Raw genomic sequence first — 124213 nt, forward strand, 5'->3', positions numbered from 1 at the left:
CTCATTTATTTGTCTGACAAATAAATTATTATTTTAATTTCTCTATTGCTGCGTTGAATATTTCATTCCAGCTAAGCGTTAACCACAAGCAGGGTGCTACAAGATGATCCAGGGAATTATATTGGCTGAGGACTTCTTTGATTAGGGTCTCCCAGGCTACCTGACTTTCCTAACTCAAGCGATGCTGACACAGCAGGTGATTGCAAACCCAATTTTACCATGCAGTGTAGTCAAGAGCTACTTTTCCAAGACCAGGTGGCCATGTTTGGCTAGCTGATTGCAGATGGGGACCTCAAAATACAGCAACAGCTGGCTTTGCGACTTTGGGGGTGCAGGAATATATTTGCAAAAAGCTTTGAGATCTCGATCAGCATGGATAGGTCTATCTCGGTAGTTTTGCCTGACAGACTAATGGGCAGCCGGGGACTTGACAAAGGAATATTAATGGTCCTTAATGATGAGGAATGCTTTCCTTAATGGCCTGGAAATCTCTCTCCCTTGTCTCCTGAATGTGGCATGTTCAACGCTGCTGGGAGGGCCAAGAGAGAGAGTTTGCAGCAAGTTGGAGCACAGAGAAAAGTTTCTCAAACTTTTTAAAAACAACTCTGGGGGAAGTGGGTGTTAGCAAAGTCATTTAGTGATGCAGATGGAGTCCAGAGAGAAAAGTAAGTCCTGATAATACAGTCGTACCTTGGTTGTCGAATGCCCTGGAACTCAGACGTTTTGCTTCCCAAACACTGCAAACCTGGAAGTTACTGTTCCAGTTTGCAAACCCGAACATCCAACGGGGCTTCTGTGGCTTGTGATTGGCTGCAGGAGCTTGCTGCAGTCAATCAGAAGCTGCAATTTGGTTTTTGAATGTTTTGGAAGTCGAACAGACTTCCAGAATGGATTCCGTTCGACTTCGAAGGTATGACTGTATGTTACTGAACAAAAACAGCAGTATAATTTGAAGAGTAAGGAACAGAGAGGGTTTTGTCTCTTAGGGGCAGGTCTTGTTGAGAACAGGGTTGCATATACAGCTAAGGGTTTGTCCACACTTCAGCTGGGGCCATGTCTAGAAAGCACGGGGCCTTGCGCCTCTTCTTTCCAAGGGAAAATGCTCTCTTTAGTGATAGAACAAATGGCAATCTGGGGGAAACCCAAATTGCTCCAACTGAGTGCTAAAGAGCGATTTTCCATGGGGGAAAACAGAGGGACAAGGGGAAGTGTTGATAAGCCCTAAGACCTGAAGAGGAACACTCAGAACTACACAGTCCATCAGAACATAAGTAACCTCCCTGAAGATCATGACAAGTTAGCTAAGATGCACGTATAGATCAGTTTCAAACAAGTGTTGGAAGTGTATGCAGGTTGAAGGTGCCTATTTCCATACCTGGTGGACTCGCAAATAATAATAATAATAATAACAACAGGGCATTGGGAGATGATATACAAAGAACTGAAAAAGATGTTCAAAACAGATATGCCGCCAAAGCCAGCAGCATTTCTTTCGGGAGTATGCGGAGCGGAGGTCCCACAAAAGTTGGTAAAATTGTTTTTGCGTGCCAGCACGGCAGCCAGAGTACTCTATTCACAAAAGTGGGAAACACCAGAAATCCCAACAAAGGAGGAAAAGGTACTCAAGCTACTAGACTACTCAGAAATGGTGGAACTAACAGCCAAAATAAGGAATCAGAAAGAGGAAACATACGTGGAAGAACGGAGACCCTTTTCAGTCTATATAAGAACGCAATGCTAACCTGCCCCGCTCCCCCCTTTTAACACGGAGAGACATTCAAATAGCCTTGTGTGTACAGGCTGATGCTACAGGTGTGGATTGGGGTAGTAGTCCCACACTGATGTCAGAAGGGGATTCAAGCAAGAGGAGTAAAGCTGGGGTTGGTGATATTTGTAATTCGAAACATCAGGAGGACACCAGATTGGCAAAGTCTTCTGTAGCTTCTCTTACTACGAATAGCAATTCCCCTTGATAGAAAATCCAGAATCACACATGCTCCCTTTCCACTAATTGACATGGGCCACAATTCACTGGGATGTTCAGCTGCTCAAGATCTCTTTTAAATGCAAAGGTTCCTTTTAACAGAGTGGGCACAAGAAAATACCTAAATGGTTGGCTCCCAATAGCTCAGATCTGTCTCACCCAATTCAGTCCCTGATGGGACGTCCAACTTACCCTGAAGGTAACCCCTTATCAGATATTTGTGCCCAATTACCTGTTGGGTGACTGCACACAGTCAGAAGTTCAGCAAAGCGATGAAACTTCCCACAGCAGACAATGTGTACCAGAGGTTGTTTTACTTAGTAAACACAAAATACCATATGCACACACTATACATAGTTGCTTAAAAAAATAAAAGCTCCTTTCTCTGAGCCCAGAGAGGGTTTTCAGCTTTCAGAGACCTGACTTAAAGTTCTCAGTAAGTTCAAAGTCCTGCAACTTCAGTCTTCTGTTTCTTCTTCACAAGGCTTCCTGGTTCTGTCTGCAACAATCATTTTTCAACCATTCCTCCAACCTGGGGAATTGTGGCTGTCCTATTAGCAGTTCCATGTAGATGTTAAACAGCATAGGGGATCAAATTGAACCCTGAGGAACCCCACATGGAAGGCTCCATGGGGTTGAAGAGCACACCTCAAGCAACACTCTCTGAAAACGTCCACCCAAGTAGAAATGGAACCACCGCAAAGCGGTGTCACCCACCCCCAACTCAGACTGCTGCTCCAGAAGACTCTCTTGGTCAGTGGTATCGAAAGTCCCACTTATAAAATACTCTCCCCAGAGAGGCCTGCCTGGTACCTTCATTGCATATCTTTAGGGGCCAGGCAAAACCAGGCCATTTGCTGTTAAACAATCCATGGTCTTTTAAATGTATTTGCGGGAGGGAGGTTACGTCTGCATGCAGAGGACCGGGAGGCCAGCCGGCAACCCTGGCTGGGCCGTTCCCTTCCAACCATTTCGCTGCGAGAACCATCGCCTCTGCTCCAACCTAAATTAGCGACCCGGGCTGACTCAGCTAGGGCACACTATCAGCAGATTGAACTGCACACACAGAATAGGTGTGAGGCTTGTGGAAGCGTATTATAACTACAGATTTATTAATCATAAATCAGGACATGTCAACTCTCTCTCATGTTGTCTCAGAGAGAACAGCTAAAAGCAAAAGCTATACACACAACGGGAGTTCCCAGCATACTATGCTGGAATATAAACAGACATGTGACACGTAACAATCCCATGTCTGTTCCTTAAGGTGGAATGGAAATGCCAACAGGTTATTGGTTTTGTTTTGTTTTGTTGGTTTTTGTTGGTTAGTAAAGGTTAAGGGACCCCTGACTGTTAGGTCCAGTCACGAACGACTCTGGGGTTGTGGCACTCATCTTGCTGTATTGCCCGAGAGAGCTGGTGTACAGCTTCCGGGTCATGTGGCCAGCATGACTAAGCCGCTTCTGGCGAACCAGAGCAGTGCACAGAAACGCTGTTTACCTTCCCTATTTATCTACTTGCACTTTGTGCTTTTGAACTGCTAGGTTGGCAGAGGCAGGGACCGAGCAACGGGAGCTCACCCCGTCGCGGGGATTTGAACCGCCGACCTTCCGATCAGCAAGCCCAAGAGGCTCAGTGGTTTAGACCACAATGCCACCCGCGTCCCACAGCACCATGTAAGTGTTTGTTACATGTTCTTATTTTGCATTTCAATGCTGTGAACCACCCTGTGACATTTGGATGAAGGGCTTGATATAAATTTAACAAATAAAAATAGTGACAAATAAATAAATGCAATTATCTCACCATTCTCCACAACAGAATGGAGATTCTGATACAAGCCAGCGCTACTCTGCACGGCAGTTGAGATGAGATACTCGGAAGCTGCATTCTGGGAAAAGAACCTTTTCGTACCAACTTACAGAGAATTAACTCATTCCTTAACACCTGGCACACTTGTTATCCTTGAGAAGCCTAACCCCTACAACTTGAGCAACGGGGGAGGAAAGGTGGGAAAAGGCATTTCCTGCACAAATGCACTCAAAAGGAAGCTACTGTATGCGCTATTTCCCAAAACAAGATTTGGGGCCTTGTTCAGCCTGAGGTCTGCATTTCTGTCTGAGCAACGGACTCCCTTGAAAGGTGGCAGATTCTCCTTCCTCAGAGAGGCTGGATGGCCATCTGCCATGGATGCTTTAGTTGTGATTCCTGCATTTCAGGGGGGTCAGACTAGAGAACCCTTGGGGTAAGGTTACCAGATGTCCCCAGTTCCCGGGGACAGTCCCCGGATTTGCAAATCTGTCCCCGGACAAATTCCGTCCCCGGAATGTCCCCAGATTTGCAAATCTGTCCCTGGGAAACATGGAAGCGGCAGCCTCAGCAGCCAGCAGCCAGCAGCCAGCCTGGTAGCGCAGTTGGCTCTGGCTGGCTTCAGGAGCTGCTCACTGCCACCGCCACTGCCGAAGGTGAACTGGGGACATCCGGTGGTACAGATCTCCTGCCCCCTTTGTTTTGACAGATCGGGGGAGGCTCAGGAGTTGCAGGTGGGCGGCCGTTGCCCAGGAGGGGCGCAAGGCACACGGGTTCTCCGCCAGGCAAGGTGCAACGCCCTTCTTTTGCACCCTGTGAAACATAAACGGCCTCGGTCCTGTATACCTGAAGGAGCGTCTCCACCCCCATCATTCAGCCCGGACACTGAGATCCAGCGCCGAGGGCCTTCTGGCGGTTCCCTCCCTGCGAGAAGCAAAGTTACAGGGAACCAGGCAGAAGGCCTTCTCGGTAGTGGCGCCCGCCCTGTGGAACGCCCTCCCTTCAGATGTGAAGGAAATAAGCAGCTATCTTATCTTTAAAAGACATCTGAAGGCAGCCCTATTTAGGGAAGTTTTAAATATTTAATGCTGTATTGTTTTTAACACTCGATTGGGAGCCGCTCAGAGTGGCTGGGGAAACTCAGCCAGATGGGCGGGGTATAAATAATGCATTATTATTATTATTATTATTATTATTATTATTATTATTACACAGTTTTTTTTTAAAAAAACTGGGCAATGGCTGGCCGCAACTCCCAAGCCTCTCCCGATCTGTCAAAACAAAGGGAGAAGTGGGCAGGAGATCAGGGAAGGCTTGGGAGTCACGGGCAGGCGGAGTGCCGTTGCCCAGTTTTTTAAAAACTGCGCATTTATGTTTCACAGGGTGCGAAAGAAGGGCTTTGCACCTTCCTGACGCTGAGACTCCAATACTTTGGCTACCTCATGAGAAGAGAAGACTCCCTGGAAAAGACCCAGATGCTGGGAAAGATGGAGGGCACAAGGAGAAGGGGACGACAGAGGACGAGATGGTTGGACAGTGTTCTCGAAGATACTGAGGCATCAGGCATAAGCCTGCATTTTATTAATGTTTGATCAGGACTTGTATATTAAAGAGGGCTTAGATTTTCAAAAGTAGATTTTCAAATGTTTCATGCCAGGCAAGAAGGCTAGCTGCTTAAGAAAACAGTGTTTTCTTCCTCTTAGACAAGGGGCCTCTTTTGATTGATAGCAGAAAGCAATTCTCAAAGTCGTAAAAGCTGAAATTACAGACTGAGTAATGACACTGACCCTACATGTTACAGAAGATAACAAAGGCAGAGATAAATATAATTAGGAATGGGCAAATAGTAAAATGATACCATGGGCCTCTCTTAAACCTTGAGCTGTATTTTCTAAGGCCAGAGGCAAATGGGGAGAAGCATCTAGCTGACAGAGAAAGAGAGGCTTTTTTTGGGAAGTCTTTTTAAAACTGTTTCTTTCTTAAACTGAGAGAAAAGGCAACTGGCTTGGCTGGGGAAAAAGAAGCTTCTTCCTATTTTATTTTGAGGCTGGAAAGGAGGGTGAAAGGGGGAGGTGTAAACTAAAGAGCCTTCTTTAAAAACTGTTTTTTTTTACTGAGTTCCTTCCTTTCTACTTTGAGAAGCTTTATTCTTTTAAAAGGTTACCTATGATAATGTATGAAATATATTAGCTTAAATATATTGGCTTAAATGTAATTATGCAAAGGATTTAACAAATGCTAGAAGAGTTGTATTTATCCTGGAATTAAGTCAGCCAGCAGTTTAGCCCCCCTGCCAGACAGGAAGACGCCATCAAATGCTGTCCTGAGATATTAGCTGTCAGACATTTGTTTAGAAACCTTCAAATGAAGGATATCTTTCAATGTTGATGTGAAACTCAAGATCCTTGACATATGTTTAAGATAAAAATTTAAGATTAACCATTTGTTTTAGAAGGCAATAGGGCAGGGAGGGCAAGAGGTGAGCTGGTAATTAAGATTCCTTGTTGAGACACATGTAAGATATATTACTACTTATTTGTCATTTATAGATGTAACAATATATAGCTCTTTGTCCTCCATATAAGGACAGGAGGATATGGGTGTATCTTTTTGTGATTGGTTCTAGCAATCAGCCAATAGGAAATCCAACCAGGCTGATTGGACAGAGGCAGCCACAGGAGGAGCAAAGGGGGCTGGATTAAGGGAATATAAGGGCTGGCCATAATGGCAGGAGCCAGGCCAGAGCTTGGTAACCATATACCACTGTGCCTCTCATTTATTTGTCTGACAAATAAATAATTATTTTAATTTCTCTATTGCTGCGTTGAATATTTCATTCCAGCTAAGCGTTAACCACAAGCAGGGTGCTACATTTTATGGTGCTCCTGTGACTCGGATAAGTGGTCTGCTGGAACGCAGCCCCTTCGCCTCACTGGGCGGGGTACAAGAGAGAAGACAACTGATTGCTTACCCAAGCGCGCACTGGTAAATTTTTCCAGGGGGGACGCAGAAGTCTCGTCTGTCTGATACCCTGCTCACTGGCGGCGACGGACCGGGGGGAAACGGAACCAACCAAGGGTAAGTGCACAAAGGGATTTTTGGCCCTCCAATTAACTGGGAGGAAGAGAAGTCTTGATCAAACTTCTGCGTCTCAGTAAGTGGGAACTGAGTACGCTAGGTGGTTGGATACATCAGATGGTGATCTGGTGGGGGAAAAGGGAAGAATGGGAGGTAGTGTGTGGTGAAGTATCTAGCGCATTGTATGTGTGAGAAAGTACAGAGCAATCTGTAGCTGACCTGAGTGTGGAGTGGGCAGTACTTCGGTTCCTGGTAAGGCGACTTCACCAGGCAAGGAAACCCACGAAGCGTGTGTGTGAGTGACTGAGTGGATACTTCACAGGGCCATACAATGGGAGTTGGGGGTTCAAAAGGGGAAAATACACCTCTTGAATGTATGTTAAATAATTTTAAGAAAGCCTTCTCAGGGGCATATGGAGTCAAAATGACGCCAGAGCGCCTGAGAACGTTATGTGAATTAGAGTGGCCAAAGCAAAATACTGAATGGCCATCTCAAGGAACCTTTGATATAAATTTAGTAAGCAAACTTTGGTCTAACATCGCCAAAGAAATTGGAGGGTGCCCAGAACAATTTTCATATATAGATTCCTGGCTGAGCACATTAAATAAAAATCCTCCATGGATAAGGGAATGCAAAGTCCAACGATGCAAATTATTGGCTGTAAAAGCCGAAGCTAGGAAAGGAATCTTGCCAAATAAACTCAAACCCATTTTTGAGGGACCAGAGGAAGAGCTGCTTCCACCTCCACCTTATGCTCCACATCGAAGGGAGCCTAATCCAAACACTCCACCAGTTGTAACCCCAAGGCAAGAAAGTGGAATGAATAATGGGGCTGGAGTCACAGAACTTGATTCCTTGATAGATTATGATAAATATCTTCAGGAAGCAATGGAGGCCTATAATAAAGCCCAAGCAGAAGTGGTTATTCCATCTGTGAGTCCCAGTAGAACTCCATCTACAGTCTCTTTTAGTGAAACAACTGATTGCCTACCCCAAACTCCTGTACATCCAAATCCTAGAGAATTATTACAGAAGTTACAGGGAGACCTTAATCGGTCAGCAAGCAATACAGCCAGGCGTATAAAGCTGCTAAAAGAACGCCTTGGGACAAATACCATCCCCTATGATTTGAGGCCCCTAGAGCAAAGCGAAGAGAAAGATCACGTAGTAGCCCCTCTCAGAAGAGTATTTGATGCACTTGAGGAGCCTGTGCTGGTTAACGGGCAACTCGGACCACGGCCACCTCGAACTTCGACCCTGCAATATATTCCATTCACGACTACAGATCTGATGAATTGGAAAACACACACCCCATCTTTTGCAGAAAAACCTCAGGCTATGATGGACTTGGTGACTTCAATAATAAATACTCATAGTCCTACTTGGACAGATTGCCGCCAGCTCCTGAATACTCTGTTCACCACTGAGGAAAGGAGAGACATAATTGAAAAGGCACAGATATATTTGCGTGAGCAGGCCAGAGTGGGAAATATTTATAATATTGACCGTCATCTCCAAGACAACTTTCCCTTGGAAGATCCTAATTGGGATCCAAACAATGCAATTCATCTGGCCAGACTTACCACCTATCGCCAGACGCTTGTGCAAGGTATCCGCAGGGCATGCCAGAAGCCCACTAATATGTCTAAAGTCTCAGAAGTAGAACAGAAACCAAATGAGAGTCCAGGAGACTTTTTAGAGAGGCTGCAAGAAGCCTATCGTATATGGACTCCTTTTGACCCTGAAGCCCCTGAAAACAGCAGAATGATTACTGCTACATTCGTGGCCCAGTGCGCTTCTGACATTCGTAAGAAAATTCAGAAATCAGAAGGATGGGAAGGGATGCTGATGAGCCAAATTATGGCCATTGCACGCTGAGTTTATCGGAATAGGGATGAGGCTGAGAAACAAGAGAAGAAGAAGTGGCAGAAGGAAAAGATGGTAATGCTAGCCACAGCAGTGAAGCAAGACTACCGCCCCTTAAATGGAGGAAGAGGGCGGGGAAGGAATCCACCACTGGGAAGGAATCAATGTGCAAATTGCAAGAAGGAGGGTCATTGGAAGCGGGAGTGTCCTGAACCCCTGAGGTTGGAAGAAGTACGCCCAGGCCCAGGCCCAGGCTCCGGCCCAAGAAACCAGGGACGGGGACGGGGAATGATCCGAGATGGAAGATATCAGAGACCTGGACAAGGACGGAGTAGGGACAATGTCATTGGACTGGCAGAGGAGGATTTTACCCAAGACTAGGAAAGACCGGACTCCATAAAGTTAGGCTTCCAGGAGCCCACGGTCACGATCCAATTAGGAAGCCATTTAATAGACTTTATGATTGATACTGGGGCTGAATACTCAGTACTCCCAGAACTATTGCAGAAAAAGGCATCCAAAAGTGTAGTCATTAAAAGTGCCACTGGTCAGTCAGCTAAGAGGTCTTTCCTCCAACCTTTGGAATGCCAGATTGGGGGACATCGTTTAACCCATCAGTTTTTGTATATACCTGAGTGTCCAATACCTCTCTTAGGTAGAGATATGCTGTCCAAATTGCAGGCCCAAATCACCTTCACTCCTCGAGGTCCAGAAATGAAACTGCCATCAAAGGCAGCAGGAATAATTTCCCTCTCAGTACCTAAGGAACAATCATGGCGCCTAATGTCAGCCCTGCAAGTCCAACCCACATTGGATACAGAGTTAAACAAGCTCCTCCGAACTCTACAGGTGCCACCAGGAGTATGGGCCGAAAATAGCCCCCCAGGAATGGCTAAGAATATAGCTCCAATTGTAGTAACCTTAAAACCTATGGCTACCCCTGTATCTGTAAAGCAATATCCTTTACCCCGGCGAGCAGCAGAGGGCATCCAGAAACATTTGGACCGCCTATTAAAATATGGTCTGCTTAAGCCCTGCCAATCAGAATGGAACACACCCCTTTTGCCTGTTCGAAAACCTGGGACAGATGAATACAGGCCAGTGCAGGACTTGAGGCTCGTAAACCAGGCTATCGAGACCTTGCACCCAAATGTACCAAACCCATACACCCTGCTGAGTTTGATCCAACCAGAAGCAACATTTTTTACTGTATTGGACTTGAAAGATGCATTCTTCTGTTGCCGGCTGGCACCACAGAGCCAACCTATATTTGCCTTCCAGTGGGAAGACCCTTTGACAGGAACAAAAGGCCAGCTAACCTGGACGAGATTGCCCCAGGGATTCAAAAATTCCCCAACTTTATTTGGCACTGCCTTGGCGAAGGATCTAACAAGTTACCCCTCAATACCTGGAGAAAAGGTGGTTCTGCAATATGTAGATGACCTTATACTAGCAGCAAAGGATTTTGATACCTGTAAAGAAGGTACAGAGGAACTGCTCCACTTGCTCTGGGAAGCTGGCTACCGAGTTTCCCAGAAAAAGGCACAGTTATGTTTAGAAAAAGTCAAATATTTGGGCTTTGACATCTCACACCAACAACGAGCATTGAGACCAGAGAGGAAAGAAGCTATTTGCCTTATCAAGGAACCTACCACAAGGAAACAACTCAGAGGATTCCTGGGAACAGCAGGGTTTTGTAGACTATGGATACCTGATTTCAGCAGTCTGGCCAAACCCTTACATGAAAGCACTCGAGGTGCAGAAAAGGACCCATTCGTATGGGGACCTGAGCAGCAACAAGCCTTTTTAGTTATCAAACAACGACTTATGGAGGCCCCAGCCCTTGGACTGCCTAATTCGGAAAAACCCTTTCAGCTGTATGTACATGAACAGAATGGGATTGCAGCGGCAGTCCTGACCCAGAGATTAGGAAGTTGGAACCGTCCAGTAGCTTATTTGTCAAAACAATTGGACTCAGTAGCAAAAGGATGGCCTCCATGCCTAAGGGCAGTAGCGGCCACTGCAAGCCTTGTCAAAGAAGCTGATAAATTTACCTTCGGCCAGACGATGTATGTGAATGTACCTCATGCTGTTCTGACACTCATGGAATATAAGGGTAGTTATTGGCTAACGAACCCAAGGATGGCTAGGTACCAAGGCCTATTGTGTGAAAATCCCAGGATTCATCTACGAGTAGTGAATATGCTCAATCCAGCGACTTTGCTGCCCCTACCAGAGGTAGATGATGAAGAATCACATGATTGTCTCCAAATAATGGATGAAGTTTATTCCAGTAGACCCGATCTGAAAGATGAACCATTGAAAAATCCAGATGTTGTATATTATACTGATGGTAGCAGTTACCTGCATGAAGGTGCCAGACGAGCAGGATATGCTGTGGTCACCAATGAGGAAGTTGTGGAAGCTGAAGCTTTGCCTGCTGGAACCTCGGCACAAAAAGCTGAACTTATAGGTTTAACTAGAGCTCTGCAATTGGCAGCCGGATGTAAGGCAAACATCTATACTGATTCTAAATATGCCTTCTTAACCCTGCATGCACATGGTGCTCTATGGAAAGAAAGAGGTCTAATAGGAGCCCACGGGAAAGCCTTGAAATATGGACCTGAAGTAGAAATCCTGTTAGAAGCAGTATGGGCTCCAGAACAGATTGCTGTAATGCACTGCAAAGGTCATGGACGAGGAAGGGATCCAATAACCAGAGGAAATCATGCTGCTGACAAAGCAGCTCGAGAGGCAGCCCAAAAGCCTGTGGGAGGATTTATAGCAGCCCTCATACCAGAGGTAGTTCCAGAAGAAGTTAAACCTCACTATACCCCAGAAGAGAGGAAGTGGGCTGAACAGGAAGGAGCAGTTGTGAAGGATGGTTGGATGATCCTGCCAGACAATAGGATTTATGTACCTCATCATCTAGCAGGCACAATTGTAAGAAATTATCATGAATCTACTCACCTTGGCGGTACTGCAACCAGAGAGAGTCTCAGTCGGAAGTTGTATATTATTAATCTATCACAATTAGCAACTTGCATTTCACAGAAATGTGTTCTTTGTGCTAAAAACAATCCCAGGCAGGGACCGGTACAACCTCCTGGAATCCAACATGTGGGATATGTCCCCATGGAAAGCCTAATTGTGGACTTCACAGAGCTGGTCCCTTCTAAGGGATTCAAGTATCTCCTTGTGTTTGTAGATACTCTTACCGGATGGGTTGAAGCTTTTCCCACCCGAACTGAAAAGGCACGAGAGGTAACTAAGAGACTCCTGACTAAATTGATCCTGAGGTTTGGATTACCTAGATGCATTGGAAGTGACAATGGGCCAGCGTTCATTGATCAAGTAGTACAAGAAGTATGTCGAGTCCTACAAGTGAAATGGAGACTGCATGCAGCCTATAGGCCTCAGAGTTCAGGGAAAACTGAAAGAATGAATCGGACTCTGAAAACCCAATTGGCAAAATTAACCCAGGAAACGGGATTGGGATGGGTAGATGTGTTACCCATAACACTGTTTCGTGTTCGGTGTGCACCCACAAAAAGACTTAAGTTGTCACCTTTTGAGCTCCTGTATGGGAGACCGCCCTCCTTTGTTCAGGATATTTCAGCTGATCTTAAACAAATAGGAGACCATGTGACACAGGGACAAGTGCAATCTCTCTCCCGTGTTTTTGTTTCTCTTAACAGGTGGGCCCTCGAGCGCACGCCGTGCAGCATTGCCGAGCCGATTCATCAGTTCCAGGCTGGCGATAGCGTATGGGTGAAAGAGTGGAAACGTGATCCACTTGCACCTAAGTGGCGTGGACCTTACACCGTCTTGCTCTCTACTCCAACAGCGGTGAAGGTAGCTGAGGTGACCCCCTGGATTCATCACTCCCGTTTGAAGAAGTCCGAAGGCAGTTGGACGTGCAAAGGTGACCCTTCTAATCCTCTTAAACTGACTCTCTCCAAAAACCCCTGTATCTAGCCCTACCGGGAACGGGCTAGGTCACGGGCAACATTAGACGACCGGCCTGCTGCAGCCACAACCTGGAAGCTGGCTGACCTGCGCACGCCTGAAGCTTGAGGAGCATCTGAACCAGCGATTGTGAAAGGAAAGATTCTCTTATACAATTGATTGACTGCCCCCCCCCCTTGTGGAACAATTATCAGAGATATTACTCATTGGGGATCCTCGGGATATATGTTTTGGTCTTGGTGGTTCCCCATTCCTGTCACTGGGGGAATTATATTGGGACTAATATTTATTTGCTATCACAATAAGGTAATCTTTTGTGGAAGGAATGCATATGCTAGACATCAACATGATTTTATTATTAATCCTGATCCCTTGGGAAGGGGAAGGGTCCTTGAATCTGGCCAAATTGACTAAATATGGATTCCGCCATGACCACAATATGTGGGTAGGTTTAGCTGAAATGGTAGCCAATGTTGCAAATAGGACCAATTGCCTTGTTTGCTCTCTCGGGCCAGATGATTCAGAGGGAGGTATGCCCTTACTACCGATACCATTAGATGCCATTGGTATGGTAAGCGAAATACCACACCAAACAGAAATACAGAATTTCCCCGGATGGAACTCAACTAAACCATTACGAGTTATACCTGTACAAGGGGAATTCTGTGTACATAAATCATCAAATGCAGCTGATTCTACCATGATAGGCTCTTCTCATTGTCACTATACTTGGGATAATATTAAGAATACCTGGGCACACGATACTACCTATCGAACTCGGAATGCCTTGCCCTGTGCACCTCCTTTTATTCATGCATGGAAAGTGGTATGGAACATAACTGTGACAGAAAAAGGCAATCTAACATACTGCACTGTGAACTCTCTACCTCTTTTGATATTTCGCCTTCTGTACTCCACGTACCAAAAACCTCAGACCCGATGGTTGTGGTGGATATGTGGAGAATGGGCATACAAGAAACTCCCCTCCAAATGGAGTGGGACTTGTTTCCTGGGATGGGTATTGCCACCAATGTGGATTATGCCCACTAATTTGGCCAAGCGTACACGAAGAAACGCTGATATTTCTCATATAGCAGGAGGAAGTACCCAAAGTTGGAGCGGTACTGATGATTGGCCACCAGAGCGCATTATAGCCTATTATGATCCTGCCTCCTGGAATCCTGGTGAGCTCATACAAGGGGCACGGGATCCTATTTATAATCTAAACAGAATAATTCGATTGCAAGCAGTAGTGGAACTTGTAACCAATGCAACGGCCAAGAGTTTGAGACTTATTGCACAACAGTTGGATGAAAGTAGAGCCGCCATTTTACAGCTGAAAATGGGAATGGATTATGTACTTGCCAAGCAGGGAGGCCTATGTGGAGTCTTGAACTTGACAGGGAATGCCTGTTGCTTTAACATTTCAGATAATGGTGAGGCAATCCGTGTGTTGGCCACAAAGATGGAGAATATAGCACATGTCCCAGTACAAACATGGGAAGGATGGGATATGGGATGGCTCACCAATTGGTTACCTAATGTCACAGGACTCAAAGGGATACTATTGTCTTGCTTGTTTTTCTTGACAGTAGTGGTAATGGTTTTATGTATGATGCCATGTATCATTTCATGTTTTAGAAGTACAATTAGCAAGATGGTTTCAAATGAAACTCTACCTCATATCATGGCCCTATACAGAGCTTTACCTCAGGAACATGATGAAGGTCAAGCTATCAAGGACACTTGGGACGAAGGTCCTTGAGCTTGAAAGGGGGGAATGAGGCATCAGGCATAAGCCTGCATTTTATTAATGTTTGATCAGGACTTGTATATTAAAGAGGGCTTAGATTTTCAAAAGTAGATTTTCAAATGTTTCATGCCAGGCAAGAAGGCTAGCTGCTTAAGAAAACAGTGTTTTCTTCCTCTTAGACAAGGGGCCTCTTTTGATTGATAGCAGAAAGCAATTCTCAAAGTCGTAAAAGCTGAAATTACAGACTGAGTAATGACACTGACCCTACATGTTACAGAAGATAACAAAGGCAGAGATAAATATAATTAGGAATGGGCAAATAGTAAAATGATACCATGGGCCTCTCTTAAACCTTGAGCTGTATTTTCTAAGGCCAGAGGCAAATGGGGAGAAGCATCTAGCTGACAGAGAAAGAGAGGCTTTTTTTGGGAAGTCTTTTTAAAACTGTTTCTTTCTTAAACTGAGAGAAAAGGCAACTGGCTTGGCTGGGGAAAAAGAAGCTTCTTCCTATTTTATTTTGAGGCTGGAAAGGAGGGTGAAAGGGGGAGGTGTAAACTAAAGAGCCTTCTTTAAAAACTGTTTTTTTTTACTGAGTTCCTTCCTTTCTACTTTGAGAAGCTTTATTCTTTTAAAAGGTTACCTATGATAATGTATGAAATATATTAGCTTAAATATATTGGCTTAAATGTAATTATGCAAAGGATTTAACAAATGCTAGAAGAGTTGTATTTATCCTGGAATTAAGTCAGCCAGCAGTTTAGCCCCCCTGCCAGACAGGAAGACGCCATCAAATGCTGTCCTGAGATATTAGCTGTCAGACATTTGTTTAGAAACCTTCAAATGAAGGATATCTTTCAATGTTGATGTGAAACTCAAGATCCTTGACATATGTTTAAGATAAAAATTTAAGATTAACCATTTGTTTTAGAAGGCAATAGGGCAGGGAGGGCAAGAGGTGAGCTGGTAATTAAGATTCCTTGTTGAGACACATGTAAGATATATTACTACTTATTTGTCATTTATAGATGTAACAATATATAGCTCTTTGTCCTCCATATAAGGACAGGAGGATATGGGTGTATCTTTTTGTGATTGGTTCTAGCAATCAGCCAATAGGAAATCCAACCAGGCTGATTGGACAGAGGCAGCCAAAGGAGGAGCAAAGGGGGCTGGATTAAGGGAATATAAGGGCTGGCCATAATGGCAGGAGGCCAGGCCAGAGCTTGGTAACCATATACCACTGTGCCTCTCATTTATTTGTCTGACAAATAAATAATTATTTTAATTTCTCTATTGCTGCGTTGAATATTTCATTCCAGCTAAGCATTAACCACAAGCAGGGTGCTACAATACCAGCATGAGTTTGACCAAACTGCGGGAGGCAGTGGAAGACAGGAGTGCCTGGCGTGCTCTGGTCCATGGGGTCACGAAGAGGCGGACACAACTAAATGACTAAACAACAAACAACAATATGCATGTGTGCTTGGGCCCAGGGTCTTTTGCCTCACCATCCCCACTACTGACTCCCTGTTGCTACTCAGCTTCAAAAAAACAAAAACGAAGTGTCCCGGGATTCATTGAAAAAAATCTGGTAACCATACCTTGGGGGTCCCCTCCAAGTCTGCGATTTTACAATCCCGAAGAAAAGGAGGAGGTAAAACTGTTTCACCCGGCAACCCTGCCATGCGCTCCAAACTTAATCGAGCCAAGGGGTTTCCATTTCCCACATCTCCTGCACATGCACGCACAGATACCTCATTCTGGCACCTCGCAGTGCTGCGAGTTGAAAGGCATTTATATCTTTGCAATTCTCCCCTCCCGCCTCCTGCTCCCCCCAAGTTAAGGAGACAAGGAAGAAGCTTGAGGCGACACGGGGAGCGACAGCGGCGCTCCGGAGCCATATGTTTGGAGGGCCGTCGTATATTTATGTCTACACGTATATATATTATGTGTCCCTGTTTCCCGTATATTACTTTGAAGGCATGAATTAACTCAAGCTGCGCTTTCAATTCCACCCCCCCTCCTCTTCTTCAGTTAATGACAAGCACTGGGGGTGCAGGAGCAGGGATTTTGCTGCCGCCAAAGCCTTTGAAAGAAGCCTGGAAAGCAATTGTACTGTGTGGGAATTTGGGGGTGGGTGGTTTTTTTTAAAAAAAAAAAAAAAGATAAAAAGTGATGAATGGATGAGACGCAGTTTCCTGCAGCAAATCTTTTCTCCATTACCACTTCTAAGCTCTCTGGACTCTTTTATAAGTGACTCTTTTTTTCTTCCCTTCCCTTGGTGGCAAAAATAAATAAATAACAATCGGGGTCTGCAACCGAATTTTGCAGTATGCAGGGCTGTTGGAAGATTCAGGACAGATATTCCTGCATTGCAAGGGGGTTGGACTAGATGTCTCTACCATAACATATAATTTCCAACAGTCATATAACATAACTTCTTATCTTATACAACATTTTTGACTTCCGTCAACACCTCTGATGATTTTCCATTCTTTATCACCTGGAGTACGGTGTCCAGTTCTGGGCAACACAGTTCAAGAAGGACACTGACAAACTGGAACCTGTCCAGAGGAGGGCAACCAAAATGGTCAAAGGCCTGGAAACGATGCCTTATGAGGAACGGCTAAGGGAGCTGGGCATGTTTAGCCTGGAGAAGAGGAGGTTAAGGGGTGGTATGATAGCCATGTTCAAATATATAAAAGGATGTCATATAGAGGAGGGAGAAAGGTTGTTTTCTGCTGCTCCAGAGAAGCGGACATGGAGCAATGGATCCAAACTACAAGAAAGAAGATTCCACCTAAACATTAGGAAGAACTTCCTGACAGTGAGAGCTGTTCGACAGTGGAATTTGCTGCCAAGGAGTGTGGTGGAGTCTCCTACTTTGAAGGTCTTTAAGCAGAGGCTTGACAACCATATGTCAGGAGTGCTCTGATGGTGTTTCCTGCTTGGCAGGGGGTTGGACTCGATGGCCCTTGTGGTCTCTTCCAACTCTATGATTCTATGATTCTATCACTTATTCTGCATTTCTTAATTTCCCATTACACTTAATTATCATTAACTAACCCCCAAACCTGAGGTTAAGAATACCATGCTCCCCAGACTGAGCTATCCCATGGGGATAATAGTCTTATTATCTTAATTGAACCAGATACAGTGGGCACTCGGGTTGCGAACGTGATCCGTGCGGGATGCACGTTCACAACCCGCAGCATTATCAACCCGCAGCGGTGCATTTGTGAACACGTGGGTTGCGGTACAGCGCTTCTGCGCATGCACAAAGTGTGATTTAGCGCTTCTGTGCATGCATGACCGCTGAAAGCCAGAAGTAACACGTTCCAGTGCTTCCAGGTTTTGGCGCATCCATAACCTGAAAACGCGCAACCTGAAGCGTCTCTAACCCGAAGTATGACTGTAGCTTTCAGGTAAATGTGTTATTTACACATATCTACAACCTTAGCAGGATGTGGGTGCCGCTGTGGGTTAAACCACAGAGCCTAGGCCTTGCCGATCAGAAGGTCGGCGGTTCGAATCCCTGCGAGGGAGTGAGCTCTCGTTGCTCGGTCCCTGCTCCTGCCAACCTAGCAGTTCGAAAGCACGTCAAAGTGCAAGTAGATAAATAGGTACCACTTTGGCGGGAAGGTAAACGGAGTTTCCGTGCGCTGCTCTGGTTCGCCAGAAGCGGCTTAGTCAAGCTGGCCACATGACCCAGAAGCTGTACGCTGGCTCCCTCGGCCAGTAAAGCAAGATGAGCGCCGCAACCTCTGAAAGTGGACTCCTGTCAGCAGATTTCTTGTGCCATTTAAGATGCCTCAAGACTCTTGACTGTTTTGGCAGCTGTAGACCAGCAGAGCTACCTTTCTGGAAATTGGGGGAAAGCAAAGTTCTCTTCTGGGGTGAGATGCAGTTGCGCTACTAGATAAGGAATGTGCAGATAGCTTTGACACTGGTAATCTTAGCTCCATCATGTTTTGCGGATGCCTGATTATTGTCTTCCAAAGCAACTACTCTATTCCGAACTTAAAAATGGAAAGCGTAATGCTGGTGGTCAACAAAAGAGGTTTAAAGACTGTCTCAAGACAAAACTTTAAAAATGTAGCATAAACACCAACAAGTGGGAAAGACTGGCCTGCTCCAGTTGGAGAACAGCCTTTACCAAAGGTGTCATGGGCTTTGAAGACACTCAGGATGCAAGGGAGAAAGGTGCTAACAGGAAGAGGGTTTGGCAAACCCTCACCATGATCAACTCCCACTCACAAACCCACTGTGGAATCATAGAATCATAGAATCATAGAGTTGGAAGAGACCACAAAGGCCATTGAGTCCAACCCCCTGCCAAGCAGGAAACACCATCAGAGCACTCCTGACATATGGTTGTCAAGCCTCTGCTTAAAGACCTCCAAAGTAGGAGACTCCACCACACTCCTTGGCAGCAAATTCCACAGTCAAACAGCTCTTACTGTCAGGAAGTGCTTCCTAATGTTTAGGTGGAATCTTCTTTCTTGTAGTTTGGATCCATTGCTCCGTGTCCGCTTCTCTGGAGCAGCAGAAAACAACCTTTCTCCCTCCTCTATGTGACATCCTTTTATATATTTGAACATGGCTATCATATCACCCCTTAACCTCCTCTTCTCCAAAGGACGTGTGGAAGGACGTGTGGATCCAGAATTGGCCTCCACAGTCACTTAAAGGTAAAGGTAAAAGGACCCCTGACCATTAGGTCCAGTCATGGCCGACTCTGGAGTTGCGGCGCTCATCTCGCTTTACTGGCCGAGGGAGCCGGTGTTCAGCTTCCGGGTCATGTGGCCAGCAGGACTAAGCCGCTTCTAGCGAACCAGAGCAGTGCACAGAAACGCCGTTTACCTTCCCGCCAGAGGAGTACCTATTTATCTACTTGCACTTTGACGTGCTTTCGAACTGCTAAGTGGGCAGGAGCAGGGACCGAGCAACGGGAGCTCATCCCGTCGCGGGGATTTGAACTGCCGTCCTTCTGATCGGCAAGTCCTAGGCTCTGTGGTTTAACCCACAGCGCCACCCGCATCCCACCACAGTCACTTACGGACTCACTATTAAAACCGTGTTCATGGAAGACAATCCTACTTGGCTACGAGTGATGGCCAAAAAGAAAGAAGAAGAATCTGCACCATCTTCTTCTCAGCACTTGGGGCCTGATCCAGCCCTGCCGATGGCTTCAGGGAAGAGGGCCGGGCATTTGCAGCACAAGACACAAACACAACTGCCCCTATATTGCTGTGGCATCCGCCTGCCAGCTGCTTGGGGTTTTGTGCTGCTGCAGCTACAGCCGACCGCTGGGTGGAGGCCAGAAAGCGAACAATTGAAGGGTTTGCGGGGGGGGGGGGTTGGCAACAGCGCTGGTGGTAATTACTTAATTGCTTAAGCACTGATTAATAAGCAAAACTTGTCTTTCCAGCAACATGCAAATCGCCTCTAATGGGAAATCCAGGAAAAGACTCAGCAGGAGGGCTCCCCTTTCTTTTCTTTTTTTAAAAAAGGGGGGAATGGTTTATTAAGGAGCCAGACAGGACAGACAGAGGAGGAGGAAGCAAAAGAGCGATTGTAGAGTGGGAAGGGATATCCAAGAGTCATTTAGTCCAACCCACTGCAGGACATTGGGAGACAAGTCACAGGAGACAAGAGGAATGGGGCTACACTGTCTCATCCTGATCCATTCCAGTCTACTCTACACATGAGTAGTAGTAGTAGTTGTTGTTGTTAATTCTGTTGGCAGCTGCCCAGAATGGTGGGGGAAACCTAGCCAAATGGAAGGGATTTAAATAAATTATTATTATTATTAGGGGTAGATTGAGGTTGAATCCTGATAAGACAGAAGTACTGTTTTGGGAGGACAGGGGGCAGGCAGGTGTGGGGGACTCCCTGGTCCTGAATGGGGTAACTGTGCCCCTGAAGGACCAGGTGCGCAGCCTGGGAGTCATTTTGGACTCACAGCTGTCCATGGAGGTGCAGGTTAATTCTATGTCCAGGGCAGCTGTTTACCAGCCCCATCTGGTACGCAGGCTGAGACCCTCCCTGCCCGCAGACTGTCTCTCCAGAGTGGTTCGTGCTCTGGTTATCTCCCACTTGGACTACTGAAATGCTTTCTATGTGGGGCTACCTTTGAAGGTGACTCGGAAACTCCAGAATGCGGCAGGTAGACTGGTGACTGGAAGTGGCCACCAAGACCCATATAACACTGGTCCTGAGAGATCTGCATTGGCTCCTAGTACATTTCTGAGCACAATTCAAAGTGCTGGTGCTGACCTTTAAAGCCCTAAACCAGGAGTCTGCAACCCGCGACTCCGGAGCCGCATGTGGCTCTTTTACACCTTTACAGCGGCTCCGGGACGGATACTAGCGAGGGGAGGAGGCGCATTGTGCGCCCCGACACTCCCCACTGTGGCGGGCGCTGTACTGGCTGTGATGTCGCATGAGGGCGGTGCGTGTGTTAGTCACGCACCGTCCCAACGTCACCTTCCCGCCCGCCCGCTACATTGTAAGGGGCATGTACGCTGGTCACTCCATTGAAAGGGGGCATGTACGCTGGTCACTGTTTTGAAGGGGAGTGAAGAACACATACACACAAAAAGGTAACTTGTTAATTTAACGTTTATTTCTATGAGGAGGAGTAATTCTGAGGGGTCAAACAAAGAAATAATTAAAAAGTGACAAAAAAATTATTTTTATAATGACGAGTTTTGCGGCTCCCAGTTTTTTTTTCCTTCGGAAATGGGTCCAAGTGGCTCTTTTTGTCTTAAAGGTTGCAGACCCCTGCCCTAAACGGTCTCAGCCCAGTATACCTGAAGGAGCATCTCCACCCCCATCGTTCAGGCCGGACACTGAGGTCCAGCTCCAAGGGCCTTCTGGCGGTTCCCTCATTGCAAGAAGCGAAGTTACAGGGAACATCTTCTTGCTGTTAGTTGGAATCTCCTTTCTTGTAACTTGAAGCCTTGGGTTCGAGTCTTACCCTCCGGAGCAAGAGAAAGCAGGCCTTGGGATTAATACCCTTTTCAACTGTGTTGGGGGGGCGTTATCGGGGCTCTTCTTGTTTTTGTTTTTATTGTGTGTTTTTATATTGCGATTTTATGTTGTAGACCTCCCTGTGAGCTGCAGATATAGGGCGGAATACAAATTAAACAAGCAAACAAATAATGCAGCGTCCAGAGGGCATTGCCTTCATCAAAATGCCATCTCATATTGTGGAAATAATATTGTGGAAATAATAGTGCATTGGTTTTCAACCAGTGTGCTGTAGCACCCTGGGGTGCCTTGAATGCTGGTCAGGGGTGCCACAGGCAACACCCTTTCCTTCTCTCTCTCCTCTGATTTTCTCTCGCATCTCTGCCGCCCCAAGGCTTGCACAGCTGTTTGTTGCAGCAGGCCTGGCCATAAGCTCCCCAGGTGAATGACATCTCTGGTGCTGGCCAGGGGGTGCTTCCTAGGCCCCAGCCCAGTATACCTGAAGGAGCGTCTCCACCCCCATCGTTCAGCCCAGACACTGAGGTCCAGCGCCGAGGGCCTTCTGGTGATTCCTTCGCTGCGAGAAGTGAGGTTACAGAGAACCAGACAGAGGGTCTTCTTGGTGGTGGCGCCCGCCTTGTGGAACGTCCTCCCACCAGATGTCAAAGAGAAGAACAACTACCAGACTTTTAGAAGACATCTGAAGGCAGCCCTCTTTAGGGAAGCTTTTAATGTTTAACAGACCACTGTATTTTAATACTCTGTTGGAAGCTGCCCAGAGTGGCTGGGTATAAATAATAAATTCTATTCTATTCTATTCTATTCTATTCTATTCTATTCTATTCTATTCTATTCTATTCTATTCTATTCTATTCTATTCTATTCTATTCACAAGGGAGGGTATTCAAAAAAGGGTGAGGGTTGCCAGCTCCGCAGGCAAGGAGTGACCTAACTTGGCTCCTGAGCCCCACAGGGGTGCCACAGAAAGAATGTAGTTGGGCAAGGGAGCCGTGGACCCAAAACGGTTGTAAACCTCTGATCTGGGGCATTGTGCTGTCCCCTAGTGGTAGACAGCTCAAGATCAGCACCTACATTTCAGTGGCATTAGGGCCCTTTGCCCCCTGTATAAGTTGGCTCTGGTTGGGATCTGGTCTCTTCCTTTGTCCGCTTTGGGGCAGACAGGGAAGCGGATGCCCCACAGGAAGTCTTTCAGCTGCAGCTCCAACCACGGCCTCTTTGTCTCCCTGCAGGCTTTGAAGAAAATTGACTCCGGAGACGGCGACAGTCTCCAGAACTCGCCAGAGATGTTCGATTTGTTTCATGACAAAGACCATCTAAATAGGATTTGGAGATGAGACGGGTGGAAAACTGCACACAAAGGGAACCGAGTCCCCGAGGAAGGATGGCAAACGCTTTGAGACCCAGCCACAGGTTTAAGCGCTCGGCTGGGACAATGGCACTCTGCTGCCATCTGGTGCCAGATGCACATTAAGATAAGCAAGTGGACAGTGAACTGGACAGTGATCTGGCCGGCCAGGATAGAATCTTAGAATTGTAGACTTGTACATCAGGGGTATGGGAAGTGGGTATTGCTGTGGGTTAAACCACAGAGCCTAGGGCTTGCCGATCAGAAGGTCAGCAGTTCGAATCCCCACTACGGGGTGAGCTCCCGTTGCTCGGTCCCTGCTCCTGCCAACCTAGCAGTTTGAAAGCACCTCAAAGTGCAACTAGATAAATAGGTACCGCTCTGGCGGGAAGGTAAACGGCGTTTCCGTGCGCTGCTCTTGTTCGCCAGAAGCAGCTTAATCATGCTGGCCACATGACCCAGAAGCTGTACGCCAGTTCCCTCGGCCAATAAAGCGAGATGAGCGCCACAACCCCAGAGTCGTCCGCGATTGGACCTAATGGCCAGGGGTCCCTTTACCTTTTAGATCAGGGGTCAGCAAACTTTTTTGGGAGGGGGCCGGTTTACCATCCCCCAGATTTTGTGGTGGGTTGGACCGCGCGCGTGCGTGCATGCACACACACCCAGTGGAGGGGGTTTCATTCTGTCCCCCTCTTTTCCCCAGCCCCTCGCCTCCCCCTGCCTACCTATAGTGCTTCCGGCACAAGGGCTGGTTGGCTCCGGAGAGATGGTGCGCTCTCCCAACCGTGGCTCCTGTGCTTGCCCTTGCGAGTGGCAGAGACTAGCGGTGGCGGCAGTGGAGGGACGAGTAGCCCAAAAGGGCTGGCTGGCTCCAGAGAGGCGCTGCTCAAAATGGCACTCAGCCAGCTCATCCCAGCCCCCTTCCTCCTCTACGCAGGGCAGGGAGAAGCTAGGAGGAGGGAGGGAGGAAACACTGTGGCGTGTAAGAGGGAGGGGGGAAATGGTGCCCCCCAAAAAATGGTGGTGCAAAGAAAAAATTAACAAAAAAAATTAATGAAGGAATCCACACGATCCATGGACTGTCTGCTGGCCAGATCCTGAGGGCAATTGGGCTGGATCTGGCCCACGGTCCGTAGTTTGCCGACCCCTGTTGTAGAGGATGACCTCCAAGTGTGATGGCCTGGGACTCGGACTCGGAACCAGAGGAGTCTCAGTCTCCACTGCTTCCTTTGCCTCAGGCGGCATTGGAACCAGGTCTGGGGCCTGATCCTGAAGAGCCCCAGTCTGCACAGGTTCCCCTGCAACAAGCACCAGCTGGGCCGAGTCAGGGGCCTGAGCCTGCCCTGGCTCCAGATGTGGGGATGACCTCGTAGCCTCCAGCTGGGCCATCACTTACAGCTGCTCCACTACCGGTTGGGTCAGGGGAGACTGAGGCGGCCTCTGGGTCTAGTAACCCACCGACGTCTCCCGAGCTGCAGAGACTCAGGTCTGAGAGAAGGAGAGACTTGATCACTCGCAGGAGGAGTGCTCGCCTTTGGGTGAGACAGGGAGGTGAGTCGCCGGGGGATCAGGACCGGCCGTTACCCCGACAAAGATAAAAGGCTGTCAGACCCCGCCCCAGGTTGCGGAAGCAACATTGCTGTATGCCAGATCCTTTAGCTGTCCTTGTTTCCTGCCTGGTGTCCTGCCTTGGCCCTGTCAGACTCTCTCCCCGTGGAACCTTTGGATTCTGGACCGGTCCTGGACCACGTCTCATGGGTTACCCCCGGGCCCAGCACACTAAATATCTTCGCAGAAGATTACAGAAAGCTTGGCTTACTGCTCCATATCCAAAAAAACCAAGCACCAGAAAATGCATTTTGCTTTAAATTAATCTTTCTAATATATAGCGGTAGGATTTAATGTATTGGAACCTGTCGTTATGACTTATGGCACTTAACATTTGATGGTGGTGTAATAACTGTGATTTTAAAACTTTACATAAAAAAAGAGGCACGCACGCACCCATCTAGATTTAAATAAGAAAAAGCCCTTTATTTCCTTGTTACCCTTCAGAAGGGAAACGGGGGTTCCAAAGTCCTCGTGTTGAAGGCACAAACATTTTGCAGAAAGGTGCATAGCAGAAACGCTGCGGCTTCGGACCTACAGGAGCGCTGAACACAGAGAGGAGAAGGAGCACTCGCCATCTTTGAACCACACGTCAAAGGCAAGATCCTGCTTGCTCATCTGAAATGCCAACTGTGGCTAGAGACCACCAGAAGTTGCAACAGAAGGCTGGTGTTCATTGGGGTGAATGGGGCCTGCCCCACCCAGCTCAGTCCACACTTGGCCAGCCCCCACCTACCTTCCTGCCTTTGTGCTAACCAACACTTGTTCTGCCTGTCATTTGCTCTGACACCTCGAATCCAGGAGTAGAATCTCACCCAACCTTCTCCAACCACAATGCTTGTGAGCCTTCCAATCGTTCAAGTCTCAGAACTGTCCCAATGTCTTCATTCTTTGGCTAGCTCACTGAACGTCAAAAGGAGTTTTGGTGGCATTTGTGTCCAGCTTCTCTTATCCTTCCAGAGCTGTTGGTTTCTTGCTCTCTGCCCTCCGGCACCCAATGTGCACCAGCTGGGTGCAAATTTGGCAGGGCCTCCTGCAGCCCCCTTGGTGCCCTCGGAGGAGAACCTCTTTTGGCGAAGGCACCACAACAGGAACACGAGGGAAAGCCAAACCCTGGGAGGAGCATTGATGCCGACGATGCAAACCTGCAAAGCCGTAATTAAAGAAGAAAACCTTTGGAGATTTCCAGCAATATGCAAGGCCAATATGAAAGGCAGTGTGAGGGACGAGGGAAGGAGTGTAAGGTCAGGGAGAGGAATCAGGAACTGTGCAAGGCACTGAAATCTCACCCCCGCACCATTTGCAACACCCTCCCTGACATAGCTGTCAACGTTTCCCTTTTTTTAAGGGAAATTCCCTTATTCCAAATAGGATTCCTCGCAAGAAAAGGGAAAAGTTGACAGTTCTGCTCCCTGACCCTATTCTCTGTCTTCTGAACTTGACTTACCACCCCAAGAAAGTTCACTGCACAATCTGAGATGCTTGCCTTGGGTTTCCCTAAAAATACTGCAGAAGAGGCTGGGGTGCAGCCTTTGGACTGGGATGTGCAGACTGCAGAGTTTCACCGTATAGTTAAAGCTATGGTTTTCCCAGTTGTGATGTATGGAAGTGAGAGCTGGACCATAAAGAAGGCTGATTGCCGAAGAATGGATGCTTTTGAATTATGGTGCTGGAGGAGACTCTTGAGAGTCCCATGGACTGCAAGAAGATCAAACCTCTCCATTACGGAAATCAGCCCTGAGTGCTCACTGGAAGGACAGATCCTGAAGCTGAGGCTCCAAGACTTTGGCCACCTCATGAGAAGAGAAGACTCCCTGGAAAAGACCCTGATGTTGGGGGAGATGGAGGGCACAAGGAGAAGGGGACGACGGAGGACGAGATGGTTGGACAGTGTTGTCGAAGCTACTAGCATGATTTTGACCAAACTGCGGGAGGCAGTGGAAGACAGGAGTGCCTGGCGTGCTCTGGTCCAGGGGGTCACAAAGAGTCGGACACGACTAAATGACTAAACAACAACAACAAAATAATAATACATGAGTCATGAGTGGAATTGGTTTTGAATTGCAATCTCCTCCTACGGCATCCTGAGATCCAGAAACTTTCAATTTTTTTTAATTAAAAAACCCTGAAGCTCTTACAGGGTTAAGTTTTCTGAGTTCCGCCCTCGTGCACTGAAAGCAGAAATGCAGGCCTTGGCTTAGCAAAGAAGAGGGCAATGTCAAGCTTCGACCAGATGAGTGGTCCAGCCGCAAACTCCAATGGGGAATAACCTCTTCGCAACGTGGCGGAGTCATTCCCCAAAAGAAAAGAAAAACCACCCGCCCACTATGGTTTCACAGGAAAAAAATGTCAGTCCCCAGAGAAGGCATTGCAGCTCCCACCAAGAACTCATTGATGCTTCTGAACACAGAGATGGGTTTCATATTTGTCCAAGAGTCACATTCTCAGGCCCCAACCCTAGGATGTTGGACTTTGACTGCGGTTGTTGGTTGGAAGGGGAAAGGCACTCGTCACGGTCTCAGTGAGTCGTCTTTCCTGTTTTTGTTACAAGAGGAGTCCTAGGGCTGGAGACAGGCTCAGTGAAGCCCTGAGAGTCAGGGATCAGTTCATCCCTTCCAGGGACGGAGGAAACCCCAGAGAGGCAAAGGATGCTTCGTGGAGGAAGATGACCTGGGATCAACTACTTGAGCACCAAAAAAAAAAATCACTCATCTTGCGTTTCTCTTTTCTTTTCCATCTTTTCCTTTTTTTCTTTCTTGTTAACTGAAAGGCAGCGAAACAGAGGTTGTCTCCAGCTCAGGAAACCAATGTGAGAAACGACCAGGGGTGGGGGAAATGAAATTCTCCTTTCTGGGGAGCACGCTGAGCCCCCCAACACTTCCTGAGAAGGCAAGAGGGCAGAGGGTCATCTCTCTGAGCATGGTGCGCACACAACTCCCTCCAAACTGGGGGTCACCCTTGACAGCGTGGGCAGGCTTTGGAGGTGCAGGACAGCCAGATGGAAGACAGCCTGGCCTTCTCCTGAGCTTGGAGCTGGGGTGTAAGCCCAGAGCATCCTTAAATGCCACTACCCCAGGTGACGCTTGTCAGCCCTTTAGCAACTATTTCAGGATGGGCAAGCATGCGGCAAACACGTGGTCTGCTCTGGGTCTTAGCATTTGCACTTAGTGGGTTGTGAGATTGCATGGGTTGTCTCTTCTGCGACGGGAGACACACAACTCACCGTTGTCATAAGCGTCACAAGTCTCACCACTGCCTGGAACATTGAGAATTGCTCTGTACCAGGTCAGATTATAAATCTGTCTGGTTCAGTATTACCAGTTCTGACTGGCAGCAGCAATTCTCCAGGGGCTCAGATAGAGGAGAGTCACATTTTGCCCTGTTCCCTTTTAAAACCCGGAGATGTCCAGGACTGAATTTGGGTCTTTCTGCTTGGAAAGCGGACACCCTGGCAGCCAGCTGTGGAACAAAATGGCAGGTGTTGGCACCATGCGCCAGCCGAAACTGAAACCCAGCTCATGGAGCTGGATTGTTATTATTGTTAATGCGAGAGCATTTCACCAGCTTTTCCCAACCTGGTGCCCCCACCCAGATGTTTCGGACTACACCTCCCATCAGCCCCAGCTGCTTTGCCCCAAGGGCACCATCCATTTTTTAGAAAACAGTCCCACCAAAGTTTTGTAATGCCAACTATAAGGGGGACGATGTCCAGCACTCAGATCCCAGTGGTGAGAGAGAGAGAGGTTGTGCAAAACACAGAGGTAGCTAACAGCAGTCCACAGCTTGCGGGCAGTTGGTGTGGATCAGAACTAGGCTCAGTGCAAAAACCTGCTTCCAGAGGTAGGCAGACGTTAAGTCCTTGATGGGCAGCGGTCTGCGAGCACGTCAAAATGAAACTTCTCCCCCAGTCACTTATTTTGTCCCAAATCCCCAAAGCCAGCCATCACACAAAAGTACCATTTTTTTTTCCCTGGGCCCAGTCTCCACCCCCTCCCTTCTTCGTTATCGATGAAAACAGTTCCTATTTTCTCTCTTTAAAAAAACAACAAAACCAAACAGTCTTTGGTAGCAAAAATTCCCCGCGTTGGCCGGAGTAGTGCAAATGAGGAAGGAGGAGCCTGACGAGGGTCAGCCGGGACTCTCGTTTCCACAGTTGTCATTTCTTAAAAGGGAAGGACGCTGTCTGGACTTTCAGGCCTGGAACGGGTCTAAAGAAGAAGAAGAAGATGGTCAGCGCAAGTCAGGAGGATACCAGGAGAACAAAGATGAACTGCAGAGTCCCAAGTAAGCCATGTTAGCTGATAGGTTACAGGGGGAGGGAAAGCACCCCAGCACCTAGGCTAATAGAGAACAACAAACCCCTGTGTTGCAAACTTAACACAGCAAACAACACCAGCAACACGAAGACCAGCATACTAGAAAGCACTGCAATTCTTATGGCATAATATACACGATTTAGTGCAACAAAAACAAAATGTGTACACTTGTAAATTCTCTAATATATTTGAAATCAAATGAACACACATCTGTCAATCTTTGAAAGCCCGTAGAAGTATAATAAGTCTATAGTTGAAACAAAGTAATAGATGCTATCCTGTGGGCTAAGCGGTAAAACATTTTAGGCGTTCATGGTGCCAAAGTAGTAAGTGAACAACATATTACATATTACATTTCCTCATGACCACTGCTCCTTGTGCATTTTTCTAATCTATGGGTTGTGCTGAAGAAGATTCCAGCGAAACAGTCAGATTATCCGGGATCACTGTCCTACGTTGTTATTCACTTACTACTTACTACCAAATGGCCTCGGTCCTGTATACCTGAAGGAGCGTCTCCACCCCCATCATTCAGACCGGACACTGAGGTCCAGCTCCAAGGGCCTTCTGGTGGTTCCCTCGCTGCGAGAAATGAGGTTACAGGGAACCAGGCAGAGGGCCTTCTTGGTGGTGGCGCCCGCCCTGTGGAACGCCCTCCCACCAGATGCCAAGGAAATAAGAAGCTATCCTATTTTTAAAAAAAACATCTGAAGGCAGCCCTGTCTAGGGAAGTTTTTAATATTTAATACTGTGTTGTTTTTAACACTCGATTGGGAGTCGCCCAGAGTAGCTGGGGAGACTCAGCCGGATGGGCGGGGGTATTTTTATTTTTATTTTATTTTATTTTGTTTTGTTTTATTTTATTTTATTTTATTTTATTTTATTTTATTTTTTTATTTTATTTTATTTTATTTTATTTTATTATTTTATTTTATTTTATTTTATTTTATTTATTATTATTATTATTATTATTATTATTATTATTATTATTATTATTATTATTATTACATCCTGCCAGAGGCCCTGTACCTCCTTCCCAAAGCCCGAGAAGTTTCTGCCCCGTTTAGGACTCTCATGTGCATGTCATCAACCCCCTCGGAAGGTGATGCCTCTGGCCCTAGCTGTTCCCCTATGAAAAATTTCACTGCACACCACTGAGGGTACTTCTGGGTCCACTGCTGTCGCTCGAGGCTCGGGTAGCCGCAGTGGCCCGGAATGCCTTCCATCAACTTCAGCTGGTGACTCAGCTGCACACTTATCTGGACACGGTTAGCCTAACTTCTGTCATCTATGCCCTGGTAATCTCTAGGTTCGATTACTGCAGTGGGGCTGCCTCTGAAACTTCAGCCCATACAGAATTCAGCAGACAGGTTACTCACCAGGGTTTGAATATACCACACCTGACTTAAGCGGCTGCCAGTTAGTTTCTGGGCCCCAAGGGCTGGTTTTGACCTATAAATCCTCAAATGGCTCAGAACCACAATGCCTCAAGGACCGCCTCTCCCCATATGAACTGTCCCGGACCCTGCAATCCTCATTGAAATGAAGCTGTATTTTAATGTTTTAATGTTGTATTTTAATCTTGTATTTAAGTTGTATTTCGATCAATTTGTTTTTATACCAGGTGTTAGCCGTCCTGAGCCCAGTCTTGGCTGGGGAAGGCGGGGTATTAATAATAATAATAATAATAATAATAATAATAATAATAATAATAATAATAATAATAATAATAATAATTTGAGGCCCTTTTTTGTGTGCCTCCTCCATGAGAGGTCCAGAGGGTGGCAACACAAGAACAAAGGCTTTTCTGCAGTCGCTGTATTTTGGAGGCTTCCCTGGTGTCTTTAATATATATATTAAGACATCAGGTGAAAACATTTTTCTTCTCCCAGGCCTTTGGCTAACTGAATAAGCTAGAGCATAGGTAGGCAAACTAAGGCACGGGGGCTGGATCCGGCCTGTGGACGGTCCAGGAATCAGCATGTTTTTACATGAGTAGAATGTGTCCTTTTCTTTAAAATGCATCTCTGGGTTATTTGTGGGGCATAAAAAAAAATATAGTCCGGCCCCCACAAGGTCTGAGGGACAGTGGACCAGCCCCCTGCTCAAAAAGTTTGCTGACCCCTGAGCTAGAGGTTTTTAAACTGTTGGGGAAGTATTGTTTTGTCTGTTATTATGTTAATAAAGGTATTATTATTATAATATTATTATTATGTCTTTTTGTGTTTTTATCCTGTAAACTGCCTTAGGGTCCTCAAAGGAAGGTTGTTATTGAAACTTAATAAATAAATGAATAGAATAAATTATCAGGGTTGTAGTCCAATGGCGCTGAAGGCTTCATCCGCTTTTCCCAGGGTCCTCCCCACCACAGGGCAAGCGACCCCTGGAAGGCTTCACATGAGGGAATTCGACCCTCGTACAGAAAAGAGTTCCGTAATGCACAATAAAAGCAGCAGAAGCAAACATCAGGAGAGCAGGAAATGGGGTTTCCCCCCAACAGCAGCAGGGGCAAGGTCCTACTCACCTCTGAGGTGGCACCGGCCTGTGAGGAGGGGAAAAAACAAAGAGTCTTCGTTAATGGTTTGGAAACAGATTCTGTTGCTCCGATACCCATATCAGGGGTAGGCACTACACCAACTTTCCTGGTCTCGAGTTGGAAAATTGCCAGACTTCATAACTCAAGAACACTCTCTCAGTTATAGGACTTTGCAAACAAGTGAACCAAGGACTTGGAAGCAAAAGACCCTCTCTGGGCTCAGAGAGAGGAGATGACTTGTAACACCTGCAAATAGTGTGTGCATGGAAAGTGGTCTATGTTGGTATTTGCCTAGTAAAGGCAACTCTGCTAAACAGCTGTTTTCTGTGCAGAGCTTAACCCCAACAGAGTCTCCAACAGACCACAAAAACACAAACTGCCAAGACAAAAAGCCCACAAGATGCTTTCTTTCAGAATTCCTAAAAATGATACGAGAACTGTTAAGCCCAGACATGGTTCCAGGGAAAACAGTTGGCCAGAACCCCAAGATGATTGCTTGATATTGCAGTTTCTGCCCATCTATATTCTTCCAACGGGACACGGGTGGTGCTGTGGGTTAAACCACAGAGCCTAGGACTTGCCAATCAGAAGGTTGGCGGTTCGAATCCCCGCGACAGGGTGAGCTCCCGTTGCTCGGTCCCTGCTCCTGCCCAGCTAGCAGTTCAAAAGCACGTCAAAGTGCAAGTAGATAAATAGGTACCGCTCCGGCGGGAAGGTAAACGGCATTTCCGTGCACTGCTCTGGTTCCCCAGAAGCAGCTTAGTCATGCTGGCCACATGATCCGGAAGCTGTACGCCGGCTCCCTCGGCCAATAAAGCGAGATGAGCGCCGCAACTGCAGAGTCGTCCGCGACTGGACTTAATGGTCAGGGGTCCCTTTACCTTGTTGGGAAACTGTGTACGTGCAGCTACTCACACAGAGTCAATTAAGGTTTGGCAGACAGCAAGAAGGCAATCTGAAGGAGTAAGTCTGCCTGGTGATAACAGAGAATGGAGACAGCTCCCTGATTGGTCAAGCTCTTTGAAGAGAGTGATAATGGCCTACTAACTGGAATGTGTTAGTTCAGAGTTCAGTATTTCAGAGTTCTGTGTGTCAGTTTAGGAATTGTGAGTCATGTCAGAGAGAGCTAGCTAAAGATCCGTGTTCTGCTCCAGTAAATAGTCCACTGTATATAATAAACACCTAACTACAAGTTCCTGGTTCCTGCTTCGTCTATCCTGTCTGCAGCCAAGTCGCCAATTGCTTCTGTGGATTCTGCGTTTACTCTGCTAGGTCTGGCTAAGGTCCTGCAACTAGTCGGAAAGTTGTGAAACACCAATAGGTTTGGCCAATATACCTTTACCTTATATTCTTCCAACAGCAGCCCCCTCCTTGCTCCCGTCACCCCACTTCTGTGGTAACTCCAATCCTTGTTGTCTGGCTTCTTTGGTAACTTAGAGGTGCTAATGATCAAATGTGTTAAGCAAATTAATAGATAAACAAACTTACTTCAGCGGTCTGGAGAGGGGGCTCGTGGCATTGAGTCCTGCCGGCTTGGTATTGGCTGGAGGCACCATGACCAGCAAGGCCTGACCCTGAGCTGGCGGCAGTTCTTTAGCCAGGAGGGGGTTCCCCGGGAGCGGCCGGCGTGGCGGCCTCTGCTTTGGATCGACCTAGCAGGGAAGGAAACATGGTCAGAGACTGCCAAATGAAGAGGACAGGCCTCTTCTCCTCCATGAAGAGGACAGCCCTCTTCTCCTCCATAAATATATCTAACCCTTTTTTAAAGCCATCCAAGTTAGTGGCCATCACTGTCTCCTGCAGTGACCTTGCACTGTTGGAATAGCTCAGTCGGTAGAGCATGAGACTCTTAACCTCAGGTTCGTGGGTTCGAATCCCACGTTGGACAAAAAGATTTCTGCATTTCAAGGGGTTGGACTAAATGAGCCTTGTGGTCCCTTCCTACACTGCCCTTCTATTACTATGATGCTGTGCGTTTTATCTGTCCTGAGTCTTCCAACTGTCAACTTCATTAGCTGTCTCGTGTAGTGCAATACGGAGAATCTCTATCCGCCTTCTCCGGGCGGTGCAAATTTTATAAACTTCCATATTGTCATGAAAAGTAATCCAAGCAGTGAACCAAACATCCCATCAACTGACTTTGAGGACCAATCCCTGTCCACCAGGTCCTATAAAAGCACTTAACTGAGAGGTTGCTCTTCAGTCTGAGCAGGAAACTGCCCCAGCTCCTGGTGAGAAGAAACCACTTTTCCTTTAGGTCACAGTTTCCCAAAATTGGGACCCCAGCTGTTACAACGCCCATCATCCCTAGTGTGGGATGTAACATCACTGTATCAGTCAAGTACGACAATTCTTGTTTGCCCAGAGTGGACATACAGGGGAATGTTACTCCAGCCAGGAGGACTTCCTGTCACACCTGTCTGGAGCATCTTCCCCCTTCCTGTGACCAGGTAGACGGGCGTGTATTTGATGTATTTTGCTGTCTGCTGGCTCTCAGCCAGCAGCACATAGGCTCATCCCCATATGGGATGAACTCAAACTCTCTTCTGTAGCTACCAATTAAGCCTGCCTTCAGGGAACCAACTGTGAACAGAATGTAAGTAAACTTCTTATTACAGTGGACGCTCGGGTTGCGAATGTGATCTGTGCGGGAGGCACGTTCGCAACCCACAGCATTCGCAACCCGCAGCATTTGCAACCTGCAGCGCCGCATCTGCGCACGTGCGGGTTGCGATTCAGTGCTTCTGCACTTCTGCGCATGCACAAAGCACAATTTAGTGTTTTGTGCACGCATGAGCGCCGAAACTTGGAAGTAACCCGTTCCGGTACTTCCGGGTTCAGCGTGGTGCGCAACCCGAAAACGCGCAACCTGAAGCGTCTGTAACCCGAGGTGTGCCTGTACTTTTAAGAAAAGACTGTTGTGTCTTTATTCTTTTTAAGAGGGGACAAAGGGGATTTACCAGGAACAAATCCAATCTGGACAAGCCAGACTTGATTGCTTAAATAAAGAGATTCAAACGATTTTACCAACTAGCTTCCTGCTATATACAGGTGAATGTACTCTGCTACTGATCCACTAGCGTGAGTGAGGAAGGATAATATTTAATCAATATACCCACAACATTCCCACCCCTAGCCAGCAGGACCAGTGGTCAGGGACAAAGGGAACTGTAGTTCAAAAACAGCTGGATCTTGAAAGGGTGGACTCCCCTGAGGCCTGTTCTGGACTCACCAACGCAGTCCTGACGGGGCTGGTGGGAAGCGGCTTCTTCGGCGGAGGGAGTTTGTTTTGCGTGCCGAATTTCGCACCAGCAGCCGCGGCAGGGGATTTGTTGAAAGGCAGTGGAGGCGGCCTGGAAGGCTTGAGGTCTTTCGGGAGAGCGGCAACCGGGGCAGGGGCAGGGCGGAGAGGGCGGACTACGTTGACCGGGTGGGAAGCGCCTTGGAGAGGGTTTGGTTTGGGTGGGAAAACACCCTTTGTTGCCTGTAGAGAGAAGAGAGAGAGAAGGCAAAGGTGAATTTCCCCCTCATTTAAGGCGGAGGCAGTTTCCGCAGTTCCACAGAGCGAAGGTGCAAATGAGTGGACACGATCTTATGAGCATTTATTTTAAAATCTGCACATTTCTAGCAGTTTCTAAATTAGGGTTGGGCAGAGTGGAAGAAGACCGCCTGAGTCGAGAGTCTGATAACCAATCCCCAATTTGCGGCACGGTTTCAAGGTTGCTTGCATCAAGATTTCAGGAGCATACAAACGTTTGTTAAAAAACAACCCAGAAGCTTTTCTTTGGGGAATTACAGTGGACGCTCGGGTTGTGAACATGATCTGTGCGGGAGGCACGTTCGCAACCTGCAGCGTCCGCAACCCGCAGCGCCGCGTCTGCGCACATGTGGGTTGCGATTCGGTGCGTCTGCGCACGCGCAAAGCACGATTTAGTGCTTCTGCGCAAGCGCAGAAACCCAGAAGTAACCCGTTCCAGTACTTCCGGGTTTCGCCGTGTCCATAACCTGAAAACATGCAACCTGAAGCGTCTGTAACCTGAGGTATGACTGTATAGGGACGGAACTACCTAAACTGTATAGAATTCTATTTACATACGCTACTACAGCGGCAAGAATGTTACTCGCCCCAAAATGGAAAGAAGCAGAAGTCCCAGTAAAGGAAGAATGGAATACAAAAACTTATGGAATATGCGGAAATGGCAAAACTCACCAGAAGAATAAGAAATCAAGGTAAAAAAATAAAAGAATGGAAATGGTTTATTGAATATATGCAGATAAACTGTAAACAGATAAGAACATTGGCAGCATTATTGTAATAACCTTCAGTCTCACAAGAGTACAGTGGTGCCTCGCAAGAGGAAATTAATTCGTTCCGCAAGTCTCTTCATCTTGCGAGTTTTTCGTCTTGCGATGCACGGTTTCCCATAGGAATGCATTGAAAATCAATTAATGCGTTCCTAGGGAAACCGCCTTCAGACCAGGTCCAGGGACAGTCTGTCCCCGGACCTCTTCTGAAGGCTGGGGGGGGGGGACAAGGGCTTTTCTTCCCACCCCCAGCATTTTAAAAAACCCCGGGACAGCGGAGGACTTCTCCGCTGTCCGGGCGATCTTAAAATGCTGGCGGGCGGCATTTTAAAATCGCCCCGGGACAGCGGAGGACTTCTCCACTGTCCGGGGCGATTTAAAAGCCCCTGGGAAGGCAGGCAGGGGGGACAAAGACTTTTGCCCCCCGCCAGCCTTCAGAAGAGGTCCTGGACCTCTTCTGAAGGTGGGCGGGGGGCGAAAGTCTTTGCTCCCCCCCGCCTGCCTTCAAAAGCCCTCCGGGACAGGCAGGCAGGGGGGAGCAAAGACTTTCGCCCCCCGCCCGCCTTCAGAAGGTGTTCCCTCCCCGCCGCCCGGCTTCAGAGCATCATTCCGAAGCCGGGCGGCGGGGGCAGGCGTTCCCGCCCCACTGCCCGGCTTCGGAGGAGGTCCGAGGACAGTGGGGAAGACGCGCTGCGCTTCCCCGCTGTCCCGGATATTTCCCTATGGGCTGTCGTCTTGCGAAGCAAGCCCATAGGGAAATTCGTCTTGCGAAGCGCCTCCAAAACGGAAAACCCTTTCGTCTAGCGGGTTTTCCGTCTTGCGAGGCGTTCGTCTTGCGAGGTACCACTGTATGTATTTAAAGTGGATGAATAAATGAGCAAATCAAGTTGATTTGGATATGCAGAAGATATTAAAAATAAATTTAAGGAACCATGGAAAGAGGGGGAAAGAAGTCAAGTTTCGAAATGTTAAGATGGTTGTAAATTTGATGAAATGTATTAATCTGAAAAGTGTGTGTATATATATATATACACACACATACACACACACACACACACACATACACACACAGAGTGGTACCTCTGGTTGCAAACGGGATCCATTCCGGAGGCCCGTTCGCAACATGAAAAGAACGCAACCCACAGTGACGCGTCTGCGCACACGGGGGTTGCAATTCGCCACTTCTGCGCATGCAGAAGTGACGTCATTTTGCGCTTCTGCACATGCGCTAGTGGCGAAACCCTTTCCGGTACTTCCAGGTCTCCGCAGGACGCAACCTGAAAATGCTCAACCTGAAGCAAACGTAACAAGAGGTATGACTGTATATATAAAGCATTTCAGGAGCATACTCACTTGGCTGGAACTGCTGGCCGCAGTTTTATTGGAGAAGGAAGACGAGGAGGAAACGTCTTGCAAAGTGAAGGCTGAGTTTGAGTGTCCTTGATTTACCTTCCGATTGACAGCTCCGTTCCTGCCAGGAAATACCAAAGGGAATGGAAGTTAACTTCTGAAAAATGTGGGGGCTCCCTCCAGATCTGTACGGAGGAGGAAGGGAGAAAAAGAGAGAGGTGGGAGAAGGACAATGGAACCTTCTAACAAGGGCCACCTGAAACTGGGACAAATGCAAACTCTGAGTTCTAGAGTGCCCACCTATGGCTGATTCGCACTGGAGGAATTTGCACTCACGAGCCGTGCAGGACCTCCCCAGAGGCACCAGTGAAAGCTTTCGTGGGCACTGGGTTGACGACCCCCGGTCTATACACTGACTCCCAGCAGCCCTCCGTGTTTTCAAGCAGGGGACATGCCCAGCCCTGCCTGGAGATGCAGGAATCGAACCCAAGACCTTCTGAAGGTAAAGCAGAGTACAGTGGATGCTCAGGTTGCGAACGTGGTCCGTGCAGGAGGCACGTTCGCAACCCGCAGCGTTCGAAACCCGCAGCGCCGCTTCTGCGCACGCGTGGGTTGCGATTCGGGACTTCTGTCCATGCGCAAAGTGCAATTTAGCATCGCTAGTGGCGATGGGAGTTGTAGTCCAGAAAAACAGCTGGAGACCTAAGTTTGGGAAACTCTGATGTAGCGCAAGGCCTAGGAAATCCTGAGAAAGAGGGGAGGCAGCCTCCTGGGTCTCTGCTCACCTGTAGGTCTCGTGGCTCTTTCTTAAGCCTTTGAACCACTTGTTGAGCAATGAGCTTTCCCTCCGGTAGTACCAATAGAGTCCGAGGGACAAAGCCGGCAGGAACAGAAAGAAAAAGAGCAGCAGGATGATCAGGACGGCTTCATGATCTGTAGGAAGAGGCACAGGGGTAGGAAACGGTCATGAAACCAAGGCGCATAGAGGGATGGGCTTGGTTTATGACACAGGTTGTCAATCTAAGCCATGCATTGCTAATGATGCTCAGGTCCCTTCCAAGGCTACAATTATAGGATTCTATGTGAAATGCGGGTGGCGCTGTGGTCTAAACCACTGAGCCTCTTGGGCTTGCCAATCAGAAGGTCGGCGGTTCGAATCCCCGCGACAGGGTGAGCTCCTGTTGCTCGGTCCCGGCTCCTGCCAACCTAGCAGTTCAAAAGCACATCAAAGTGCAAGTAGATAAATAGGTACCGCTCTGGCGGGAAGGTAAACGGCATTTCCGTGCGCTGCTCTGGTTCGCCAGAAGTGGCTTAGTCATGCTGGCCACATGACCTGGAAAAACTGTCTGCAGGCATACGCCTGCTCCCTCGGCCAGTAAAGCGAGATGAGCGCCGCAACCCCAGAGTCAGCCATGACTTGACCTAATGGTCAGGGGTCCCTTTACCTTTATGTAAAACAACTGCAGGCTCAGGAGCAGGGGAATCCGGTTGCGGCTGCCCACACAGTATATCACTGGGTACTCAGTAAACCACTGCTCCTATTTATGGAGGCTCTATTCTGCTATCGTCAGAGGAACTTCACTTATTGGGTTGCTTTTATTTTTGTTAGGTATTTCATGGTTTTATATCTTGATTTTATTCTGTGAACTGCCCTGAGACGTCCAGGTATAGGGCGGTATATAAATTCTAATTCTAATTCTAATTCTAATTCTAATTCTAATTCTAATTCTAATTCTAATTCTAATACTGCTGCTACTACTACTACTACTACTAATAATAATAATAATAATAATAATAATAATAATAATATTTCACCCTTTGCCAACTTGGTGCCCTCCAGGTGTTTTGGACTGAGCTGGTGGGAGTTGTAGTTCAAAACATCTGGAGAGCTCCCGGTTGGTAAAGGCTGGTTTAGCAGCACAACACAACTTCTAAAACTAGTGGCACCCACCAGCTCAAAATTAAACTTGTTTGTTTCACTTTTCAACTGATTCACGAACTGATATAGCTCATTTGGACCAAATTTTAATAATCTGGCTTTTTTTATCAAAACATTAATCCAGGGGTGTGGGGGGGTGTTTCATTACTGGAAAGAATGCAAAATAACCATTTAATAACCTCTCGTGGTTAGAAGGGTTTTCCTTTTCCCATAAAAACATCAGAACCAGCACAGCCTAATAAAATTAAACAAGGACACCCTGGATTCTCAGGTTCACGCTTAAAGGAGAGGCATGTGGAGGAAATCCTCCACCTTGGGGCTTTTTGCCCTTACAGAAAACAAGGGGGTTGGAAGTACAGAAGCCCATCATTTTGCAACAGCATGGGATATATTGAAGAGGCTGATGTTCATTTTTATAAATAGGCCATAAAACACAGCAGAAGTATTTTTAAAAAATCTGTGCTCCATCACTCTAACAGGCAAATTACAATTTATAGCCACATTGCACTGGCCAAAATTAATTTACCAATTCCTTCCCTCTCTATAACCAGGCATCACAAGCTATCGTTGTACTATATGTCAATATTTCACTATTTCTTTGTCAAGCAAGAGCTCCATGAAACAGGAACACGGGGCGATTCTTCCCAGTGATTGTGGTATGGCATGAAGAGGAGGGGACTTTCACAGCCAGAGGGCCAGATTGTCTTCTGGGGAGCCTTCCAGGGGCCAGAAGCAAAAGTAGGTGGAGCAACTCATTTACATTTGGGCTTTGCCAAGTAGGCCGGTTTTCACTCTCACGAACAGAACCCTGTCTATTCTCCTTTCAGGTAAGCAAATCATAGAATAGCAGAGTTGCAAGGAACCCTGAGAGTCATCATGCAAGAATCTCAACTAAAGCATCTGAGACAGATGGCCATCCCACCTCTGCTTAAAAACCTTAAGGAAGGAGAGTCCACAACCTCCTGCACTGTCAAACAGCAGAAAGTTTTTCCTGATGTTTAATTGGAACTAAATGGGCCTTCTCTTCAGTGGCCCCTTGTCTGTGGAATGCTCTCCCCAAGGACGTTCGCCTGGCACCTTCATTATACACCTTTAGGTGTCAGGCAAAAACATCCCTTTATAACCAGGCCTGTGGATGACCTGATTGACATCCTAGGTAAAGGTAAAGGGACCCCTGACCATTAGGTCCAGCCGTGGCCGACTCTGGGGTTGTGGTGCTCATCTCACTTTATTGGCTGAGGGAGCCGGCGTACAGCTTCTGGGTCATGTGGCCAGCATGACAAAGCCGCTTCTGGTGAACCAGAGCAGCGCACAGAAACGCCATTTACGTTCCTGCTGGAGCGGTACCTATTTATCTACTTGCACTTTGACGTGCTTTCGAACTGCTAGGTTGGCAGGAGCAGGGACTGAACAAAGGGAGCTCACCCCGTTGAAGGGATTCGAACTGCCAACCTTCTGATTTAACCACAGCGCCACCCACGTCCTTAGTGATTGACATCCTAGACCCTTTTAAAATGCAGCTCTTTTCTGGGCTGTGTGTGTTATTGGGTTGTTGTTTTTATTCTGATTATATATGTTGTGATCTTTTTCTGTGAACCGTCCTGAGACCTCCGGGTATAGGACAGTAGATAAACCTATTAATATTAATATTAATCATCATCACTTGAAGCCTTTGGAGCAGGGGGGAAACCCACTTGTTCCCTCTCCCTTGAGATATTTGAAGATGGCTCTCATATCTCCTGTCTGCCTCCTCTTTTCCAGGCTAAACATAGCCAACTCCCTCAACCCTTCCTCATTAAGCTTAGTTTCCAGACCCTTGATCCGTAGAGTTGGAAGGGACCCCAAGGGTCATCTAGTCCAACCCCCTGCAATGCAGAAATCTCAGCTCAAGCATCCAGGACAGATGACCATTCAACCTCTGCTCGAAAACCTCCAAGGAAGGGGAAGTCCACCATCTTCTGAGGGAGACCGTTCCACAGTTGAACAGCTCTTACGGTCAGAAAACTACTCTATTCCGAACTTAAAAATGGAAAGCGTAATGCCGGTGGTCAACAAAAAAGGTTTAAAGACTGTCTCAAGGCAAATCTAACAAAATGTAGTATAAACACCAACAATTGGAAACATTGGCCTACGAGCGCTCCAACTGGAGAACAGCCTTTACCAAAGGTGTCATGGGCTTTGAAGACACTTGAACTCAGGACGCAAGGGAGAAACGTGCTAAGAGGAAGGCACACTTGGCAAATCCACACCGTGATCAACTCCTACCCAAAAACCAATATCCCCACTGTGGAAGGACATGTGGATCCAGAATTGGCCTCCACAGTCACTTACGGACTCATTGTTAAAACCGTGTTTATGGAAAACAATCTTACTCGGCTATGAGGAGAAGAGAAAGAAGAGAAACTGTCAGAAAGTTTTTCCTGATGTTTAGTCAGATTCTCCTTCCTTGCCACTCGTTCTCGTCTTCGGAGAGGCATTGACAGATATCAAGGACACATCCCAGCCAGGAAAACACACTCCAGAAGGGTGCGACTGGGGAGGGTGTGTGTGGCCTGGAAGAGTCCTGAGGGCCACGTAAAGAGGACTGGAGGTCCACATGCAGTCCTCATTGCCTGTGGTTCTCCACTCCTGGGGCTCTCAGTCTCTCTGGCTTCCAGAGCATTGCACCCTTTGGATTTGCAATGGCGAGGAGTGGGAGGGATGACACACACACACACATACAGCGCCTCCCGGGACTCACTATCGTGTTGCACGGGGCCACTGTCAACGCTGCCTCCCAGACCCGCCTTCTCGCAGAACGGAGGAGCCCACCCTGCGTCACAGTGGCAGTTCCGGTTGCTGTTGCAGACCTGGAAGAGATTTGCGGAGTGAGGCTCAAGCTTGCCAAACTACTGTTTGCAGGCACCCCCCCCCCAAAAAAAAAAACCACAACCCACCAAGATGCACTCAACTTAAAATGAAGAGAGTCTATCACGCAGGACAAGTCTAGGCTGGGTCAAACCTGGCCTTCCAGCTGTTTTGGGACTACAATTCCCATCATCCATGACCACTGGTCCTGTTAGCTAGGGACAATGGGAGTTGTAGTCCCAAAACAGCTGGAGGGACAAGTTTGGCCATTGCTGGACTAGCATCATGTCCTCACAGCAGTCAAGCAGATTCCTCTGGCAACCCCCCCCCCCACACGCATGCGGTTTCCAGAAACTGGTACATTATTCGAATTCTGCTCAAGATGCAATTGCGAGCCCTCAACGTTCAGGCAGAATGATTTCCTGACCCAGCCAAAAATGAATAAAAGGTGCCTTGGAGGGGATGCCTCATTCTCACTGGTGTATTGTGGTTGTTTTTCTTCAACAACACCCCTTACCTAGAGCCCTTTCCCAGAAGAGAAGCTAAGACGGCAGCTGGTGACTCACCCCGTGGCCGTGGCATTTCGAGGTGCACTTGTCCAGGTCATAAAAAGAGGCGTTGAGGCAGCGCTGGTCCTTGCAAACCTGCAATCAAAATGGCCTCCGAGTCAGACAGGCTTGCAATGCCCCAATAGTTCAACACGGCCATTTCATTTCATTTCATTTTCCAAATTAATATTTACATTCACATAATAACATAATGGGACGCTGGTGGTGCTGTGGGCTAAACCACAGAGCCTAGAACTTGCCGATCAGAAGGTCGGCGGTTCGAATCCTCGCGACAGGGTGAGCTCCCGTTGCTCGGTCCCTGCTCCTGCCAACCTAGCAGTTCGAAAGCACATCAAAGTGCAAGTAGATAAATAGGTACCGCTCTGGTGGGAAGGTAAACAGCGTTTCCGTGCACTGCTCTGGTTTGCCAAAAGCGGCTTAGTCCTGCTGGCCACATGACCCGGAAGCTGTACGCCGGCTCCCTCGGCCAATAAAGCAAGATGAACGCCGCAACCCCAGAGTCGGCCACGACTGGACCTAATGGTCAGGGGTCCCTTTACCTTTAATAACATAATATGTAAAAACAAGATTCGAAAGAATCCCTTGGACTTCCTCCCTCCCCATTGTGGGTCCTTTTCTTAATCCTTTCCTTTTATATGAATCCAAATTTTTGTATCTCCGTTATTTCCGTAGTTCTTCATTACATTACAAGTGTTATTCCAATCCCACTAACAATTTTATCTGTTTACAATGGTTTTTAAGATAAATTATATTTTAAAAATTCCCCATTCTTTATTAAAGTCTTGGTCTTCCTGATCAATTTAATCCCCCCCCCCCCGTATATCAGTCTTTATTACATATATCAGCTGAAAACAAACACTTTCATAACTTGGTGGTCCCCCCAGTTTAAAAAAAACAAACCACAGAAAGGAAATATAATAGAACACAGTTCAAGAAACACATAAGAGGGCAAAGTAACGTGCAATTATAGGTGACTACCATATTCATATCCACATCCTAAGTTGCCCCATCAGAAAAGGATAGAAGGACCAATGTATTATGAAGAAAACTCAGGCATTAATTCATGGTTATGAGATTTTTTTCCATGAACCCAGGAACCCTTTGTTGATGTTTTTGTTGTTGTTGTTGTTGTTGTTTTGAAGCTGAGTAGCAACAGGGAGTCAGTAGTGGGGATGGTGAGGCAAAAGACCCTGGGCCCAAGCACACATGAATATTGTATAAAGGTGCAAAGCCCTTCTTTCGCACCCTGCGAAACATAAATGCACAGTTTTTTAAAAAAAACTGGGCAACGGCTGCCCGACCACAACTCCTGAGCCTCCCCTGATCAGTCAAAACAAAGGGGGAAGGGGGCAGGAGATCTGTACTGCCAGACGTCCCCGGTTCCCCTTTGGCAGTGGCAGCGGCAGTCAGTAGTCCGGAGCCCGCCTGGTAGAGCAGTTAGCTCTGGTTGGCTTCAGGAGCTGCTTGCTGTTGTGGCGCCCACCATTTTTCCTTGCCGGAAGTTCCAGCAAGGAAAAAATGGCGAGCTCCATAGCAGCAGGCAGCGAGCAGCTCCTGAAGCCAGCCAGAGCCAACTGTGCTACCAGGCTGGCTGCAGGCTGCTGAGGCTGCCGCTTGTCAGGGTGAGAACTTCAGTACATAACACCGCTGCCATGTTTCCTGGGGACAGATTTGCAAATCTGGGGACTGTCCCCGGGAACATCTGGTAACCCTAATTTAATTTAATTCAATTTAATTATTTAGACCCCGCCAATCTGGCTGGGTTGTCCTGGCCACTCTGGGCAGCTTCCACCACATTAAAATACCATAACAAAACATCAAACTTTACACAGCAGCCTTTTGATATTGTGTTATAAAGCGCACCCTTTGAGTTTGGGTGCCTCTGCTGTTTTTCCCGGGAAACCCTCACCATTCCATCTCCGCACTTGGTCCCCGTCATCACCAGCCCCGGGTCGGACATGTCCCCCTCGTCATCCTTGGTGGCGTAAACCAGCGCCCCACGACACTTGATCTCCTGCCCGTTAAAGCGGATGGTGGTGTCCATGGAAACGGTGTTGGTCCCTTTGGGCTTAGCAGCCGAGCTCTGGCACTGGATCTTCCCGCATTTGGCATCTCTAGAAGGAACGAGAACATCGGAGCTGGGAGAGGACCTGAAGGCTAGCCGCTCATCATCATCATCATCATTTATTTATACCCCGCCCATCTGGCTGAGTTTCCCCAGCCACTCTGTGCGGCTTCCAACAAAACATTAAAATACAATCATTCATCAGATATTAAAAGCTTCCCTAAACAGGGCTGCCTTCAGATGTCTTCTAAAAGTCAGATAGTTGTTTATTTCTTTGACATCTGACGGGAGGGCGTTCCACAGGGCGGGTGCCACTATTGAGAAGGCCCTCTGCCTGGTTCCCTGTAACTTTGTCTTCCCTGTCTTTTAAAAATAGGATAGCTGCTTATTTCCTTGACATCTGATGGGAGGGCGTTCCACAAGGTGGGTGCCACTACTGAGAAGGCCCTCTGTCTGGTTCCCTGTAACCTCGCTTCTCGCAGGGAAGGAACTGTCAGAAGGCCCTCGGAGCTGGACCTCAGTGTCTGGGCAGAACGATGGGGGTGGAGATGCTCCTTCAGGTATACTGGACCGAGGCCGTTTAGGGCTTTCAAGGTCAACACCAACACTTTGAATTGTGCTCGGAAACATACTGGGAGCCAACGCAGATGTCTCAGAACCGGTGTTATGTAGTCCCAGCGGCCGCTCCCAGTCACCAGTCTAGCTGCCATATTCTGGATTAGTTGTAGTTTCCAGGTCACCTTCAAAGGTAGCCCCAAGTAGAGCGCATTGCAGTAGTCCAAGCGGGAGACAACCAGAGCTTGCACCACCCTGGCGAGACAGTCTGCGGGCAGGGAGGGTCTCAGCCTGCATACCAGATGGAGCTGGTAAACAGATGCCCTGGACACAGAATTGACCTGCGCCTCCATGGACAGCTGTGAGTCCAAAATGACTCCCAGGCTGCGCACCTGATCCTTCAGGGGCACAGTTGCCCCATTCAGGAAGTAAGAAGGTAAGAGCAGAGTTGCTGGAACAGGCCAAGGGACCATTAAGTCCAGCATCCTCCTCTCACAGTGCCCAACCAGATACGTATGGGAAACCCACAATCAGGATTCAAACACAAGACCACCTCTCTTATCTTGTGGTTACCAGCAACGGGGATTCAGAAGCATTGCTGCCTCCAACTTTGGCTAGTAGCCACCCACAGCCCCCCCCCTCCACGAATTTGCCTAATTGGTGGCCATCCCTTTCTCCTGTGGCAGGGAGTTCCATAGTTTAACTATTGTGCTGCATTCTTTTATCTGTTCTGAATTATCCACCATTCAGCTTCATTGAATGCCCATGACTTCTGGTGCTATGAGAGAGAGAAAAAAACGTTTCCCTGCCCACTTCACCCCGTGTATAATTTTATGAACTTTGTCGCCTCTTCCTCGCCTTTTTTCTAAACTCAGAAGTCCCAAATGCTACAACCTTTCTTCATGGGGGGAATCACTCCCATGGGTGCAGCCAGGGGTGGGGGGGACAGCTGTCCTCCCCCAAAAAATCAAGCAAATAAATAAAAATACTTAACTAAAAGTAGAAATAATCAGAATATTTGAAACGGAAATGCTTGCTGAAGTCACTTGGATGATGTTGGGGAACATTCTCGTGGCACAAATGACAAGCCGGCTGAGCGATAGACAGTGCCAGACAGATGAGGAGGACAGGAGGTTAACATACATCCTGGTCACACCATCCCCTTGATGGTATAAACTGCCCTGGTAACTTCATCTGAAGTGTGGGGTACAGCTATTTTGGCTTAGATTACCGTATTTTTCACTCTATAGGACGCAGCGGACCATAGGATGCACCAGACCATAGGAGGGGGAGAACCGGGGGGGGGGATTCTCCCCCTCTCTGCTCAGCGCCCCTTCAGCGAAGTCCTTTCCATTTCTCCTCCCGCTTCGCTGAAGGGGTGCTGCACAGAGAGGGAAAACTGTGCAGCGCCTCTCCAGCGAAGCAAAGCCTGGAGAGCAAGAGGGATCGGTGTGCACCGACCGCTCTCGCTCTCCAGGCTTCAGGCGGCTATCCACAAGCCTTCAGAGCGCAGCGGGAAATCCTGGTGCGCTCTGAAGGCTTGCGGATAGCTGCCTGAAGCCCCTGGAGCGCAGCGGGACTTCCCGCTGCGCTCCGGGGGCTTCAGGCAGCTTCAGCGAAAGCAATGCAAAGCCTCCGGGGTGCGGGGAGACTCTGCACTTTGGAGGCTTCGTGTTGCTATCGCTGAAGCCAAGGAGCCTGCATTCGTTCCATAACACACACACACATTTCCCCTTAATTTTTGAAGGGGGAAAAGTATGTCTTATAGAGCAAAAAATACGGTAGATCAGGGATAGCCAAGTTAGCTCTTTCCAGACGAACTTGGACTCCAGTTCCCATCAGCTCCATCCAAAATGGCCAATGCTCAGGGATGATGATAGAAGTTGCTGTTCAACAACATCTGGCTTCTTCTGGGATTAGATGGACAAGCGTGGGATGCTGAGAACTGCCCTTTCCACAGGGATTTAGGATAGCATCTCAACACCTGGGCTGGCCAATCTTGACGTTGCCGGACCACAATCCCATCATCCCTGATTGCGGGCCATGTTGGGTGCTTTTAAGGGAGACCAACAAGATCTGGAGGTCGCCAGAGTTCAGCTTTGGTCAACTGGACAAGCCCAGAGTCTGCACATTGTGATGCCTCCAGACCAGCACCCACCTCCACGCACACTTGACGTAGTTGCCGTGGCGGTCCTTGCCACAGTTGCCATACATGTCACCCGCCCGGTTGACATCCCGGAAGCAAGCATCAGGAGCCGGCCAGGCACCTGTAGGTGGAAGCAGAGTTGAAGTGAGCTCAAGGAGATGGGGCCACCAAAAGGCACATCTCTCCATTCGCAAGCAACTCCCACAGCCGGGTGCCCAGGAACGTACAAAGACAAGGAAAGTTTCTGACCATCCGCTTTTAGTTCAGTATTTAGAGAGAGAAGAAGAAGAAGAAGAGTTTGGATTTGATATCCCGCCTTTCACTCCCTTTAAGGAGTCTCAAAGCGGCTAACATTCTCCTTTCCCTTCCTCCCCCACAACAAACACTCTGTGAGGTGAGTGGGGCTGAGAGACTTCAGAGAAGTGTGACTGGCCCAAGGTCACCCAGCAGCTGCAGGTGGAGGAGCAGAGACGCGAACCCGGTTCCCCAGATTACAAGACTACCGCTCTTAACCACTACACCACACTGGCTCTTTGGAACCCAGCCTCTTGGATAATGGAGTTGTCCCAAGTGACTCCCATTTCCCCATTCATCATCAACATCATCTCCTCTACGGGTGCCACTACATGCCCTCTGTCTTTGAGCTCTTTGCTCTCCTACTTTCAAGACCCGCCGGGTTCTGGGAGAAGGTGTGTGTGTCTGGAATGCTTTCTAATTTATTTATTTTTTATACTTTTCAAATACATGCATTTCACCGATTCTGCAATCATTTTGACATTTCAAAACTTGACTTCCTTCCCCCTTTCTGCAGTTCCTTAAATTTATTTTGAGTATCTTCTGCATATCCAGATTCGCTTAACTTACTTGCTTTTGTTTTTTTTAAAAAATATTTTTATTGCTCAATTTCCACGTAACAAATTATCAAACCCCGTAATCACATGCATTATTTTTTCTCACAAAGCCAGCATGACAACACCCAAACTGCAACCCCCAAACTCTCCAGAAGATGGTGCTTGTTCCTTAGCTAAAATAAAATATGTGGACGGTCAGTTCCAGCCAAAATGCACAATCTGGTGCCCATAAATACTGTGGTGTGTTCAAGATGTTGTTGAAGTGCTGAACTACTCGGAGGGTGCTTAGCTGAAAGACTAACCACCGCAGTATAATCTGCAAAATCACTTAAGATTACTATCGGGGAAGATTCTGCTCCTTGTACCTCAAGCTGTGGAATAGGTGTCTATCTGTATAACGTGCATATGTTATACAGTGGTACCTTTGGTTGTGAACGGGATCTGTTCCGGAGGCCTGTTCGCAACATGAAAAGCGCGCAACCTGAAGTGCCATATCTGTGCAGGTGCGCGGCACAATTTGGTGCTTGTGCGCATGCGCGAAGCAAGATTTAGCACTTCTGCGCATTTGCGAGTGGCAAAACCCGGAAGTAACCCTTTACAGTACTTCCGGGACGCAACCTGAAAAAACGTAACATGAAGCAAATGTAACATGAGGTATGACTGTACAGATAATAATATCTGTTGTTGGCACCCATATGTCTCAAGAAGCAATGGAGTGCGCCTCTGAGGGTGACGTCAAACTGCTGTGTTAGCAGTGCCAAAGCGACCTCTCTGGGGAACAAGCCTGGGTAGTAAAAAGGTAAAGGTAAAGGACCCCTGGACAATTAAGTCCAGTCAAAGGCGACTATGGGGTTGCGGCACTCATCTCGCTTTCAGGGCAAGGGAGCCGGCATTTGTCCACAGACAGCTTTCTGGGTCATGTGGACAGCAGGACTAAACCACTTCTGGTGCAACGGAACACCATGGTGGAAACCAGAGCGCACAGAAACGCCGTTTAGCTTCCTGCCGCAGTGGTACCTATTTATCTACCTGCACTGGCGTGCTTTCGAACTGCTAGGTTGGCAGGAGCCGGGACCGAGCAACGGGAGCTCACCCCATCGTGGGGATTCAAATTGCTGACCTTCTGATCGGCAAGCCCAAGAGGCTCAGTGGTTTAGACCACAGCACCACCTGTGTCCCAAGAACAAGCCTGCAAAGTATGGCCCAAAGGAAAACAGAGAAGGCAATTGGTGCAGGAATTTCCGGAAAGGCGCCATCCAACTGTCTTAGGGACAGAGTGGATTTGTTTAGAGTTTGCTCCTTACTTTTTCTTCTTCTGAAGATATCCCGCAAATTTAGGACCAGAGCTTTCCTTCTCCTAGATAGGCTTCCTTCCCAGGTGGACAAGCCCCACCTGGGAATCACTCCTCCTACACCACGTGCAGAAACGCCTTCTTGACTATTGGCCCCACTCTTGGTCTCATCCGCTCAACGTGCCAGAGCCTGTCTTTGCATGAAGGGTTCCTAACTCAAAAGGGTTTGCAACCCAGTGGCTCCCCTCACCTGGTTTAACCGGCCAGTCGAAGCCATTCCCAGGGTGTGGCCCTTATTGCATGCTGACAGCTTCTAAGAGCCACAGGTGAGAGCTGAGTGCAGGGTGGGGACCAAAGGTGGACAAACTACCCCAGAGGTAGCGTGATATGCCCCCGACCAGAGGTACTACCCCTCCCTTAACATCCCTGAAGGAGCATCTCTACCCCCATTGTTCTGCCCGGACGCTGAGGTCCAGCTCCGAGAGCCTTGTGGCGGTTCCCTCCCTGTGAGAAGAAAGTTTCAGGGAACCAGGCAGAGGGCCTTCTCAGTAGTGGCTCCCGCACTGTGGAACGCCCTCCCACCAGATGTCAATGAAATAAACAGCTATCTGACTTTTGGAAGACATCTGAAGGCAGCCCTGTTTAGGGAAGTTTAGGGAAGTGAGCATGATTTGAGTTTCTACTGAATTGAGGCTGCATTTTAATGTTGTATTTTAATCTTGTTTTTAAGTTCTATTTTAATCAATTGTTTTTATACCTGGTGTTAGCTGCCCTGAGTCTTGGCTGGGGGGTATAAATAAAATGTATTATTATTATTATTATTATTATTATTATTATTATTATTATTATTATTATTATTATTATTATTAATGTTTGATGTTTTATAGTGTTTTTAATATTTTGTTGGGAGCCTCCCAGAGTGGCTGGGGAAACCCAGCCAGATGGGTGGGGTATAGATAATAATAATAATAATAATAATAATAATAATAATAATAATAATTACCCGTGCATTTAAAAAAGAGATCATTGTATATGTAGCAGAACTGGGGTTTATTTTATAAATAATAATAATCTTGCTTCTCAAGATCAAGGAGGGCATTAGAAAAGGAATCTGTGCCGGTGAGCTTGGCATCACGATTCTCAGAAGATTCCACCCCTGTGTAGGAAAGGTGCAGAGAGGGAAGGATATGTGTGGGGCAGGTGAGGCGCTCACCTGGACCCCACAGCTGGATGCATTGCTGTTCGTGGGTCAAGCACATGCCATTGTTGCAGTAAGCCTCCCCGTAGGAGCACATTGAGCCATCTAGGAGGTAGACGTTGCTGGGGCAATAGGGGGAAGCCCCTGTGCAGTATTCAGGCAGGTCGCAGGATCCGGCCGGCTCTCGGCACATGGTCCCAGCTGTCTTGAGCTGGAGAACAGATGAAGACAAGAGAGAGAGTTATTGAGTGGTTAAGCTGGATGGCTTTTAAGTTGACGTATTTAGCATCCAAGACCAGTGCTAATTTATTTATTTTTTTTAAGGACCCCTGGACGGTTAAGTCCAGTCAAAGGCGACTATAGAGTTGCAGCGCTCATCTCGCTTTCAGGCCGAGGGAGCTGACATTTGTCCACAGACAGCTCTCTGTGTCATGTGGCCAGCAGGACTAAGCCGCTTCTGGCGCAACGGGACACCGTGACGGAAACCAGAGCAGATGAAAATACCGTTTACCTTCCCGCTGCAGTGGTACCTACTTATCTACTTGCACTGGTGTGCTTTCGAACTGCTAGGTTGGCAGGAGCTGGGGCAGAGCAATGGGAGCTCACCCTGTCGTGGGGATTCAAACCGCCAACCTTCTGATCGGCAAGCCCAAGAGGCTCAGTGGTTTAGACCACAGCGCCACCCAGTTGAAAAGCAATGGGTTGTGTTGTGGTTTTTCTACAGGTGTGTTTCTTTCTTTCTTCTCTCTCTCCCCTCGTTAGCCTGATAAAGAATCACAGAATTGGGGAGTTGGAAGGGACCCCATCTGGTCCTGGAAATGGGGGAATCACAGCGAGATGGTTTGGAATACCTTGCAGCCTTCGCAGCAGTCGCCGTGCGCACACTCGCTCCCGGCTTTCAGGGTGCAGTTTTGTGGGTTGCAGCAAGGGTTTGTGCATTCCTGGAAAGAGAGAGGGAAAAGAATGATCACTGTGATGATCGCCTGGAATAGCCCTCTTAAAGCCGAGGCTCTTCGAGGGTGTGGCATGCCACACAGTTGTGGCAGCAGTGGGTGGCAAGCTTGAAGGGAAAATTCAAGGACAATCAAAGGAACATTTAAAGCCCTAAACAGCCTCGGTCCAGTATATCTGAAGGAGCGTCTCCACCCCCATCGTTCTGCCTGGACACTGAGGTCCAGCGCCGAGGGCCTTCTGGCGGTTCCCTTGCTGCGAGAAGCCAAGTTACAGGGAACCAGGCAGAGGGCCTTCTCGGTAGTGGCACCCGCCTGTGGAACGCCCTCCCACCAGATGTCAAAGAGAAAAACAACTACCAGACTTTTAGAAGACACCTGAAGGCAGCCCTGTTTCGGGAAGCTTTTAATGTTTAATAGACTACTGTATTTTAATATTCTGTTGGAAGCTGCCCAGAGTGGCTGGGGAAACCCAGCCAGATGGGTGGGGTATAAATAACAAATTATTATTATTATTTGGCCCCAGCACCTCTCAGTACAGAAATTCTGATGCTGCGAAGACGTACCTCCACCTCCCCGCAGTCGCATTCCTCGCCATCCTCCAGGAATCCATTGCCGCATTTCTTGCCCACCACCAGGTCCTTTGTGTCGGGCATGTTGAAAAGACACATGCCACCACCTCGGTGGAAGTAGCTCTCCAGTTGCTTCCGACTGCAGGAGCTGAAGACTTTCGGAAAGGGGTGGCTGCAGAGACACAGGCAAAGAGGGGCGACTGTCAATATTGATTAATTGAATTTGCATACCTCCTTTCTTCTATAGATCTCAGGAAGGTTCACAACTTAAAAACACAAGATGAAAACTAATAATAATAATAATAATAATAATAATAATAATAATAATAATAATCAGAGGGGCGCTTGAGGCGTAACGGACTTTCAGATTGCAAAAAGCGGGCATCATTAAATCAAGTTCATGCATTTTGTTGAATTAGTTAAACTGTGCAGTTTTAACTGTGCCGTAAATTGTCACTGTTTTATTGTGTTATTAATTTCCGTGGTGGGACGTGCAAACTATATATATTTTTTATTTTATTTTAAATTGGTTAAAGATTGGAAATTCCTCATAGATTTTTTTGCATGAGAAAGAAAAAGAAATAATGGTATCTGGATTTGAGGATTGAAGATAATGTTTGTTTACAGAAAGTGGCTTTATTGGGGGTTAGATTTGATTGGACAAAGTGAATAGTTTTTTTAAAGCAGACAGGTGAAGAATCGGAAGTTCTTCATTTTCCGAATCTTATTTTGCGATCTTTCTCTTTTAACCTCTTTCTACTCTATTTATCTCCCTCACCCCTTTTTTGTGTTTTTATTGTATCTAGATAAAAGTCTTGGTTTGGTTTTCTTAAAAACAGAGTGGCGATGTTAAGTTTTTGTCTCCACAAACCTTAATAAAATTTGTTTTAAAAAATGAATAATGCTTTTAATAAGGTAGGGTGGGCACAGGGGATGAGTTTGTGGGACCGGAAAGTTTGGGACCCACTGCTCTAACCACTACACCCCACTGCCTTGCGCTCAGTCTCCTGGGATGACGCTCTACCATGGAGCCAGGGCCTCTGCCCAAATGTGCGGCTTGTGCATGAAGAAGCCTTGTCCCACTGCACCCATCCAGCCCAGAACCCTCTCTCCAAAACCGACTTCCTCCGTGTGATTTATTTCGGTGCCCTGAACCGCCTTGAAATCCGAGCCCCGTGGTCTCCTTGACATTTCTCCTTCCCCCTCGACAACGGCTCTTTTGTGCGACAGCCGATCCCGCCGCCAATGTCGGCGGCACGGACACAAGCACTGGGGGCCCCAAAACCTCCGTGTCTTTAAGTCTATAAACAGCCTCGTGCCGGGCGCTTTCCGGAGAGGAGAAAGGCTTCACTGTTTCGTGCTGGCCCCTCTCAGCACGTCCAGCAGACACGGAACAAGACCCTTGTTTCCCAACATGTGGCTTGCTTCCGAAAGACAACTGCATTCGATTCGCCCCCCCCTGCTCTCGCCGTTGTACATCTGTCTCCATTTTCGCATCCTTGCTGGCTGCAAGAAATCCAGCTTTGATTTCTGGGGCTGGTGGGGCTGTGCCCCTGGCTCCTGGGAAAAGCAGGCGTTTGGGATGTGAGCGGGGAAAATAAAGGAAGGGAAATACAGTTCGCAGGGTGGTTTAACAATCAGTCCCTCTCCATAGGGAACTCTGGGAATTGTAGCTCTGAGAGGGGAATAGGGGGTTTCCAAACAACTCTCAGCACTCTTTTAACAAATTATAGCTTCCAGTGGGGTGGAAGCAATGGCTGTTTAAAGTGGGTATCTAATTAAAAGACGCCTGCTTCTTGGGAGAAAAGCAATGACAAACCTAGACAGCATCTTAAAAAGCAGAGACATCACCTTGCCAACAAAGGTCCGTGTAGTGGTTGGGAGTTACTCGTGCGTAATCCTGCTCCGTTTGAGCATCGGATTGCCTGGTTAAACCCTCCGGACTGCACAGCCCATCTCAGCGTGGCTGCCCTTAGTCACTCGTAGAATCTGTCTGTGGGCGTTTCTTAAAGCGCTGCCAACATAAGAGTTGTTTGACGCCTAAGCGTCTCCGCCTCTCACTGCGCGGGAGTCTCCTGCGCCGGGTGGGCGTGGGCAGCGGGGTGCTTGGGCTCTCCTCACTAACTTCCAACGAAGAGTCCCGGAGCCCCTGCACCTCCCTGTCCCGTTGCTCTCCTGGATCCCTGGTGTTACACTCATTCTCTTCCCCTGCTTCCCAGCTGAGTCTCCCCCTAGCGCTGAGACCTTCTCCTGCAGAATCAGAGACCCTCTCCTTCTCCCATGCCTCTGATGTCAGTGCCCTGACAGTCCGTATAGTTAAAGCTCTGGTTTCCCCAGTAGTGATGTATGGAAGTGAGAGCTGGACCATCAAGAAGGCTGATCGCCAAAGAATTGATGCTTTTGAATTCTGGTCCTGGAGGAGACTCTTGAGAGTCCCATGGACTGCAAGAAGATCCAACCTCTCCATTCTGAAGGAAATCAGCCCTGAGTGCTCACTGGAAGGAGAGATCCTGAAGCTGAGGCTCCAGTACTTTGGCCACCTCGTGAGAAGAGAAGACTCCCTGGAAAAGACCCTGATGTTGGGAAAGATGGAGGGCACAAGGAGAAGGGGATGACAGAGGATGAGATGGTTGGACAGTGTTCTCGAAGCTACCAGCATGAGTTTGACCAAACTGCGGGAGGCCGTGGAAGACAGGAGTGCCTGGCGTGCTCTGGTCCATGGAGTCACGAAGAGTCGGACATGACTAAATTAGTAAACAACAACATCATTGCCCAGTGTGTCATTGAGGCTTTGACAAGCTCGTCTTTGGTTTCCCTGCCCCAAACCTCCTTACCCCGTAGCAGCAGCCATGACGCAACCTCCCTGGGATGCCGTGGCCTCAACGCAACATCCCTCAGGGTCGTGGCTCATGCCGAAGTTGTGGCCGATTTCGTGGGCCATGGTGGCGGCCGCTCCAATGGGCAGTTCCGAATGGTCCTGGGACAGAGGATTGTGGTCATCATTTTCATTATCGTCATCGCCTAATTCATACCCTGCCCTCCGCCAGGAGGTCCCAGGGCTGTGACAATTCAATCAAAACTAAAACAGGTTACAATCCCAGGAATTATTTTGGTGGGTTCCCTGAAAACACACAGCGAGGGGAAAGAGGTAGGTCTTCAGAGGGCTGGATTTAGGTTTGATGAGGCCCTAAGTTACTGAAGGTAATGGGGCCCTTTATACGTCCAGCTGTCCCCTGCCAAGCAACCAGTCCATGCAGAATGTAGGCACCCTATATACAGAAACGAGCAAATTAGTGATATCTTAGGGAGCAGGCTAGCAGGTGGGGGTCTGGTTACAGACGCTTCAGGTTGCGTTTTTTCGGATTACGGATGTGCCAAAACCCGGAAGTACCGGAATGGGTTATTTCCGGGTTTCAGCAGCCGCACATGCGCAGAAGCGCTAAGTCACACTTTGCGCATGCACAGAAGTGCTGAATCGCAACCCGCGTGTGCGCAGACGCAGCGCTGCGGGTTGCGAACACTGCTGGTTGCGAATGTGCCTCCAGCATGGATCATGTTCACAACCTGAGCGTCCACTGTTCTTGCATAATAGGAGCCTACACAACACAAAACGCTGTTGCTGTATGTGGGTTTCAGTTTATTTGTTTTTTATCTTATATTTTGGAAATGGACATCCAGGTTTTATTTCCTTTAAAAAACTTTGGGGGGCCAAGGGAGTGGGGCCCTAAGCTATAGCTTGTTTAACTTATACAGTGGTGCCTCGCAAGATGAAATTAATTCGTTCCGCAAGTTTTTTCTTCTTGCAAGTTTTTCGTCTTGCGAAGCACGGTTTCCCATAGGAATGCATTGAAAATCAATCAATGCGTTCCTATGGAAACCGCCTTCAGACCAGGTCCGGGGACAGTCTGTCCCCCGACCTCTTCTGAAGGCTGGGGGGGGGACAAGGGCTTTTCTTCCCACCGCCAGCCTTCAGAAGGCTGTTCTGAAGGCTGGCGGTGGGAAGAAAAGCCCTTCTTCCCACCTCCCGCCCCACAAGCTCCAGGGACAGGAGGGCTTTGCTGCCAACCGCCAGCATTTTAAAAGCCCCCGCTGTCCCGGGGCAATTTTAAAATGCTGGCGGGCGGCAGCAAAGCCTCCGCTGTCCCGGGGGCTTTTAAAATGCTGGGGGTCGGCAGCGAAGGCTTCGCTGCCGCCCGCCAGCATTTTAAGATCGCCCGGGACAGCGGAGAAGTCTCCGCTGTCCCGGGAAGGCAGGCGGGGGGGAGCAAAGACTTTTGCCCCCCGCCGGCCTTCAGAAGAGGTCCAGGACCTCTTCTGAAGGCTGGCGGTGGGCGAAAGTCTTTGCTCCCGACCGCCAGCATTTTAAAAGAGGTCCCCGGAGATTTCCCTATGGGCTTTCTTCTTGCGAAGCAAGCCCATAGGGAAATTCGTCTTGCGGAACGACTCAAAAATGGAAAACTCTTTCGTCTTGCGAGTTTTTCATTTTGCGAGGCGTTCGTCTTGCGAGGCACCACTGTACGTAAATCTGGCACTGGTCTTCAGCATTTGCCGGAAGCTGTACAACGAAGGACCAGGGGGGACGGGACACACATGCAGGGGAAACCTCTTCAGGCTAAAGGAGAGGAGAACATCATAGAATCATAGATTGGGTCCCCCAAAGGTCATCCAGTCCAACCCCCTGAAATGCAAGCAAAATCAGGGCCACATTTCAGGGGCTCAGGTTTGGCTGCAGAACCCCTTTTAGACAAACTAAACCAAATCTACCCTGTTCCTGCCCCTAAAACCCAACGATGCTTCTCGATACGTTCAGCGGACTCTCCTCCATTGATGATTTTTAAGCAGACACTGGAGGGGTTCTTTAGCTTTGATTCTCGCATCGAAGGGGGTTGGACTAGATGACCTTTGCGGTTCCCTTCCAACCCTACAGTTCAAAGATTCTCCAATATCTGGGGCCTCTTCCCTGCAGGTTTGGGATGGGAACCCCCAAGACACCGAGACCGGCGGCTAACGGAGGTTGCACCTGGCAGAACCCGACTCTTCCTTCCCCCCCCCCAGGCGAAGTGCCTCTTGCTCCCAAGGAGAAAGAGGATAATTTTGCACAGTTGAAGGAGAAGCTGTTGAGCAGCTTTCACCAACCAACCGGATTGCCATCCTGTCGCTTGAAGCTACAACTCCTGAAATATACTCCAAGTGGAGAGTGGATTTCATGCTCTTTATTCAGCTCATAGTGGTGAGGAGGAATGGAAGTTCCCCCAGAATGTCTGCTTATATACATTATTTACACAATGGGCCCCACGTGATTGGCTAATTCCAGGATTCTCCTGTAGGCCAATCAGGTTGCGGATTCACTTCCACCTGGAGCTGGATTGGGTGGCTCCTGTGGACCAATCAGACTGCTGCATTCTGGATCCTATTGTTCTAGGACCAATCAGACTGCTGCATTCTGGATCTTATTGTTCTAGGGCCAATCAGACTGCTGCATTCTGGATCCTATTGTTCTAGGACCAATCAGACTGCTGCATTCTGGATCTTATTGTTCTAGGGCCAATCAGACTGCTGCATTCTGGATCCTATTGTTCTAGGACCAATCAGACTGCTGCATTCTGGATCCTATTGTTCTAGGACCAATCAGACTGCTGCATTCTGAATCCTATTGTTTTAGGGCCAATCAGACTGCTGCATTCTGAATCCTATTGTTCTAGGGCCAATCAGACTGCTGCATTCTGGATCCTATTCAACTCAATACATAACAACTCCCATCAGCCCCAGCCAGCTGATGGGAGTTGTAGTCCAAAACAGCAACCAGCTCTAGATAGCAAGCAGAGGATGGAGGAGACACGGTCTTGTCCTTACCATGCTCACCCCGCCAGAGTTTTCCGCACTGCACATTCCCTCCAGCGGCGCCATCCCAATGGTCGTCCCAACAAAGGTCATCCCACTGTGGAGACAGGAAAGGGAAGGGGGAAACAGAGGGAAGAGACCTGGGGTCGGTTTTTTAGGTTTCTTGCAACATGCAGTCAGTAGCAGTGGTTACATAACTTTCTGATCACTGCTCCATAGCTATTGTTGTTATACAATTCCATTCACCATACAGATGGAGTATGTACTTTTGATTTTATATTGAATTGGCATTATAGTTCATGCGTAGAAAGGTAAAGGGACCCCTGACCATTAGGTCCAGTCACTGCTGACTCCCACCATTGTGGTGGGAAGGTAAACGGCGTTTCCATGCACTCTGGCTTCCGTCATGGTGTCCTGTTGTGACGGAAGTGGTATAGTCCTGCTGGCCACATGACCCGGAAAGCTGTCTGTGGACAAACGCCGGCTTCCTCGGCCTGAAAGCAAGATGAGCGCTGCAACCCCATAGTCGCCTTTGACTGGACTTAACCATCCAGGGGTCCTTTACCTTTACCTTTACCTTTACCTAACCTTACCTCTTCCACTTTAAATGTCAGTATTCCCTGGGAAGGGATGGTTTGAATCTGTGGCGTGGGTGTGCCTCTGAGCCCATTTGCCACCTCAGTGAATACTGGGAACTGTAGTTTGCTAAGGGTGCTAGGGATTTGTAGATCCACGAGGGTTAAGCTACAGTTCCCAGGATAAATGGGAAAACGCAATCAATAACAACACACACTGCGGATGGAAAACTGCAGTGCAAAATTCAGAGAAGCGCAAATTCTGGAGGATAGCTGCGTTTTGGTTCACGTACTGGTTTGGAAAAAATAATAATAATGGGTGGATCATTTCATTAAAATGCAGGGGAAAATGCCCTACACACACACACACACACAACCTGCCCCCTAGCATGAGCCAGCTTATCGATGGCTGCTTCTGAAACGGCGACTCACGTCAGCAGCTGGGCATTGTCGTGCTTCTTCCGAGCCTTCAGAGACTTTTTCCACTGCAGGAAGGACATGAGCGAGGCGTGAGCGTCGCTGCTCAAGCTGCACTGATCCCTCTCGGTCCAGACCTCAAGGCCGATCAGGGCCACTTTGATATTCAGGGACCTGTAAAACTGGGGAAGAGGAGCAGGAAGAGAGGAGGAGGGTTAATAATAATAATAATAATAATAGTAGTAGTAGTAGTAGTAGTAGTAGTAGTAGTAGTCATACCTCGGGTTGAATGTGCATCGGGTTGAGTGCGTTCGAGTTGCGCTCCGCGGCAACCCAGAAATAATGGAGCACTTTACTTCCGGGTTTCGCTGCTTGCGCATGCGCAGACGCTCAAAATGACGTCACACGTGTGCGCAGAAGCGGCGAAAAGCGACGCGTGCGTGCACAGACGTGCCATCACTAGTTACGTTTGCTTCTAGATGCGAACAGGGCTCCGGAACGGATCCCATTCGTATCTAGAGGTACCACTGTAATGGATCCATAGTTCACCTGCAAGATCACCTTGCCCACTTGACTACAGTCATACCTCGGGTTACAGCCGCTTCAGGTTGCGTTTTTTTGGGTTATAGACCCACCAAAACCCGGAAGTACCAGAACGGGTTACTTCCAGGTTTCAGCGGTCGCGCATACACAGAAGAGCTAAATCGTGCTTTGTGAATGCGCAGAAGTGCCGCGTCGCAACCCACGTGTGTGCAGATGCGCAGATGTCGGTTGCGAACGCTGCAGGCTGCGAACGTGCATCCCGCACAGATCACGTTCGCAACCCAAGCGTCCACTGTACTTCAATCTGTAGAGCTGGCCCTGTTACAGGTGCCAGGTAATACCCCGCTCTGCATTTGTAAGAAATCAATCTTTCAGTGTGGCAGCACCTTTGGAACTCACCGCCTATTGAGGCAATTTCACTGTACACTTTCTGGCACCTGCTAAAGGCCTCTTTGTTTCTCAGGCAAGCCTCCCTGGACATTATTAGCATTGCTTTGTATTAAATTTGTATACCACCCTTCGTTCGAAGATCGCAGGGCGGTTCACCACGTAAAAATGCAATATGTATTTTAAAACCAATAACCTCCCCCCCCAAAAAAAAACACATTTAGAATGTTGGCGTATGTTTTAATCTGCTCTTAGTTTATTGCAGATTTTGTCTTTTGCAAGTTTTAAAGAGTTCATTAGAGTTTGAAGGGACCACTGGGGTCATCTAGTCCATTCCCCTGCAAGGCAGGAGTCTTTTGTCCAGTGTGGAACTCGAACCCACATAACCTTGAGGTTAAGAGCCTCATGCTCTAACTGACAGATATCCTGGCTTCCAGTTGTCTTTACTGATAGTTTTATTGGCGTGTTCTCTTTGTAAGCTGCTTGGAGGGTTTTACTTTTTGAAATCAAGCCGTGTATAACTTTACTATGCAAAAAAAATAAGCCTGCTGTTAGCCCCGCAGCACTGCTAAGTCAGGCATAATAATAATAATTAATAATAATAAATTTTTATTTATACCCCGCCCCTCCCGGTTCAGAAAACTGGGCTCAGGGTGGCTAACAACAAATTTAAACACTTAATTATGGAAGCAGCAGAAAATACAGTATAAAAACGTGAATAACAATAAAATTCAAAGTTCAGAAATCAATTTGGGGGAAATCCATCTAATAAGCATTAGATAGTCACCAGGGCTAGCTGGCTGAATTAGTCCTACTTGGGCCAGCGAGGAGGCCAGGGGAGAATTAGCTGTGGGGTCTCAGAGCAGATAATCTTCATAAAAGGGGAGGGAGAGGGAAGGGGAGGGAAATAAAAGAGAAGGCTGAAATCAAATTAAAGGCCAGGCGGAATAGCTCTGTCTTACAGGCCTGACGGAAGGAGGTTAAATCCTGCAGGGCCCTAGTCTCATGGGACAGAGCATCCCACCAGGTCAGAGCCACCACTGAGAAGGCCCTGGCCCTGGTGGAGGATAGTCTGACTTCCTTAGGGCCCGGGACCTCTAAACTATGGTTATTCATGGACCTGAAGGTCCTCTGCGGGGCAGACAGGAGAGGCAGTCCCGTAAATATGAGGGCCCTATGCCTATGGTCCTCCACAACCCCCTGGGACTGGCGGCTGGTCCACTAGGGCAGGTGGGGCCCTGCCCCACTAATCTCAGTGCGCCAGCCCCACCTGCTTAACTTTTCCTTTACATCCAGCCCAGACGGCCAGCTTCCCCTTCCATAGTCTCTGCACTGGCCTTGTAGAACTCATCCCGAAGGAAGAGGACTAAACCATAATTTCTTGGCTTGGGCTCTCATTGCCTCTGGCGCCACCTAGTGTCGGACTCCCTGCCTCCTGCCCTACCAGGTCTGATTTGCACCAGCCACCACTGCTGTGGACTACCACTCCCAGCAGACCTGACCACCACTCACTGATCATTGGTGGGGCTGATGGGAGTCATAGTGAAAACACCCGGAGGGCACCAGGTTGGGGGCAGCTTGGTCTGCGCTGACTTATAGCACCTCTTCAGGTTTCAGAATGGAGCGGTCCTCAATTAGCTCGGCTGGTAAGAGTGCAGTGCTGATAACGCCAAGGTTATGGCCTGATCCTGATCAAATCATAGGATGCTGCAATGCTGGAATATGCAGCTGTCCCTTCCGGGATCGAACCTGCAACCTTGGCGTTGTCAGCATCATGCTTTAACCCACCGAGCTATCCAGCTCCAGGGCTCTTTTCATGGGCTTATGTCCTTGATGTTCAGAATAGGTAGCTGTGGATAACCCAAGTTTTGCTGATTGTCTCTATTACCTTGTCTACGTAATTCGCGATCTCCAAGATCCGTTGCTTGGTGTGCCCCAGATTTTGCTTTTGAGATGCAAACTGGGAAGGAGGCGGTGGAAGAGAAAGGGGAAAGGGAGAAAAAGAGAGGCAAAGGAACAAATTTAGGGACATTTCTTAAGCCGAAACTAACACACACTGCTGGATGCTTGAAATATACTCAGAGTCGCAAAGTGATTTCATGCGCTTTATTCAGCTCATAGTGGTGAGGAGGAATGAATGGAAGTCCCCTCAAAGTATCTGCTTTATATACATTATTTACACAATGGGCTGCACATGATTGGCTAATTCTGGAATTCTACTGTAAGCCAATCAGGTTGTGGATTCACTTCTATCTGGAGCAGAATTGGGTGGTTCCTGCCAACCAATCATACTGCTGCATTGTTCTAGGACCAATCAGACTGCTGCATTTTGGATCCTATTGTTCTAGGACCAATCAGACTGCTGCAGTTTGGATCCTATTTAACTCAATACATAACAATGCTCTTTGAAGAATTACTTCCCCCACGATGCATGGAATATGTGAGAATGACTGCGCTTAAATTCAGAAGGATCTGTCTTCATCCAAACCAGCAGCTCCCAAACTTTATCAAGCCTTTGGTTCCTTAAACTCACCCCCAGTTCCCCCTACCCTAGAAGAAGCAGTTTGCATGACCTGGTAAGAATTATTATTATATTTGTATACCACCTTTCATCTGTAGACCTCTAGATGGTTCACAACATAAAAATACAAGGTAAAAACACAAAATACATGATGAAAACAAGAACAATACAATACAATACAGTACAATAACCCCACTTCCTTGGATGAAGGGAAGTATATAGATAATAAAAGTAACAACAACAACACATTCAAAGCATTCCCCCAAGAATCCTGGATACAAAAAAATTCAAAACACACTTTTAAAATTCAAAGCAGTCACAGCTGATTCACACTTATTCAGAATCTAATTGACACCAATCACTTTAACTCATTCAACAAATTCGATCCAATCCCACTGCCCCATTGGGGGAGAAGTACCTCCCACTTTTGGGAACGACCGTTCCAGACCATCCTTCACCTGCCTGGTGCTTTCCTGGTGTAGTTCTGGACTACAACTCCCATCATCCCCAGCCATCGCTGATGGGAGCTGGCAGCCCAAAACATCTGGCAGGGACCAGGTTGGAACAGGTGGACGTCAACAACAGCAGAAGACTTGTCCTGCTTGTGGTCTTGCCAGGGACATCTGGTCGGGGAAAGAGGACACTGGACCTGACCTGACCTTTGGACATTCAGGAAGCTTCATGAAGCCCCTGGCTCTCCAATGATCTCCAAGATTCAGTGCAGCATTGAGGACCACCTCTCCTCATTCTCTCCTACCTAGGACCACTGGAAGTCCTGAAGCACAGGAGAGCAGGGCTCCTGCTCAATCCTGGGCCATCTCTAGGGGGAAAGACACACTCCCCAGCAGAAAGCTGGAAAACGCATTTGTGGACCCTCGTATCTTGCCACTTCTCATGAAGCATTGTGCGCCACAAAGCCAGGCTAAGGGCACATAGGTTGGCAAGATCTGGGCTGCTGGGAAGGTGGGCTTTGGAGTCTCTGCATGGCTGGACCACTCAGTTCACAGAGGAATTGTACGAAACCCTCTTTCTACCCATGCTAGCTGACAGCAATGTGATGTATGGAAGTGAGAGCTGGACCATCAAGAAGGCTGATCGCCAAAGAATGGATGCTTTTGAATTCTGGTGCTGGAGGAGACTCTTGAGAGTCCCATGGACTGCAAGAAGATCAAACGTATCCATTCTGAAGGAAATCAGCCCTCAGTGCTCACTGGAAGGACAGATCCTGAAGCTGAGGCTCCAAGACTTTGGCCACCTCATGAGAAGAGAAGACTCCCTGGAGAAGACCCTGATGTTGGGAAAGATGGGGGGCCGAGGAGAAGGGGACAACGGAGGACGAGATGGTTGGACAGTGTTCTCAAAGCTATCAGCATGAGTTTGACCAAACTGTGGGAGGCAGTGGAAGACAGGAGTGCCTGGCGTGCTCTGGTCCAGGGGGTCACGAAGAGTCGGACACAACTAAATGACTAAACAACAACAACCTGACAGCAAAAATTCTCACCAGGGTGTAGTCTGCAACAATGAAGAGCTCCATGTATTTCAGGGTTCTCCAGGCATCTCTCCTTTTCTGAAAGACAAATTTGCTCAGTGTCACCAGGAAGGAAGGTATTAAGAAAGGAAAAGCAACTATTGTTGTGATCCACGCCAGGGCCAGATCAAGACCTTTAGAGGCCCTAAGCACTGAAAAGATTTTGGTGTCCTCAGATATGTCTCATTCAAAATATTAACAAGAAACCGTAAAATAAAATTTTATTTTTCAAAACCTACAGAACAATGGAAAATAATGTTCATTTTGGTATAGGTGGATTTCGGTGGTGCTAACCTAAATTTCTAGTATATGGTTGAATCATTTCCATGAATTACTGGCACAGCCTGGACGCGACTCGCGACCCGGGAGCCAGACCAGGGTTCAAATCCTCGCTCAGTCACGAAGCTTGGTGGGCATCCTTGGCCAGCCACTGCCTCTCAGTCTGACCTACCTCAAAGGGTTGTTGTGGGGTGGGAGAGAGCTAGGGATAGCCACCTTGAGCTCTGGAAAGGTTTCGTTTTTAAAAAAATTATTTAATCATTTTTTCAATACAAACAACAACCGCAAAAGACACATACAACAAAAACCATAACAACACTAATAACACAATTTGACAATTCAGATTTGAATACACTGATATACCTATGACTACACCTTTTTTAACGATATTTTCCCACCTCTCCTCCCCCTACTTCCCACCACTATCCGCCTCTTATCACTTAAATATTCCTTCCAGATTTCTTCATATTTATCCGTTCTTAATTTGCAACGACATGCAATTCATTCGTATGTAGCTAATCTGTCCATATTATCAATCCATGTGTTCAATGGCATCTTTTTGCGGCTCTTACAATTCATCAAAACAAGTTTTTTTGCTTCTAATATAGCACGGTACATCCATTTATTTATTTTTGACCACTTGTAATCTCCCACGTTTCCGGAATATAATTTAGAATTCAATTCAATTCCCTTATCCTTCAATTCCCTTATCCTTGAGATGAACAAAAACCTGTTAGCTTCCAAATCTGGGATGCTGCCCTGTCCACTTATCGCGCGCAAAGGCTTACCCGCTGATGTGCAGACGGTTTGAAGGACCGGGCGATATCGGCTACGCTGCTTTGCATCTGGTCACCGTGCCCACAGGTCCCGCCTTTGATTGGCAGGTGTTCTGCCCTATAGACGACGTGAGGCTCAGAGTCCGGGCTGGCTGGGGGTTTCAGGTAGTAGCTATCGTTGTGGTTGAGCGTGATCAGGCCACTGGTGGAAGAACAAAAGAGGGCGATTGGAACAACAGCCGCCATCTTTAACAAAGAGTCTGGGGAATTTATAATTCATCTTGGAGACCACTGTAAGCAGATGAAAACATTAGCAGGGTTGCAATAACACTTGTAACTTAGCAAATACTATGGAGATGATGGGGTAATATAAAAGATGGACTACTGGATAATATGCAGTTGAAAAGGTTGATAGTAGGACCCACAGAGGGGAAAGTGGGAAGTCCAGAGATTGGGAGGGATCTGTAAAGATGGATGACTACGGTTGTATTATTGTAATTTTATACTTGTAAAACCAAATAAAAATTATTTCAATTCAAAATCATCATCATCATCTTACAATGACATGAAACCTCCTGCAGCTGCTATTATTATTATTATTATTATTATTATTATTATTATTATTATTATTATTAAGCCAGTGTGGTGTAGTGGTTAAGAGCGGTAGTCACGTAATCTGGTGAACCGGGTTCGATTCCCCACTCCTCCACATGCAGCCGCTGGGTGACCTTGGGCCAGTCACACTTCTCTGAAGTCTCTCAGCCCCACTCACCTCACAGAGTGTTTGTTGTGGGGGAGGAAGGGAAAGGAGAATGTTGGCCGCTTTGAGACTCCTTCGGGTAGTGATAAAGCGGGATATCAAATCCAAACTCTTCTTCTTATTATTATTAAAGTTTTTAATGTTTGATGTTTTATCGTGTTTTTAATATTCTGTTGGGAGCCGCCCAGAGTGGCTGGGGAAACCCATTCAGATGGGTGGGGGTATAAATTCTTCTTCCTCTCTGGGCAGGTTACAACATTAAAACACAATATTAAAAACCGTTTAAAGAAAAGAACAACAGCCGTGATCACGACAGAAATGTCACAAGGTGACTTGTGCAGGTGTTATGCAGCTCCTATAAACAGTGCCGGTTGTGCATATCTAGGTGCAGATGGAGCAAGGCAATCTCGTAGATAAACAGGTCCAAAGTGGCTAAGGACTTTATACCGTGGTACCTCGGGTTACATACACTTCAGGTTACAGACTCCGCTAACCCAGAAATAGTACCTCGGGTCAAGAACTTTGCTTCAGGATGAGAACAGAAATTGTGCTCTGGCGGCGCGGCGGCAGCCGGAGGCCCCATTAGCTAAAGTGGTGCTTCAGGTTAAGAACAGTTTCAGGTTAAGAATAGACCTCCAGAACGAATTAAGTTCTTAACCCAAGGTACCACTGTATATAAGGGACGCGGGTGGCGCTGTGGGTTAAACCAGTGTTTCCCAACCGGTGTTCCGCGGCACACGAGTGTGCCGTGAGACATCGGCTGGTGTGCCGCGAGATGCCTGGAGGGAGGCGGGCGAGTCGGGCGGCGAGAGGCGGGGCGGCGGCGGCGAGGAGAGGCCGCGCCTCCTGCTGCTGCCTGGCGCTCCTCCTCGCAGCCGGCAGCGCTGCCTGGGCGCCTCCGTGCAACTCTGCCTCGCTGGGTTTGGTCTCCCAGCAGAGACGGGTCACACGCGCACCTCCCTCCCTCCCTCAGCCTGCGCGGAGGGAGAGCCAGAGAGAGGCATCGCTCCTGCGCGGCGGGAGAGGGAGCAGCCGGAGCGATGCCCCAAACGAAGGCATGGGACCGGAGGGGAAATCCTCTCCGAGGAGGATTGAGCGCAGCTGAGAGAAGCCTTTCGAGGAGCTGCCGTGTCCCCTGGAAACCCCCTTCCCAGCTCTGCCTGCCTGCCTGCCCAAAGCTTGGAGGTTCCCCGGCAAGGGGGAGGGGAAAAACTTTCACTTTTGTGCGTCCCTCCTGGCGTGACGCTGCGCGCTGACGTCACGGGGCGGGGCTTTAATGGTGGTGTGCCGCGAGATTTTTTTTCAGTAAACAGGTGTGCCGTTGCCCAAAAACGTTTGGGAAACACTGGGTTAAACCACAGAGCCTAGGACTTGCTGATCAGAAGGTCGGCGGTTCAAATCCCCGCGACAGAGTCGCACCTGGTCCTTCAGGGGCACGATTACCTCATTCAGGACCAGGGAGTCCCCCACACCCACCTACCCTGTCCCCCCAAAACAGTACTTCTGTCTTGTCAGGATTCAACCTCTATCTGTTAGCTGCCTTCCATCCTCCAACCGCCTCGAGACACTCCACAAGCAATCGTTTCTCCACCGCCTGCAAGCTCACCTGCATTTTTAAACCACGGATGCCCATGAACCTGGAGCTTTCACCACTGTAAAGCAAACCCTGTGTGGCTCGAAATTTTGGTGGGCGAGATGGCAGGAGACAAGACTAAAGAACGGGACTCAAACACGGGGAGACTCAGGACCAAACGCTCAACTCAGCCATGAAGCTGAATGCAAAAGATGCTGCCCAGTCCCCACATCTCAGCCAAGTCCACCTTGCAGGGCTGTTGTGAGCCGCACGGAGCCAGGGCTGGTATTTCTGCGAGGCAGGCGGCAGGGAGAGAGGTCAAGACAAAGCAAACGATGAATACATTCACCCAGCCTGCACATTCCAGTCCTAAAACTTTGTTTTCCCCCGAACTATGTTGTTCTGGCTTTCCACAATTACTCCAGGGGAAAGGAATGTCTGTGCTTCTATTGTGGCTGGCCTGAGCTTACCACTCTGTAAGCCGGACGGGGATGGGCATGGGGTGCAAGCTTGCCGAAGATGCCTCAGAGATTTGGTCATTCCCACAGCTTCCTCTTCCCACGCAAACAGCCCAGAATAGGAGGCTGGTCCAGGAGGGCAGTGCCGCATCGACCTTGACTTAAACCTTTCAGTGGGTGGCTCTACCTGTCGCTGGCTCTGGCGCCCCCTACTGCTGGTCTCCACGCCTCTTGCCCAACCGGTCTCAATGAGCCCTGCCTATGCGCCAGGATCGCATTGCCCCAGTTCAACTCTAGATGGCGATGTTTAAGCTGCTGGGAAGGTGGGCTTTGGAGAGCCCACAACCCTTCGAGGTTGTCCATTCCACAGTCAAGCAGTGTCACAGAGGCAACAAGCTAACCCACTCCCTTCCATCCCACGGACCCGATTTAAATTGCCACAAACACCTTTCTGGTTTTTGAGAAAGAAAAATAGGATTGGGAGCGCTGCACCCAAAGCTCTCCTCCCACCAACGTGGCACACCTGATGCCTGCAAATTGAGACCAGGCACCCTTTGAAAACCCCAATCCTACAACATGGTAGACAGACAGACAGACAGACAGACAGACAGACAGACAGACAGACAGACCAACCCCCGACAAAATAACCCAGCTTGTGTTTTTGCTAGGGGATATATCTAAAGCAGTGTCGGCCAAACTTGGGTCTCCTGCTGTTTTGGGACTACGATTCCCCTCATCCCTGACCACTGGTCCTGTTAGCTAGGGACGATGGGAGTTGTAGTCCCAAAACAGCTGGAGGGCCAAGTTTGGCCAAGACTGATCTAAAGAATTTCAGGCGTTTTCTAAACATTTAGAAATAAGGAGGGGCTTGTGGAAATCGGGGAGCTTTGCAACAATTTGCAATGCAGCTGGAGAAGAAGCGCAGGAAGTGGCTGCAGGTTCAATCCTGGAATGGGACAGCGGAATATTCCGGCATTGCAGGAGGTAGGACTAGATGATTCCCAGTATCTCTTTCCAGGTCTACAATTCTATGATTGAAGAAAGGACAGACAGACAGACAGACAGACAGACAGACAGACAGACAGACAGACAGAGAGGACACAAGACGGTGCCTTATAGTGAGTCAGACCATTGGGTCCATTTGGCTCAGTATCATCTACACTGACTTGTGGCTGCTCTCCCAGCCCTGTTTGGAGATGCTAGCAGCAGGAACCGAACCCAAGACCTTCTGCAGGATAAGCAGGGTCTCTGCTGCTGAGCTGCAGCCCTTCCCCGGGGGGAACAGAGGGACCCTTGAAGGATGCAAGAAATGGGATCTGCAAGAGATTAGACCACCCTCCCAGTTCAGCCGCAGCCTCCAGGAAGAACGACACAGGGCAACTCTCCAGCTAGCGCGAGTCATCTGAGTGTCCGCTGACATCCTGACTCCAGAACGAGTTTTGTGTATGTGTGAGAGAGCGTGTGCGCATAGCTGAGAGATGACCTCACCCGCCGGCATTCCTCAAGATGCTGCTCAGGCCCAGGAGTTATTTTGAGTCACAGAATCCTGGAGTTGTGGAGTTGCGAGGGACCCCCAGGGATCATCCAGCCCAACCCCCTTGAAATGCAGGGATCTCGGCTCGAGCAACCATGACGGGTGGCCAACCAAACTGTGCTTCGAAACCTCTAAGGAAGGAGAGCCCACAGTTTCCCGAGAAGGACCGTTCCGCTGTCAAACAGCTCTCACTGTTCTTCCTGATGTTCAGTCGGGATCTCCTTTCTTGTGAAAGGAACTGCGGGGTTGGGAGTGATAATAATAATAATAATAATAATAATAATAATAATAATAATAATAATAATGCTGCAGGGGTCCTGCCCACAGCCGTCCCTGGGTGGACTCGAACCACCAACCTTCTGGTTAACAGCCAGACACCCTGACCCACTGCGCCACAGAGACCGCGGACTACGTTTTCCCGGATGGAGGACGGAGAGGTCTTTGTGGTTTCGTGGCTTTGTGTTTTAGTGCACATTTTGTATTCCCCTTTTTGTAATTTTCTGTTGCAAGCCACCCCGGCATCTTCAGAGGAAGGGCGGTTTACAAATTCAACAAGTAAGTAAATAAATAAATAAATAAGCGCAGGGGGTCAGACTAGATATCCCAGGGGGGTCCCTTCCAGTTCTGCGATTCTATGTGGCCTGGAATCACAGCCTGCCGGACGGAGGGAGGGAGGAGACACACCAATTGCTCCGCCCACTTTTGTGTCTGGCCACGCCCACCACCGGATTTCCACCACCCTGGAATGGGAATGTGTCCCACGGGGGGGGGGGGGAGTTGCTTGTTTATTTATCTGTTGGAAGGAATTCAAAATGACTTGCAGTCCTAAAAACAAGGCGAGCCAGGGCAAAGGGGTGAGTCTTCAGCATCCTCCAGAAGCTGTGCAATGAAGGTGCCAGGTAGTTCCTCCTTTCTCCTGTTGAAAGCAGTTCCGCAGGTCAGGGGCCACCACAGAGAAGGCCTTCTCCCACGGGGCTCCCTTTGAGCTTCCGCTTCCGAGGGTGAAGGAAATAGCAAGAGGACAAAAAAACAACCCATCTCCATTTCTGGGACAGAATGACTCCCTGCGGCTGTTCAACTGGCTTTCATGAGATAAGGTTGAATTGCCTGATAGCCTTGGGCCTAATCCTATTCTTCTCCAGATAACATTCCAAATACCCTTATCACAAGCCACTTGAGGTCATTTCATTCCTTCATCCCAAGGTTTGGGGTTCAGGCAAGGGGGAAAGTCACAACGGGATTTCCCCCAAACCAGCCAGGATCCAAACACATACCCCCACCCTGTGGGGCCAGTTTGGAAGGGAAATGGGTTACGCCCTTATTTCGCAAATCACTTCCCATAAAACACCCCAAAGCGATTTAACGATACAATGAAAACGTACAAAAACACGGTTTCGTCCAGTGCCGATACAGAGCAGATTCAAAGTGTCTGCTTGCTGGGAAAAGAAGGAAGGTCTGAAATAATCATTAGAAAGATAAGAGATGGCGTCTGCCTGATATGTCGCAGAAGGGAATTCCAAAGGTAAATGGATGACCAAACCAAAGATCCAATTCTTACACCCTTTGTAATTTGGTGCTGGGACTTAGCTCTTGAAAAAGTTTGTGTGAGGGGTGAATTTTTTACATAGTAGTAAGTAATAGTAATTCATTATTTGTACCCCGCCCATCTGGCTGGGTTTTCCCAGCCACTTGGGGGGCTTCCAACAAAGATTAAAAATACATTAAAATGTCACACATTAAAAACTTCCCTAAACAGGACTGCCTTCAGATGTCTACTAAATGTCAGATAGTTGTTTATTTCCTTGACATCTGGTGGGAGGGTTTCCACAGGGCAGGCGCCACCACCGAGAAGGCCCTCTGCCTGGTTCCCTATAACTTGGCTTCTCGCAATGAGGGAACCGCCAGAAAGAAGGCCCTCGGAGCTGGACCTCAGTGTCAGGGCAGCACAATGGGAGTGGAGACACTCCTTCAGGTATACATAGCAGCGAGGGGAATGGGCAGTGTGGTGTAGTGGTTAGAGTCCACTGCAGGGGGTTGGACTAGATGACCCTTGGTGTCCCTTCCAACTCTTATAGTTCTAGAATTCTATGTGTCAGCCGAAGACCTGGAAGAGACCAGGGTTTGAATCCCTGTAGAGCCACGAAGCTCCCCGGGGGTGACCTCAAGGGCTGGTCACTGCCTCTCAGCCTAACCTACCTCACAGGGTTGTTGTGTGGAGATTAAAGCGAGGAGAGGGAGAACCATGCACGCCACCTTGGGCCCCTCGGAGAAAAAAGTGAGCTATAAATGTAATTAATAAATACATGGCGATATTGTTAATTAGAGTGCCCAGGTTGCAGGTTCGATTCCCGCATGGAACAGCTGCATATTCCTCCTGCAGGGGGGTTGGACTGGATGACCCTCAGGGTCCCAACTCCACAATTCTATGATATTTTAAGGCAAAACCACCACGACTAAGAAGTCTTTAAATCGCTCACCCCCCCCCAAAAAAAATGAATACAGTGGTGCCTCGCAAGACGAAAAGAATCCGTTCTGTGATTCTCTTCGTCTAGCGGTTTTTTCGTCTTGCGAAGCAAGCCCATTGACGGATTAGCGCTATTAGCGGCTTTTAGCGGCTTTTAGCGGCTTATCGGATCAGCTGATAAGCGGCTTAGTGGCTTAGAAAAAGGGGGGAGGGGAAAAAAACCAGCAGGAACTCGCAAGACATTTTCGTCTTGCGAAGCAAGCCCATAGGAGATTCCTTTTGCGAAGCACCTCCAAAACGGAAAACTCTTTCATCTAGCGAGTTTTCTGTCTTGCGAGGCATTCGTCTTGCAGGGCACCACTGTACAATCTTCAGGGGCCATTTTCATGCCAAGAGACAAACAAAATTCAACCAGGCCAAAGATTCCGGATAAAGGCTAGACACAATCGCTGGTCAGTTCCAAGACTGATATGATGTAAGAGCAAGGAAGCTCTGTCCAAGTCGCCCAGAAGGATTTAGGTATATCAGAAGGTGCAAAAGGACGGCCGTCCTCGCAGGGAGGACCAGTGGCTATTAGAACCCAGTCTTCCTGCATCACTTTTCTTACCTGATTCCAGAGCAGGTACTGAGGACCACCCAGGAGTCCTCGTACCCTCGGACGTGGCCATGGTAGTAGCAGTGTTCCTGGAATCAGAGGGAACAGATGGGAACTGTGGGTTAGGCTGGTAGTTTTCTGCAGGGAAAAGTGTGCAGATTTTATACGCAAATCTGAGAGGCGGTCAGATGAACTGAAACCGGCCAGGGTGTCGAGATTTCGGATTTTGAAAAGCAGCAAAATTCCATCATGGATTTTTTTAAAAAAAAATCATTATCATCAGTCTAAATTTTATCCCAACCCCCCTTTACTCTAGTGCAAACCTAACTCTAGAATATACATTTGAGTACCCATTGCAAAACTGAGAGAACGTTTTGGCTGTGGTTTGCTTTGTGCATCATTTAGGAAAGTGCAAATTGTGATTGTTAAAAGAAATTTATTGTTGTTATTGTTTCCACTTTCTCACGTTTAATTGCAGGCTGAATATCAGCAGCCCCGTTCCGCATGTGCTATGTGGATTTTGCTGTATAGAGCTTCCAGGTTCAGGAAAAGTATACCTTTGAATACTAGTTCGCTGCGCAACGGCGGTAAATGCCAGCAAGCTGTCTATGCAGGCCATCTTGTGCTTCTTTGCAACAAAAGGTAACCAACACATCCCTCCTGCCCTCAAGGTTTTTAATGCTAAAGTTAGAGCTCAACTGCACTACGGAATTTCAATCAAGAAAGTGCAGGCAGCCCTTCTATTTAAGATTTTTGCTGTAAGATATGCTGCGTATCTTACGCAGCCCTGTGTTTAGAGGGAGGCCAACATAAGCCAGAAACAGTTGCCTGAACGAGTTTTCTTTTATGTTGGCTAAACATTTGTTTTTCAGCTGACAAAGATACTTTACTTAGCAAAGTTCCGTCCGACTCCTTCCCTTCCCCAGGGCTACAACTGTTTTGCACAAAGTTACGGCAACTTGGGCTTTCAGAGGATCTCCTGGGTGCTGTGGCTTTTCCAAACTAATCTCAGTAGTGGGAAAAATATGTTCCCTTCTTTATTTTCAACTCTCTTGGGTGCAGGGATTTAACCCAAATTATCTACAATTTTTGTTTAACCCGCAAGAAAGAAGGGCTTTTTCGCTGGCTAGGTTCAATTCTAATCCTTCTAACCTCCTCTGGGGTTGGTTTGCAGGTATGGCAGAAGGAGATAGGAACTGCCCATGCGATGCTCACCTGGTGGAAACTCTAGCTCACAGGGCCTTTAAATGTAAAACGTATGATGATTTCCCCAACAATTTCTAGACCATCTCTGTATCCCAATATGGAAACCAGAGACAGAGGTTATATCCTTCCTATTACAGGGGAGAGCTCAGGAGCTCACCAAGACAGTAGCTAAGTTCCTCTATTTGATTTTTTTGCCGCCGAAATACGCTACAGGATCCTGCCCTTGCTGGAGACCCACAGAAGTGAAATTGCTTTTCTTCCCTTTTAGCAAATGACTGTATTATTGAAACGGCGATAAGATTGCACTGACCTATTTATTCTGAATGTTTGTAAATGATGCCAATTAAGATTTGATGATGGTGATGAATACTAGTTTCTGCAGGGCATCCTTTGCCAACCTGGTGCCCACCGGATGTTTTGGACTACAACTCCCATCAGCCCCAACCAGTCCCCAGGTGTTGTTGGACTACAACTCCCATCATGTCTGAGCATTGGTCCTACTAGCGAGGAACAACAGGAGCTGTAATCCAACAACATCTGAGGACCCAAGGTTGAAAATATCGGCTCTAGACTGTGAACTTGTCATCCAGCGGGCATGCAAAACAGGACACACACTCTTTCCCATCCATATTTCCCAGGACTTACCAACAGCTGTCTTTATCAGGCTCTATTGGCCCTTGTCCAACCCGTTACCAACCCCAGTTCCCGAAATCATGTCATTAGGCCGTGCTTCAGGACACTGTGTATTCTTACAGAGCTTTGAAAATCAATAAATGATCGCAATGAGCCAATTAAGGGCCAACTAAGCCATGTTAAGTGGTCGTGAAAAAATTATGATTGGTTTGCAGGATTAGTCATTCCAAAGCAATCTCTTAATTTGCTCCAGCCTGGGGGTTTCTGTATCTTCACAAATAAACCCTTTTCACCAAGCACTGAGATGGAGGGATCATCCTGATTTCTGAGGATGGAGTGATGGACAGGCATTGGCTGGCTTCTCGGTTCTCGCATCGTGATTTTTGCCGGCGCCTGCTCTTGGGATTCAGTGCCCACTGCATGAGATTGTTTTGCCTCTCTGTTTTATGCTGGAATTTGTTTACTTATCACTCGTTGTTGTTGTTGTTGTTGTTGTTGTTAAATTTACATACCGCCCTATACCCGGAGGCCTCAGGGTGGTTCACAGAATAAAATCAAAACACAAAGCCACAAAATACACAATCAAAAAAAAAACAACCACCCAATAACCAACACCCCCCCAAAAAAAACCCCACATTTTAAATTGATACTTGCTGTCCAGCTCTATCTGGTTGCCAATGGTTACTGTTAATTTGATTCTGAATTGATTTTAGAATGTATCTCAATTAATTGACTGTGACTTTATGTAAACTGTGCTATTTTTACTGTTGTTAGCCGCTCTGAGCCCGGCTTTGGCTGGGGAGGGTGGGATATAAATAAAATATTATTATTATTATTATTATTATTATTATTATTATTATTATTATTATTATCTTCTCTAACAGTTTGGCGGTTTCCTCCTCCTCGAAGCTCATGTTACTGCGTTTCATGTGTTATTCTTTGTAAGCCACCCAGAGAAGGCTGCCATTGGGTGGCACATCAATGCACTTGATAAAGGAATTAAGTGCTGCCCTGACGCTGCACATCTCAACATCGCCAATTTCCCCAGCCTGACACATCTTACTTACCGTGAGGTTCGGTGAAACAGTCATGGGCTGCCCTCCCTTTTCATAATGGGTTTCCGTATAATCTGGTGACAGCAGCCTGCTGGGAAAGAAAGGGAGAGCGAGTTCTCGGATGAAATATGCGCGATGAAGTTCCTGTCCATAACCTTTTATTATTAATCATGTTTCAAATTTGTAGAGTTGGGACCCCAAGAGTCATCTAGCCCAACCCAGGAATAAGGAAGCATCTGCAAGCATTTTCAATGGAAGGCAACAGAAACCGTGTACAAAACCATTGGAAATATAAAAAGAAAACCGTGGCAAATGCAAAAACAATAGCACGTTGTTATGCACTGAGTTGAATAGGATCCAAAATGCTGCAGTCTGATTGGTCCTAGAACAATAGGACCCAGAATGCAGCAGTCTGATTGGTCCTAGAACAATAGGATCCAGAATGCAGCAGTCTGATTGGTCCTAGAACAATAGGATTCAGAATGCAGCAGTCTGATTGGTCCTAGAACAATAGGACCCAGAATGCAGCAGTCTGATTGGTCCTAGAACAATAGGACCCAGAATGCAGCAGTCTGATTGGTCCTAGAACAATAGGATCCAGAATGCAGCAGTCTGATTGGTCCTAGAACAATAGGATTCAGAATGCAGCAGTCTGATTGGTCCTAGAACAATAGGATTCAGAATGCAGCAGTCTGATTGGTCCTAGAACAATAGGATTCAGAATGCAGCAGTCTGATTGGTCCTAGAACAATAGGATTCAGAATGCAGCAGCCTGATTGGTCCTAGAACAATAGGATTCAGAATGCAGCAGTCTAATTGGCCCACAGGAGCCACCCAATCCAGCTCAGGTGGAAGTGAATCTGCAACCTGATTGGCCTACAGGAGAATCCCGGAATTAGCCAATCACATTGGTTCCCATCGTGTAAATAATGTATATAAAGCAGACATTCTGGGGGAACTTCCATTCCTCCTCACCACTATGAGCTGAATAAAGAGCATGAAATCCACTCTCGACTCCGAGTATATTTCACACGTATAAAACAAATTCAGGTACGGCTCAGCAAACAGGCTGTCCACACAGGAACCCTCGGTTGCATTGAAACGGCATTTATTCCCACCCAAAATCCCACTTGGCTCTGCCTTAAGTAAAGGATTTTTGCAGGTTTCTGAACAGAGGCCGTCACTAACAGAGAAGGCACTCCGTTTTCCTTCGATTCGAGAGACCAGAAATTCTTCCCACACCCCAAAACTCAGAACACAAAACACAGCCAAAGGGGTCAGTTGAAGAACTGCCTTAAATGGAGCGGCCAGGCACCCGGGGAGTCAGAGAGGATCTCTCTCTGATGAATCACAATTCCCCCCACCCCCCAAAAAAAATACCACTGAGATTAACTCCTCGTGCCCTTCCCCCTGGGTTCCTGACTCAGGGCCATCCATCTGGAGGCACAAGAATGGAGAGGGAGGATGATTTCATGAAGCAAAACCTGGGTACTAATTTTGTTTCAAATAACTAAGGCATGATTCCTTTACCCAGGAAAGCTGACTTAAGTGGTTTTCATAGATTAAGGATGATGTGGCGCAATTCCGGACATCACAGCCCCAGAACTTGGAGAAAGAGAGTTGCTCAGAGTGGGCAGGATGGGACCATTTGTCTGATTCACTGTGAGAGTCCGTCTGCAGCGGATCGGGTGCAGGAAGTGGGGTTTAGTGGTTAGAGTGTCAGACTACGCTGCAAATCACCCTGAGATCTAAACAGTGGGTTACAAATGTAATAAATAAATAGGTTTAGAAAACTTATTGTGTGAGATTGTATAGGGAAAAACACGGAATAACAGATACAATCTTGCTTAAAATGTATATAGGAAGTGCAGTGTAAGCGATGGAAATTAATCAATGAAATTTTATTATTGAGATATATCTAGAATAAACTTGGGAGAAATTCTTCCAACTTTTCTTCTTCTTTTTTCCTCTTTGTTTTTCTTCTTTTTTCTTTCTCTTTTGTTCCTTTTACATGTGTATGTGCTTATTTGAAATATATATGTATGTATTTGCAATATTTTGCAACAATTATGTTAAATAAACAATAAAAATGTCATTCATAAATAAATAGAAAAGAAAAAAATAAACAGGACCTGGGAGAGACCAGGGTTCGAACTGCCATGAAGCTCGCTGGGTGAACTTGGGGGTTCCTCCCTGAACCTGTGGCAGGGAGTTCCACAGGTTAGTTACACACTGTGTGAAGGACTTCCTTTATTCTGTCCTCAATTTCTCAACATTCACTGAATGTCCATGAGATCTAGCATGATGAGAGAGGGATGAAAAAACCTTTCTCTGGCCACTTTCACAATTCCCAGCGGCTCGGCGCCTCCCTTTATCAGATCAAGTAGCAAAGTTGATCCCACGAGCGCCTCTCCAAAGGGCCTGTTTTCTCCCACCATTGATGATCTGAAGGGAAAGTGGGGAGCCAGGCAAGGGAGGGAGAGACTCAGAATTCATCCCGGCCTCTGCTTTTGATTAATGCTCTTGTCTCCATTCCTGGCTTTTTATCATCCTCTCCAACATCGGGAAGTGATTTGTCAGCGGCAAAGCTAGGCTGGATGTCATTCCCTGAGCCTCCCAGCACGGCTGTTGAGAGACGGCGGACAGCTGTGGGAAAAAGGCAGCGATGGGATTCACTGCAAGCTTTTTTGGGGGGTGGGGGGCTGCCATAGGGCGGGCAGTGGGTGGGGGAGACCCAGCAGATAAGAGCAAGGCCTGCTCTTTTTTCCCAGGCTCTTTTGAGACGGAAAAGTCAAGATGGCTTTGCTCTCCGACGAGGGCTCCCTAGACAACTGGGGTGGGATTGGCGCTGCCTTTTCCGCAAGGAAAGGGTAAAGCGTTCGGGGCTTTTCAGCTTAGCCGGAGGAAAGACTTCCAAGGGGAAAGACATGAAGGAGACTTACAAATCTGAGCAGAGAAAATTTACTTTTCTTCCAGGGCTGATAACGGCAGGGCAAACCAAACGAAGTCTTTCTTCATACAGCATCTTATAGGGCTGCCAAATTTCAAGAAGTAAAAAAACCAGGACACCTCAAATGTTGCTGAGCTCTTTTTTAGGAAGAACCCCCAAAATGCCAAAAAACCATGATTTTTCAATTGACTTGCATAAGATCAAGGACAAAACGCCTGAATTCCCCCAGACACCAATTATTATTACAGTCATACCTCGGGTTACAGATGCTTCAGGTTGCATTTTTTGGGGTTACAGACTGCTGAAACCCAGAAGTACCAGAACAGGTTACTTCCGGGTTTTGGCGGCCGTGCATGCGCAGAAGCGCTAAATTGCGCTTTGCTCATGTGCAGAAGCACTGCATCACAATCTGAGCATGCGCAGACATACCACTGTGGGTTGCGGATGCTGTGGGTTGCGAACGTGCAACCTGCATGGATCACGTTCACAACCCGAGTGTCCACTGTATCATTATTATTCATTCATTCAACTTATTTTGTTGTTTAGTCGTTTAGTCGTGTCCGACTCTTCGTGACCCCCTGGACCAGAGCACGCCAGGCACTCCTGTCTCCCACTGCCTCCCACAGTTTGGTCAAACTCATGCTGGTAGCTTTGAGAACACTGTCCAACCATCTCGTCCTCTGTTGTCCCCTTTTCCTTGTGCCCTCCATCTTTCCCAACATCAGGGTCTTTTCCAGGGAGTCTTCTCTTCTCATAAGTTGGCCAAAGTATTGGAGCCTCAGCTTCAGGATCTGTCCTTCCAGTGAGCGCTCAGGGCTGATTTCCTTCAGAATGGAGAGGTTTGATCTTCTTGCAGTCCATGGGACTCTCAAGAGTCTCCTCCAGCACCATAATTCAAAAGCATCAATTCTTCGGCGACCAGCCTTCTTTATGGTCCAGCTCTCACTTCCATACCTCACTACTGGGAAAACCATAGCTTTAACTATATGGACCTTTCAACTTATACACCGCCTTATACCAGGAGGTCTCAGGCAGTTCACAAGAAGACCACAACATATAAAATCAAACCAAAAGCAATAACCCAATAACCCCCATACCCAAAAAGCCACATTCTAAAAGGGTGTTGGGTGTCAATAAGAGCAACCAAAGGTCTGTTTAAAAGGAACCTTTTTGCCTGGCACCTAGAGGTATATAATGAAGCACCAGGTGAACTTCCCTAGGGAGAGCATTCCACAGATGGGGAGCCACTGCAGAGAAGGCCCTGTTCTCGTGTTGCCACCCTCCAGACCTCTTGAGGAGGAGGCACACGAAGGAGGACCTCAGAAGACGATCTCAGGGTCTGGGTAGGTTCATATGGAAAGAGGCGGTCCTTGACGTATTGCGGTCCTGAGCCATTTAAGGCTCTATAGGTAAAAACCAGCACTTTGAATTGAGCCCGGAAACCAATTGGTAGCCAGTGCAGTCGGACCAGGATCGGTGTAAGATGCTCAAACCGTCTTGCAGTCCGGTGAGCAACCTGGCCACTGAATTCTGCACTAGCTTAAGTTTCCGAACCATCTTCAGAGGCAGCTCTACATATAACGCATTGCAGTAAACTAACCTTGAGGTTACCAGAGCATAGGCAACAGTAGTTAGGCTATCCCTGCCCAGATAGGGGCGTAGCTGGGCCACCAGCCAAAGCTGATCAATTCTGCCTTTGAAATCCCGGTAATATAGGAAGCTGCCTTACCCTGAGGGTTTCAGGTACGGGTCATTCCTGGCCCTGTGTGGAGATAAAGGTAAAGGGTATAGGGACCCCTGACCATTAGGTCCAGTCGTGACTGACTCTGGGGTTGCGGCGCTCATCTCGCTTTACTGGCCGAGGGAGCCAGCGGGTCATGTGGCCAGCAGGACTAAGTCACTTCTGGCGAACCAGAGCAGTGCACGGAAACGCCGTTTACCTTCCCGCCAGAGCAGTACCTATTGATCTACTTGCACTTTAACATGCTTTCAAACTGCTAGGTTCGCAGGATTTTCAAGGGTGCCTGGTCTCAATTTGCAGGCATCAGGTGTGCCATGTTGGTGGGAGGAGAGCTTCGGATGCAGCGCTCCTCATCTATATTTCTTTCTCAAAAACCAGAAAGGTGTTTGTGGCAATTTAGATCGGGTCTGTGGGATGGAAGGGAGAGAGTTAGCTTGTTGCCTCTGTGACACGGCTTGACTGCAGAACGGACAACTTTGCAGGGTTGTGGGCTCTCCAAAGCCCACCTTCCCAGCAGCTTAAACATCACCATCTAGAGTTGAACTGGGGCAATGCGATCCTGGCGCATAGGCGGGGCCTTGGACCGCTTGGGCAAGAGGAGTGGAGACCAGCAGTAGGGGGCGCCAGAGCCAACGACAGGTAGAGCCACCCACTGAGAGGTTTAAGTCAAGGTCGATGCGGCACTGCCCTCATGGACCAGCCTCCTATTCTGGGGTGTTTGCGTGGGAAGAGGGAGCTGTGGGGCGGACCAAATCTCTGAGGCATCTTCGGCAAGCTTGCACCCCCCACTCTTCCCCATCCAGCTTGCAGAGTGGTAAGCTCAGAAACAGAGGTCATCTAGGGGTCCTGTGATTCCATGGTTCTGTGATCTCCTTCCTCTCTTGTCTTCTCCTGGCTACTTCGGAGAGAGCGAGAGATAGAGCCGCAACAAGCTCTCCAAGCTTGGCAACGCTTTCCAAGCTCAAGTCTATCTCCCAAACACTTCCTGCCTCGGCTTTGCTCCAAGCTAAGCGAGGTTTTTCAGCAGGGGTGCTGGCAGCCGCCTTGAGCATTAGCAGAGTCTCGACTCTGTTTGTTTTTCTCTGCTTTCCTCCTCGCCTCTCCCTCCGTGACAAACCGCCCCCCCCAGCCCGTCGACAAATCCATTTATGTATAAAAGAAATGAAATAACATTCCAGAATGTGCAGCGAGTGGAGGTTGTCGGGAACCAAAGGACACTGTGGTCCAGGAGAGAGCAGCGTCTTTGGCTGCAGGGCAAGACCCAAAACACCTCCAGAAATGGGGACAGAAGTGATCACAAGCGTGGAAACTGCGCAAAGACCTCACTCGGATCAGAAGGTGCTAGGTTTGGAAACGGAAGTTTAGGCTTAGAATTTTGTTGCTATTAATTTCACCTCCCTGGTAATGTTTTTTCTAAACCTTTGTATTGATGGTTACTGGAAACTGGCCTAGAAAGCTCAGCTAGAAATTATGATGATTATTAGTCCTCACAAAAGCGATCAAAAACATACACCACTGAAACACCACAAGCAATTGCAACAAACCCATCCAATAAAAACCGTTGGGGGGAAAACCCCACACCCATACAAACAAAACACAGATATCTAAAAGAGGCCACAAATACCTGACACCCTTCAAGTGAAAAGCCAAAATCCTGTGTAAAAAGGAGAGCTTTTCCCTTGCACCAAAAAGAGAGGGAAAGATATCCTCTATGGGGAAAGCATTCCATAAGCAGGGAGCTACCACTGAGAAGGCCCTGTTCTTGTGTTGCCAGCCTCTGGGCACACAGAGAAGGGCCTCAGGGGACAAGTGCAGGGTCCGGGTCAATTCCTGGGGGGAAAGGCAGTCCTTGAAATATTGGGGTCCTGGTCCGCCAAAGGCTTCAGAGGTCAAACCAGCACTTTGAATGGAGCCCAGAAATCAAGGTTTTCATCCACATTCCTGCTTGCCCTGTGCCTAGAAAAGCATGGGGTCAAAGCGGTTTCGCCTTTGCTCTGCCGCTTTCCCCTGGGGGAACCCGTGGTGGAGTGCTGAATTGGAACAAATGGCAGGGGTTTTCCTTGGATTGCTGTTTGTTCCGATTTAGTGCTAAAGAGCAGGTTTTCTAAGGGAAAGCGGCACAGCAAAGACGAAACCCGCTCTTTACACTAAATCAGAACAAACAGCAATCCACTCTGCCGTTTGTTCTGATTCAGCACTCCACCGCAGGTTCCCCCAGGGGAAAGTGGAGGGGCAAACATCAGTGTCTAGTTTTAGCCCAAAAACTAAGAAAACAGTGAGATGAACCACTCTGTGAGTTTGGCAGCTCCTTCTCAGATAGCAGAGAGCTAAGGTCTTGCAAAGGGCAGCGAGCAGGGCAGAGTCATCCAACGGGGAGAAAGGAAGGAAGAGATGCACAATTGTTCTATTGGGAAGCTGAACAGTATTCCTGGGCTATTAGCACTTTGCACAAGATAGATCGAAGCTATTCATAATAGCCCAGGATGGAAGTGAGAGCTGGACCACAAAGAAGGCTGATCGCCGAAGAATGGATGCTTTTGAATTCTGGTGCTGGAGGAGACTCTTGAGAGTCCCATGGACTGCAAGAAGATCAAACCTCTTCATTCTTAAGGAAATCAGCCCTGAGTGCTCACTGGAAGGACAGATCCTGAAGCTGAGGCTCCAATACTTTGGCCACCTCATGAGAAGAGAAGACTCCCTGGAAAAGATCCTGATGTTGGGAAAGGTGGAGGGCACAAGGAGAAGGGGACAACAGAGGACGAGATGGTGGGACAGTGTTCTCGAAGCTACCAGCATGAGTTTGACCAAACTGCGGTAGGCAGTGGAAGACAGGAGTGCCTGGTGTGCTCTGGTCCATGGGGTCACGAAGAGTCGGGCACGACTAAACAACTAAACAACAACAAATACCTGAAGGAGCATCTCCACCCCCATCGTTCTACCCAGACATTGAGGTCCAGCTCTGAGGGCCTTCTGGTGGTTCCCTCCCTGCGAGAAGTGAACTTACAGGGAACCAGGCAGAGGGCCTTCTCAGTGGTGGCGCCCGCTCTGTGGAACACCCTCCCATCAGATGCCAAGGAAATAAACAACTAACTGACTTTTAGAAGATATCTGAAGGCAGCCCTGTTTAGGGAAGTTTTTAATGTTTGATGTTTTGTTGTATTTTTAATCTTTTGTTGGAGCCGATGGGCAGGATATTATTATTATTATTATTATTATTATTATTATATTATTATTATTATTATTATTATTATTATTATTATTATTATTATTATTAATGCACATTTAAGTTGGCAAAAGGATGGCGAATCTGTTCTTGCTCATCTGGTCTTTGTTGCAATGGTGCTGTGATTACAGGGCTGTTCCATTCGAGCTGCAGAATTTAAGACCTGCCATTTGCTGTGTCGCCAAAGCTGTTTGCTGTGGTTGTCCTGTTTGCAAAGAAAAGCTCGGACAAGCCGACCACAATGATTGCGAGCGAGAACTGCGTTGCTGGTGTTTCCAGCTCAACTGCTGGTGTTTAGTCTGATTATGACTCCAGCTCAAGAAAATGTGTTTACTTTAACTCTTGGCACGTTTCGTCCCATCTAAGCCCCGTAGGACCCAAACAGCAGAGGTTGCACAAGCCGCCCTTAGATTTGAGAAAAGAATCCCCGCCAGCCCCTCCGTAACGAAAGCAGGAACCCAAATGCCCAGGTGCATGGAGGGAAGCCATTTGACGGAACACCGGGAGCGAACTGGAGCCCACGGTCGGCAGCAGCCATTTTGAAAAAAGTTCTCATACACATGCCAAGTGTAATAAACGAAAATCTGCCCTTATTCCCTTATGGGGGACACAAGAGCCCTTACAGAGACCTTTGCAGGTTCTCCATCGGTCGGAGAAAATAACAGAGGCCAACCAGAGAATATTGGGAAGCAAAGCAGCTAGTAAGCCTGATCTTTATTGACTGTTGCAAGAGGGTGCTCCCCTCACACGCAGGAAAGGAGGAGGACCCCGAACAAAGGTGTGCCTGCCCTTATATAGACATTTTAAATTTTAAATTGCCCGCCCTGGAGTCCAAGACCACCCCCAGATACATCATACCTACATCACAGAAAGGGCGGTCTACAACAGAAATCTGAGTGCATTGTTTATCTCCTGTCCGGCAGGTTACCTGTTAATGCTTACTTGATTGGATACCCTGGGGAGCCTAGCCAGTCTTTTGTAGTGACAAATACTTAGTTCCTGAGCCAGGTCACAGGTTCACCCTATTCATACACAGACATACCCTTAAGACAGGATTTGTGAAGGAAAAGACAATGGGGAGGCTTTTCCATTTTCCTTGACCTTGCAGAGAAAACATTTGGTCAGTTTGGGAGTCAAAATGGTTTCAGGGCGGTCCTCCTGTGCTGCTCCAGACATGTGGTCCACATATCTATGTATGCACTTGATTGGTACATTTATAAACATTTATTATATATATATATATATATATATATATATATATATATATATATATATGAGAGAGACCTTAATTCTTTTTTATTTCACAAGCAAAGTTTGGACACCTTTAAAAGAGGACAGGACAAATTCATGGAAAGGAGAGCTATCGATGGCTACCAGCCAGGATGACTGTGCTCTGCTTCCACGGAGGCCTAAGAAGAAACTTCGGATCAGGCCCATGGCCCATCTGGTCCAAGATCCTGTTCTTGCAGTGGCCAATTGGATGCCCCAGTGAAAAGCCTGCAACCAGGATTCGAACACAAGACCCCTTTCCCTTCCTGTGGTTTCCAGAAACTGCTCTTCAGAAGCATCACTGCCTCTGACTGTTGGAGGGACAACATAGCTGCTGGAAACCACAAAAGCGGGGAGAGGGCTCTTGTATTCGAATCCTGTTTGCTGGTTTCCAATTGGAGCATCCGATTGGCCCCCGTGAGAACCGGATCCTGGACTACATTGGCCGTTGGCCTGATCCAGCAAGGCTCGTCTTAGGTTCCTCGTTTCGTTCCACCCATCAAGTCTCCTGGGTTTTCATTTATGCAGCAACCGTTATATTGCAGTTCTTGGAACACAAAAGCCATTTTATGGTGCATGTCAAAGCCAAAAAACTAATCACATAGTCAGAGAACCCATGCATTTAATGGGGGGTTGGGGGGGGGGTCAGGCTGGGATCTCAGCAACAGCCTTGGGCTGAAATCCTAGGCACATCTGGGGCTGGGAGTAGGTCCATTGAACTCAGTAATTCTTACTTCCTAGAAGACACGAATTGGAGTGCTCTGTTGCTGTTGTTTTCTGAATAGAAGGGAGGGGTATTTTTTTTTGGGGGGGGGAGACCTAGATCTTACGATTTTATCGTTTTTACAACCTTGTCAGATGACCCCTTTCGTGAGTTTGCATTTCTGTTTCGTGAAAAGTCTTCTGCTTGATTTTATTTGTTACGCTATTTTGGGTTTAAATCAGGATTCCGTACACCGCACAGATATATATTTGAGTTTGCAGCATAGAAATTAATCAATACCAATAGGAATCGCTACGACGGCAGCTATACAGGGCTGGCCCAAGCCAAACAGCTGGATTTGGATTTGGGAATGGGTGTAATTTCATCCCTGGAGGCAGAAAAGTCTGGGGAGGGCCAAGGAATGGAAACAAAACCTCATTGTAATGTAATTAGTCACTTCTCTTTGTCTCTCTATGCTTTTTTTTAAAAAAAACTCTTTTATAACTTGGTTCCTCCCTTTCTATCTATTTAACTCTTGTCACCCAGAGCCCTGTGTCTTAATTATCCCCATTTTACAGAAGGGCTACTCCATGGGTAGGCAAAGCAAGGCCCAGGGGCCGGATCCGGCCCAATTGCCTTCTCAATCCGGCCCGCGGACGGTCCGGGAATCAGCGTGTTTTTACATGAGTAGAATGTGTGCTTTTATTTAAAATGCATCTCTGGGTTATTTGTGGGGCATAGGAATTCGTTCATTTCCCCCCAAAAAAATATAGTCCGGCCCCCCACAAGGTCTGAGTGACAGTGAACCGGCCCCCTGCTGAAAAAGTTTGCTGACCTCTGGCTCCTCAAACAGACCCAGAGGAAAACATGCTACCAACTGTGAAGATCGATTATGCACATTTCCAAAGCTTGCTGGCGTTTGCATATCTTAAAATCATAGAATTGTGGGGTTGGAAGGGACCCTAGAGATCATCTAGTCCAACCCTCCGCAATGCAGGAAAATGCAGCTGTTGCCCAAGAGCCAGGGCCAGATTTAGGTTTGATGAGGCCCTCAGCTCCTGAAGGTAACGGAGCCCTTTCTATGTCCAGCTATCCTTTGTCAACAACAAGTTGTTGCTGCTTTCTGTGTTGAATATATGCTATATGGTAATTTATGGACCTAAGAGGTATCTAAAGCCATTTGCACATGCAGAATGTAGGCACCCTATATATAGAAATCAGCAAACCAGTGATATTTTAGGGAGCAGGAGAGGCCCATTACTTACATCATAGGAGCCTACACAATACAAAACACTGTTGCCGTATGTAGATTTTGTTTGTTTTTTATCTTAAATTTGGAAAGGTACATCCAGGTTTTTTCCTTTTAATTTTTTTGGGGCCCCCAAGAGAGTGGGGCCATAAGCTATAGCTTGTTTAAAATGGTAAAGGGACCCCTGACCATTAGGTCCAGTTGTGGACGACTCTGGGGTTGCGGCGCTCATCTCGCTTTATTGGCCGAGGGAGCCGGCGTACAGCTTCCGGGTCATGTAGCCAGCAGGACTAAGCCGCTTCTGGCGAACCAGAGCAGCACATGGAAATGCCGTTTACCTTCCCGCCAGAGCGGTACCTATTTATCTACTTGCACTGGTGTGCTTTCAAACTGCTAGGTTGGCAGGAGCAGTGACCGAGCAGCGGGAGCTCACCCCGTCGTGGGGATTTGAACCGCCGACCTTCTGATCATCAAGTCCTAGGCTCTGTGGTTTAACCCACAGAGCCACCCGTGTCCCTTGTTTAGCTTATACCTAAATCTGGCACTGCCTACGGGGTTTGAACCTGCAACCTTGGCATTATCACCCTCATGCTTGAACCGAATGATCTATCCATCTGAGCTTGATCACGCAGTGGTTACGATTTCCATAGCAAGCCCCACTGTTCTTCATCTTAGGAGCCGGCATCCGAAAATGTGTTGAAAGGGAGCATTCTTAAAAAAAACCTCTAGGCCTATCCTGGGGTCCCCTTGATTTGCAATACAGCTCCTGTCAGCTCCCGCTAGCATGGATATGGTCAAAGCACAGATGCAGACTGACCACAGAAAAGCAACAAGTTGATTCATTGCTGCTTCCTTTCCTCAGAAGAGAAAACCACATTCTTTTCCAATGGCACATACTGCCACTTCTTCAAGTTCTACCTGGTCCTGGTTGTCTCCCTGCCGTGGCACACCAAGAGAACCCCCCTTTCCCTGGCTGCAAATTCCACCCAGTTTGCAGGACCTGGCCGTGCCCCGACGGCAGAAACTCAAGCGAGCCTGTTAAACTCTCTCTCTCCTTGTGAGCTCAACTTCCTCCCAAATCAAAACCAGCTCCGTTTTTGTATGTTTTCACAACCGTTTGTTTCGACGGGGCTGCAGTTGGCAGCCAAAAGGGAAGGTGATCTGGGGCGGCGGTGGCAAGGCGGGTTCCGGGCAGATTCCAGTTCAAACGGTTAATCTTGCAAATCAGGCTTTGCCAACCCGGCGCCCTCCAGATCTGCAGGGCAGCAGGTTGGGGGAGGCAACTGCAATGTCTCTCTTCATTTCACACCCTAGTGATTACAGTGGTACCTCGGGTTAAGTACTTAATTCATTCCGGAGGTGCATTCTTAACCTGAAACTGTTCTTAACCTGAAGCACCGCTTTAGCTAATGGGGCCTCCAGCTGCTGCCGCGCCGCCGGAGCACGATTTCTGTTCTCATCCTGAAGCAAAGTTCTTAACCCGATGGACTATTTCTGGGTTACCGGAGTCTGTAACCTGAAGCATATGTAACCCGAGGTACCACTGTAATCTGTTACGTCTTTTAAGTGCCCAGCGATGCTCTTATGTCCTGGTAACTGCCTTGGCAAGACACTCCCGAGAGTTATAAGAGGAACTTTTTCTTTTTGAAAACACCAATATGCATCAGGCCCAAATGGCCCATGTAGTCCCGGGTCCTGTTCTCACTGCGGCCAACCAGTTGCCCACTATAGGAAACCAGTAAGCAGGATACAAGCACAAAAGCAACTCTCTGCTCCTGCAGTTTCCAGCAGGTAAGGTAAAAGGTCAAGGACCCCTGGACGGTTAAGTCCAGTCAAAGGCAGCGCTCATTTTTCAGGCCGAGGGATCTGGTGTTTGTCCACAGACAGCTTTCTGGGTCATGTGGCCAGCATGGCAAAACCACTTCTGGCGCAAAGGGACACTGTGACGGAAACCAGAGCGCACGGAAACGCCGTCTACCTTCCCGCCGGAGTGGTACCTATTTATCTACTTGCACTGGCGTGCTTTCGAACTGCTAGGTTTGATTTGATTTGATTTTTTACTGAAATGAGGCTGTATTTTAATGTTGTATTTTAATATTGTTTTTTAAGTTGTATTTCAATCAATTGTTTCTATACCTGGTGTTAGCCGCCCTGAGCCCGGTCTTGGCTGGGGAGGGTGAGGTATAAATAAAAGTTATTATTATTTTTTATTATTAGGTTCGCAGGAGCTAGGACAGAGCAACAGGAGCTCACTCCGTCGCAGGGATTCGAACCGCCAACCTTCTGATCGGCAAGCCCAAGAGGCTCAGTCGTTTAGACCACAGCACCACCTGCATCCCTCAGCATTGCTGCTTCTGACTGTAGAGGCAGAGCTTCATGGACAGTAGTCTTTTAGGTGCTGAGCGATGCTCTGATGTCCTTGGCAAGACACTCCCGAGAGTTATAAGAAGAGAACTTTTTCTTTTTGGAAACACTGATATGCATCAGGCCCAAATGGCCATCTAGTCCAGGGTCCTGTTCTCACTGCGGCCAATCAGATGTCCGTTATGGGAAAGCAGCAAGCATGGTCCAAGCCCCAAAGCAACACTCCGCTCCTGTGATTTCCAGTCCCTGGCATTCAGAAACACTGCTGCTGCCATCCAACGTCTGCATCCTTTGAGAGGAGATCCCACAGTTTAACGCCGCATTATGGGAAGACAATAATGTCCACCTACACCATAAAGAACTCATAACCCACCTATTTTCCGCAGCCAGAAGCATCATAACCAGGCACTGGAGAGACCTGTCAGGAGGAAGCATGGACCAGTGGTACCAAATAGTATGGGAAACAGCCCTACTAGAAAAATTAACCAATATAATGAATGTTAGAAGGATGTTGGATAGAAACTAAGGGGTTTCCAGCTGTAATGCTTTAGGAGATACGAGAGAAAAAAAGGTTTATAAATGGGTAAAAGTTTAATGGTAAGGATTTGCTGAACTAACAAATTGAAGTGGAATACAAAGAAGGGAGGTATGAGGAGGTCTGGGGAAATAAGCGTAAGGAAGATATGTTATGGAAAATTATTTGTTTTTTAACTGTTTTTATGTTGAATTTTGTATTTTTTTAATTTTTTTCATTGTTATATTTTAAAAAACTTTAATAAATATCTTTTGGGGGGAAAATAATAGAAAAATTAACCAATAAACTGAAACTGACACGGGGTCAAATAGAAGAAGACACCTTCACCCCGGTATGGCTCCCCTTTATCACATACACAGCCCAACAAGACAATGGCAAGAATCCACCAACAGCATACAAATCATTATGGCTAACCTGATCCAAAACACCCACCCACCTCACTCACACACAAAAACAAAGACCACCACAGCAAATGAATAACCACACCCTGGGCCAACCCCAACCTCTCTCACCACCAAAGCAACACAAGCGAACAGCAAAGAACCTGCACAAGCAACGCTGACCCCAAACCCTACATATATTGAGTAAAATAGAAACATCGCCACCCGACCCCACCCCCACCCATCTTCCACCCGTCCACCTCTTTCCCCCTTTTCTTCCTAATGTCTCAACAAATGAAACTGATTTGTAAAAATGTTACATGGGGGGGGGGAATACGAGAGAGAGACATTGCAAACACTTTTGTAAATCAAGAAAATCTTTAATAAAAAATAATTAAACAAAAAAACACAAAATACCCGCTGCATTATGGGGGCAAAGTTTGTGTCGTCTGCCCCGGAAACTCCAAAATTCAAGAGTGTTACGACAGAAGGGAGAAAAACTTCTCCTTATCCATCATTTTGCAAGCTTCTATCATGCTTTAGTTGAGATCACCCTCAGGGTCTCTTCCACCACGATGATTCTAGGATTCTCCTCTTAACCTGCCGTTTCTCTAAGCCAGGGGTCGGCAAAGTTTTTGTGGCTTGGGCCGGTTCACGGTCCCGCAGGCAAACGCTATTTCCGGCATGGAGGAGGCGTGCGCAACTTCTCGTTGGCTGCAGGAGTTTCCTGCAGCCAATGGGAAGCCGGCCAACGTCCCGGAAGGCGGTGCACAGGAGCCGACCGAGCAGGTGGAGGGGGTCCGTGGGCCGGTTAAACGACCCCCATGGGCCGCTTGTGGCCCACGGGCCTTAGGTTGCCAACCCCTGCTCTAAACTTAAAAGGGCCCCAGCGCGTCAGTGCTTTCCTCAAAGGGGATTCGCTCCATCCGCTGCAGCAACGCAACCCGTGGCTCCGCCCTCGTTTCCCTCTAGCCCCGCCCAAAACCAACATGGCGGAGCAAAGGACAATATGGCAATATGAGTGGACTCTCTGTGCCCTCATCAAAGCAAAAAGACTGATACTGATGAACTGGAAAAATAAAAATGTGACTCCCTTCTGCAGTTGTTTTGAAGACATACAAACTCACAACATACAAACATAGACTTGCATAGAAACACAGACTTGCCACAGACAAATTCAATGATATTTGGAATCCATTCTTACAAATACTGTAATGGGTGAAGATCTGGTGAAGTACAATAACAATCTTGTAAAATATACAGTTTTGGGGGTTTTCCCCCTTCCCCCTTCATTTTCCCTTCTACACGGGTTCTGTTTCTCCTTTTTTCTCTCTCTCTTTTTGTTTACGTTGCAAAATGTTTAGTGCACACATAGTTATGTACTTTTTGAACTTTCAATAAAGATGTTTTTTAAAAAATTAAAAACCATGGCGGAAGCCCCTGAGAAGTTAGTCCATGAGGAATTGGATCCGTTGGGGTGAAAAGGATCCCCATCCTCAGTTTGGAAAAATGGGCATTGACTACATTATTACATGAGCACTGTTCCACAGCATTCGATATTTTCATTGACATACATTCATTCGAAATAAGATGGGCTTATGAAGCAATTCTATATCCTCCCACCACGCTGACGAAGAATTCTACGAAACAGTAGTCAATATCCGGAATCACCGTTCAGTGTTGAACATTGTATTTGCTGAATACACAAAGCTTCACAGCTTGTCTTTCATCGTATAAAGTCTGGTACCTCGCTTCATTTAGAGATTTTCAGAGACTTTGGGACTAAAGATTTCATTTTGTACTTCTTATGGTCTGAAGGAATTCTATAAAGATTGTCTATTGTGTATGTACATGGTCATCGTGTTGCCTAGACATTGCTGATGGAAAATGGGCATGTCTACCACCTGTGAATTTGTCAGGGGTTAAACTGTGGAACTGCCTGCCACAGGATGCAGTGATGGGCACCAAGCTGGAGGGCTGGAAAAAGCATTTGACAGATTTATGGAAGAGAGGAGGCAGGAATGCTTCTGAATAACAGCTGCTGGAAGCCACAGGAGGAGAAAGGGGTCTTGTGTTCGAATCCTGCTTGTTGGTTTCCCTTTGGCCACTGTGGGGACAGGATTCGGCACCAGGTGGGCCCTTGGTCTGATCTTATCCTTTCAGGAAGCCAGAGAAACTGACCTGGCAAAGCCCACCAATATCCCAGCCCAGACGCAGCAGGAATTCATCTCTGCTCTAGCCGAGGGCTCAGCTTTCTGCAAGGAACATGCACACTCCTGCTGAGAGCTCTGAGCCCTGGCTCAAATCAAAAGGAGCTGGTGTTTTTGCAACAGGGTGTTACAGCAAGGTATGTCGGGCGAGCCAGCCATTTCTGGAAGCTCTGGTGTCACGTCCTGGGCCGGAACACTTAAAAAAAAAAAAAAATACCAACTTTGCATTCCCTGAAACACACCCTCGGCAGCACATTTTTAAGACTGCAAGAAGGGCCTTTGCTGGATCAGGCCAGTGGCCCACATAGTCCAGATCCTGTTCTCACAGTGGCCATCCAGATGTCTGCAAGCAGGATTCGAACACAGGAGCACTCGGCCCTCGGCCCCTTTCATCCCCGGCAAGGAGCAGAACAAATTCCGCAAGGTACACAACTCCTCTCCCGTTGGCACAATGTATTCAGAGCTCTGGCATTTCTGGGTGCAGGATCTTGACCCTCTGGGAGTTCCTAGTAAGTGGGTTCTACGACAGGCACGTGATACTTACTGGTTTCTTTCCAGCACCAAAAGAAGATCCTTGCCTTCCACGGTCACCGCTACCTCTCCACGGGCAGGAAATGGAGTCTGCAGAAGAGAGAGAGAAGGAGATATCAGCTCACACTGGTCACCTTTTCTGATGCCAGCTTCCAGCAAGTTCCCCAATTCTGGGCAAAGGATGGGAAACCTCTGCCAGGCAGGTAGCCCCCTGATGCCAGCACACCTGACACAGAAAGAAAGGAGGAAGAGATTTGGGTGTCAGCTGCCCAGCACAGACAGCGCACCCCCAATCTCTAGATCAGTGTTTCCCAACCGGTGTTCCGCGGCACACTACTGTGCCGTGAGACATCGGCTGGTGTGCCGTGGGAGGGAGGCGGGCGAGTCGGGCGGCGAGAGGCGGCGGCGGCGAGGATCCGCGTCGAGCCGGGGGCGGCTCCGCGGTGGTGGTGCCGAGCGGCGGGGCAGCGCGCGCAAAAGGGAGGAGCGCGAGACAGCGGAGGAGGAGGAGGCCGGCATGTCCGGGCAGCAGCAGCAACAACAGCAGCAGCAACTCCCGCCGCCGCCCCCTCCTCCGCCCGCTATCGCCGCCACCACCACAACAGCCGCCGCCGCCTCAGCTGCCGCCGTCCCTCAGTCCCTCGCTCTGCTGCCTCCTCCCACCCCGGCAAGGGGGAGGGAAAAAACTTTCACTTTTGTGCGTCCCTCCCGGCGTGACGCTGCGCGCTGACGTCACGGGGCGGGGCTTTAATGGTGGTGTGCCGCGAGATTTTTTTCCGGTAAACAGGTGTGCCGTTGCCCAAAAACGTTTGGGAAACACTGCTCTAGATGACCTCTCCTAGCAATGACACAAGAGGCAAAATGTCACAGGAGGTAAGGCAGAATCTCATTGTACCCAAAGGGATAATTCCCGCAGCAAAGAATTTCAGTCCACTGGCACCCAGGTGCAATGAATCAAAGAACTGTAGAGTTGGGAGAGACCCCCAGAGTTATCTAGTCGAACCCCCTGCAATAAAGGAATCTCAGCATAACAAATGGCTGCATCAATAGGAGTATAGCATCTAGATCAATGGAAGTAATAGTGCCACTGTATTCTGCTCTGGTCAGACCTCACCTGGAGTACTGTGTCCAGTTCTGGGCACCACAGTTCAAGAAGGACACTGACAAACTGGAACGTGTCCAGAGGAGGGCAACCAAAATGGTCAAAGGCCTGGAAACGATGCCTTATGAGGAACGGCTAAGGGAGCTGGGCATGCTTAGCCTGGAGAAGAGGAGGTTAAGGGGTGATATGATAGCCATGTTCAAATATATAAAAGGATGTCACATAGAGGAGGGAGAAAGGTTGTTTTCTGCTGCTCCAGAGAAGCGGACACGGAGCAATGGATCCAAACTACAAGAAAGAAGATTCCACCTAAACATTAGGAAGAACTTCCTGACAGTAAGAGCTGTTCGACAGTGGAATTTGCTGCCAAGGAGTGTGGTGGAGTCTCCTACTTTGGAGGTCTTTAAGCAGAGGCTTGACAACCATATGTCAGGAGTGCTCTGATGGTGTTTCCTGCTTGGCAGGGGGTTGGACTCGATGGCCCTTGTGGTCTCTTCCAACTCTATGATTCTATGATTCTATGAAATGCAGACAACTGCTGGAGATGTGGAAGTAAAAATGCAAACTTAGTAAATATGATGATTTACTGCCCGGTGATAAGGTCATTTTGGTGCGAGGTAGGGATATATATATAGCAAGAGTAATAAAAAGAAACAGTTATTTAGGGGATTTGAATCTAATTCTAAATTATATACCAGAAACGTGGGAGATTACAAGGGGTCCCAAAAAAAATGGGTATACCGTGCCATATTAGAAGCAAAAAAACTTGTTTTGATGAATTGGAAGAGCTGCAAAAAGATTGAGCACATGGATTGATAATATGGACAGACTAGTTACATACGAACGAATTGCATATCGACGCAAATTAAGAATGGATAAATATGAAGAACTCTGGAAGGAATACTTAAGCAATAAGGCGGAAAGTGGTGGGAAGTAGGGGGAGGAGAGGTGGGGAAATAGTGTTAAAGTGGTGTAATTCTGGGTATATCAGTACTCAAATCTGAATTGTTAAATTGTATTATTAGTGTTATTGTGGTTTTTGTTGTATGTGTTTTTTGTGGCTGATGTCTGTATTGAAAAAACGATTAAATAAATTTTAAAAAATAAATGAAGGAATCTCAGCTAAAGCATCCAGGCAGGGCTGTCTTAAGCATATGTGGTGCCAGGGTGCAAAGATCCACCCAGCACACACGCACCCAGGTTGCCCAGTCCCAGGCGGGCAGGAGGGCGGAGTCGGCCGGCCACCTCAGCATCTTGCTGGCTCAGTCGCCTCCAAACTGGTGGCGCAGGGCCGCCCACTGCAGAAGAGCCCGCTGCGGCGCTCCGACCGATGGGTGGGCTCTTCCCCAGACTCAACTCTCAGGCCCCGGACTCTCGGCCTGGCGCCCCTCAGAGCCCAGCGTCTGGGTGCCCCACACCCCTAGCGCCTATGGGTAAGAGGGCCCTGCATCCATGACAGAGGACCATCCAAGCTCTGCTGGAAAACCCCCAAGGAAGGAGAGTCCACCATCTTCCAAGGGAGAAGGATAAACATACCCAGCTCCTTCAACCATTCTTCATAAGGCCTGGTTTCCAGAACTTTGATCATCTTGGTCGCCCTCCTCTGCACACCTTCCTTCCAGCTTGTCAACATCCTTCTTAAATTGTGGTGCCCAGAACTGGACACAGTATTCCAGGTGTGGTCTGACCATGGCAGAAAAGAGTGGTACTATTACTTCCCTCAATCTGGAACTATACTTCTGTTGATGCGGCCTAGAATAATGTGAGCTTGTGCTCCACCAAGACCCCAGAGCAGGCAAGGAGGCGAATATTCATACAGTGGTACCTCGGGTTACATACGCTTCAGGTTACATACGCCTCAGGTTACAGACTCCGCTAACCCAGAAATAGTACCTTGGGTTAAGAACTTTGCTTCAGGATGAGAACAGAAATTGCGCGGCGGCAGCGGGAGGCCCCATTAGCTAAAGTGGTGCTTCAGGTTAAGAACAGTTTCAATTTAAGAATGGACCTCCAGAACGAATTAAGTTCTTAACCCAAGGTAACACTGTACCTGCCAAAGTTAGACAGTTATGCTTTGCGAGAAAAGAGAGGGCACAGATTTGCATAGGAATCGGACTATGTATAAACACCAGTTGCAAGAAGTCCCCTGCAAAGTGACAGCACTCGGGCTTTTTTTCAGTTTAGAGCAGGGGTCAGCAACGTGTGTCCCATGAGCCAGATGCGACCCACGAAGACTGTTTTACCAGCCCACGAGCCACCCCTGAACCGAGCCACCTGTTCAGGGAGTCCCCTGCATGCTGCGCTAAAGCAGTGCAGCACAGCACGGGGACTCGCCAAGCGGTGCCAGAAATCACGTCTGCACACGTGCAGATACCGGAAATCGCATTTGCACATGTCCAGACGCCGAAAATCACTTCTGCGCAGGCACAATCTTTGGTGTCTGGGCATGCGCAGAAGCTATTTTCGTCGCCACGGACATGCGCAGACACAATTTACGACATCACGCTGCACCAGTCCGGCCCACGGATGATCTCTGTGGGAGTGATCCGTCCCATGGCCTATAAACCTTGCCGACCCCTGGTTTAGAGGGAAGGCAAGTAACAGGTGGGAGAAGTATAGAAAATGATGCACCGCGTAGATAGAGTGCCTTTTTCTCCCTTTCTCAATACAGTGGTACCTCTGGTAGCCAATGGGATCCGTTCCGGAGGCCCGTTCGCAAACTGAAAAGAACGCAACCCGTGCCTGCGCACGCGCGGGTCACGATTCGCAGCTTCTGCACATGCGTGTCACATCATTTTGCGCGTCTGCGTATGCGGGAGCGGCAAAACCTGGAAGTAACCCTTTCCGGTACTTCCGGGTCACTGCGGGACGCAACCTGAAAATGCGCAACCTGAAGCAAACATAACATGAGCTATGATTGTATATGACAACTCAGTGGCATGCATGTTTATTGCATGTTGCTTTAACAGACCCTGATTTGGGACAGAGGGGCTGCCGTGCACCTAACAGGTCGCCATGCAAATCCAGAATGCTGCAATTTGGGGAGAGGTGATGTTTTTCACTGAAGATCAACAGGAGCTACTCGTCGAAGGTCGCGCAAGGTCAGTGTGTTGGAAAGAAACAAGCGAGTCTCTCTCTCTCTCGCTCGCTCTCTTGTGCACCCGCACACTTCTCTAATGAAAGGGGTGCCCAACCCTTCGCGGCTTCCTGCGCTACCTCCGGGTGACTGCAAAATGCATCACCCCAGCCGAGACTGAAAACAGGCCCTTCGGCTTCCAGGCACCAGATGACAAACAGGTGTTTAAAAATAAAAAATAACTGGGAGAGGAGAAAAGACTGAGTCAGCCTCGCAAGGCGTGCCAAGCGTCTGGCAGCCCAGGCAGGCCTGCGGAAGAGTTTTCACAGGAAAGAGGAGAGAGAGGGGGAGAGGGAGAAGGCCCAGGAGCAAGATTTCTGCAGTGCGGAGAAAGAGCCAATATGGTTTTGTCACGGCCTAGGACCCTCATACCTATGGGACTGCCTCTCCCGGTCTGCCCCACGAAGGACCTTAAGGTCCACAAATAGCAACACCCTAGAGGTCCCGGGCCCTAAGGAAGCAGATTAGCCTGAACCAGAGGCAGGGCCTTTTCAACACTGGCCCCGGCCTGGTGGAACGCTCTGTCTCATGAGACCAGGGCCCTGCAGGATCTGATTTCTTTCCACAGGGCCTGTAAGACAGAGTTGTTCCGCCTGGCCTTTGGCTTGGAATCAACTTGATCCCCTTCCCCTCTTTTCCTTTTTCCTTCTGTGATGGAACTCCTATTTGGGGACTTCCCTAGCTTTTTTCTGGCCCATGTAGGACCAGTCTGAATAGTTGGTCTTGGTGAAGATTTGACGTTTTCATCCCCCCCAAAGTTTTTTATTTGAGTTTCTACTGAAATGAGGCTGCATTTTAATGTTGTGTTTTAATCTTGTTTTAGCTGCCCTGAGCCCGGTCTTGGCTGGGGAGGGCGGGGTATAAATAAAATTATTTTTTATTGGTTATTATTATTATACTGTGCATCCCTTGCGAAGAAAGCCCTTCTTCATGCAGTACGGTTAAACTACGGAACTCACTTCCTCAGGAGGCAATGATGGCCACTAAGTTAGATGGTTTTACAAGGGGATTCGATCAATTAATGGTTATTGATGGCTATCAGTCATGACGGCTCGGCTCTGCCTCCCTAGCCGAAGACAGCAATATTCTGATTACCAATTGCTGGAAATCTTAGCAGGAGGAGGAGGGGCTAAGAGGCAATGACTGGGCTCAAGGTCAACCCCATGGCTGAGTGAGGTTCCAGACCAGGGGTCAGCAAACGTTTTCAGCAGGGGGCCGGTCCACTGTCCCTCAAACCTTGTGGGGGGCCGGACTATGTTTTGAAAATAAAAATAAAAGTGAATTCCTATGCCCCACAAAAAGTGAATGCCTATGCCCCACAAATAACCCAGAGATGCATTTTAGATAAAAGCACACATTCTACTCCTGTAAAAACACACTGATTCCCGGATTTAGAAGGCAATTGGGCCGGATTCGGCCCCCGGGCCTTAGTTTGCCTACCCATGTTCCAGATCCTGGTCGCTCCCAGGTCCAAGTCGGAAACTCCAACCACTGCATGGCGCTGCCTCTCAAAATGCCAGCCACTCGGTAAGGATGGGCTTGCCAAGGTTTCAAAATGCGCGCACACAAATACACATTGCACAAACACACACAGAGAGACGGAGAAATCCACTGAGCCCTGCCCATCGGAATCAGATGTGCCGCAGAAAACGACACTGAATTTGCTCTCGCCACCCCATTCCTGGCACAACACAGCCCTCCATGTCACCCTTGGCATTTAGCCCTGCTGGCGACGTTCCACTCCTGTCCCTTACGGCAGTGCGAGTCCTGCAACCGCCCTAGATCTCCACCACCAATGCTGGGGATTTTTCACACCTCCAAGAGTTAAATCCGTCCCTGGCAGAAGGCGGCCCCTTTGCCGCATGGTCAAGCCAAAGAAACGCAAAAAAGGAAGCAATTATTGGTCACTTATCTAAGCTCTGAGCTCAAGGCCAAGCCAAGCTGACCTTGAGACTGCAAGGGAGAGGGAAGCATTTGCACACACACACACTCGCACAGTCTCACTCGTGCGCGCACACTGATTTCCCAGAATCCTCTGGGCTCTCGCGCTCTGAGACGTGAATTGCAGAGAGCCTAGGGAAACAGCGTTCAGGACTTTTTAGTTTAGAGGGAAAGGCGAGAAAGAGATGACAAGGTCAACGTTTATAAAGTTTTCCACAGCATGGAAAAAGCAGAGAGAGAAAGGTTTTCCTCCTTCTCTCTTAACGTTACAACTTGTGGACCCTCGGGACTCAGCTACATTAGTCAAAAAGGTGTTTTAAATGCGTTGTAAACATGAAAGGGACGCGGGTGGCGCTGTGGGTAAAACCTCAGCGCCTAGGACTTGACGATCGTATGGTCGGCGGTTCGAATCCCCGCGGCGGGCTGAGCTCCCGTCTTTCGATCCCAGCTCCTGCCCACCTAGCAGTTCGAAAGCACCCTTAAGTGCAAGTAGATAAATAGGTACCGCTTTATAGCGGGAAGGTAAACGGCGTTTCCGTGTGCTGCGCTGGTGCTGGCTCGCCAGAGCAGCTTCGTCACGCTGGACACGTGACCCGGAAGTGTCTGCGGACAGCGCTGGCTCCCGGCCTCTAGAGTGAGATGAGCGCACAACCCTAGAGTCTGTCAAGACTGGCCCGTACGGGCAGGGGTACCTTTATCTTAAACATGCAACAGCAGATGGCGCTGGAGAGCAAAAAAAAAATTGTGCAATTTTCCCATATCGTTTTTCTTCTTCTTTTGTTATAACGGTTTAATTTCTGACTTATTTACAGCGTGTGTGTTTTTCCTGCATGTAAATCCACCCTTGGTAAAGCTGATTGCTGAAATATTCAGGAAAGAAGACTTAAACTATGAGTTAAACCAGGCCTAGGCAACCTTCGGCCCTCCAGATTTTTTGGCCTACAACTCCCATGATCCCTAGCTAGCAGGACCAGTGGTCAGGGATGATGGGAATTGAAGTCTAAAACATCTGGAGGGCCGAAGGTTGCTTAGGCTTGAGTTAAACTATGGAACTTCCTCCCACTGGAGGCAGTGACGAACATCAACTTGGACGGCTTTAAAAGGAAATTCATGGAGGACAGAGGTATTGATGGTGACTAGACATGATGGCTCTGTTCTGCCTCCACAGGCAGTGATGCTTCTGAATACTAGTTGTGGGAGGGGAGAGGGCTCCTGTGTTCGAATTCTGCTCACGGGTTTCCCACTGGGGCATCTGTGAGAACAGGATGCTGGATTCAGGGGGTTGGACTAGATGACCCTCGGGCTCCCTTGCCACTCCACAATTCTATGGTTCTAGGAAAATATGCTGGTGCTGGAGGAGACTCTTGAGAGTCCCATGGACTGCAAGAAGATCAAACCTCTCCATTCTGAAGGAAATCAGCCCTGAGTGCTCACTGGAAGGACAGATCCTGAAGCTGAGGCTCCAAGACTTTGGCCACCTCATGAGAAGAGAAGACTCCCTGGAAAAGACCCTGATGTTGGGAAAGATGGAGGGCACAAGGAGAAGGGGACGACAGAGGACGAGATGGTGGGACAGTGTTCTCGAAGCTACCAGCATGAGTTTGACCAAACTGCGGGAGGCAGTGGAAGAGAGGAGGGCCTGGCATGCTCTGGTCCAGGGGGTCACGAAGAGTTGGACATGACTAAACAACAACAACAACATGAAAATATGCACCAAACGTCCTATTTATCACATGATACATATGTATTTCATCTCAGCGTATGTATCTCTAAGTGTACTTTATCCTAAAATACTCATTTCAAAGACAACTAATTTATTTTAATGCATCTAGAGATAGTGGGGTGCAGTGCTGAGAATGTCTAACTAGGGCTTGAGAGACCAGGGTTCAAATCTTCCCATTAAGCCATGAAACTCACTGAGTGACCTGGGGCTGGCCACAGTGCCTGAGCCAGCCAACCTCACAGGACTGTTGTGAGGATGATGTGCATAGCTGTCAATGTTTCCCTTTTTTTAAGGGAAATTCCCTTATTCCGAATAGGATTCCTCGCAAGTAAAGGGGAAAGTTGACAGCTTTGATGATGTGTGGAGGAGTGTTTGTACAGCATCTCAAGCTCCTTTGAGGAGAGATGCAAATGGCATAATTTAATGCCTTGGCACGTCTTTTCAGACTGAAAACTGTAGTGCAAAATGTGAACAAGTGTGAATTGCAGGCTCTTCTGTTGAAAAGGCTAAAAATGGCAAGGAAATGCTAATGGGGGCTTTAAAAGACTCACCCGCCCAGCAGATCCTGCCCATGGACTGACTCAGTTTCCCTTCCTGTCACACCTGTGTGGTGGTGGAGCCGCCTCGGCAGCTGCTGTGAAAAATGAGGTGGCAGCTTCCGCCACAATCTCACCACTTCCTCATCTGGTTTCATGAACAGAGAGAAGAAGAAGAAGAAGAAGAAGAAGAAGAAGAAGAAGAAGAAGAAGAAGAAGAAGAAGGGAAGAAGGGGGCAAGGGGGGACAGAGAGAGAAAAGAAGAAGATGATGATGGAGGAGGAGGAGGAGGAGGGAAGGAGGAAGGGAGGGAGGGAGAAAGAGAAGAGAGAGAGAGAGAGAGAGAGAGAGAAGAAGAAGAAGAGGAGGAGGAGGAGAGGGAGAGGGAGAGGGAGAGGGAGAGGTAGAGGAGAGAGAGAGAGAGAGAGAGAGAGAGAGAGAGAGAGAAAGAAAGAAAGAAAGAAGAGGAGGAGGAGGAGGAGCGGGAGAGGGAGGGAGGGGGAGGGAGAGAGAGAGAGAGAGAGAGAGAAGAAGAGGAGGAGGAGGAGAGGGAGAGAGAGAGAGAAAGAAATAAAAGACGAGGAGGGAGAGAGAGAAAGAGAGAGAGAGAGAGAGAGAGAGAGAGAGAGAGAGAGAGAGAGAGAGAGAAAGAAAGAAAGAAAGAAAGAAAGAAAGAAAGAAAGAAAGAAAGAAAGAAAGAAAGACTCTCTATTCTCGGAAACCCCAAGGCCTTGCTAAACTGTATAGCAAACATATCACCACCTTCAGGGCAATGCATTCATTCTCTGGGCCTGCCCAGGATGCTCTGTCCTGCCATGGAAATGCACTTCTGCGCTTAGAGATGAAGGGAGAAATGTGTTCAGTTCACATTTTCAAGCGAAGCTCATTTGCCCTCCATGATTCACACACTTGGGGTGGAACTCAGCCAACCCTCAAAATGTGCCCTTCTCTGAATTTTGTGATGCAGTCTTCCAGGCAAAAATAAAAATGTATACAAAACAAGTGACATGGCTCCCCCAATCTCTTTTCTGATGAGAGCAGCTTTTGCATCTCATTTGGAAACCAAGGCCCCAGAGTCTGGAGGAAGAATGGGGAGGCACACAATGCCAGATGCTTGAAGTCCAGTGTGAAGTTTCCACAGTCTGTGTTGATTTGGGGAGCCATGCCATCAGCTGGTGTTGGTCCACTGTGCTTCATTAAGTCCAGGGTCAACGCAGCCATCTACCAGGAGATTTTGGAGCCATGCTTCCTTCCGCAGACAAGCTTTATGGGGATGCTGACTTCATTTTCCAGCAGGACTTGGGCACCTGCCCACGCTGCCAAAAGTACCAAAACCTGGTTCAATGCCCATGGGATTACTGTGCTTGATTGGCCAGCAAACTCGCCTGACCTGAACCCCATAGAGAATCTATGGGGCATTGCCAAGAGAAAGATGAGAGACATGAGACCGAGCAATGCAGAAGAGCTGAAGGCTGCTATTGAAGCATCCTGGTCTTCCATAACACCTCAGCAGTGCCACAGGCTTATAGCATCCATGCCACACCGAATTGAGGCAGTAATTGATGCAAAAGGGGCCCAAACCAAGTACTGAGTACATATGCATGCTTCTACTTCTCAGAGGTCCAATCTTGCTCTATTTGCAATCCTTGTTTTGCTGATTTCATTTAATATTCTAATTTTCTGAGATTGTTAATTTGGGGTTTTCATCAGCTGTACACCATGATCATCACAATGATAACAAATAAAGGCTTGACATATTTCCCTTTGCATGTCATGAGTCTATCTCATATATTAGCTTCACCTTTTAAGTTGAATTACTGAAATAAATGAACTTTTCCACGATATTCTAATTTTCCGAGTTTCACCTGTACATCCATCTGCAACGGTTAACTGAGGCCTGTTTTTAACTTGCTTGTGGTATTTATTGTCTTATATTTTATGCCGTAAGCCACTTTGGTACATTTTTTGAATGATGCAGAGGCGTGCAATTATTTTTGCAAATGAATAAACAATGCAGCACCAACAAATATCTGCAGAAATCAAATTCTTTCTAAAATCTGGAAGAAAAATATCAGGTCTAGGCCTGGCCTCAGCCCTCCTTCTCCCTTCTTTGGAGTGGTTTGCTGAAACCGCCCCTAAATGTTCAGCGCATGCAATTTTCACCTACAGGGATTTAACAGCTGCAAGAATACTAGGGTTACAAAATAGCTTAGGACAGCCTTTGCCAACCCGGCAGCTCCAGAGGCTTTGGACGACGGGAATTGTAGTCCAGTGGTTGGGAGTTCAAAGCCTCTCAAGGGCACCAGGTTGACGAAGGCTGCCCTGCGCAGTTGGAGGCCGATCAGATTCCTAGAAAGGAACCAGGGGCCTGACCCTCCTTCGTTGTAATTCCTCTGAACGGCCGAGGGATTTGCAACCGGCCTTTGGGCACTGCGAGTAAGAACAACACAGCAGCCAGAATATTCGTCCCAAAATTATACCCTCGCTGCGGCCTTCCCAAAGAACGCCAAGTCCCGGGGGGGGGGGGAGGAGAGGGTGAAAATAAAATTTTAAAAAAACCAGGAGATGCTTGGCCTACATTCCCCTCTGGCAACCGCACTTGGGACTATATATAGCTGCGGAAACCGACAGCCTCTCTCCGTGTCATGACTGAAACGGTCAGAGGACAGAGCAGGGCAATAAAAGACACACCAACGGGTTCTTTTGAGGTTTTTCTGCTCTCTCTGTGTGTGTCTCAGTCACATCAGACATGTTAGAAGTTTGTGGGACTGTGGGACTCCCTGCCACATGAGGCAGCGAGGGCCAGCAGCTTCGGCAGCTTCAAAAGATGACCAGGCGAAAGACCAGAGAGAAACGGCAAACTAGGCTGATGGACTACGCTGAAACGCCAAAGCTGACCAGAAAGCTCAGGAACCAAGAAGACAAAAACTTTTTAAAAGAATGGGGGAAAGGACTGCCCTGTCCCGCCTAAGTCCCGCTCATCCTGTCGGGGGTCGTTCCCAGCCCAGCTGCCGGCCAGAAGGTGCAGAAAGTGATGGTGCAGCCCATCAACCTCATCTTCAGATACCTACAGAATAGGTCCAGAATTCAGGTGTGGCTGTATGAACAGGGATTTGATGAACATATGAACTTGGTTCTGGATGATGCTGAGGAGATTCACTCCAAGACAAAATCAAGGAAACAGCTGGGTCGAATCGTGTTAAAAGGAGACAATATTGCTCTTCTACAGAGTGCTTCTAACTAGTGTTTAGAGGTAGTCTTTCAAATCAGAACCAGTGAAGGCGGTGAAGGTCCTGTGTGAGTGTCTGGAGGCGGTTGGAGGATGGATGGCGACTACCAGACTGAGGTTGAATCCTGACAAGACAGAAGTACTGTTTTTGGGAGACAGGAGGCGGGCGGGTGTGGGGGACTCCCTGGTCCTGAATGGGGTAACTGTGCCCCTGAAGGACCAGGTGTGCAGCCTGGGAGTCATTCTGGACTCACAGCTGTCCATGGAGGTGTGGGTCAGTTCTGTATCCAGGGTGGCTGTCTGCCAGCTCCATCTGGTATGCAGGCTGAGACCCTCCCTGCCCGCAGACTGTCTCACCAGAGTGGCACATGCTCTGGTTATCTCTCACTTGGACTACTGCAACACACTCTACGTGGGGCTACCTTTGAAGGTGACCCGGAAACTACAACTAATCCAGAATGCAGGAGTTAGACCGGTGACTGGGAGACCATATAACACCGGTCTTGAAAGACCTACACTGGTTCCCAGTACGTTTCCGAGCACAATTCAAAGTGTTGGTGCTGATCTTGAAAGCCCTAAATGGCCTCTGTCCAGTATACCTGAAGGAGCGTCTCCACCCCCATCGTTCTGCCCGGACACTGAGGTCCAGCGCCAAGGGCCCTCTGGCGGTTCCCTTGCTATGAGAAGCCAAGTTACAGGGAACCAGGCAGAGGGCCTTCTCGGTAGTGGCACCCGCCCTGTGGAACGCCCTCCCACCAGATGTCAAAGAGAAAAATAACTACCAAACTTTTAGAAAACACCTGAATGCAGCCCTGTTTAGGGAAGCTTTTAATGTTTAATAGGTTATTGTATTGTATTTTTATAGTGTTCTGTTGAAAGCCGCCCAGAGTGGCTGGGGAAACCCAGCCAGATGGGCGGGGTATAAATAATAATAATAATAATAATAATAATAATAATAATAATGGGGATGGAGGGGTATGAGGGGGAAATGGGAGGGGGGAAATGGGGGAAAACACAATTGTTGGAATAATTTGTGGTGTAAAAATAGTCAATAAAAAACTTTTTTTTTAAAAAAAAGAAAGAAACATGCATCCGTCACCGACGATTACCCCTAAGTAGAGCTTCCATGTTCAGGAGAATTCTACCTCAGAATTCCAGGCGCTACATGGCAAACTACTGATTCAGAGTCAGACCCTGACAGCAAACAGGACATGAATCAGGGCAATAATGAAAGCAATACGCCTAAGTGCAGAAACGGGTTTAATCATTTCCTGAGCCCATGGCAGGGTGGATGACACAGCAAACGATGCACGATGTTGCTGGTGTTGCTATGGTAACCCCCTGCACCTGGCATCCTTATCTCTAAGCATCCAGGCACGGGGATGTGGTCTTCGAGACCTGAGACCAAGCGCTGTGCAATTTAACCCGTTGTTCACATTGCACCAACAAGATACCAAAAGCCTGTCATCGTGCAACAAGCAAATACATTTCTCCACATCAGTTTTCGCATTCACCTGGTTCTCTGTGTCTTTTCTCAAGCCCTCTGATTTCCCACCTCGCCCCTCTTTCTTGCACGGCGCTTTTAGACTTATTAATGGAACTCTTCAACAGCCAATACTCATCCTGCTTTCCTTGCTCTTAAAAAAAGAAAAGGGGAAAAGCTCATTTATGCTTAATTGCTTCTGGCCTTCGCCAAACACACACAGAAATCAGTTCCGTTTATTCTTGTTCCTCTTCTAAATAAGATTGCGAGCCCCACAGGGCAGCGTTTGCCTTGTTATGAGTTTTACGCAAGTGCCTGATGTTTTCCGGCGCCAGACGAATCATCGTAGTTGTCATAAATATCATTTTAGAGAAAATCACTGCTGTCTGGCAGGAACAAAGCAGCTGGGTTCAGAGGTGCTGCACCCTTGGACTATATATCTATCTGCATTCGCAAATGCACATCGATTCTTGTTTTGAGCAAGAGATAGCTAGAGAGAGGTTTGTAAAATTAAACTTTGCATACAGAGAGAGAGAAATGCTTCTCAGTACCAGTTGCTGGAAGCCACTGGAAATGGCTCCATGAATTTGTCCCGTCCTCTTTTAAAGCCCTCCAGGTTGCTGGCCATCGCTGCCTCCTGTAGCAGGGAGTTCCATAGTCTGACTCTTGCATCGTTTTAACAGTCATGCAGAATCCTAGAAACCGTGGTTTGCTAAGGTCATGCGCCCTGAACAAACTACAATTCCCATGATTCTTTGAGGTAAGGCACCACTCTTAAAGTGGTACAAGGGTGCTTAATTTAATAAATAAACAGAAAGCCTTTTAAATGTGTTTGTCGGAGGGGGATATTGGTTTGTGCTCCCCCCCCCACTCGCCTTTATTATGAATTTTGTGTTTTCATCTTGTACAGTCATACCTCAGGTTACTTTTGTTTCATGTTACGTTCTTTCAGGTTACGTCCCACCGTGACCCAGAAGTACCGGAAAGGGTTACTTCCAGGTTTCGCCGCTCGCGCATGCGCAGAAGTGCAAAATGACATAACGCGCATACCGCAGAAGTGACGGATCGCAACCTGCGCATACACAGACGTGATGCTGTGGGTTGTGCTCTTTTCATGTTGCGAACGGGCCTCCGGAATGGATCCTGTTCGCAACCAGAGGTACCACTGTATTTTGATGTTGTGAACTGCCCTGAGTTGTACGGATGAAGCGCAGTACAGTGGTACCCCAGGTTAAGTACTTAATTTGTTCCGGAGGTCCGTTCTTAACCTGAAACTGTTCTTAACCTGAAGCACCACTTTAGCTAATGGGGTCTCCTGCTGCTGCCACGCTGGCGGAGCACGATTTCTGTTCTCATCCTGAAGCAAAGTTCTTAACCCGAGGTAATATTTCTGGGTTAGTGGAGTCTGTAACCTGAAGCATATGTAACCTGGGGTACCACTGTATACAAATTTAAGACAGAAAGAAAGAAATTGTGATATACGCTGCAGAAGTGACCCTAGCAACTTTATCAAGACCTGCTTGTCATATCCCGAGAGAACTTACGTCTTCTTCATTGGAACAGGATGTCCTTCTCCCCCTTCGAAGTCCGAGATGCTATTTATTATTATCTATTTAAAATGCTAAAATCCCTTCATCTGGACGGATCTGAGGGCAGCACACAATAAACTCAACAGTCACAAAGTGCAATAAAACATAATAAACCCCCTGTAACACCAAAAGCAGAAACAATCATAAAACAATAAAACACCCATCAAGGCAACGAAGAAAAGAAATAGGGAATCGGCAGGAATCAAAACAGAGGAAGGCAAGATCTGACCTTTTCCGCCTCGCCAACATCCCGCCGATTCCGTCCTCCTGAGATCCATCGCGGCCGGACAAACTCTCCCTGCGGTGACAGTCCTGAGGGTAGAAAACAGACACTCAATCGCCCAGTTAAGTGAAACAAAATCTTCCACCCAGATCCCTTGCCAGAATCATTTAAACCTCTGCGCCTGCCCAGAGAGAGAATGGACCATTTTAGGGACGGCAAAACTGAGCTACAGGAAAACCAGCAAGAAGGGCCCCCTCCAAAAAAAGTAGTTTGGGGAACAGAGCAGGAACAGAGATTTATCTGGAAACCAAAGGCGAACTCAAAACTCAGCTCTCTTCCCCTTTGGGGTTGTTTTTTCTGAGAAATACCTGCAGGGGGGGGACCCACAAGAAAAACAGGGGAAGGGGACCGAAAGCAGGAAAGAAAACTGTTCTTGCGGCAGAGCGATGGCATCTAGATCTGTCGTCCAGATAGCAGAAGCTGAAACAGTTAAAGGGAACTCGGAAAGCTGTCGTGAAGCACCGACTTGAGAAGTCTCCAAAACAACCAGAAAACAACTTGGATTACTCAATGGCAGAGGGGAGAGCAGGGTGCTTTGAGACATAACGAAAACTCTTAAATAGTTTTACCTTGGATCCCAAACACCTTGCGAGTCGAACATTTTGGCTCCTTAATGCCACCAACCCGGAAGTGAGCGTTCCGATTTGCGAACTTTCTTTGGAACCTGAACATCTGACGGGGCTTCCGATTGGATGCAGGAGTTTCCTGCAGCCAATTGGAAGCCGAGCCTTGGTTTCCAAATGTTTTGGAAGTCGAACGGACTTCCAGAACAGATTCCGTTCGACTTCCAAGGTACGACTGTGTATATATATAGATAGATAGATTACAGATAGATGATGATAGATAGATAGATAGATAGATAGATAGATAGATGATAGATAGATAGATAGATAGATAGATAGATAGATAGATAGATAGATGATAGATAGATAGATATAGATAGATGATAGATAGATAGATAGATGATAGATATAGACAGACATTTGATGAACATGTGTCCATTGTGAGGGGAGACTAATCTACTGTACAAAAGGAACACAGACATTTATTGATCCATCCACTTTTGTCCCTAGTCCTTCCCTCCCCTGGTATTTGGCATTTGGGAGATTCTCCAGGAGGGAAAGCAACTCTCAGGCTAGAGAGATTCCTGTTTGCACATCCTTGCAGCCCCTAAACACCTGAAAAAACTGTTTGGGTGCGCTCACACCTCTGCTCTCATTGTTAACAGAAAAATCTGAGGGCTCCCTTGGACAAAAAACAAGGAACAAAGGAACATTTATTGTCTTTGCTGGCCAGACAGACAGGCTCGGTGGATTTACATCCAAAGGACTTTCTTTTGAAAGAAAATTATATGAAAATGATGTGTAGATGGTATATAACACCAGATAGGAAGAATGTATAAAACTGGGTCAAATGCATGTTGGAAATGCAAAGAAAAGGAAGGGACTTTTTACCATACGTGGTGGGAATGTAGAGAAATAAAAAAAAAAAGGGAAATGATATATAATGAGCTGAAGAAAATGTTTAAATTAACATTTGTAAAAAACCCAGAAGCATTCTTGTTAGGGATTGTAGGAAAAGACCTGCCAAGGAAAATAAAGAATTTATTTATGTATGTGACAATGGTGGCAAGAGTCTTAATAGCACAAGGATGGAAGAATGAGGAAATCCCGACAAAAGAACAGTGGCAAGAGAAGTTGATGGACTATGCGGAACTGGCGAAATTGACATACAAACTGCTAGACAAGGACAACTGTGACTTTAAATAAGAATGGGAACTTTTTACAAATTACTTTAAAAAACCCCAAAATGAATTCGACTCCTTGGCAAGTTTTGAATAAACATACACAAATTTATTGATTGTTAACATAATAGACAGATAATTTAAGGATCTTTACAATTCTAAAATATGCAGAGGTGTTGAAAAATCAGAGAGAGGAGCTGAGGGAAGTTTTTTGGGGGGAGGGAGGGTTTTTCTTGAAGGGGGAAGGGGGGAAATGGAGGGGATGAAGATGATATGTTTTGATAATTTGTTATGTTGAAATTCTTAATAAAAAATATTTTTTAAAAAAACATCCAAAGGACTGAGCACCCTCCCGAAGAAGGGGGCTTCGTAATATACTGTTCCCTTATCAGTTAAGACGATACATATGCATGGAGTACCTTCCAATCATTTAGGATAACGCCCTACTATGATTCCATATAAGGACTCTGGTTAATTGCATATTAATTAAGCAAGCAAACAAAGGACTCTCTGAGCACCTTCATGCAGCACGCACAAGGTCCTCTTCTGTATTATGCACATACTTTGGTATGTGATAAGAAGATAAGAGAGACATCACCTTGCCAACAAAGGTCCGTATAGTTAAAGCTATGGTTTTCCCAGTAGTGAGGTATGGAAGTGAGAGCTGGACCATAAAGAAGGCTGATCGCTGAAGAATTGATGCTTTTGAATTCTGGTGCTGGAGGAGACTCTTGAGAGTCCCATGGACTGCAAGATCAAACCTCTCCATTCTGAAGGAAATCAGCCCTGAGTGCTTACTGGAAGGACAGGTCCTGAAGCTGACGCTCCAATACTTTGGCCACCTCATGAGAAGAGAAGACTCTCTGGAAAAGACCCTGATGTTGGGAAAGATGGAGGGCACAAGGAGAAGGGGACAACAGAGGACGAGGTGGTTGGATAATGTTCTCGAAGCTACCAACATGAGTTTGACCAAACTGCAGGAGGCAGTGGAAGACAGGAGGGCCAGGCGTGCTCTGGTCCATGGGGTCACGAAGAGTCGGACATGACTAAACGACTAAACAACAACAACAAAGAAGATAAGGAGTAAGGCCTTTAGGACAGAATGTCTCCTGATACAATGGGGCAACTCTTTGGTGCAAGATTAGCTGCCGGTCTCTAATGGCCACAGCACCTCCTTTCTACAGAACTGCAAGTTGCAAGCCACCTTGAGCATCAAGCTGGTGGAAAGGCAGAAGGTATGCACAAGGTATGGGATGCGGGTAGCGCTTTGGGTTAAACCACAGAGCCTAGGACTTGCCAATCAGAAGGTCGGCAGTTCGAATCCCTGCGACAGGGTGAGCTCCTGTTGCTCGGTCCCTGCTCCTGCCAACCTAGCAGTTTGAAAGCACCTCAAAGTGCAAGTAGATACCAACTGCACTGGGTCCCGGTGGAGTGCAGGGCAGGTTTAAGGTGCTGGTTTTGACCTTTAAAGCCTTTCACTGCCTAGGACCCTCGTACCTACGGGATCGCCTCTCCTTGTATGCCCCACAGAGGACCTTAAGGTCCACAAATAACAACACTTTGGAGGTCCCAAGCCTCAAGGAGGTTAGATTGGTCTCAGCTAGGGCCAGGGCCTTTTCAGCACTGGCCCCGACGTGGTGGAACGCTCTGTCACAAGAGACTAGGGCCCTGCGGGACTTGACATCTTTCCGCAGGGCCTGCAAGACAGAGCTGTTCCGCCTGGCCTTTGGTTTGGACTCAGTCTGACCCTTATGTTTCCCTCCCCTTATGGTTTTGATCTATGGGCGACTTTAAAAATGAGGCTGCATTTTAAATTGTATTTTAACCTGTATTTTAAATTGGGGTTTTTTCCCCCTCCCTCTCTTTCCCCCCTATTATGTTTTACTGTGATTTTATTTTATTGGTGTTAGCCAGCCTGAGCCCGGCTCTGGCTGGGGAGGGCGGGGTATAAATAAAATTTATTATTATTATTATTATTATTAGAGTGTGGTGCTGATAGTGCCAAGGCTGCAGGTTCGTTTCCCACAAGGGAGAGCTGCAAATTGCAGAGGGCTGGACTAGATGTTCCTCAGGAGCCCTTCCAACTCTGCCATCCCATGTTTCCAAAGAAACCCAGCTCTGCCCTGAACAGAAAGGCAGACAAAATCTTGAGACCCCATTAACCTTGACTGACCCAGCATCCTAGAGGAAGCCAAGTGCCAAGGAAATTAGTCTGGGATTGGTCCCCTGAAATAGAACAGCCTGCCCATAAACCTCACATCTGTGGTCAGGAGGACAGAAAGTGAGTACACAGCCACTCTGTGAAATTCAATGGGATAACGCGCTAAAGGGCTTTTTAAAAATAGGCTTAAGAAATGTATCTCCCTTGCCAACGCCAACGCCTCCCCAATTTCCTGCCACCGCTCAATTAAACATTCTCTCGGTGACTTGAAAAGCCTATTAAGGATAAGTAGATCTCAAAGGATAGTAAGCACCAAAGCACACAAGCCCAGACGTCGGTTCAAACGGCTACACTGTACCTTGTTCACGATCCCACGGGGGACATTTTCCTTTGCAAGCTCTACTTAAATGAGTAAGATTTGCAAGAGGTCATGCACTGGTTAATTTAACCGGAGAAAGGAAGTTTAGGGGGGATAGACAAGCCTGGGACTCACCCCACAGTGCATCATCTTATAATTTTAATCCGTTCCAGTATTTTAACATTTGAATGCTGCAAGGTAGGCTTGTAATTATTTCTTGATTTTACTCTCTATCCTTCGTAAGCTGCTTTGGGGGTTTGTTTGTTTTTACAATCATAGACTTGTAGAGTTGGACGGGACCTCCAAGATCACCTACAACCCCCTGCAATGCAGGGATCTTTTGCCCAATGTGGGATTCGAACCCACGACCCTGGGATTAAGAGACTCGTGCTCTACCAACTGAGCGTCCCCCTGAGATTCAAGCCTTGTGTAAATTTTATGCATAACAGCTCAGTGGGTTTGAGCGTGGTGCCAATAACGCCAAGGTTGCAGGTTCGATCCCCACATATGGGACAGCTGCAGATTGTATTGGTCAAACCTATTTGGTGTTTTGCTGCTTTCCGACTAGTTGCAGGACCTTAGCCAGACCAGACCTAGCAGAGTAAATGCAGAATCCACGGAAGCAATTGGCGACTTGGCTGCAGACAGGATAGACGAAGCAGGAAGCAGGAACTTGTAGTTAGGTGTTTATTACATACAGTGGACTATTTACAGGAACAGAACACGGATCTTTAGCTTGCTCTGTCATACACAACTCACAACTCCAACACTGACACACAGAACTCCTGAACTCCTGAACTACGAACTGACACATTCCAGTTAGCAGGCCATTAATTATCACTCCTTTGAGAGAGCTTGACCAATCATGGAGCTGTCTCCATGTCTCTGTTATCACCAGGCAGACTTACTTCTTCACATGACCTTTTGGCTGTCTACCAAACCTTAATTGATTCTGTGTGAGTAGCTGCACGTACCCAGTTTCCCAACAGATTGCAGGGGGTTGGACTAGATGACCCTCAGGGTCCCTTCCACCTCTATAATTCTATGGTTCTGTGAAATAACAAATATTGTACGCAATGGCCTGCCACACAACCAAGGCAGCTTTTGCCCACATGGCCACAACGCTCTTCCTTAAAGTTTGTTTAAAGTGGCCCATTTTTGCTACCTTCAGACAACTCATTTACCGAGCATTTGTCCTGATTTGCTTGCACAAAGCTCTTGCAGTGATTAGACTAGATCTGTATCTATATCGGTATATTGATGGAGGAGAAAAAGCTATTGATGACTGTGGGGATGTTCAGGGATGCAGGAGAAGATATATTGTCTGATAACAGCCTTTCCAACATGTGTTAACAAGTTTCACAATTTAGCAGAGTAACATTCCCCTTTTTAAACTTGCAGCGGATGCGTTTGCTCAGGCTCGCTAAAGCCTCTATAATAACTGTTCTGGTATTTCCCCCTTATTCCCTCATAAAAGATAAGGCACGGCGCAGTCTTCTATAGAAGCATAAAAAGGTTTACTCATACACCATTCTGTTCACAATCGGATCCCAGAAGGCAGACTTAGCTTAGAAAAGTAACATACACCTGGAAACTATCTCATAAGGAGACAGTCCCTTTGTCCTCTCTTGGCTGGAGGCCAAGAGAGCATCTTTGGCTAAGCAGATGTTGCTTATTCGATGCATGTAGTCACAGAGAGAGAGATGGCTGCCCTGCCCTGTGCTTTTGTCATTACCTGCACAGGTGAGGCCACGCCCACCTCTAGTCACATGCAGAGGAAGTCTGTCCCAGCCCAGAAGGAAACAGGAAGTTGACCTGCTGGCTGGACAAACATTCCTCCCCATGCGTAAACATGTTCACTCTAGGAATGTTGTACTTGACTGCTCTTGTGTTTCACATCCCACAATGACTGCTGTCCATGAAGCTCTGCCTGCATGAGCAGAGACAGCAGTGTTTCTGAATGCCATCTACTGGAAATCACAGGAGCGGAGTGTTGCTTTGGGGCTTGGACCATGCTTGCTGCTTTCCCATAATGGGCATCTGATTGGGCACAGTGAGAACGGGACCCTGGACTAGATGGGCCATTGGCCTGATGCCTATCAGTGTTTTATTTTTAAAAAAGGTCTAAGCCACTGAGCCTCTTGGGCTTGCTGATCGGAAGGTCAGCAGTTCGAATCACCATGACGGAGTGAGCTCCCGTTGCTCTGTCCCAGCTCCTGCCAACCTAGCTGTTTGAAAGCACACCAGTGCAAGTAGATAAATAGGTACCACTCCAGCGGGAAGATAAACGGCGTTTCCATGCGCTCTGGTTTCTGTCACAGTGTCCCGTTGCACCAGAAATGTGCATGACCCAGACAGCTGTCTGTGGACAAACACCAGATCCCTCAGCCTGAAAAATGAGATGAGCGCCACACCCCATAGTCACCTTTAAATGGACTTAACCATCCAGGGGTCCTTTACCTTTTACCCTACCTGCTGAAAACCACAGGAGGGGAGAGGGCTCTTGGGATCGGATCCTGTTTGCGGGTTTCACACAGGTATCTGGTTGGCCACTGTGAGAACAGGATGCTGGACTAGAGGGGACTGGCCTGATCCAGTCACATGGCTTTTCTTAGGTTCCGGTGACTATACAGTCATACCTCGGGTTACATACGCTTCAGGTTGTGTTTTTTCAGGTTAAGGACCGCTAAACCCGGAAGTACCAGAACGGGTTACTTCCGGGTTCCGGCAGTTGCACATGCGCAGAAGCGCAAAATCGTGCTTCGCGCATGCACAGAAGCACCGAATCGCAACCCACACGTGTGCAGATGCACCGCTGCAGATTGCAAACCCTGCGGGTTGCGGACGTCCATCCCACACAGATCGTGTCGGCAACCCGAGCATCCACTGTATCTAGTATTGATTAAGAATTTAGAATCATAGAATCATAGCATTGTAGAGTTGGAAGGGACCCTGAGAATCATCTGGGGAGACCCAGCCAGATGGGCGGGGTACAAATAATAAATTATTATTATTATTATTATTATTATTATTATTATTATTATTATTATTATTATTATTATCTGGTTCAACCACCTGCAACGCAGTGGTCCCGGACGGGGATCGAACCTGCAACCTTGCCGTGATCAGCGCCATGCTCTCAACAACTGAACTATCCAGACTCATTTAGTCTGATTCATTTGCAGGTAAAGAAATGCAATTGCAACACACTTCATTATCGGCACCAAGCTCACCCTGCAGCTCCCCACAAATGGCTGATTGGAAGAGGAAAGGGGAAGCTGGGAAGAGGAGGAGAGAGAAGAGCTTAGTCCAGCCTCTGCCAGTCTGGTCTCTTCCAGATGTTTCGGACTACAACTCCCATCAGCCTCAGGGAGCACATACTGAAGGCTCGGGTAAGACAACAAACAGATCTCATTCAAAAAGGAAGGGAAGAGGGAGAGGAGACTCTTCCGAAACACCTGTTCGTTCAGCATCCATCCTGCTTTGCTGGCACAAAGCTGATACAGTTGTTCCGTTATATCCAGCCCATACTGAGCATCTGTTCTGATTTCTGTGCAAGGGAGGCTTATATGACAATGAGCGTTTGTTCGGCTGTCATCTTGATTTCCTTGCATCAGTGGCGTAGCGTGGGTTGTCAGCACCCGGGGCAAGGCAAGTAATTTGCGCCCCCTAACCCGTGGATTTGCGCCCCCTAACCCGTGGATTTGCGCCCCCTAACCCTAACCCCCAGATGTTGCGCCCGGTGCGGCTGGCCCCCCCTGCACCCCCATGCTACGCCACTGCCTTGCATTGTGCTGACACCGCTTCATAATAAGATTATAAGAACGTAAGGAGAGTCCGCTGGATCAGGCCAGTGGTCCATCTAGTCTAGTATTCTGTTCTCACAGGGGCCAACAAGAGGCCTGTAGAAAACCCTCAAGCAGGATTCCAACACAAGGGCCCTCCGCCCTCCTGTGGTCTCCAGCAACTGGGGCTGAAACATCAGAGAAGGATTTCAGTTTAAAGTATTGTAAATTTAAACAGGGAAAACAGGTAGGAAAAAAATGGGACTCCATGTCGCCATCTGGTGGCACAACATCATATCGAACATACAACACATATACAGTAAATCACTTTTTCTTTAGCAGTCTAGCTGAGTCTTGGGATTCAGACGCACTGCTGCCTCTAACTGTGGCAATCCATAGCCCTCTCCTCATCCTCTCATTTGTCTCATCCTCTTTTGAAAACCTTCTAGGTTGGTGGCCGTCACTGCCTCTTGTGGCAGGTAGTTCCATCGTTTAACTGGGTGCTGCAATAATAAATCGGCCCAGTATACCTGAAGGAGCGTCTCCACCCCCATTGTCCAGCCCGGACACTGAGGTCCTCCTCCAAGGGCCTTCTGGCGGTTCCCTCCCTACAAAAAGTGAGGTTACAGGGAACAAGGCAGAGGGCCTTCTCAGTAGTGGCACCCACCCTGTGGAACGCCCTGCCATCAGATATCAAGGAGATAAACAACTATCTGACTTTTAGAAGACATCTGAAGGCAGCCCTGTTTCGGGAAGTTTTTAATTTGTGATGTTTTATTCTGTTTTTAATCTCTTGGCAGCTGCCCAGAGTGGCTGGGAAACCTAGCCAGATGGGTGGGGTACAAATAATAAATTATTATTATTATTATTATTATTATTATTATTATTATTATTATTTCTTTTACATGCCCTGAATCTTCTAATATTTAGCTTCATTGAGTGTCCAGGAGTCCTGGCATTGTGAGAAAGGTAGGAAAGTTGTTGTTTTTAAATTTTATTTAACATAATTACTACAAAATATAAGCAAAATATTGCAAATACATACATATATATTTCAGATATGCACACATATATAAAAAAGAACAATAAAGGAAAAAGGAAGAAAATAAAAAAGAAAAAGGAATAGGAAAAATAAGAAGAAGAAGAAGAAGAAAAGTTGGAAGAGTTTCTTATAAATTTATTCTACAAATATCTCAATAATAAAACTCTAACAAAGTTCCCTGCCCTGTTTTGCCTGTCCACGGATCTAAGCGACTTCCCTGTCCAACATCACAAAGACAGAGAGGGAGACTCTGGGCTGGACAGACACTTCTGAATCTGTCCCAGACTAGACCATATAGAGTCATAATGGAGCGTAACTAAACTCTGGCACTCCCAAGCCAGAAGAAAGGAATTTCCCCCAGAAACACATCTACAGAAGCTGAAACATCAGCAGCTGCACAGCATCACAGCCAACAAGGCACACCAGCGCATGGGCGCCTGTCCTCGTCCCCCAAGAACACCCAATGCTCTTCGCGTAAGAATTGGCCCAAACCACATTTGCACCATGCGCTTAAAGCACCTCTTCTGCATACAGTGGTGCCTCGCAAGACGAAAAGAATCCGTTCTGTCATTCTCTTCGTCTAGCGGTTTTTTCGTCTTGCGAAGCAAGCCCATTGACGGATTAGTGGATTAGCGCTATTAGCGGCTTTTAGTGGCTTATCTGCTGATCGGATCAGCTGATAAGCGGCTTAGCGGCTTAGCGGCTTAGAAAGGGGGGGGGGAACCAGCAGGAACTCGCAAGACATTGTCATCTTGCGAAGCAAGCCCATAGGAAATTCGTTTTGCGAAGCACCTCCAAAACGGAAAACTCTTTCGTCTAGCGAGTTTTCCGTCTTGCGAGGCATTCGTCTTGCGGGGCACCACTGTATTGGGAGCTGTGGTTTCCTAAGGGTGCTAAGAGTTGATAAGAGACCCCCAGAGAACTAGAGTTCCCAGAACTCCCTGGGAAAGGGGGTTGATTGTTAAAACGCTCTGGGAACCGGCACCCTTAACAAACTACAGCTCCCAAAGGAACATACGAGAAGCCGCTGGATCAGGCCAGTTTGCCCATCTAGTCCAGCATCCTGTTCTCATACTGGCCAGGCAAATGAGCCCCATTACCTTTCTACCTTACCTGCCTGCAGGAAACCCACAAGCAGGATTCTGCCACAAGAGCACTCTGCAAATCTGTGATTTCCAGGAACTGGTGTTCAGAAGCATCGCTGCCTCATGGCTAATAGCTATCTTCCAGATTCTGCTTAAAGTGATAATGTTGTGCTTTAGATGAACTGTGTGAATGTGCCAAGTGTTAGAAACTCAGATATGTCAGCTAGGCACTGAGCGACTCTTTAAACCAGGATTACAGCTGCGAAAACTGAATGCCCAGTTTCCAGTTTGGGGCCAGGCAGCTCGAAAGTCGTATTTTTCAGTACAGTCATATCTCATGTTACGTTTGCTTCATGTTGCGTTTTTTCAGGTTGTGTCCCGTGGCGACCCAAAAGTACCGGAAAGGGTTACTTCCGAGTTTCGCCGCTCACGCATGCGCAGAAGCTCCAAATCTCGCCGTGCACCTGCGCAGGTTGCGGGCTTTTCATTTTGGAATGGGCCTCTGGAACAGATCCCATTCACAACCAGGGGTACCACTATACAATTTTTTGCTTCCCGAAAATTAATTGTGATTGTGCAGATAAAATATAACGGATAGAATTCTGCAGGGTGTGTTGCTAGTGTGTGAAAACAGTCAAGATCCAAGGTTCCCCAGGCATGCGTCTCCCGATGGTGGAGACGTCGGGTGCCATCCTGACACCCGGGCATCTTCACTTGGTCACAAGAGGTTAATAGCCAGGTGCAAACTGCGGCCAGCACCTGGTGAATTTCTAACATTGAATGTGCCCCTGGTGTTTTCCCTCTTTGGGCAAATCCTTCCTCCAAGCTGTGCCACTGACAAATCCTTATACAAAATGGAACTCTGGAGAACCACTATCCAAAATCCCAAGGAAGGGGAGAGTGCTACTGGACTCAGGGTCTGTTTGTGGGCTTCCCATTGTGGTACCCCCTTGATCACTGTAAGAACACTGTGTCCAAGGCAGCTGTCTGCCAACTCCATCTGGTACGCAAGCTGAGACCCTACCTGCCACAGACTGTCTCGCCAGAGTGGTGCATGCTCTGGTTATCTCCCGCTTGGACTACTGCAATGCGCTCTAGGTGGGGCTACCTTTGGAGGTGACCCGGAAACTGCAACTAATCCAGAATGCAGCAGCTAGACTTGTGACTGGGCGTAGCTGCCAAGACCATATAACACCTGTCCTAAAAGAACTACATTGGCCCACAGTACATTTCCAGGCACAATTCAAAGTGTTGGTGCTGACCTTGAAAGCCCTAAATGGCCTTGGAGGGAGCATCTCCACCCCCATCGTTCTGCCCAGACACTGAGGTCCAGCGCCGAGGGCCTTCTGGCGGTTCCCTCACTGCGAGAAGTGAGGTTACAGGGAACCAGGCAGAGAGCCTTCTCGGTGGTGGCGCCCGCCCTGTGGAACGCCCTCCCATCAGATGTCAAGGGAATAAACAACTATCCGACTTTTAGAAGACATCTGAAGGCAGCTCTGTACAGGGAAGTTTTTAATGTTTGATGTTTTATCGTGCTTTTAATATTCTATTGGGAGCCGCCCAGAGTGGCTGGGGAGGCTCATCCAGATGGACAGGGTATAAGTAATAAGTTGTTGTTGTTGTTGTTGTTGTTGTTGTTGCTGCTGTAACACAGTGCTGGACTAGAATGGCCCCCTTTGGCCTCATCCAGCAGCCAAGCTTTTCTCTGGTTCTTATGCGCCACCTTTTGCCATCATTCAAGCCACCCAATCTGCCAACGGGCACAGAGAGGTAACCAATTCTCCAATGCACCTCCGAGTGGAGGGGCTCCCCAGACGAACTGAAGATTGCACCCTCCCTACCAGCAACCAATCACGGAGCTACTCCTAATTCAGGAGCACATAGGAGTGTGGGTACATTTCAAGGCTGCCAACTAAAATTGCCAAAGTTTTGCCTAAACTCTTAAAACACAGCACCCAAACTTGAAGCCTGGTGGTGAATGGGACTGATTCTGCACACTGGTAATTTGGGGTGTAATTCCTTCCTGCTCACTGTTCGTAGTGCCCAGATACAGAGGTGGGGGCCTCCAGCAAGTGAAGATCTCTCTCCAAACCCAGAAATAGCCCTTCACCAGATCTATCTGGATAGTTAGCCTTGGTGAAGACTTGACGTTTTCATCCCCAAAAAAGTTTTTGAGTTTCTGCTGAAATGAGGCTGCATTTTAACGTTGTATTTTAATCTTGTTTTTTAAGTTGTATTTCAATCAATTGTTTTATATCTGCTGTTAGCCGCTCTGAGCCCGGTCTTGGCTGGGGAGGGTGGGGTATAAATAAAATTTATTATTATTATTATTTATTATTATCTGCACCCAGCATCTCCTAAGAGTCACACCTTGAGCTCTCTCTCCTCTCGCCCTCCAGGTAACAACATGAGTGGCCCCCACCCCCATACCAGGAACACTCTCCCTACAGAAGCCAGGGGTCTCTCTGCCCCCTCTCTCCAAAAACAACCAGACCTGTTAAGCCTTTCTCCTGTGCTCACATTCACCCCAAAGAGCTCCTATCCGTCCAAACTCAGATGTCGGGGTGAGGGGTGCCTATTCATCCCAAATCCCTCAACCTCACACCCCACCCCCGACACAAAACGAAACAAAACAAGAGCGAAGACCTGTTTCCATGCCCAGCCAGGAAGACTCACCCTTCACAGCCAACACCCCGGGGGGAAAAACCCACATGCCCAAAATATCCCTTAATATGACGGATCCATAATCCCAACGCGCAACGGCAGCGTGGAAGCTCGTTCTTTCGCCCCCTCCCAGATGCCAGGGTGAGGGGCACCCGCTCCCCCACAACCAGAAATCTCTCTGCTCTCTTGTTTCTCCTCCAACCTCGGCTAAGCGCTGCCCTTTTAAGCCACCAGCGCCTGCTAACCTTCTCCTACCGTGGAGACAACCGGCTGAAATCCCCCCTTTCTTTAACCGGGGTGGGGAAGGAAGAGGGGGAAACCCCATACTAACCCCCCAACCCAGCCACCAGCTGTTCTTTTTACCTTGCACTTTGGAGATGTCAACGTCGCTGGAGAGAAGCAGCAGCAGAGGGAGGGTGGAGAGCAAGCGCTGCCCGCTGAGAAGACCCCGGAGCGCCCCGCGCGCCCAGCTCCCTCTCTGCGCTCCCGTCTCCATGCCAGACGGCTCCCCTGTCCGTCTCCTTCGAGCCTCTCCTGCCCTCTCAACTCTCTTCCTCTCCTTCCCTCCGCTCAGTCATCACATCCCTCTCTCTGCTGCCCTCTCGCTCCCCTCTTCCCCTCCTGCAGAAGCCTCTCTCTCTCTTGCGCGCGCGCGCTCTCTGGTTTGGTCTCTCCAGCTCGGAGTTTCTTGGCTGCCGACTCTAATGAGAACCACATGGGCTGGGAAGAGCCCACCTCGCTTGGAGGAGCCCTCCTCCTCCTCCTCCTCCTCCTCTCCTGCCCCAACAACCCCACCCTGCAAGGAGATCTCAGCTCCGGGATCCTTTCTCTCTCTTGCAGACGCAGACGTGCGCTTTCCAAGAACGCGCGCATGTCCCGGCGCACGCAGGCAACACCCTGGTCCCCGCGAAGCCCGACGCGCCCCGGCGATCTTGGCAGGACAAAAGTTCAAAGCGAAGGTGGCCAAAGCTCTTGGATAGAGACAGGCAGCTGTTGCAAAGCGCAGAGAGCTCTGGCACAGCCCCAGAAGCAGCTGCGAAACGCCGGGTCTCAGGGCGCGAACCCACACATGTCCCAAGGCCCGACATATTTAGCAAATCAATAGGCTGCTTGTTTCTCCTGTTCCGTTTTGTTTTTGAAATCCTTCGTGCAGCGTGGCGTAAGGGGCCCGCGTGAGGATGGTTGTTTGTGCAGCCCTGCCACTACAAAGCCCATGATCCAGCGCCAGCACAACCGAAACATAATAAAAACCCACCCTCTGAGCTCGCACAGAGTTCTTTTCTCTCGTCTGGTCCCCAGCTAGCAGAAGGACAAGGCTTCAGGAATAAACTAAGCCAGCATTTGTCATCCTCCCCCTGCAAAAAAACCCCACATTCCTAAGTTTACATTTTGGACCCAGTTCAATATAAAGCAAAACTCCGTTCAATGTCTCTGGGACTGAATGGGCTTAAGCATGCCTAATTCTGCTTTTTGTATTTAAAGTTTGCACTTGGTATAATTGAATGAGTTTTTCTTGCCACCCTAAGCAACAAAGAAGGGAAGTAAAATCAAGCTTAGCTCTATTATATCGCACCTTTTCTCCAAGAATCTCAAGGTGTCTTGTGTGGTTTTCTCCCCCACCCTCATTTAATCCACAGAACAACTCTGCAAGGTAGAGTAGGATTAGAGACATTGATTGTTGCATGGTCACCCAGTGAATTTACCGTAATGGCCAAGCAGGGATTTGAAACCTGCTCTCCTAGGCCAGGGGTCAGCAAACCTTTTCAGCAGGGGGCCAGTCCACTGTCCCTCAGACCTTGTGGGGGGCCAGACTATATGTTGGGGGGGGAATGAACAAATTCAGACCTTGTGGGGAGCCCGATTATATTTTGAGGGGGGGTTACAAATTCCTATGCCCCATAAATAACACAGAGATGCATTCTAAATAAAAGCACACATTCTACTTATGTAAAAACAAACTGATTCCTGGACCGTCCGCGGGCCGGATTTAGAAGGTGATTGGGCTGGATCCGGCTCCTGGGTCTTAGTTTGCCTACCCATATCCTTGGCAGTGGTTAGAGCAGGCATAGGCAAACTCGGCCCTCCAGATGTTTTGAAACTACGATTCCCATCATCCCAGACCACTGGTCCTGTTAGCTGGGGATGTTGGGAGTTGTAGTCCCAAAACATCTAGAGGGCCACGTTTGCCTATGCCTGGGTTAGAGCATTAACCATTACACCATACTGCCACTTATAAAACCAGATGTAATAAACTGATACATTTAACCTAATAAGCTGATACAGACTCCCACAAAAGGCTGTTCTTCCTTGGAGGTATTTAAGCAGAGACCGGATGGCCAACTTGCACGTACAGTTGTACCTTGGTTCTCAAACAGAACGCATTTCGGGAGTTCTGTTTGACTCCTGGAGCCGTTTGAAAACCAAGGTGTGGCTATCCTGCAGCCATTCGGAAGCCACGCCAGACGTTCGGCTTCCAAAAACCGTTTGAAAACCGGAACACTCACGAGTTTCAATCGTTCAGGAGCCAAATTGTTTAGGAGCCGAGGGGTTTGAGATCCAAAGTATGACTGTATGATTTAGTTGAGATTCCTGCATTTTAGGGGGTTGGACTAGATGACCCTTGGGGTCCCTTCCAACTCTACAATTCTGTGATTCTATCCTGCTTTTCATAAACATGAGGCCACATCCACACCATAAATTTCAAGCAGTCTTAAACACCCCTTTTAACACCCATGTGTGTTCCCTGAAAGAATCATGGGAACTGTAGTTTGTTATGGTGCAGCCGTGTGAGGGGCCTCCGAAGGACACTCTGCCTCCTTAGCAAACTACAATTCCCATGATGCTTTGAGGGAAGCCATGACTCTTAAAAAAGCCATGACTTTAAATGCTTGGTGTGAGTGTGGCCCTGATGGGTTACTGGTAAAGCAACAGGATTTTTAAATTAAAAAACACAAGCTAATAAAATCATTAAACTTTCCAGAGCTGAAGATGTTTTTGTTCTCTCAGGCTTTCCCAGCTGGGTAAATGGGTCTTCATGACAAATATCCGCTTGTTAGCGTTTCAGTTTTGCTTCTGGTGTATTGCTTGTTTGTTTATGTGTGTGTACTTAACAGTTTTTAATTATCTCATGTACAAATCACCTTGAAACAGTCGTTTAGAAGGTAAATATTATTACTAATATTATTACAGATAATGCTTTATTATTATTACCACTAAATAAATATTATTGTGAAGTAAAAATATGATTACTAAGGATGCCTTATTATTACTAACAACATTGCAATGCCTCACTTTTTGCTCTTTCTCTGTTGTGGGGAAAGGTTTGACTGTGTGAGCTTTGAACTCAGCACTGGCCTTCCCCCCGGAAAAGATTTAGAGCAGAATTTAAACCGAAATTCGGTCTTCCCTCACTTCCTCATTCTCGTTCCACTGGGTTTTCTGACGATGTGCTTCAGCTCCGAAGCTTTCGCGAACGAGCATCGTGGATCCTTGCAATATCCTTATTCTTGCAATGCCGCTTGGACCTTCCCATGCCGATTCGCCTCCTTTTCCCACGATCATTTAACCTTCGGGAGGCAAGACCTTTTTGCTTCTCATGCTGTCTTAACCCTCGCTCTGCTGCAGCCCTGAACAGAAAGCGTAAGGCATCAAGTGTTCAGGCCGACGAAGAACCAGTAATAGGGACTGGTCCATGGGGGCAAGGGGGGCACTGCCTTACCAACCCCCATCTGCCCACAGCCAGTCCCCACCTGCCCGCCTTCCTCCCTAAAATCAGCCAGGGTAGGGCTATGCCCATCACTGACTCCTGCTCTACTTATTGCTGGCCTCCATGCCTTCTGCCCTAGTAGTCTCTATGGGTACCAACCACAGTTGTTAAGACTACAAATCCCATGGTGCTGTGCGACTGCACTACAAACATGCCTGCACACAGAGACATTAAATAAGTTGGCGTTCTTGTTATTAAACATACCAAGAAAAAAGCACACCAAGAACTCCGGCCAATGTAAGTTTCAGTAGTGGGAGTGGTCCCTATTCACATATCAATAGTCAATTGTAACAAAAACTAATCCATTCAAAAGTATGCATTCTGACAAGGATTACAAACTCTAACAGAGATTGCAAACTCAAACTCATGAGAATATGTATAACACA

The 124213-nt window shown here is 47.8% G+C and overlaps 1 protein-coding gene and 1 pseudogene across 3 annotated transcripts; one reads left to right on the plus strand and one right to left on the minus strand.

Moving 5' to 3' along the window:
* Positions 1 to 26499: 26499 nt before the first annotated feature.
* Positions 26500 to 120802, minus strand: ADAM33 (ADAM metallopeptidase domain 33). 2 transcript variants are annotated; one of them, XM_081206985.1, is made up of 24 exons: positions 120425 to 120802; positions 107169 to 107251; positions 92214 to 92290; positions 75058 to 75133; positions 72164 to 72240; positions 64780 to 64969; positions 63686 to 63751; positions 61552 to 61623; positions 58749 to 58915; positions 57754 to 57838; positions 54735 to 54877; positions 51895 to 52072; positions 51230 to 51319; positions 50394 to 50589; positions 47050 to 47158; positions 44181 to 44385; positions 42269 to 42346; positions 41596 to 41704; positions 37702 to 37849; positions 36920 to 37037; positions 34494 to 34745; positions 32750 to 32913; positions 31250 to 31267; positions 26500 to 28617 (listed from the first exon to the last, which is right to left on the minus strand). In XM_081206985.1, exons 1-24 carry the CDS (start codon positions 120555 to 120557, stop codon positions 28566 to 28568), a joined length of 2886 nt encoding a protein of 961 aa, XP_081063111.1. In that variant the 5' UTR covers positions 120558 to 120802; the 3' UTR covers positions 26500 to 28565. The 2 variants fall into 2 exon arrangements, with proteins under 2 accessions (XP_081063111.1, XP_081063110.1); XM_081206984.1 differs by having other exon boundaries at positions 75058 to 75136; positions 120425 to 120801.
* Positions 103388 to 104114, plus strand: LOC308594461 (small nuclear ribonucleoprotein E pseudogene; annotated as a pseudogene). Its single transcript has 2 exons — positions 103388 to 103400; positions 103611 to 104114. The product of its transcript is annotated as a small nuclear ribonucleoprotein E pseudogene (transcript).
* Positions 120803 to 124213: the final 3411 nt, after the last annotated feature.

This window comes from Podarcis bocagei (genome assembly GCF_964188305.1).
Source record: "Podarcis bocagei genome assembly, chromosome: 9".
Taxonomy (NCBI): domain Eukaryota; kingdom Metazoa; phylum Chordata; class Lepidosauria; order Squamata; family Lacertidae; genus Podarcis; species Podarcis bocagei.

Bases quoted from the DNA above. Each gene is read 5' to 3' on its own strand.
- ADAM33 (XM_081206984.1), bottom strand. From the start codon at position 120,557: ATGGAGACGGGAGCGCAGAGAGGGAGCTGGGCGCGCGGGGCGCTCCGG. The intron at 63,752-64,779 runs GTAAGCCTTTGC...TTTGTCTTTCAG, and splicing joins AACCGTCTGCACATCAGCGG to AAAAGGAGAGATGCCTGGAG. The intron at 37,038-37,701 runs GTGAGCAGAGAC...ATTTCCTGGCAG, and splicing joins AAGAGCCACGAGACCTACAG to GAACGGAGCTGTCAATCGGA.